Source organism: Pinus tabuliformis, chromosome X (assembly GCF_031772625.1).
Source record: "Pinus tabuliformis cultivar Carrire ecotype Pingquan chromosome X, CPIR1, whole genome shotgun sequence".
NCBI classification, from domain to species: domain Eukaryota; kingdom Viridiplantae; phylum Streptophyta; class Pinopsida; order Pinales; family Pinaceae; genus Pinus; species Pinus tabuliformis.
Window position 1 is genome coordinate 1,607,024,869 of NC_142308.1, and position 144,179 is coordinate 1,607,169,047.

Below are 144,179 nucleotides of genomic sequence, written 5' to 3' on the forward strand. Positions count from 1 at the left end.
AGAAATTCTGCATAACAAAAAACAAGAAACAATAAAAACATGCAAATATCAAATTCCGGTAAGTCTTCGAACCATGAAAATAAATTTGTTTTGGTTGTCTTGTATAACTATAAATTTTTATGCCATGCTTGGCATGCAATTTACGCATTTTCGTTCTCACTTTGTTGCATTTTGATCCATATATTGAATAACATTATTTGCTTTAGCTTGTAGTTCATATTTTGTTATTGCTTGTGCAACTACTTTTGAAAAAAAAAGTGGCCATGGTAATTATTAATAACACATTTCCAAAAATGAAGTATATGCATATTTGTCAATGAAATCTATAAAACATTTTCTTTATTGTAACTTATGCATGTTTACTACATAGCCACCAACAATGGCTAATAGTACCATAAAAACAGAATTCATGTATATATAATTTATCATTGTAGAGTATACATTGTTTTAAATGTTCTTTATACACTTGTCTCTAACTTGATGACTTGCATTTTCATTTTTTGGCAACGATTGGTCCAATCATTTGGAACAATATCATGGAAACATCTAGCTCTAGCAAACAATTATTGGAAGAACAAATGGTGGAAAATGAGAATCCAAAAAGGTTAGGTTTGTGCTGCACTGAATGTTTGTATAGTCAAATGACATGTTTGCATTAAATCAATGTCAATGTTTTTTGAAGCATATTGTTTTGACTTTGCATATAAGCAGAGAAAAACAATGGAAGCAACATCCTCGTCAATCATTGAAATATGCTCAGGAGCATATGCAATTATTTTTTGAAGGCGATATATTGGTTATTTATGGGCCAACACAAACTAAAAGTCCCAACTCTCCTGCAAAGGCGCGCTGCTCCACGTTGATTTGGTTGATAGCCACAACCAACTGACTATCACAGTGAACATGAGTAACAATGATCTGAATTGGATCCTAAAAAATCTCTAAGTTTTCATGAATGTTTCAAATTATGCTAAGAGATTCAAGTTCTAGAAAAGATCGAAGCTATTAGAAGGAATCCTCATAACAATTGTAGTTGTGGCCAGAGCGGAGCAACGAGGACCCTCGGTCGAGCACGCAGACTGTTAGCCCATGGTAAAGCGCAATGGCACAAAACTTGCAAAACTGGAGGCCAGATCAAGAAACATAGGTGGATTCTGATACGCAATTAGCGCTAATCGCATATCGCAGGGCATCCCCCTTAGTGAAGGAAAGCCCCAAAGTGCCCAAACCTGAAATTGCTATGAAAAATGGAAAAGTAACTATTTCGGTTCCGTAGCTCGGGATTCCCCAAACCGGCAGGATATCGGAAGGCTTCAAGGTGGTAAGAAGTTTTGACTGAGTCCTGCCCGATGCCACACATTGAGCAACACATGTCCGGTGGAAGAGAGAGAAAACCGCCCACATTGGACTAGTAAACGTCGTGCAACTTGTTTGCCCGATATGAAGGACGACCATAGGATCTGGGGGGTCCAAATCAATGGCGGAGATGCGTCTCGATGACTGACCGGATTTGACAGGTCAAAAAGCAAGATGATAGGGGGTTTGAAGTTTGACGTGGGTGATGAGTTGGCAAACGATTCGTGTTCATGGGTGATCTTGAAGCAAACATATTTAACGACCATTCGAATATGATTCAGGGAATTTGACACCTAGTTTGCTAGCAAACAGATGGCCAGCTCCCTGCGAGGCGTTGCCCAGTGATGATGATGCAGAGCAGAGGAATTTGAGTGGAGAGAGGAAAGGAAACCAGAAGGCCGGGAAGCGGAAACGAGCAGTCAAAGAACATACTGGCTTTAAAGCCATGAACTGATAGAAGCAGAGGACAGGCACCTACAGAGACGCAAAAAGCTAATAGTAGAGAAAAGAGAGTAGAAGGCGAGCTGACCTGAAGGCAACATCGATCCGGACATAGCCAGAGAGAGTCAGAGAGTCTGTGTACTCCATTGAAGGCTTCAGAGGTTCAAGAAAACTCCTCGATAGAGGCCTGTCATAATACTGTGACCCTTAGAGGTCGAGTTTCAGTAAGGAGAGTCTATGCACTCCATTCCTATTAACTTCATTCTGTTTAGTGAGTCTCGAATCGAGCTCACTGTTGTAAAAACTCTGCTTGAAAACATAATAGAGAGGCCACCACTGAAAGGCTGGACCAGGAGACATTGGGTGAACTCCTTATTAAACTTGTTATTTTTACATGTTTGATCATTATGTTTTCTTTGATTGCCTCAGCGTCTATGTATTCTAGCAATCTTATCAATCTGTTGCATAAGTAACATAGGCACATCCATGCACATGAGTCTGTAATACCTTTATTTCTTTGTCCTCGATAAATTCCAAATCAAGTGGTATTAGAGCTTTAGGGTTACTAAGGTTAAACAAGCTTGTGATGATTTTGTTGTTGAATGCTAACTATGTCAATGCTTAAATTAGGAGAATGAGAATTGGCTGAAACTAACCCGGAAATTGGAAGAGTCTATTCTAAGAGGAAAATGTCAGAAGAAAATCCCTTGGAATCAGACTCCCAGTTCATGGATAGTTTTATGGCCTTGAGATCCATGGTGGAGGAAATGTATAGGGACTTTAAGAAACATAGAGATGAAGATTCATCAAGCTCCAAACAAGACAAAGGAGTAGAAGAATCTCTCCTCCATGACCACTCTAAAGGCAAAGGGAAAGAAGAAAAATTTCTCATGCCTCCTAATAGCCTTGAAAATAAAAAGAAGACATCTTTGATTAAATTAGATGTTAAATTTGATTTACCAATATATGATGGAGAGTTGAATGCAGAGAAGCTGGATAATTGGATTAGATAGATTGATGTTTATTGCAGAGTGCAGAGCATCGACTCAGACAAGAGTAAGATTCAGCTGGCCAGCTTACACCTTGGAGGCACTGCCTTGGTATGGTGGGAAGGAAGGACACAAACTGACATGAATAAACATGGTAAGATTCTTTCTGTTTGGAGTGAATTTGTTTCTAAAATTAAAAAGTAATTCTATCCACTAGCCTATATGTAACAAGCCATGATGAGTTGGCAAAATCTTTGACAACTAAAAGGGAAAAGTGTATAAGGTTACACTCAAGAATTTAGGAAAAGAGCTTTAATTCAAAAATTTCTTTAGACTTACCTGAGACTATGTTGAAGTATATAGGTGGTTTACACAGCTACATGAGGGACACTATCCTCATGTTTAATCCCACTAGCATAGATGAGGTATCTGTTCAGGCTACGCATCTAGAAGCTAGAGGTAAGAATGGGAACCTAGAAGTTGGGGGATCATCCCAACCCACTGAAAGAAAAAATAAGGAGAAAAGAAAACAGAAATGGAAAGAGAGGAAGACAATCACTGTATAGAAGAGTAAGTCCTCATGCACTCACTGTAAGAAGGATGGGCATGACGATGAACACTGCTGGATTCTGCATCTGGAGTTGAAACCTAAGAGGTTTGAGGGCAAGAAGAAGAAGACTGTTGCAACCATTCAAAAGGATTTGGGGTTAGACTCAGGAGATGAAGCAAAAATCGCAGCCACAGGTATAAAAGGTAAAAATTCTGAAGCATCTACTAGTAATTTTGCACAATCTACTGATAATGAAGAAAATGAGAGGAAAAGACGTGAGATTTTTCATATTCGAGTTATTTCCAATCATCAAAAGATTGATACTTTGTTTGATAGTGACTCACAAGTAAATTTAATTTCTGAAGCAATTTTAAAGAAGTTGGGATTACTAACCACACCTCACAAGAAACCATATCCATTAGGTTGGCTATGTGATAAAGCAAAGCTACAAGTGACTAGACAATGTAAACTTAAGTTTTCTTTTGGGTCAACATTTTTAGATGAGGTTGAGTTAGATATAGTTCCTTTGGATATATGTGGAATTTTTTTAGGAAGTCCTTACTTGTATGAGAAAAGCTACTTTCTATAGAGCTGAGAAAAAGTATCTACTCGTTAAAGATGGAATTGAATATATTGTAAGAGTTCATAAGCGCAAGAATAATTATACTCTCATAAACTTAGGGCAGATGAAACGAATTGTAAATTCATGCAAACCATTTTTATTGATGGTTGTAAAGGAAAAGAAACCTGATAAAACCAATGTATTTGAGGGCTGTGATGCTAAACAATAGGTTGATTTAGAAAAGGTTGTTTCAGAATATGATGTATTGTTTCAAGAACCTAAAGGTCTGCCACCCAAAAAGGAAATAGTGCATGATATTAATTTGTAGCAAGATGCTCCATTGCATAACATCAGAATGTACAGGTTGTCTGCTTTAGAGAATGAAGAAATCAAGAAGCAGGTACATGAGTTGCTCGAGAAGGGGTTCATCAGACCTAGCACATCACCATGTGGGTCTCCAATTGTTTTGGTGAAAAAGAAAGATGGCTCGTGGAGAATGTGCATTCATTACCGAGCACTGAATAAGATAACGATAAAAAATCGTTATCCCCTTCCTCGCATAGATGATCTACTAGATCAGTTGAAAGACACTGTTTATTTTTCGAAGTTAGACTTGCATAGTGGCTATCATCAGGTCAGAGTTGCAGAGCAAGATGCATGGAAGACTGCTTTCAAAACAAAGCAGGGATTGTATGAGTGGCTGGTTATGCCTTTTGGCTTAACTAATGCTCCTGCTACTTTCATGAGAGTAATGAATGATTTACTCAGACCTTTTATTGATGATTTTGTTATTGTATATCTGGATGACATTATTATATTTAGAAAAATGTGGGAAGAACATTTAAAGCATGTTAAGAAGACACTAGATGTTTTGAAAAGAGAAAAAATTTATGTTAAACTCTCAAAATGTGAATTTGGCAAAACATCTTTGAATTATTTGGGACACATAGTATGGGGTGGTGAATTGAAGATAGATCCCTCTAAGGTTGCAATCATTGTAAACTGGCCTAAACCCAAATCTGCTACAGAAGTTAGAAGCTTCTTAGGAGCAACACAATATTGGACAAAGTTTATTTCTAACTTGTCCTTAATTGCAGCTACCTTACATGCTTTAACAGGATTGAACAAGGTGTTTCAGTGGGGAGGCAAATAGCAGAAAGCCTTTGACACCTTGAAAGAAAATATTAGTACAACACCAGTACTAGAACTGCCCGATCTTCAAAGACCATTTGAGATTGAAACAGATGCCAATGACTATGCCATGGGAGCAGTGTTGATGCAACACGATAAACCCATATGTTGTCATTCTGATACATTTAATTATGTAGTAGTTAACTATCCCACATATGATAAAGAATTGTATGCATTAGTACAGAGTGTGAAAAAGTGGAAACATTACTTAATGGTCAAAGAGACAATTATACATATTGATCATCAACCACTTCAATATCTACACTCCCAAACTAAGCTGCAGCAATCAAGACACTATAGATGGATGGGTTTTCTACAACAATTTCATTTAGTCATCAAATATAAAAAGGGCATACACAATAAAGTTTTAGATATGTTATCTAGACCAATTATAAATGCATCAACTATACTTAAGCATAATTCAGTATTGCATGAGAGCTACATTGAACAATATGCTCAAGATATAGATTTTAAGGATGTATATGCAACTTTAGTCAAGGCAAACGAGTAGAAGAATTGGATTATCATGTTAAGGACCAACTCTTGTATCATTGTGGGAAACTATGCATTCCACAAACTGAAAGAGTAAAGATAATTCGAGAAGCACACACTTCTCTAATATCAGGTCACTTTGGTGTAAGTAAAATAGTTGCACAGCTGCAAAGATTTTGTTATTGGCCAAAAATGAATGAGACAGTTTCTAGATATGTAAGAGGGTGTACCATGTGTGCTAAAAGCAAGCCCACCAATAGAAAACTAGGCTTGTACACTCAACTATCAGTTCCTTCTCATCCTTGGGAAAGTGTTTCCATGGACTTTGTTAGAGGACTGCCTAAACCTAGGAAAGGTCATGACTATTTATATGTTGTTGTGGATAGGTTCAGCAAAATGTGTATTTTAATACCTTGTAACAAACATATTACAGCTGAGAAAATAGCAAAGTTGTTCTTTCAGCATGTATGGGTTCATTTTGGATTACCCACTTCCATAATATCTGATCGAGATACCCGATTTGTTGGGAAATTTTGGTCAAGTTTGTGGAAATTGATGGACACCAGGCTAAAGAAAAGTACAACTTTTCATTCGAAAACAGATGGCAAAACAGAAGTGGTCAACAAGACAGTGATCCAGTTGCTCAGAGTCTATTGCATCAAGCATCCCAAACTTTGGGATGAACATTTATGTTATGTGCAACATGCTTACAATCGAGCTAAACATTCTTCTACACAGAGATCTCCTTTCGAGACCTGTTTTGGTTTCACACCAAGGTCTCCCTTGGATTTTGTCTTTGGTAAAGACATAGCAGTTGATGGACACATTGATGTGGACAAGGCAACTAAGTTCATTGAAAAAATCCAAGAGATTCACCAGGCAGTACATGAACAACTGGAAAAGAGCCAAGCCAAGTACAAGGCAAGGCATGACAAGCATCAGATGGAGCATAGTTTCCAAGTTGGTGACCAAGTTTGGCTGTATATCAGCAAAGATAGAATGCAAGGTGAAGGTAAGAAGCTGAAGCCAATAAGGTATGGACCTTTCAAGATACTTGAGAAAATTGGTGAGAATGCTTTTCACCTTGATCTACCAGCTTACATGCACATCTACTCAGTTGTTAATGCAGACAACTTGAGACTATTTGAAACTTCATTAATTGAAGATCCTGAAGAGTAGAGTCAATTGCCTTCTATTGATGATCTGTTACCTGAATATCTTAATGAGTTGCAGGAAGATACAGTTTTGGATAGGAAGGTAAGAACTACATGTAGAGGGATGTTGAGTACCTCAGTATCAGAATCAAAGGTTCAAAGCCAAGCAGTGTGAAATGGATAGAAATTGAGCAAGCAAGCAAGAAATACCCTCACTTGATTGGTGCTTGAAAGAAAACCAACTTTTGGTGGTCCAAAAGCGTTTTAGTGGGAAGGCTGTGATCTAAATTGGATCCTAAAAACTCTCTAAGTTTTCATGACTGTTTCAAATTATGCTAAAAGATTCAAGTCCTAGAAAAGATCAAAGCTATCAGAAGGAATCCTCATAACAATTGCAGTTGTGGCCAGAGCGGAGCAACGAGGACCCTTGGTCAAGCGTGCAGACCGTTGGCCCATGGTAAAGCGCAATGGCAAAAAATGGAAAAAACGGAGGCCAGATCAAGAAATAGAGGTGGATTCTGATACACGATCATGTATCACAGGGCGTCCCCCTTAGTGAAGGAAAGCCCCGAAGTGCTCGGACCCGAAATCACTATGAAAAATAGAAAAGTAATTGTTTCGGTTCCGTAGCACGGGATTCCCCAAACCGGTAGGATATTGGAAGGCTTGGAGGCGGTAAGTAGTTTTGACCGAGTCCTGCTCGATGCCATAAGTCGAGCGACACGCGTCCGGTGGAAGAGAGAGAAAACCGCCCGCATCGGACAGGTAAACGTCATGCAACTTGTCCACTCGATATGAAGGACGGCTGTAGGATCTGGGGGGTCCAGATCAACAATGGAGATGCGTCCCGATGACTGATGGATTTGACAGGTCAAAAAGCAAGATGACAGGGGATTTGAAGTCCGACGTGGATGATGAGTTGGCAAACGATTCGTGTTCGTAGGCGATCTTGAAGCAAACAGATTTAACGACCATTCGAATATGATTTAGGGAATCTGACACCCAGTTCGTTAGCAAATAGGTGGCCACCTCCCTGCGAGGCGTTACCCAGTGATGATGACGCAGAGCAGAGGAGTTCGAATGGACAGAGGAAAGGAAACCAGAAGGCTAGGAAGCAGAAATGAGCAGTGAAAGAACAGACTGGCTTTAAAGCCATGAACTGACAAAAGTAGAGGATAGGCACATACAGAGATGCAAAAAGCTAATAGCAGAGAACAGAGAGTAGATGTCGAGTTGACCTGAAGGCAGCATCGAGCCAGACAGAGCCAGAGAGAGATTGAGAGAGTCTGTGTACTCCATTGAAGGCTTGAGAGGTTCAAGAAAACTCCTCGATAGAGGCCTGTCATACTACTGTGACCCTTAGAGGTTGAGTTTCAGTAAGGAGAGTTTATGCATTCCATTCCTACTGACTTCATTCTGTTTAGTGAGTCTCGAATCGAGCTCACTGTTGTAAAAACTATGCTTGAAAACATGATAGAGAGGCCACCATTGAAAAGCTGGACCAGGAGACGTAGCCCAGGAGCATTGGATGAACTCCTTATTAAACTTGTTTTGTTTACATGTTTGACTGTTATGTTTTCTCTGATTGCCTCAGTGTCTATGTATTCTAGCAATCTTATCGATCCGTTGCATAAGTAACATAGGCACATCCATGCACATGAGTCTGTAATACATTTATTTCTTTGTCCTGGATAAATTCCAGATCAAACAATCTTATAGAGTATTTAGAAAATATGTTTACTATTGGAAATAATGCTCAAATTATAGTTTTTGTAATAAGAAACAAAGGTAAATGAATGGGGAGACACAAAATGTTGCATAGTTTTATAGGAAAAAACCATAGTTGAAGCAATTGCAGAAGTTTGCAAAAAACGCAGATTGGCTCTAGATACAACAATACACAATCTTGTTGTCTCAAGTGATACATATGTAGTTGATTCAATAGGAGCAATAGTAATAGGCTGCCACCAAAATATCAAGCAACTAGAACTCAATATAAAATATGGCAAAGTTGCAGAGGAAAATGCAATTGTAAGTCTGTTGCTAGAATAACTATACTTGCATTTTGAACAAAAAGCTAATAGTTTCTTTGAAACTATGTTATTGTATCTTTGTTTTGCATTATTATCAAAGGTAGTAATTATCTCATTATTTTTGGCATAACCTGCTTAACCAAAAATATGTTGCTTGATTGACTATAGCTACTATTGAACGATAGACATGAGAGCATTTTTTCAAATACAATATGAATTGACATCAAAGATGACTCTTCTCTATTTGTTCAAAAACATTGCCATAGATTATGTGAAAGGAAGTCAACAATTACGCTCTGCATCAAGAACTTTTCTTGAGTCATTCAATGATGAATTTGCAATTAGGATGATTTCTCTTAAACTTGATAACTGTGTGTGATGATTTTTTCCTTTTTTTTTTACTTATTAGCTTCTTCTCTAATTATAATGATATTCTTATCATCAAACAACTACCAAATAAATAAGATCAACAATACACAAGAACACAGGATATAGGCTGCAAGTTAGGGGAAAAACCTCTCCACTCGAGAGGAAAACCCACAAATCTCTTCTTTTCTTATAGATTCTTCAAATGATGAATTCCAAGACCTCTAGACCAAGACCAACACCCTTTCAATACCAAGCCCGACCTTCTTGATGATGTGCTTCCTTTGTCCAAGTAAAACCCAGTCAAATCTCTTCCAACTACACAATTTCGACCCCCGACTACAAAATTTCGGCCTCTACTACAGGTCTGAAATTTCCGGCCCCTCCAACAACTATTACTTCAACACATGTGAGTAAATATAGGGCTTCCAATGATCCGAATTGGATCCATAAAGAACTATCAAGGAACCATGACTGTATCAGGTCGGACAAACCATCAAAGGAATCAGAACTGCGATAAAAAATAATCCTTGAACCAGTGGCAATGGTAGCCAGCATGGAACGACGAGGACCTCGGTTAGAGTGTGCTGACCGAGTCCCATGGAGACTGCACGGGAGGCCGAATTAGCCCCCGGGAGCCCCGGATCGGGAAAAGGAGGTGAATTTTGATGCATGATTAGCGCATCATAGGCGAACAGGGCCGAAATGGGGCAGCCCCGAGCACTCGGATGCGTGGGAAGCTAGAGAACCACAGGTGAAAGGCAAAAAGTGATAAAAGGACAAAGGTGGGACCCGCGCTCTAAAACCGGTGGTATTGATCGGGGTGCCCTCAAACGGTAAGCGGTTTTGGATGGAAGTAGAGCGATCCCACTCAACGATCGACGCGTGGCAAGCGGAGGTGAGAGAAAACCACCGTTGATCGCCCGCTAACGGTCAAGCAAACAACCGCATGAAACATGCATATGGCGTCAGATCTAGAGATCCCAAATCTAATGACTGATATTGCGCCCGATGGAGAAGCGAAATCGACGAGGGAAATGAGCTGCGATTTAGAAGGATTTGAAGTCCATTTGACTGCCATGGTGGAGAAAGACTTCATCCACGACATCACTGAAGAAACGAACTGACAAAGCAGGCTGGCGCGAGTTACAGGAGGACATGTGGCCACTCCCTGAGCGCTGATGATGATGCCGAACACGGAACTCCAAGCACAGCTGCAGAAGGCAAATTGATAGAGGCAGAAGAGGAACCGAAAAAACATGGGAACGGATGGCTTCAAAGCCATGAATAGAGACAGATGCATAGGGGAAGTCAAGTCAGTCAGTCAGGGAGACGAAGAGAGGGACAGAGAACCCCGAAGACAGAGGAACCAGAATCCCTAGAGGAGGATGGAACACAGAGAATAGTGAAGCAAAAGCAGAAAGAGGACAGAGGGCCGAGCTAACCGAAGGAAGCGTCAAGCACCAGAGGCTTGAGAGATCCGAGCCATCCCAGAGAGGATCTGTCTAGGCTGAGCACCACATTGGGCTCTCCACTGTAGACCAGAAGGTCACATAGCTGGTAGGAAGAAGAAGTTTGTGTACTCAAGTGGCTTAGGGAATCCAAGAACCACCCTGCTAAGAAAATCTATTTCAGGTGACTCATATTGAGCTCCTGCATTGTAATTCTCTGCTTAAAGACACAACAAAACAAGGCCACCACTGAAGCTGGACTGGAGATGTAGCCCTGGAGAATAAGATGAACTCCTTATTAATTTCTTGTGTTCTTGTATTTGCTTACTGTATTTCTCTGTTGTCTTTCCATTTAAATGTCTGTGTATTGGCAATCTGATCGATCCGTTGCTTAAATAAATAGACACACACTAGCACATGAGTCTGTAATACATTTAAACAATAAATCTTTAACTGATCTCACTCATAGGGTGATTATCAGATCATCAAGGATTCCTTTTACCTGTGCTTTGGTTTCTCCTTCTAGGGCTTGAATATGACCCAGTAGACCTTCCTTCGACCTTCTTTATGAAATTTCTTCATGTTCAATCTTGCAACAACAAAATTTTGTCTCCTTCCTTCACTTGTGTGAAAAGAGAGAGAGAAATAAGTAATAACCTACTTTTCCTTCTTCCTTCTTTGCTAGCCTTATTCTTCTTCTCATTCACTTAGATAATGAGTAGATGAGTGAGTGTCCATAGGAGGTCGAGTTCCCTCCTATATATAGGCTTCCAAGGAGGACGACATGCCCTAATTGAGGCTGATTTCTTAACTACAAGGCTGACTTGGCCTTGGAGGGTATTTTGACACTTTTAAATACAAAAGTAATTCTTTTTACAATTTAAAATGTGCCCAATGGGGTCTTCTTCATATGAAAATGACTATATTGAATTATTGACCCTAGGAGAAACCCTAGAAGAATTCAATGGATGCTTGACCTAAATAAAATGACCTTGAGTATGAAACCCATGCTAAAAAAAATCAATAATAATTTTTCTTTAATTTTACAATATACAAGAATCAAGAGTACATTTCATATTTATGAAGACTGAACCTAGTTACACATTTCAACAAAACATGCTTGACAAATAATAATAAATCAAATATATCAATGATAAATAATTTTATTATGAAGACAGACCATAGCTACATATTTAGACATTCCCTCTTAGCTAGGGAGGTATTCACAATTACTATCAAGATGTTCTAAAGTTGACAATTCTATAAGGAAGGATCAAGATTAAGATAAGCATCATCATCAATATCATAATCACCAACATCAACATAATCATGTTTCACCATTAAACAACTATAGACATTGTCTAGGTGAAACACCAGAGGCCTCATCAATGATAAACAAGCTCAATCTAGAAAAAGATATGAGCATGATGCTGGGAGGCTACAACATCTAGGACCATTCTCCTTAATTCTGGTTAAAGTGACACAAGGACAACATCCCTAATCAGGTCACTATACAATGACACAGGGTGAAATTTTGTCTTTTGCCAGACCATTGTCCTATATAGTTCAAAATGACGCAGGGACTACAACCATAATCAAGTCACTATACAATGACACAAGAAAATGTCTGTCCATCAGACCATTCTTCCTAATCAAGCTTATGTACTTGACACAAAGATAACCTCCCTAACTGAGTCAAAGTACATGACACAGAAAGAATGTTAGTCCATGATGCTATATAATTTGTCAAACCATTATTCCTAAGTCCGGTCAAGGTACTTGACACAGGGATAAAATCTCTAATTCTGGTCAACGTACATGATTCAGGGATAACGTCCCTATTTTCGGTCAACATACATGACACAAGGAGAACTTCTCCAACCAAGGTCTTAATGACACAAGGAGAATATTAGACCATTCTCCAACCAAGGTCGTGAAGACACAAGGAGAATGTCTATTCATAATGATGTCTCATTAGCTCTCCCTCTCAATGAGAGAGGTAGTCTCCATGAGCCCAAGCTTGTCTCATAAGTACACAATATTTCCTTTAGAAAGAGGCTTTGTTAGCATATCAACTATCTACTCATTAGTGTATATATACTCGGGCTACATTGCTCCTTTCTGTACCATGTTTGTCATCATGGTCATTTTTATGAAACCAACTCACAAAAAGATAAAAAAGATAGATGAACGCCTTAGAAATAAGCCTCTTTGAGGGGGCAACCTCCTTTACATTACACAAATGAAAAATTCTTAGATGATTCAAATGACAAAACCTCCTTTCTATATATAGGAGTCTAAGGGGTCACAATATAACCAAACTTGACCTAACAATAATTATATAAAGGCACAAAAATAAAAATAGTGGGATTCTATGGGGCACAATAATAACAATATGGGGACAATAGGGGCACAACAATAACAATACGAGATACAAAGAAAATAGTAATGTGGGAATCACTAGTTTTATAGGGACCTAACATGCCCCTCTCCTTCAAAAAGGTGTTGTCCTCAATGCTTGAGTAGTTCTGGATGCTTTTGTATAAAATTCTCATCCTCCCATGTGGAATCTTCAATGGGTAAGTTCTTCCACTTGATGAGATACTCTGAAATTGATCGATTTCGTAGTTGTCAAGTTCTTGTTTCTTTGACTGCTTCAGGTTCCAATATGATTTTTCCTTCATCATCAAGTTCTGGCAATATTGTTTGAACTGGAAGCTTGCCGCCTATAACCTTCTTTAAGCATGAAACATGGAAAACTGGGTGCACTCGGGAAGTTGCAAGAAGCTCCAATTTGTATGCCATTGTACCTATCTTTTGCAACACCTTATATGGACCATAATACTTTGGTGATAATTTATTATCCTTCTTAGCTTGCTTGAGGGACATTTGTTTATATGGTTGTAGCTGTAGGAATACCCAGTCACCTACATAAAAAATTCTTTTGCTGCGATGTTGATTTGCTTGCTGTTTCATTCTATTCTGTGCCAAGGTGAGGTTATCCTTTAAGAGTTGGAGAACTTGTTGTTGATGCTTGATGTGATATTCCACTGATTGAACCTTAGAATTTTCTCTTAAATATGATGTGATGGATGGTGGATGATATCCATAAATGCCATAAATGGGGTCATTTTTGTTGCAGTATGGAAGGAAGTGTTATACCACCATTCAGCCAGAGGCAACCATTTGACCCATTGTGTCTGTTTATTAGATACAAAGAAACGAAGATATCCTTCCAAACATTTGTTTACTATCTCAGTTTTCCCATCATATTTAAGATGATAAGATGAGCTAACTGAGTACCAACACAAGAAAATAATTCTGTCCAAAAATTTCTAGTGAAAATGGGATCTCTGTTGCTTACAATAATCTTTGGGTTTCCATGTAGCTTTTGAATTGTTTCCATAAATGTAGTAGAAAATATACTCGCTTTAAATGGATGAGATAATGCACAAAAGTGCGCCTAATTGGTAAGTCTACCAACTACCACCATGATAACACTCTTTCCTTCGGACTTGGGTAAACCTGTGATAAAATCCATTGAAACCTCCTCCCAATGTTGGCTTGGAATGGATAAAGGTTGTAATAGTCCTGGGGTCTTAATTGTTTCAACTTTATTTTGTCGGCAAACCAAATAGTCCGCCACAAACTTTTGAATATCTGATTTAAGGCCATCCAAAAAAAATCCTTCTTAACCCTATGGTAGGTTTTTAGAAACCCTGAGTGCCCTCCTAAGGGAGAGGCATGCAATTCCCTAAGAATCTTTTGTTTGAGTTGGGAATTATTACATAGGTATAATTGATCCTTGTACCATAACAGATCATTTTTCCAGCTAAATGTATCAGATGTACTGGGATCTTGTTGTATCTTTTGAATGAGTGCCCACACTTCCTCATCATTCTTCCATTCATCCCTTGCTTCGTTTATCCAATCTGGTTGGATTATAGAAATGGCGCAAAGAAATGCTTCCACATCCTCATCCTTTCTTGAGAGTGCATCTACCACAACATTTTGCTTCCCTTTTTTGTAGATGATTTCAAAGTCATAACCCAACATCTTTGTGACCCATTTTTGATTCTCTTCTGAAGATAATCTTTGTTCTAAAAAGTATTTAAGACTATCATGGTCTGTTACTACCTTAAAGTGTCTTCCCATTAGGTAGGGTCGCCATTTCTTAAGTGCATGTAGTATTGCCAACATTTCCTTCTCATAAATAGCTTTGTGTAAATACTTTCCCTTGATTGGACAACTTTCGAAAGCAACGGGTCTTTCTTCTTGCATTAAAACAACACCAATTCCATTTCCTGAGGCATCACATTCCATAATAATGGTTTTTGTGAAGTCCGGTGTAGCTAGACTGGTGCTTGGCACATTGCCTCTTTAAGATGTTCAAAGGCCTTTGTTGCTTCCGGAGTCAATGAAAATGCATCTTTCTTCAATAATGTTGTTATAGGTGCTACTATTCTCCCATAATTCTTAACAAACTTGCGATAATACCCTATCAACCCGAGAAATCCTCGTAGATGCTTTATGGATGCGAGGATTTTCCATTCCTTAATGGTTTTAATTTTGCTAGGGCTTACCTTAATGCTTTCATGAGATACAATATGACCCAGATATTCCACCTCTTGTACTCCAAAGAAACATTTGGAGGTTTTTGCAGAGAATTTTTTCTCCTCCAATAGTTTGACCATGTCAACATGTTGGACATGATACTTCCAAGACTTGTTGTATATTAGTATATCATAAAAAAATACTAACACAAATTTTCTAAGGAAGGGTTTGAAAATGGAATTCATCAAACCTTGAAATGTAGAAGGTGCATGAGTAAGGCCAACAGGCATGACCAAAAATTCATAATGACCCTCATGAGTTCTAAATGCTATTTTTGGAATGTCTTCAGTCTTCATTCTGATTTGATGATATCCTGATTGAAGATCCAACTTGGTGAAGTAAATTGATCCATGCAATTAATCCAATAATTCATAAATGACAGGAATGGGAAATTTATCTTTAATAGTGAGCTTGTTGAGCTCCCTATAATCTGGACACATGCACCATGATCCATCCTTCTTGTGAACCAATACTATTGGAGCAGAGAAAGAACTTTGACTAGGTTGAATTATACCAGCCTCTAGCATTTCTGCAACCCTATGTTCAATTTCACTCTTTTGGACATAGGGATATCTGTAAGGCTTGATGTTTGGAGGAACACTTCCTGGAATCAAATTAATAGCATGATCATGATCACGAATAGGTGGGAGGCCTTTGGGAGTCTCAAATACCTTGGAATGATTGTCCAAGACTTTTTGGAGATTCTGAGAAATGGATGATTTCGATGTGGGAACCTCTAGTGAACATAATTGTGCAATTATGCCTCATTTTTCTTTCTTTAGAAGTTTTTTCATTTCGTTAGAGCTGATTTTCTTTCCTGGTTTCCCTACGATACCCATTAATTCAACTTCCTTTCCTTCTGAAGAGACTTTCATGAAAAGTTCTTAAAATTTAAAAGCTATTGTACCCAATGATTGTAGACATTGGACTCCTAGTACAACATCAGCACCACCCATTTGAATGGAAAGCATTGGGCTATTCAATACATATTCTCCCATGCATAGCTTGATATTACGACACTTTCTTGAGCAATTTATGGTTCCTCCACTTGCAACCATCACTTGACACTTTGGTGCTAGATATAGGAAGAAATTCAATTCCTTGGCTATCTTATAATGAATAAAATTATGGACACTTCCAGAATCAATCAACACTATTACCATTTTCTTCTTAATATACCCTTCTATCTTGATAGTTTGAGGAGTGGTAATTCCAGCAAATGCATTACAAGATATGGTCAGATTCATTTCTTCTTTTTCTAGGGTTTTTTCATGTTGTATATCCTCTTCTTTTGACGTTTCTTGTTCCTTTTTTTCCTCCTGTTCACAATCTATGTAAAATAATTTCTTCTCGGAACACTTATGACCTTTAGTGTATTTGTTATCACAATTGTAACAAAGCCCTTTTGCTCTTTTTTCTTCTAATTGTTGTGGTGTCAACCTTGTAGGTTGTGGATGGTTAGGAGAAGCAACACTTCCATCTTTATGATTGTGAGTGGTAGGCTTCCTTGTTGCCATAATTTTTCTTTCCATTTTTCTTGCCAACCTGTATGCCTTCTCCAATGAATTTGGTTCCCAAAGGAAAACCTCATGTTGGATGTTATCTTTTAAAGTCCCTATGAACACATCAATCCTATGCTCCTCTGGAATATCTTTTATCGTTATATTCAATTTTTGGAAGTCCTCAATGTGCTCCATCATTGAACCCTTTTGTTTCAGATTTATCAATTGGCTAAAAAAAGTGTTGCTTTTTGTATCCTCATAATGTGCTATCATTTCATCCGTAAAAATAACCCAAGTGAAAATTTGTTTACGAGATCAAAGCCATCGATACCATACAAACTGATTTGGTTCCAAATATAAAGTTGCAATGCATACCTTTTGTGTGTTTTGCACATTATGGAGATTGAAAAATTGCTCCATCTGTAGTATCCATGTTCCGGGATCCTTGCCATCAAACTTCCTCATATCGATCTTTGGAACATGGTGGTTCTTCAATCCAACGTTAGAGTCTATGAAATCATGATTAACATTTATTTTGTTCTCATCATGAGTTTCCTTTACTACCCTTTCGCCATTAGTAAGCATTTCTTATAGAAACTTTGTCAAATCTGTCTTCAAATCTTCCATGCCTTTCTTTAAATCATCCATCTTGGCTTCCACATCATCCATCTTAGCTTCCATGCCGTCCATCTTAGCTTCCACGTCATTCATCTTAGCTTCTACGCCTTTCTTTAAACCATCCATCTTATCTTCCATGCCATACATCTTAGCTTCTACATCTTTCTTTAAACCATCCATCTTAGCTTCTGTTACTTTTTGTGAAATGGAAATTTGTTGCACTTGGTCTCGTAATTTTGATATATCATGTTGCATTTCTTCCTCTTCTTCATGAGTCATGCTAGAGCTTTCAGGTTTCTTCCTAGGTTTTTCCATTTTCTTTCTTCAGGGCATCAATTACCGATAATAATGCTTCACTATGCCCTTTGAATTCCTTCAAACTAATTTTTCAAACCAATCTTATGTAAAAATTTAAAAAAAGTACACACTTTTTTTCACTTTAGGAGCTCGATATTGAATCTGATGTATCTCTGTAATTTTGGATCTCCAAGGTCTGAAATTTCTTCCTGCGGTAATCCTCTGAGTAATCTTTCTAACCTCGCAAGTCTGATCAAGATTGGATTCTCCAATGAAGATTTATGCAAAATATCCCACGATTACCTGATTATAGACTGGTTTAGTAGAGCGAACTTGTGCGACATGCCGCGGGTCACTATTTCAACCTTAGGTTCTAAAAATGATACCAAAAAAAACTATAGTTCATCCTCTTTCTGTAAATTCTTACAAAAATTCAATCTGATGCTCAGAGCGAAAGTTATGACGATTTTCCCAAGGTCACCTGTTTGGAATGTAATTCGGGGGTCTACAAAAACCCTAACTTCCTCAGATTATATCTCCGAAAATATAGCGAGACAAGATCTGATATTTGGGCCCGAGGTTTATACCGATTCTTTCTCAAATGGGTTTTTTTTAGCTTCTGAAACTTCGTAGTGAAAAATTTATAGTGAAAGTTCCATGATGACCTATTTTGAGCAGCGAAACCCTAGACTCCAAAGCTCTGATACCAAATGTTATGAAACCAAGTCAAAAGAAGATAGAAAAGTTAGATCAACGCCTTAGAAATAAGCCTCTTCGATGGGGAAACCTCCTTTACATTACAAAAATGAATAATTATTAGATTATTCAAATGACAAAACCTCCTTTCTATATATAAGAGTCTAAGGGGCCACAATATAACCAAATCCGACCTAACAATAATAATATAAAGGCACAAAAATAACAATAGTGGGATTCTATGGGGCACAATAATAACAATATGGGGACAATATGGGCACAACAATAACAATAAGGGATACAATGACAATAGTAATGGGGTAATCACTAGTATTATAGGGACCTAACAGTCTTCACCTGCACTTGATCAAAACTTGCAAGTAGCCTTTGAATCTATATTGCTTCTGAACTAGCCAATTCAACTACAATATACTTGGCCTTTGCCATAATTATTCTTACTCATCTAAGAAATTATAACAAAGCCTAAACTGAAGAAATATCTTGAATAACTCTTTGCAGCTTCACATGATCCATCATTGCAAATGCTTTTTAGGTCACCCTAACTAGGTGCTCCCTCTCACACTGACAATTCATTGTCCAAGAATTTGGCATCAAGTCTGAGGTCAACTCCTTCTAAGGTCAAAAATAGGGCTTGCTAACTACTCCCTCTGAAAGCAATACCTTATCCACAAATTCTCCCTCTAACATATCAAGCCTTCTTTCATCAGAGGCAAATCATATAGGATCATCCTTGATCCATTCAACCAAGCCCAAATTACAAAATCTTTTTCAATCTTGAGACTTCTTCCATGTTATTCAAAAACATAAGGTTGTTCTTGCAACTGAGGTAAATGTCTTGTGTCCTCTCCCTCTTTCTGGGAGATCCTTCTCAAATCTTGCTTCCATGCTGCCATCTTCTGCATGCTAGATCTTGACTTTTCTTAGGCACAATCAAGGCACACTTCAAACTGCTTGCTCCCTCTGAACTTGGGTCTCATCTAGTACAATATCCTTCAAGTAGCAATTTTGGAAAGTCCTCTTTCTTTGCTTCATTCTTCCACTTCTTCCATCTGCTGCGAAAGCCTTGGTAGCATTTACCAAGTACTTGAAATCCTCACTAGGAGGCCATGGAAGAACAATTACAACCAAGAAAAGAATTCAAAGACAAGAGACTAACTGATAGTAAAATAATAAAAATAGTAATAATCAAACAAGAGAGATATAAAATACTTATCTTTTGGGAAGAGTGTTAGCTCCCTCTTGGTCTTAGAAAATGTTAGTTTCTTCTGGCAGATAACCTCATCCACATCATCATGCATAAGCCAGGGTTAGGGTTTCTACTTTCAACAGAAAATGTTCAATCCTAGGGATTTGTCCACACGCCCTAGTGTTTTCTTATTCAAACCCTTGCTAGGGTTTACAAACCCTAGATATTCCAATATCCAAAACCCTAGAATCTAGCCAAGACTTTCAGTCTTCCAAACCCTAGATTTTCTTGCAAGTTTAATAATAAAATGCCATCAAGTCTTAATCCCTTAGCAAGATATCAGATTGTGTTGAGATAAAAATGTCTTCATCAATCATTCTGCTAGACATGATCTGATCAAGTTGTGTGATTCAATCTTCAGTCTTTTAAGAGGAGCTCGACCTCTTGACATGTCTACCTAACTCAGTACCCTGTTGTCATAGCATAATTTCTATGTCAGCAAATGGTTTTAATGCTTTGTGGCCTTTGTAACCTCAAAATCTTACCTTATGCATAATTTTCAAGGCAAATTACAGTGAGGTATGGTTTTATGGATTTTCACTTTTATCACTTTATGCATATAGGTCCTTTCAACCTATATCATGATCGAATACACCAAGATGGTTAGCATACCATTCTTTAGTAGTCGCACATCAGATTTTAGACTAGATCTCGAGCATCTAACACTGTAACGTGCTTTCATGAGAAAAATACTTCAACTTTATATTTGCCATCAGTCTTATATAGTGCCTTGTCTTAACATGTAGTGATGTTTTCAAACATTTTGGACTTCTAGTTTCAAACTAACACAAACTCGAATTCTCATAAGTTTCCTTAGGACTCTGTCATAGCTTGGTATGCAGTCTTTCTGGGATGTTTTGGATATTTTAAAGAGAAATCTTAGACTGATAACTTCAATGGCCTTGAGTAGGTCTCCGTCCCCATATCCAAACTCATTACTGTAGACTTCAGGCAAGGATTTTATTCTAGCTTCTTTTGACATCAAATAGACTTTTGGAAATGACTTTATTAGGAGAGGGACTCAACCTTTCCTTCACTATGAAATTAACATCAAAATTTACAATGTATCTTAATATTTTAAACATTCTTGCAAAGTTCAATTCCAAACTCTCTTTAAGCCTTCAAACTTGAGAAGGAACCTGACCTTATAGTCTTATATTCATGTCAACAGGTGAATAGTGGCTTCAATATTTTACCAGACTCTACTTTCTTGGATGAGTCTATTCTTACTACTTAGGTTTGATGATCAATTCATTGAATTACAATGTCAATTCTCATTGCAATAGTCTATTCTACCTCTGTGACCCTTTGACCTATTGCAACAAACCATTACAGCTAAGATATTCGATATTCTGAAACAAGAATGAAATGACTCGGGGTTTTAAAGCAATTTTCCGAAACTACAGAGTATTCTTACTAAGGCTCTTGAACCTTTGTAGATTACTGAGGTGAATTTAACCTGAGGTCTGAGCATTGGCCTAACGTAAATTCGGTCTATTAAAGGAGAAATAGTCTTCACACGAACTTCGATCTACTCCCCAACATATTTTTCACAATCAAAAATTGGCTGAGAACATTTGTCCTAAGACTTTCTTGGTCTAACAGAAATTTTTGAGGCTCAGATTGGGCTTGAACTAAAGACTTATGCTAGGGCATTGACCCTTCCTCAAAGAGATGAATTTTTGTGGCTTGGATGTAGACAAGGATTCCTTTCATTGTAAACTTTTGGTCTTCTCCAAGTATATAGGGTTAGAGATAGATCAAATATTAAAAATGACTCCCTTTTCAAAGTTGTTATTTCACCGTAGCTCTGATACCATGTTGAAAAACTAGGGCATCCTCTATACATATAATTACTTGTTATGGTATTTTTTTTTCCTCGGAAAAGTCATAATTTCATTGCTTCCAAAACAAAGTAGAAATTACATTTGTAGATATATGAATTGCATACATTTCATAAATCATATGTGTTATATATTGTCCATATATATCGAATATTACATATATATTGAAGATAAAAAAATAACAAAATTTTACCAAAATCATGTCCAAACTGCATCCCTAAATCATATCAACAGAATTATATTGAGCCCCTCTCACGAAAGGGTCGATGAAAAGAACCCCTCCGTCCATCTGGAAGGAACTCTTCAATCTGCATCATCCCCATCTGAAGCACTGAACCCTTCTTGGTAGCCTCATCAGCCAGAGAATTCCTCTCCCTGTAGACATGTGTAATAGTAAAACTATCAAACTATTGAATGAAGAGAAATATATCTTCAATGATTGGAAAATATCGAATTATATGACAATGATGAATCCTATTCACCCAGTGCACGACTATCTGAGAGTCCCCAAATACTTGAATAGCTCGACAACCTTTCAGAATTGCATGTTGAAGAAGAATGTATAGGCCCATCAATTCAGAAAAATTGTTACTCCCCTCCCCTAAACCCGTAGAAAAATAAAAGTACTGATTTGCAGAAATATATAGGATTTCCCCTCCCCCCCAACAGCACGGTTCCCCTGGATGAACCATAAAAAAAACCCCATGGGATATTATAGTCAATGAATTCTCCCTGAACATCATGGATCCGCCCCACAGAAGGAATGGATGTAAAATATGAGAATACACCAATAGCTTGAACAACCACCACCGAAGAAGTCAAGAGTTTGTCAGTGAAAATGGAAACATTCCTCGCTAGCCAAATACCCCAGGCAATAATCATAGGAAGAGCCCGAAATTGCATATAAGGACCTTCAAAATACCATGTCTGATATGCCTCATCAAAGGAGTTATCGCCCAAACAAATTGCATACCCAACAACCACGAAACCTCCAACCAAACAACACAGGAAAATGGACACTTAACAAATAAATGAGGAATATCCTCCGATGACAATTTGCACAAGTAACACTAGCCCAGACCATTAAACTATCTTTTCTGCAAAAAATCCCATGTAGGCACCCTATCCTATCAATAACCATCCAAATAACTTTGTTTTAGCAGGACATTATAATTTCCATAATCTGCACCACCACCATTTGAGATTTCGCACCAAAACATCCACACAAAGCTTAATATAACCTGCCTTCGGTGTATAGATTCCCGAAAAAACAGAGTCCCAAACCAACATATCTGCATGATCCGTGATCTGAATGTGTGCAACAGAGAGCACACTTGTAAATCTATTCCAACATGCAAGATGTACACCCAACAAATTGAGGTGCTCCCCAGAAAGCCACCCCTGTTGCCATATAGTAGTTGTTACAGGATCCCGAATTTGATGTAGAGTTCTATATCCAGCCTCTGCTAGAAGTATGCATAATTCCTCAGGAAGTTTATGATCATTTCCACTACCCGGCCATGGGTCCAAACCCACCCGAATTGACTTCCCATCTCCTACATTCCACGCCAAACCACTCCTAATAATCTCCAATGATCTCAACAATGCCTTCCACATCACAGAGGAATTCCTAGCAGTCCATGATGGCAGCCTCAACCATTTAGTCATTGAATATGGTTTAATATATTTCTCATACACCACAGAAGTCCATAGACTGTCCGTGGAGATGAGTCACCACCCAACCTTAGCTGCCAATGCCTTAGAAAAATGAAAAATGTTTTTCAGTCCCCAACCTCCCAACGCTTTTGGCATCGAGATAACGTTCCATCGAACCCAAGACAGGCCCTGCTCCTTGTGTCCCCTCCACAAATATGAAAAACATAACCGACGAATCTTCTCTAGAGTCCCCATTGGGATCCAAGCGAGAGACAACCAGTAAACCGATATAGCCTCCAAGACAGATTTGACCATCACCAACCTGCTAGCCCTCGAGAGCCACCAATGGCACCATACTTTCAAATGCTTCTCAATCTTGGCAACTAACCACTGCCAATCAACTTTCCGGTAATCATTGGGCTTCAAATATAACCCCAGATACTTGAGGCCCTCATCAATATCCAATATAGAACAATCAAACTTAGAAGACAAATATTCAATTTCCACCACCTCAAGATTGGAACAGGTAATGGAGGATTTACCCAGGTTAATAACCATACCTGTAGCTTTCATAAACAACTCTAACCCCCTACACAATTTATCTACATCTCTACATGACCCATCACAAAATATCAAAATATCATCAACAAACAAAAGATGGGAGATGTACAAAACCTGAGAAATAGGGACCCCTTTGTAGCTGCCAGAGATTTTAGCTTGCTTCATAAAATGGCTCAAAATCTCCACCACCAGCAAAAAAAATAGAGGGGACAATGGACACCCTTGATGAAGACCCCTCCCAAGAGTGAAAAAGGGAGAAGCTGCCCCATTGATTAGCACAACAAAGGATACCGAGGTCACACAACTCATTACCCAACGAATGAAGCTCATAGAAAATCAGAAATGTGTCAGGAGAAGTCCAAGATAAAGCTAATTAACCCGATCATAGGACTTCGACAAATCCAGCCTAAACACCACACCTTTTAAATGTGATGTCCCTTCCTAAATCATTTTGAAACAAGATTAATTTTTGTATTATGGGGCCAATTTTGGCGTTAGTGGACCCCATTTGATTTTATTAGGAGAGTAGACTTAGGAAAAGTTATTTGTGTTATAGTTAAGTTACGCACTCCCTAGTTTGATTTACATGGAGGTGGTTAAGTTTTGCATGATGTTGATTAAGTGAGGGCCCATGATGGAGGACAAATTGGAGGACAAAGTGCTCCATGAAATCTATATAAGGAAGGAAACTCTCCTCATCTCATTCTTATTGGAGTATATCGATTTCTCTTTGGTTGCTCGAGCTGCTTAGCTGAGTCACTAGCTGTTTAGCACGAGTTCTTTAGGCGAATAGCTCACCCTTTCTTCGGGGGACTTCGAGTACCACCTTAGGAAGGTTTTCTTCGTTTCTTCAGGAGGAGGATCACATTTTGATTCCCAACAGTAACATTCCCTTCCAGGTTGTGCGTATTATTGGGGGATGCAGTGGAGAGGAGGCCGAGTTCATTGGTGGTGCTTAGCAGTGGAGATTTAACATGAGATTTTCCGGAGAGGAGGGTAGGGAGGATTTTCAACATCTAGCAGATTTTGGGAGCTGATTGAACTTCTGGCCTGGTAGTGTGGCTTTCACACTACCTGGGCTAGCGTAAAGGCAGTGTGTGGGAGCTCATTTGGTGGGTAGAGTATCAATACTTGAGGTTGAGCTTTGCTGTGGAGGTTGGAGAAGATATTTGGAGTGGTGTTTTCTTCCATTTCAGAGCTTGGAGGAGGACTTTGTGGTCATTCCTTGCAAGTCGTATTTCTGGAGTTGTTTGGAGGGCGTGGGCCATAGAGGAGGTCGAATTTGGGAGGTCAAAATCCAACGAAACCATTTATGGGTTTTTCTGGGTTTTTGACAAGGATCCCAGATATAAAGTTTTAGAATATTCAAAGCACTAGAAGTGGGGTTTCCAGCTGTATCTTTGCAGTAGTCAGCGTAGAATTGCTGGGGATTGTACAATGCATTTGGGGGTCGATTTTGGGAGGTCAAAATCAGGCCAAACCATTTTTGGGTTTCTATGGGTTTTGGTCAGGGAGCTTAGGGCTGAATTTGTAGCATTTTCTGAGCAGTGGAAGTGGATTTTCTTCCAATTCCTTTCCAGCCAGCAGTGTAGTTTTCTAGGAAGCGTAGAGCAATAGAGAAGTAGACATTTTCCAGTACTTGATATCATTGTCTCATCACCTGGATTCTATCATTCTTGCCATTGAGGCAAGCCCAGGTGCACTCATGCATACTATTTTACTGCTCCATTGATTAATAAAATGGCTCAGCTGGTTCTACTTCTGGGGTTTTTATGAGCATGTTTTGTTTGTTAAATTTTTTGTGTTGAGAATCGTTTTTGATTTATATATCACTGTTGTGAAGTTCCTGTTCCAATTTTTTTGCATTTGGGAAATTATAGTAGTATCAGAGTCATAATCTTGGCTTAGCCTGTGGGAAATATTAAAATCAAACAACATGGCAGTCACCTTGAATGAGGTGATGAGGATACAACAAATGAAGATTGATGGGGGGGGAGAAGTTGATTCATTCCTCAGTTTGGAATTCAAACATGATTGCAACTAATGTGGATTTATTGGGAGAAAACTGGAGGGCATACCAATCATTGGGTCATGGAATTCAAGCATCCCTCTCTTTTTGGGAATTTTGTGAACTAAAGGGCATGCACAAACCAATGGAGATTCAGTGGGATTTTGTAGGGATGATGATGAGTATTAAGGAATAAGAGGAGAGAGTAGTTCAAGGAGCCATGGTTGGCAAGGAGACAGTTGAACATACACCCATTGATGAGATGACATCTGTTGTTGAGGTATCCATTGATGAGGTATCCCGGGTTGTGATTATGATCTCAGGTGATAGTAGCACACCATAGGTTGATGAGGTGTCGGGAAACATCCCACTGTTGATGAGGAGCCAATATGTACAGAGGCATCTAGATCTATGACAGAGTTGTCGGATGATAGTCACCTACATCTGACTGATGATGATGTCTTGCATGATGGGTTTTCTAGGAAAGAGCAGTTGGAGGCTCATGTCAAGCCCATGATGGAGGAGGATGTGCAACTATCCTTTGGGCTAGCCAGTGATGAGGGGCAACATAGAGACCACATGTTGGGATTTCAACACAGTTCGCTTCAGAGGCACACTGACAGGATCTACAACATTATCATCTCATCCTTATGCATTGGATTGAGAGAGGCAAAGTTGCCTACACATACCAGAGGGGATGACCAGGTTAGCAGCAATGTTGGGTCACCTTTTCCCATTAGAGAGAGAGAGACAAAGCTACCTAGTCAAATCTCATGTGTTGACCTGGGTAGTGGGATGAGACGATCATAGTTTCACAAGATGCAACATCAGCATGTCGGGCTTGTTCTATGTGATAGATTTTGTGCATTTGATCCCTCTCTTGGGTTTGGATGGCGAACGATTTTGAGTTGGTACCCTATGGAGTGGGTAATGGAGATGGTGGTAGACCTGAGTGTAGCTCAGTAGGAGCTTCCAGGTATTGGGGATACCGGAAGCCCATACTGGCATTGGGATCTAGGTGGGACTACCTATCATTTCCAAGGTATGTTGGTTGACATCGACCTGGTACAATTGACCTAGAAATTGAGTGTGCAAATTCACTAAGGGAGTCTCGGTCAACAATAGTGGCCAACTAGTTTATGGACATACTCCTTTGGTTGTCTTGGTAAGATGATTGTGCATAGGATCACGGGGCGATCAACATACTCTAGTAGGATTTTGTCAGAGGAGGTGGCATTGGCTGGCCACCAGATAATTTCTTGTATGGAGTTGGGGACTCTTCACTTTTGTGCAGGGCATAGAGGACACAGAGGAGCAAAGCAGTGATGGCATCACTATTGACACATAGGGAGATTCGCTCCTCGGATCCCTCAGGGAGGATTTGGAGGGGAGATCCCCTCATCAGAGAGCATGGTGATGCGAGGGTGGAGGTGATGATACAGGTCGAGTGTGGGCCGACGCATATGGACACAACTTTAGGTCATCACATCCAAGGATGGGTAGGAGCATCTAGCATGGAGTAGTGGTTTGCAGATGGACATGGAGACACATGGGGGTGTGTCATAGTATGTTGGACTGCATTGTGGAGTGGGAGTTCTTCACATCACATTGAGTACACGCGGGGAGTGACAGGTGCAGTGACACAGGTGGGAAATAAGACGCTACAAGACGGTATAACCTTATCCAGGATTGTTTAGTGGTGTATCAGGACAGGTTGCGACATACAGTGGCATGTCGTGGAGTGCGGCGATATTGGGTGGTATGCAGTGGCAGATGATGCGATGCAGCGGGCACTTGAAGCGTTGCCTCCCCAGAGACTTTTGGACAGAGGCATTACATGTGCCAATGGATGCATACCACCTAAGATCGATGAGGACACTATTGAGCATTTGGGGACACCATGATTAGTGGAGATAAGGCTTAGAGGGGGTTATCAACAGATCCGAGACAGAGAGGGGTTCATCCACATGATTATTCTTGAGAATTCCAGCATACTCTTGATCATACTCTTTTGGACATACCCATCCATTGTCCTCCAGTGTTTCTTATAGTCGTAGAGGGTTTCGCTCTTGCCCTTTGACACTTTCCATTTAGTTAGTAGGGCATGGGAGGCTCACAATAGGTAGTTGGATGAGACACCGTGTGTCATGGGCTGAAAGGTGACTCTCTAGTTGAGACACTCGGTAGGTGCATGGGTTGACGGTTACAGGCTTAGGGATGGCATGGTTGATTGTTGAGGTAGCATATGTTACACCCCTAGGCTCATACTTGGGGAGGTGATTGATAGGGAGTTACATGGTGCTTTTTCAGTTGGACAACTCGAGGCATTATGTGAGCCTAAGGTGCAGAGGACAGTAGTCCTTGTTGGCAGGATGATGCCTAGGATTTTGGTAGCACCCGAGCACATCATCAGGAGCTGCGATAACAAATCTCATTGTGTGATTTGGCAGGCACAAAATAGCTAGATATTCGCAACATAGGTTCTTGAAGCTTGGTGCCTACCTATTAGATACCTATATGAGGTAGAGAAGGGGCATAGAAGGGTCCCAACAACTAGCAACATATCACAATGGCATGCATAGAGGATTGGGGGTTTTGGACCTCCAGTATGGTTATGGGATCCAAGGATCTAGTGGATTGGTGGGATACTCCACTCCTTAATGAGCATGGTGGGGATGATAGGCAGACTGATTCATTCACAGACGAACACATGGGGGGTCACTGAAACCCTCACCATAGGATGAGGCAGATTGTTTCTCGGGATTGGGGCTAGCCATGGAGTGATAGATGCCGACAGTGTTGAGTCGTTTTAGCAAGATTGGCCTAGCCTCCATCATCGCATCGATTATGACTGAGAGTGTTGAAATATGGCAACAAGAATATTCCAATTTAATTTGTCCTTGAATTAACTTGTGAATTAAAATTGAATTTAGTCTTAACAACTACTTGGAAATAATTGATTAATTTATTTTAAATTAATTAGTTGGAGAAATTCAAGTTAGAAGTCTTTATGAAGTCATGCAATAGTTATACCTTAAATTAAGGAAAAAAGATTGAGTTACATTTGAGTTGTAATTAGTTAACTCAATTTACTGAGTTAAGTCCAGTTAAATTAGTTCCAAACTATTTGAGGAACTAATAGTGAGTTAACAGTCAGTTGATGCATTAATGCACTCAAATAGTGCTACTCCAGTTAACTAAAGATTCCCTCATCGGAAACTCATGAGATTAATGTTCAAGGACAGTGTACTATCAGTTACATGTGTTTTCTCATGGAGAAAACGAATGCATGCAGTCAAGGATTCATCCTTGAGGATTGCGCAGTTTTGAAGGCTTGGTTTTCCACTTGGTAATAGGCTAATCATCCACAAGGAACAATGCAAGGAAATAGGAGCTTGGAGGGTAGAGAGGAAGGCTGGAGAGAAGCCAAGATTTCCTATGAGCATCTGTGAGGATTCTATTGAGAACTGGCTAGTTGTGAGAGCTAAGGCATTGTATAATTCCTATGTATTTCCACCATGTATGATAATAGTGGGGTTTTTATCTAAGACTTTCCCCAAATTAATTTCATGTGTATTATGCCATTGATTCTTTTTCTTCTGGTTATATTGTTTAGCTTGATCTTTAAGCTTTTGCAAATTGATAGTAGAAGTAGGTTATAATATTCTACTTTGATTTGTATTGCATTATCGAGTTAACCTATCACAAATTTTCTACATGGTATCAGAGCAGTGAACAATATACTAAGAAGAGAATTCGAAGTTTGAATTTCGGGGTTGCATGATCTAGGTGGATATTTGTGGCCACCTACCAAGTCCACCTAGACCCCCACCACTGTTTCTCTTAGCATTTTCAGTTTCCTTAATTGTAGCAAAAATTACTAGTTTTAGTAGTTTTTCGGGTCCTGAACTTCCAAAGCCGTTTTGAGGCCCTTCCCAAAGTGGTAGTGCTCGGATAGATCTTTCTAAAGAGCTATTGTACGCGTCAAATGAAGATCGTATGCCAAAGTTACGACCCCGGGAAGTTGATGTACCAATTTACCCAAACGGGGCCCACAGTTTGGTGTTTCATCTTCTAGGGTTAGGTTTTGGAATGTTAAGGGTTTTCCAACAATAAATGGGCCTTCGACCCTCATTGTAACACAGTTTAGAGGCATGTAGCCACCACATCTCTTCTTAGAGATAAGCTACCATCGCCCTAGCTGGTTTATTTCCATTACTGTTTGTAAGCATATTTCAGTATTTTACATTAATGAAATGAAGTATTATTTCCGTTGCATATCTGTGTTTATGGTTATCTCTATAATTTGTTGCGTTCTTGTTTAAGTCCGGATTAGTGGTATCAGAGCAGTCTGCTTTTTCTCTGTTTTTCTTTGCATGTCCCCAACGAGGTTGAGATATAAGGAGTTAGGGCTTGAACTGGTCGAACCTTTGCAAGACCAGCCTTGCAAATCCCAACGGCCTCCCATGGCGGATGAGAAGAAAGACGAGGGGGCAGGAGTATCAAAATCTTGCTCAAAGAAGCCCTCAGGCGACAACGGAACGCGATGATGGACAACTTTGCCCAGATCCTTTAGCGGCTACCCAGAAGCGATGCATCGGCTTCCAGCAACTACTCTGGAAACTCCACGCCCTTTAAGGTACAAGTTAATTTTGAAATCCCCATATTCGAGGGTCAGATAGACACATATGTCGTAGATAAATGGTTAAATATGCTAGAGGGTTATTTTTCTGTTCATGAATTTTCGAGTCGGGAAAAGATTGTTTTCGCTCTTCTCAAAGTAGCCCCCCACGTCAAGGATTGGTGGGAAACCTACTGCAAGCAGAAGGATGAAAATACCAACTCACTATTTTCAGCCGCATCCACCTGGAATTCATTCTGGGATGCCATCAAGGAGTAGTACTACCCTGTCAGAAGCTATGAGGATGAATAAATAAAGTGGACCATGTTGCGGTAGGGAAGGGACCAAGACGTGCCAGAGTTCACCAATATTTTCCATACCCTTCGCACAAAGTTGGGTATCAAGGATTCAGAGTAGCATTTGATACTCAAATACCGTGGCTGCCTGCACAAGTACATCCAGGAAGAAATAGAATTCCTGAACATCTCCTCGCTCGGCACAACATACCGATATGCCGTCAAGGTCGAGCAGAAGTTTAAACAAAAGAAGCGAGACTTTGGATCTGCGAATCCGAAGCAAGGGAAAGGTGCCCCTAAACCACAAAACAAAGGACAAAGCCAAGGCGGGGCAACCCAAGACAACCTACCAAAGCTGCAAGCAAAGAACAACACCGCGAAGCTAAAAAAGGACATGGGAAAGAACACGAGATGGTTCTTCCTCCAAGAATGATGATGAAGAAAATCTAGACTTAGCAAGTAAGGCAAGGAAAGGGAAGGGGAAGGCTTCCCATTTCAAATCAAATTCTTCTCATGGAGGGAAGAAGGGTGACATGTCTAAATTAAGATGCTTTAATTGTCACAAGATGGGACATTATGCGACTAATTTCCCATCGAAGAAGTCTAAGAAGGGATCCTCGGAAGGATCGGAAGGTGAGGCATTAGCCTCTCAGTTCGAAATGGAATTTACCATCATCGCATGCATGGTTTCATCGATGATGGGTTGTGTCCGGTATCTTGACAGTGGAGCCTCATTCCACATGACAGGTAATAAAAATTTATTCAATTCCTTGGAGGAGAAAGACCTCAAGATGCAGATAGAGATGGGTGACAACGGAAAGTATAGTGTTTCAAGAGAAGGCACGGTTGCTTTTCAGAGGGAGCATGGAGCTCTTATCACCTTGACAGATGTGATGTATGTGCTTGGACAGAAGAAGAACTTGGTATCAGTTGTGATGTTGGAGGACAAAGGCTATGATGTTGTCTTCAATAAAAGAAAGGCGTTCCTAATACATATAGCCACGAGTCAGACCAAGAGGATAGGGATTCAGGTGAAGAATCTCTATAAACTAGAGGTAGATGATTGTGCAACATTGAGTACGAAAGCAGAATTGGTGCAAAGCCAAGACATTGGCGAGTTGTGGCACACGCGGTTGGGCCATTTGCATCATGGGGCTTTGAAGATAATGTAGCAGATATCTACAGGACTTCCCAAAGGTAAACTTGATCAAGTTGACACATGCAAAGGTTGTACCTTGGGAAAGTACAGCAAGTCTTCCTTTCATGATCGAGACAGTCGAGCAGAGGCTATCTTAGAGAGAGTTCATACTGATTTGTGTGGACCATTCTCGATGGCTCCATAGTGAAGCAAAGGTACTATGTGATTTTCATTGCTAACTATTCTTGTAAATGCTGGATTTATTTCATGTAGAAGAAGGACCAAACTTTCACAAAGTTTTGTGAGTTCAAAGCTTTGGTCAAGAAAGAGTAAGGGAAGAAGATCAAGGCCTTGAGAAGCAACAACAGTGGAGAATATGTCTCTCAAGAGTTTAAGGACTTCTATGTAGCAGAAGGAATTAAACGAGAGTTGATGACACCTCATAACCCACAACAGAATGGGGTGGCCGAGAGGAAGAACAGAACTATTGTAGGGGCATCACAGGCAATGTTGCACGAACAAGGCCTACCACTTCACTTGTGGGTTGAGGCATGCAATACAAGTCTATTTGCAGAATAGAAGCCCGCATCACATACTTGGGATGAAGACACTAGAGGAATATTTCTTCCGTAAGAGACCAGATGTGGTTCACTTCAAGAACTTTGGCTCATCGGTATATTTCCATGTGACAAAGGATGCACAGAAGAAGCTTGAGCTGACAACGAAGTTGGGGATACTTGTAGGGTACACTGATACACCTCACAATTATTGGGTGTACTTACCTACCAGTTATAGGACAATGGTTCGCAGAGTTCTCAAGTTTGATGAGTAGAAGGCCATGTGAGTTTCCATTGAGAGGGAGCTCCAACTACAGGTTATGGAGGAACTATTGGTTCCTAAGGAGGAGGAGCCCCAGATTGATGCAGAGTAACCGCATGCATAGGTTCTAGGAGTGGAGACATCCACTCAAGAAGAGTCTTTCAGAGATGGACGAAAGGGCACAAGAGAAGCTGGCAGATTGTTGGAGGATGCGAGAGAGAATGTGGGAGCACCATCTTCTCAACACAGATAGAGGAGGTCACCTAAGAGGTACACTAGATACATGGCCCTTGCTGGGGAATGTGTTGAGATCGAGCCATCTTCCTTTGAGGAAGCAGTGCAACAACTGATTTGGGTTGATGCTATGGTGGAGGAGTATGACTCCATAGTTCGTAACAGTGTTTGGGATGTGGTTCCGAGACTGGAGAACAAGACAATTTTGAGTTTCCGTTGGCTTCACAAGGTAAAGCAAGCTGTTGATGGTAGTGTGGAGAAGCATAAGGCAAGATTTGTTGCCTGTGGCTTTTCACAGGTTGAGGAGGATCATGTTTTTGCAGTATTTTTCAACAAAGGAGCAAGATGTTGACATTTTGATGAAGGTATTGTCAAAGTGTAAATTTGAGTTCCATAGAGAAAGGATTGGGGTGGCAGATAATCCCTTTCTAGTTGAGAGGGAGTGATGAAATATGGCAACAAGAATATTCCAATTTAATTTGTCCTTGAATTAAATTGTGAATTAAAATCAAATTTAGTCTTAAAAACTACTTGGAAATAATTAATTAATTTATTTTAAATTAATTAGTTGGAGAAATTCAAGTTAGAAGTCTTTCTGAAGTCATGCAAGAGTTATCTCTTAAATTAAGGAGATAAGATTGAGTTATATTTGAGTTGTAATTAGTTAACTCAGTTTACTGAGTTAAGTCCAGTTAAATTAGTTCCAAACTGTTTGAGGAAATAATAGTGAGTTAACAGTCAGTTGATGCATTAACGCACTCAACTAGTGTTACTCCAATTAATTGAAGATTCCCTCATCAGAAACTCATGCATGTCTATTATGAGAAAGACCCAGTTGAGATTAATGTTCAAGGACAATGTACTATTAGTTTCATGTGTTTTCTCATGGATAAAACTCATGCATGTAGTCAAGGATTCATCCTTGAGGATTACGCAGTTTTGAAGGCTTGGTTTTCCACTTGGTAATAGGCTAATCATCCACAAGGAACAATGCAAGGAAATAGGAGCTTGGAGGGTAGAGAGGAAGGCTGGAGAGAAGCCAAGATTGCTTGTGAGCATCTGTGACGATTGTAATGAGAGCTGGCTAGCTGTGAGAGCTAAGGCTTTGTATAATTCATATGTATTTCCACCATGTATGATAATACAATAGTGTGGGGCTTTTATCTGAGACTTTCCCTAAAGTATTTTCATGTGTATTGTGCCATTGATTCTTCTTCTTCTTGTTATATTGTTCAGCTTGATCTTTAAGCTTCCGAAAATTGATAATAGAAGTAGGTTATAATATTCTTCTTTGATTTATATTGCATTATCGGGTTAGCCTATCACAGATTTTCTACAAAGAGTTATGGGAGAGGAGGCTCTGGTATAAGCATGCTAGGAAGTCAGTCATTACCAGGGTGTCACGATGTCAGCAGGATAGGTTCCTTCTACGACAGGCAGGGGATTCTAGCATAACAAGGCTGAGCAGTTTAGCTACCCGTGGAGGTGAGCGAGTTTCTACAGGGGAGGATAGTCCAGATCTTCCATTTGGTTTCCATGATGCACTGATGGCGTGGGAGACTTCATCAACATGGCAAGATTGCTAGCAAGAGGATTGCAGGAGGAGCTCAAGCATGAGAGGCTTCATTCACATGGGGATTGAGTTATATCTTCAGGGGCCCACAATCATAGTGCATGGGGTGGCCTATTTGATAGGGAAGCTTCATGAGGATTTGGATGGAGTTTCACATCATTAGGATGCTCTACATTTTGGCAGTAGACAGAGGGTTTCTAACGCCCCTATCTGGTAGGATAGTGAGTGGAGCAAGGGGTTCTTCATGTTGATCAGGTTGGCTTGGGATCTTGGTATCGAGTGAATTCTTTGCTATAGGATAGTACAACAATCAGGGATGATCCAATGGCATATTTGAAACCTTAGTGAATTTTGCAGTGACAGTGGGGATCCATAGTCAGAGAGGACACTTGTTCAGGCACTGCTTGAGGACAAGTAATTTTTGGTGTATTGGAGGAGCTTTCCGGATGAGAATGCTACTTGGGAGGGCAAGCACATACTTGAACATCTAACACCGAAGTTTCTTGGGGACAAGCAACATTTGGGAGGGGAGGATTGTCATGTCCCCTCCTAAATCATTTTGGAACATGATTAATTTTTGTATTATGGGGCCAATTTTGGAGCTAGTGGACCCCATTTGATTATATTAGGAGATCAGAGTTAGGAAAAGTTATTTGTGTTATAGTTAAGTTACACACTCCCTAGTTTGATTTACATGGAGGTGGTTAAGTTTTACATGATAGTGATTAAGTGAGGGTCCACGATGGAGGACAAATTGGAGGGAAAAGTGCTCCACGAAATCTATGTAAGGAAGGCAACTCTCCTCATCTCATTCTTATTGGAGTATATCGATTTCTCTTTGCTTGCTCGAGCTGCTTACCGAGCAACTAGTTGTTTAGCACGAGTTATTCAAGCGAAGAGCTCACCATTTCTTTAGGGGACTTCTAGTGCCACCCTAGGAAGGTTTTCTCCATTTCTTTAGGAGGAGGATCATATTGTGATTCCCAACAGTAGCATTCCCTTCCAGGTTGTGCATATTACTGGGGGACGCTGTGGAGAGGAGGTTGAGTTCATTGGTGGTGCTTAGAAATGGAGATTTGAAGTGAGATTTTATGGAGAGGAGGGTAGGGAGGATTGTCAACATCTAGGAGAGTTTGGGATCTGATTGAACTTCTGGCCTGGTAGTGTGACTTTCGCACTACTTGGGTAGCGTAGAGGCAGTGTGTGGGAACTCATTTGGTGGGTAGAGTATCAGTCCTTGAGGCTGAGCTTTGCCATGGAGGTTAGAGGAGATATTTCGAGTGGTGTTTGCTTCCATTTTAGAGCTTGGAAGAGGAATTTGTGGTCATTCCTTGCAGGTCGTATTTCTGGAGTTGTTTGGAGGGCATGGGCCATAAAAGAGGTGAAATTTGGGAGGTCAAAATTCAGCCAAACCATTTTTGGGTTTTTTTGAGATTTTGACAAGGATCCAAGATATAAAGTTTCATGATTTTTTGAGCATCAGAAGTGGGGCTTCCAACCGTATGTTTGTAGCAGACATTGCAAAGTTACTGAGGATTGCACTGTGCCTTTGGGGGTCGCTTTTGGGAGGCCAAAATCGAGCCAAACCATTTCTGGGTTTTTATGGGTTTTGGTCAAGGAGCTTAGGGCTGAATTTGTAGCATTTTATGATTAGTGGAAGTGGAGTTTCTTGCACTTCCTTCCCAGCTAATAGTGTAGTTTTCTAGGTAGTGCAGAGCAGTAGAGGAGCAGACATTTTCCAGTACTTGATATCATTGTCTCATCACCTGGATTTGTCATGCTTGTCATTGAGGCAAGCCCAGGTGAATTCATCCATACTATTCTACTACTCCATATTAATAAAATGGCTCAACTGGTTCTACTTCTGGGGTTTTTATGAGCATGTGTTGTTTGTTAAAATTTTATGTGTTGAGAATCGTTTTTGCTTTATATATCATTGTTGTGAAGTGTCTGCTCCAAATTTTCTGTATTTGGGACATTACATTAAACCTATAGTCTTTAAACTATGTAAACCCTCCTGTGCCACCCAACAGCCTCATGAATCTTGTTAGAAAATGATATATTACAGAGCAATGGAACACATAAAATATTGGAGAAATATAGACACAAAAAACACATAAAACAAGAGAGACACATATACATGGTTCACCCAGTTTGGGCTACATCCATGGAGAAACAACTAGTCCTTCCTTTTATATTATCTAGCAAACTAAAGAGATACAACCTACAGCAGATCCATTGTAACTCCCTCTTCGCTGTCAATCTCCTCTCTCTTCCTCACTCAGAATACATATATTTAGATATACATAGACGCAATACAATTCCATCATATATAGCAAGGGGTTTCCTTCTAGGGCAAAAAACCATAAATTAAACATAACTTCTACCGTCAGATCATTTGCCTAATGAACGGCCCAGATTGACTAGAAATTACTATACTTGTACAAGGCAATTTTATGTCTATTCTAAGCTTCGGGGCGCTGCCCCCGATCCCCCCACTAGGGTGGGGGCTCCCAAAAAGTCGCAACTGCCCCCCCTGGACCCTCCCTGCAACGAATAGTTTACGAGCGGCATTGCCACCCCATTTCGAACTGGGGTCCAATGCAGCGATACCTTTGAATACAGAAGATAATCAGGCTCCACACCCAACAATCTCCCACTTGGAGACTGATTATAACAACTCCACCGCTGCTTCATTTGCTGGACAATGACTCCACTTTGGATCTGGATGTTTCTCATATTCTTCATCATACTTGAAGACCAATTGAAACTGAGTAGATTCTCATTTTCTCCCTGGTTACAACTTTTGTTAACGTATCTGCAGGATTTTGGCTAGTGTGTATCTTTTCCAGATTCAACTGTCCATCTTCCAACATTGACGTATGAAATGGTACTTGAGCTGTATATACTTAGTCTTGGAATGAATTGTAGAGTTCTTTGCAAGATGTATGGCACTCTCGCTGCCCAACTCCTCCTTCTTACCCAATTCACCTAGAAACCTTTGTAACCAAATCATTTCTTTACTAACCTCTGTAGCAACAACATACTTTGCTTCTGTTGTTGAGAGTGAAACAACACTTTGCAGTTTTGAGACCCAACTGACAGTTGTTCCACCTACAGTAAACACATACCCTGTTGTGCTCCTCCTGTTATCTCTATCACCCGCCATATCTGCATCAACATATCCCTATAGAGCAATGTTTGAACCACCAAAGCGTAATGCTTGATTTGTGGTACCTCTCAAATACTTGGGAATCCACTTCACCGCCATCCAGTGTTCTTTTCCTGGATTGTTCATGTACCTGCTTACAACTCCCACTGCATGTGCAATATCGGACCTTGTGCATACCATTGCATACATTAAGCTTCCAACTGTTGAAGCATATGGAACTTTAGACATATGAGCCATTTCTTCCTGAGTCTTGGGACACTCCTTTCTTAATTTGAAATGGCTAGCCAAAGGTATACTAACTGGTTTCTATTCTACATATTAAACCTTTTCAACACCTTTTCTATGTACTAACTTTGAGACAATATTAATTTGTGATTCTTCTTGTCTCTAGTTATTTTCATACCAAGGATTTGCTTTGCAACACCCAAATCCTTCATTGCAAATGAGTTTTCCAATTTTCTTTTGAGCACATTTATCTCCTGCATGTTAGAACCTGCAACAAGCATGTCATCTACATACAATAACAATATAATATAGCTGCCATCATTTTGCCTTTTGAAATAAACATAATGATCAGAATGACATCTAGTATAACCTTGTTCAGACACAAGCCTATTAAATTTTAGATACCACTGCCTTAGAGCCTGTTTTAAGCCATACAAGCTCTTCTTCAACCTGCACACTAGTTTCTCCTTCCCTTTTACCTCATATCCTTGTGGGTGTTGCATATATATCTCTTCCTCCAAATCCCCATGGAGAAAGACTATCTTTACATCTAACTGCTCAAGATGCAAATCTTCAGCTGCTACGAGACTTAGAATAGTTCTGATTGAAGTAATTTTCACAATAGGAGAAAATATCTCATCAAAGTCTATACCCTTTTTCTGTGCAAACCCTTTCACCACAAGTCTAGCTTTATACCTTTTTCTACCTCCATCTTCTTCCTTCAACTTGTAAACCCATTTATTCTGCAATGCTACTTTACCTGCAGGCAACCTGACTAAGTCCCAAGTCTGATTATGTGCTAAGGAGTCTAGCTCTTATTTCATGGCTTTCTCCCACTTCTTCCTAGTTTCTACCTACACTGCTTCTTCATAACATTCTAGTTCACCAGAATCAGTCAACAATACATAATATAATGAAGGAGAGTATCGTTCAGGGGGTCTACTTATCCTGGTAGATCTTCTAACACCACTTTTAGGTGTTTGAAGTGCCTGTTGCTATTGTGGTTGTTGTTCTGGCTGTTGATCATTATGATTTTCAGGCACCATCACTTTTCCTGTGATATCATCAAGTATTGTGTATTCTCTGTTTTCTTTTTCCTGTTTCTTTTCCTGCATCTGATCCTTATACAAAACCTTTTCATTGAATATGACATCTCTGCTCCTAATGATTTTGTGATTTTCATAATCATAAAAGCGATAACCAAATCATTAACACCATATCCCATAAAGGTACATTTCTGTGATTTTGCCTCAAGCTTTGTTCTATTTTCTTTATTAATATGGACAAAGGCTTCACAACCAAAAGTATTTAAAAAAGAGTAGTTTACCTTTTTACCTATCCATGCCTCCTTTGAAATACCACCATCCAAGGAACTTGAAGGCCCTATGTTTATTAGATAAACAACAGTATCTACAACATCTACCCAAAATTGTAAAGGCAATCCTACATGCAATCTCATGCACCTTGCACGCTCCATGATTGTCCTGTTCATCCTTTCTGACACACAATTTTCTTGTGGTGTTCCTGGAACTATTTTCTCTCTACGAATTCCATTCTCTGGACAATACCTATCAAAATCTTAACTACAATTTTCACCTCCATTGTCTGATTTGAGACACTTCAACCTTTTTCCTGTCTCATTTTCAACCAAAGCTTTCCATTTCTTGAAAGTATCAAATACATCAAATTTGTTTCAAATACAATAAATCCAGGTTTTTCTGGTTGCATCATCAATAAAAGTAACATAATAACGAGAGCCACCAAGAGATGATACCCGAGCAGGTCCCCATACATCTATATCACAAGCTCTAATTTTTCGCTCTTCTTTTCTTTCCCAACTCTAAGGAATCTGACTCTCTTTTGTTTTCCATAAACACAATTCTCACAGAATTTTAAATCAACATGCTTCAAACCTGGAAACAAATTTCTTGAGTGAAGAATATGCATCCTCTTCTCACTCATGTGCCCGAGCCTATGATGCCACAATGTTGTATCTTCTCTTGTAGAGGTTAAATAATTAACAAAATTAGAAATACCATTGCATAAATACAATGTACCAACCTTTCCTCCTTTCACTATTACCAGGGATCCTTTAGTGACCTTCCAGGTTTTATCTATGAAATTAGTTACACAACCTTCACCTCCCAACTACCCTGTTGAAATCAGATTTTTCTTCAGATCTGGAACATGCCTTATCTCCTTCAATAGGCATTGATTTCCATTTTGCTGTTTTATGAAAACTGTATCCATTCCAATGATTTACAGGGTTTATCATCACCCAACTGAACCTATCCAAAATCTCCTTGAACATAATCATGAAAATGTTTCCTATCAGGTGTGGCTTGGAATGACGCCCTTGAATCTATCACCCACACATCAATAATATTTTCTAAAGAAAGAACCAAAGCATCTTGCAACACATCACCTGTCACATTCACTTCATGATTGTTTTCTTGTTGCGCGTCTGCTTCTTTTCCCTTCCAAGACTTGCAGTATTTCTTCAGGTGTCCTTTATTCCCGCATTTCTAGCACACTATGGCCGATCTGGACTTGGATATACCTTTTCTTGGTTTACTGCGATACCCTGAGCTCTTTCCTCTTTCCATTTTTCTTCCCATAGTCTTTGCAGTCAAAGCATTACCTGATGTCTCACCGGAGCTTTTCCGTCGCATTTCCTCGCTAAGGATTGCACCGACAACATCATCAAACTTTAAAGTACTAGATCCAGAGACAGAGTTACTGATGGCCATAACTAAACCGTTCCAACTTTCTGGCAATGAGCACAGAAATAACAAAGCCCTAACTTCATCATCAAAAGTTACCCCTACAGAACTGAACTAACTTGTAACTGTATTAAAATCATTTAAATGGTTTGCAACAGATCCACCTTCTGAAATTTCATATTAAATAAACGCTTCATAAGAAATACCTTATTTGAGGCCGAGGGTTTTTCATATAGTTTGGCCAATGTCGACATGAAACCCTCTTTTGTCATTTCCTTTGAAATATTAAATGGTACCGACGCCTCTAGGCACAACCATATTGTTCTAAGTTCCTTTCTGTCAAGAATATTCCATTTTGTGTCTGTCATACTTGTCGGCTTCTTTGTCTTTCTGCTCAATGGTAGGTATAGATCTCTCTGATACAGATAATCTTCCATTTGCATCTTCCACAGCTAGTAGTTTTGGCCATTCAATTTTTCGACCCTAAACCTATCATCTTCCGCCATTTCTCCCACTCGAACCAGGAACCCTTCTCTCCTCCGAGTTTATCAGCCAAATAGACCTTTAGATCTGATACCAGTTGTTAGAAAATTATATATTACAGAGAAATGGAACACATAAAATATTGCAGAAATATAAGCACAAAAAACACATAAAACAAGAGAGACATAGATATATGTGGTTCACCCAGTTTGGGCTACATCCATGGAGAAACAACCAGTCCTTCCTTTTATATTATTTAGAAAACTAAAGAGATACAACCTACTGTAGATCCGCTGTAACTCCCTCTTCGCTCTCAATCTCCTCTCTCTTCCTCACTCAGAATACAAATATTCAGATATACATAGATGCAATACAATTCCCTCATATATAGCGAGGGGTTGCCTTCTAGGGCAAAAAACCATAAATTAAACATAACTTCTACTGTCAAATCATCTGCCTAATGAACGGCCTAGATTGACTAGAAATTACTATACTTTTACAAGGCAATTTTATGTTTATTTTAAGCTTTGGGGGCGTTGCCGCCAATCCCCCCGCTGGGGGGGGCTTCCAAAAAGTCACAACCACCCCCCCTGCAGCGAATATTTTACGGGCGGCATTGCCGCCCCATTTCAAACTGGCGTCCAATGTGGCGATACCTTTGAATACAGAAGATAATCAGGCTCCACACCCAACAAATCTGTCTTCTAGCCAAAAAACCAAACTGTTCCCCTGATATCCTCTCAAAAAGAACCACCTTTAGCTATCGTGCAATAACCTTGGATATAATATTGTATAAATAATTACACAGTGAGATAGGTTGATACTCATCAAGTGTGCTCGAATTATCAACGTTTGGTATCAATGCAATAAATGTAGCATTCATAGGAGGGTGAATAAATCCTTTCGAACGAGATTCCTCAATCACCCGAAGGAGATCCACTCCAATCAACTCTATAAAGCTGATCCAAGTGTTGAGATTGCAACAAGATGATGGAGCTTAGTGAAAAGAGTTGCCTTCACTAAGTGAGCCCGCAGGCTATTTTTGGCGCAAGTCTATTTTTAGACACATGGATCATGTCTATGGATTGTAGGTTGCTGTTTATGGATGATTGATCAAGTTGGGAAAAAATAGATGGACTTCTATTTTTGATGAAAGTGTGAGTGATCACAGTGTGAGTGATCAAAGTCTATTTTTAGACTGGCTGTCAAAAATAGAAAAGTCAAATATTATTATCTCACAATAATATTTGGACTATAAACTTAATCTTATTCTCTTGGAGCACTTCAGTTTAAGCTACAGAGGTGGCACATGCAGCTGTCAGAAGGAAATACGCTTTTCTTATGAGTCAGTTGAGTTGTTGCATGCATGACTTCAGTTAGAACTCAATCAGTTGAGTTTGGTGGAGTTGATGGAGTTGTGTTCAGTTTAGCTTTGTTAAACTGATTGTATTTAGTCTAACTGGCAAATAGACTAGAGATGAGTTGGGTGAATTAGTTATTAATTAATTCACAAGTTATTAACTCATAATACAACTAATGAATACATCAGTTAACTCAGTTGCATGTCAGTGCATGTTCAGTTCAACAGGGACAGGTGGTAGAGAATCAGATTGCTATCAGTTGTGACTATAGTTGTGCACCAGATCTTGCACAATCAAGGGATTGAGTATGCCAATGAGTTTTCTCATGTATTTTCCCACATTATAGCTTGTGCTCACGTCCAACAAAGAGTGAGTGACTATTTTGCAGGTGAAAAACGAGTTTGGTGAGCCATTCTCATCAGTTCTTGAGCAGGTATTGAGTAGTGGAGGCAGGCAAGCAGTGGAAGAAATTTGGAGATCAGATCTGAGATGTATTGTGTGTAACAGAGGTGGAGATACTTGTGAGAAGTATTATGCTGTGTAATGTTACATGATTCAATCATTAATATACAGATAGTTGGGGTTTTTAGCAAGATGCTTTCCCTGGGATACATACTGTGTTAATGTGTGAATGCTCTTGATGTTTTATTGTTATTGATGCTGCTATATTGATGATCAACGTAGAGGAGCTTATGTATTGTGTATGTTTTTCGCAATAGTACATGATCAGGATAATCTCCATTGAATATGTGTTAAATTATTCAAAATTTCTACATGGTATCAGAGCTAGATGAATTGTAGAAAAATTTCTACATGGTATTGGAGCTGCTTGATTTGTAGAAAAGATTTTTACAGGATATCAAGTGAGGATTGATCATCAGATCTACTATTCAGGAAGTGTTTACATTCTATTTCTTCAGGCAGAGTCTGTAATCAGGCCAGGTAGCATCTGGATTCATCCTTCCTTTGGAAGGTGAGATATCCGGTGAATGCCCATACAGTCAACCTCTGTACGAGAAATATTGTGCTCTCACGAATTTTAGATCGGAAGCAGTTGAGTTTGGGAGCTGGTGGAAATCGAATTTGCAGCAGTGTTGTTGAAATGTCTTTCAATGGATTGCAAATGTTATTCCAAAGCAAGAGCGACCTGGCGCTCAAGGATAAACTCAGAAACAATAAAGGTGAGAATGGATCTTCATCAAAGGTATCTGATGAAGAGAATTGTGCTTTGGCTGCCAAAGCAAAGAAAGGGAAGAGAAAGAAAGCTTCTCAGTCTGGTGCGAAAGGCAAGAAGCAGGATATGTCCAAGGTGAAGTGTTTTCACTGTCACCAGCACGGACACTATGCCACAAATTGTCCGCAGAAGAAGAAGAACAAGCAAGCTGTTGGATCTGCAGGGGGAGAGGCCTTAGCTTCTCAGGTTGAGCTTGATTTTTCATTGATCGCATGCTTGGTTTCAAGTGTGATGGGATCAGTGTGGTTCTTGGACAGTGGTGCGTCTTTTCACATGATGGGAGATAGAGATTTGTTCTCTGATCTGGAGGACAAAGATCTTGGAGTGCACATCGAGATGGGCGATGATGGTAGATACAGTGCGACCGGTATCGGTACCATTTCCTTTGAGAGGGAGTCTGGTAAACCCTTTGTATTGAAGGAAGTCATGCATGTTTTAGGATTGAAGAAGAATCTCATCTCAGTGGTGATGTTAGAAGACAAGGGGTATGATGTTGTTTTCAGCGAGGGAAAGGCCTTCCTGCGTAGCAAGACAACTGGTGAGACCCAGAAGATAGGGGTTCGAGTGAGGAACCTTTATCAGTTGCATGTAGATGGATGCGCAACAATGGCAGGCAAGGTAGAAGGATTGGTGAGCCGGGATGATGGTGAGTTATGGCATAGGAGATTGGGTCACCTTCGCCATGGAGCCTTGAAGATACTGCAGCAGATCACTACAGGGCTTCCTAAAGGCACACTTGCGCAGTTAGATCAGTGCAAGGGGTGTACTTTGGGGAAGTTTTTGAAAGCCACCTTTCACGAGAAGGATAGTCGCGCCACGACGATCCTTGAGAGAATTCACACAGACGTGTGTGGACCTTTCTCAGTTGCTTCGACAACAAAACACAAGTATTATGTGATTTTTGTTGATGATTTCTCTCGTAAGTGCTAGATCTTCTTCATGCAGAAGAAGAGCGAGACATATTCAAAGTTCTGTGAATTCAAAGCACTGGTTGAAAAGGAGTCGGGGAAGAAGGTGAAGGCTCTTAGGAGCGATAATGGTGGTGAATACATCTCAGACGAGTTCAAGGATTTCTGCAAGGCATAAGGGATTTGTAGAGAGCTCATAGCTCCCCATAACCCATAGCAGAACGAGGTAGCTGACCGAAAGAACAGAACGATTGTGGTTGCTGCACGGGCAATGTTGCATGATCAGGGCCTACCCCTTCACTTTTGGGTGGAAGCATGCAATACAACAGTTTATGTGCAGAACCGTTGTCCTCATAGGATACTTGGCATGAGTACACCCGAGGAGACTTATTTTGGTAAGAAGCCTGATCTTTCTCATTTGAGGATTTTTGGTGCTAACGTTTACATGCATGTGACGAAGGATGCCAGGAAGAAGTTGGAGCCGACCGCAGAGGTTGGGATATTTGTGGGGTACACTGATACGCCCCACGACTATCATGTGTATTTTCCAGACAGTGGTAAAACTGTTGTGTGACGAGATATAAAATTTCAGGAGGAGAAAGCCATGAAGTGTTCGCTTGAGAGGGAGCTACACTTGCATGTAGATGAGGAGCTATTAGTTCCTAAGGATGAGCTTCAGGACGTGGATCAGCCACAGGATGAGGTTCATGGAGTGGAAGAGACCACTCATGCAGCACCAACCATCAGAGGGCGAAAGCGCTTGATAGAAGCTGAGCGACTGGCTCAAGATGCAGAGAAAGTTGTAGGACCACCTACAGCCCAACGCAGGCAGAGAGAGTCACCTGATCGGTACACTGAATACATGGCTCTTATGAGCAAGTGTGTTGTGACTGAGCCATCCTCTTTCGAGGAAGCTGTGGAGGATCCCGCATGGGTAGACGCCATGGTGGAAGAGTATGATTCTATTGTCAGAAACAGTGCATGGGAGATTGTTCCTAGACCGGAAGGGAAATCAGTGGTGGGTTCGAGATGGATCTACAAAGTTAAGCAGGCGGCTGACGGGAGTGTGGAGAAGTACAAGGCAAGATTTGTTGCCCGAGGCTTTTCACAGATTCAGGGGATCGATTATGAGGAGACCTTTGCACCTGTTGCAAGGTATTCTTCCATACGGACGATTCTTGCTCTCTCAGCGCAGATGGGATGGCACATTCATCAGATGGATGTGAAGACTGCGTTCCTCAACGGAGTCATTGAGGAGGAGGTGTACATTGAGCAACCCGAAGGCTTTGAAGTCTTCAACAGCGAGTCGCATGTGTGCAGGCTCAAGAGAGCGCTGTATGGGTTGAAGCAAGCACCACGTGCTTGGTACACACGGATAGACAGCTATTTCACAGGACTTGGATTCTCCAAGAGCGAGGCGGATCCGAACCTATACCAGATTGTGGTGGAGGGTAAGTTGCTTATCATTGTACTGTATGTTGATGATTTGATTCTAACGGGTGATGAGCTGTTGATACTGTCATGCAAGAAGAATCTTGCTACAAAGTTTGAGATGAAGGATTTGGGCCCCCTTCACTATTTCCTGGGATTGGAAATATGGCAGCGCAGTGGTGGACTGTTTGTTTCTCAGGGCAAGTATGCTCGGGAGATACTGGAGAAGTTCAACATGCATGGTTGCAAGCCTCTTGATACTCCTCTTCCTAGAGGTTGGAGGAAGGAGGATGCCACTTCGGGAGAAGAAGTGGATGCCACTATTTATCGACAGTTGGTGGGGTCACTGATGTATTTGGTCAATACACGACCTGATATATGCTATGCAGTTAACCAGCTTTCACAAGCTATGGTTAAGCCTACCAAGCTCTTCTGGAAGGCGGGCAAGCATGTATTGCGCTACTTGAGAGGCACATCAGGATATGGTTTGTGGTACAGACAGGAGGATGAGGTGAAGCTGTGTGGCTTCACGGATGCAGATTGGGCAGGGAGCCCAACAGACAGAAATAGCACATCAGGAGGGGTCTTCAGTATTGGATCGACAGAAGTTTCTTGGTACAGCAGGAAACAGAGATCCGTGGCACTCAGTTCAGCGGAGGCCGAGTATATGGCAGCAAGTTTGGCTGCATGCGAGGCTATATGGATGAGGAAGATCCTAGTTGGTTTGTTCGGTTCTCATTTGGATCCTACTGTGATTTACTGTGATAACTAGAGTTGCATTAAACTCTCGGCTAATCCTGTATTTCATGATAGATCTAAACATATTAACATCAGGTACCATCATATCAGAGATTGTGTGCAGCGGAGGATCATGTTACTTTCGTACATTCCAACGGAGGATCAGGATGCTGATATTCTGACGAAGGCTCTCACCAGGAGCAAATTTGAGTACCACCGAGGCAGGATAGGGGTTGCTGATAATCCATATCTTGTCGAGAGGGAGTGTTGAGATTGCAACAGCATGATGGAGCTTAGTGAAAAGAGTCGCCTTCACTAAGTGGGCCCGCAGGTTATTTTTGGCGCAAGTCTATTGTTAGACATATGGATCATGTCTATGGATTGTAGGTTGCTGTTTATGGATGATTGATCAAGTTGGGAAAAAATAGATGGACTTCTATTTTTGATGAAAGTGTGAGTGATCAAAGTCTATTTTTAGACTGGCTGTCAAAAATAGAAAAGTCAAATATTATTATCTCACAATAATATTTGGACTATAAACTTAATCTTATTCTCTTGGAGCACTTCAGTTTGAGCTACAGAGGTGGCACATGCAGCTGCCAAAAGGAAATACACTTTTCTTATGAGTTAATTGAGTTGTTGCATGCATGACTTCAGTTAGAACTCAATCAGTTGAGTTTGGTGGAGTTGATTGTGGAGTTGATGGAGTTGTGTTCAGTTTAGCTTTGTTAAACTGGTTGTATTTAGTCTAACTGGAAAATAGACTAGAGATGAGTTGGGTGAATTAGTTATTAATTAATTCACAAGTTATTAACTCATAATACAACTAATGAATACATCAGTTAACTCAGTTGCATGTCAGTGCATGTTCAGTTCAACAGGGACAGGTGGTAGAGAATCAGATTGCTATCAGTTGTGACTATAGTTGTGCACCAGATCTTGCACAATCAAGGGATTGAGTATGCCAATGAGTTTGCTCACGTATTTGCCCACATTATAGCTTGTGCTCACGTCCAACAAAGAGTGAGTGACTATTTTGCAGGTGAAAAACGAGTTTGGTGAGCCATTCTCATCAGTTCTTGAGCAGGTATTGAGTAGTGGAGGCAGGCAAGCAGTGGAAGAGATTTGGAGATCAGATCTGAGCTGTATTGTGTGTAACAGAGGTGGAGATACTTGTGAGAAGTATTATGCTGTGTAATGTTACATGACTCAATCATTAATATACAGATAATTGGGGTTTTTAGCGAGATGCTTTCCCCGTGATACATACTGTGTTAATGTGTGAATGCTCTTGATGTTTTATTGTTATTGATGCTACTATATTGATGATCAACGTAGAGGAGCTTATGTATTGTGTATGTTTTCCGCAATAGTACATGATCAGGATAATCTCCATTGAATATGTGTTAAATTATTCAAAATTTCTACATGGTATCAGAGCTAGATGATTTGTAGAAAAATTTCTACACCAAGTGGATATTGGTAGCCACCCACCTATTCCACATGGACCCCCAACGTTGTCTCTTTCATTTTTTCGGTTTCCTTAATTGTAGCACAGTTTACTATTTTTGGCAGTTTTTCAGGTCTCGAACTTCTTGATTCGTTTACAGGCCCTAAACGATGTTTTTAGTGAAAACGAAGAAATAGAAAGCGTCCAAAGTGGCTTGCTAGTTTGTTTTTGGCCTTCTCTTTGAGATATTTGGAATGAGGTATTATGATAGCCAAACGAAGATCGTATGCCAAAGTTACGACCCCAGGAAGTTGATGTACCAATTTACCCAAACAGGGCCTACAATTTTGGTGCTTCATCTCCTAGGGTTAGGTTTTTGGATGTTTATGGTTTTCCATTGTTTCTCAATAATAAATAGGCCTTTGAGCCTCATTGTAACACAATTCAGAGACATGTAGCCGCCACATCTCTTCTTAGAGATAAGCTACCATCGCCCGAGCTATCTTATTTCCATTCTATTTGTAAGCATAGTTCAATACTTTTCTGTTAATGAAATGAAGTGTTTTTCTATCGCATCTCTGTATTTTTTATTATATCTATAAGTTGTTGCATTCCTATTTAAGTTCGGATCAATGGTATCAAAGCAGTCTGCTCTTTCTCTGTTTTTCTTTGCATGTCCCCAACGAGGTAAGGGTGTAAGGAGTTAAGGCTCGATCTGGTTGAACCGTTGCAAGATCAGCCTTGCAAAACTCGACGACCTCCCATGGATGGAGAAAAGAAAGACAATGGAGCAGGAGATCCTTTCAAAATGTTGGTCGAGGAAGCCCTCGAGTGACAGAGGGACACGATGATGGATAACCGTGCCCAAAACCTTCGACGACTACCCACAGGCAATGCATATTCTTCTAGCAGCCACTCTGGAGGCACCACTCCTTTTAAGGTACATGTTAACTTTGATATTCCCATATTTGAAGGCTTGATAGATGCAGACGCCATAGATAAATGGTTAAATTTGTTGGAAGGATATTTTTTAGTTCATGATTTTTTCAATCGTGATAACATTACTTTTGCACTTCTTAAAGCCACCCCACACATCAAGGACTCGTGCAAAACCTACTTTGAATAAAAGGACGAGAGTGAACCCTCATTGTTTTTAGCCGCACCCACTAGGGATTCTTTCCGAGTTCCATCAAGGAACAATATTACCCTGTTGAAAGCTATGAAGATAAATACATAAAGTGGACCATGCTATGGCGGTGAAGTGACCAAGATGTGTCAGAGTTCACAAATATGTTCCATACCCTTTGCACGAAGCTGGGTATCAAGGATACTAAGTTGCATTTGGTGCTCAAGTACCACAACTTTCTACACAAGTACATCCAGGACAAGATGGAGTTCCTGGACATTTCCTCGCTCGGCATGGCATGCCAGTACGTTGCCAATATCGAGCAGAAGTTTAAATAGAAGAAGCAAGAATTTGGATATGTGAATCCAAAGCAAGGTAAAGGGGCCCCCAAACCATAGAATAAAGGACTAAGCCAAGGCAGGGCTAACCAGGACAGCCTGCAGAAGCCGCAAGAAAAGAACAACACCACGGAGACAAAGAAGGACACAGGAAAATTGTGTGAGTTCCATAAGAGATCCACTCACAATACAAGTGAGAGTCGGGGCAAGCAGTCACTGGTGGCTGACTTGAAGGCTTCTGAATCAGAGGCATGTTTTGACTCTGAATTAGAACCTGATAAGGGAACTGACAAAGGGAAGCAAATCATTGATGCAGAGCCCAGTGTCACTGTGGCCACCACCAGGATTTAGAAGATTGAGCTTGAAGATCCAGAGGAGGGGAAATGCCTCTTGTACTCACAAAAGTGGGTGAAGGGTTCTCCACTACAGTTCATTGTTGACAGCAGGAGCCAAAAGAAACTCATTTCAGTAGAGGTCATGAAGCAGCTAGGCTTAAGACTACAACACATCCACAACTGTACACCATTGGGTGGATTCACCAAGGATGATATATTCGCATCAACCAGCAATGCCGCCTTCCCTACAACATCAAGCCCTTCACAGATGAGGTACTATGTGATGTTTCTTGTTATGAAACTAGCACACAAAAAGATAGAAAAGATAGATCAATACCTTAGAATTCAGCCTCTTTGAGGGGGAAGCCTCTTTGAGGGGGAAACCTCCTTTACATTACACATATGAATGATTCTTTGATGACAAAACCTCATTTCTATATATAGGAGTCTAAGGAGTCACAATATAACCCAACCGACCTAACAATAATAATATAAAGCCACAAAAATAAAAATAGAGGGATTCTATGGGGCACAGTAATAACAATATGGGGACAATAGGGGCACAACAATATTAATAAGGGATACAACTTCAATAGTAATGGGGTAATCACTAGTATTATAGGGACCTAACATGCCCCTCTCTAAAAAAGTGTTGTCATCAATGCTTGAGTAGTTCTGGATGCTTCTGTATAAAATTCTCATCCTCCCATATGGAATCTTCAGCGGATAAGTCCTTCCACTTGATGAGATACTCCGAAATTGATCGATTTCGTAGTTGTCGAGTTCTTGTTTCTGTGACTGCTTCTGGTTCCAATATAATTTTTCCTTGTCAAGTTCTGGAAATATTGTTTGAACTGGGAGCTTTTCACCTATAACCTTCTTTAAACATGAAACATGGAAAATTGTGTGCACTCGATAAGCTGCAAGAAGCTCCAATTTGTATGCCATAGCACCAATCTTTTGCAACACCTTGTACAGACCATAATACTTTGGTGATAATTTATTATCCTTCTTAGCTTTCTTGAGGGACATTTGTTTATATGGTTATAGCCGTAGGAATACCCAATCACCTACATCAAAACTTACTTCGCTACGATGTTGATCTGCCTGTTGTTTCATTCTATTTTGTGCCAACACGAGGTTATTCTTTAAGAGTTGGAGGACTTGTTGTTGATGTTCAATGTGATGTTCCATTACTTGAACCTTAGAATTTTCTCTTAAATATGATGTGATGGATGGTGGCTGATATCCATAAAGTGCCATAAATGGGGTCATTTTTGTTGATGTATGGAAGGAAGTGTTATACCACCATTCAACCAGAGGCAACCATTTGACCCATTGTGTCTATTTATCAGATACAAAGCAACGAAGATATCCTTCCAAACATTTGTTTACTATCTCAGTTTGCCCATCAGATTAAGGATGATAAGATGAGCTATGAGCTAACTGAGTACCAAGACAAGAAAATCATTTTGTCCAAAAATTTTCAGTGAAAATGGGATCTCTGTCACTTACAATAATCTTTGGGTTTCCATGTAGCTTTTGAATTGTTTCCATAAATGCAATAGAAACTGTACTAGTTCTAAATGGATGTGATTATGCACAAAAGTGTGCATACTTGGTAAGTCTGTCAACTACCACCATGATGACACTCTTTCCCTCAGACTTGGGTAAACCTGTGATAAAATCCATTGAAACCTCCTCCCAACGCTGGCTTGGAATGGATAAAGGTTGTAATAGACCCGGGGTCTTAATTGTTTCAAATTTATTTTGTTGGCAAACCAAACATTTTGCCACAAACTTTTGAATATTCGATTTAAGGCCATCCCAAAAAAATTCCTTCTTAACCCTGTGGTAAGTTTTTAAAAATCTTGAGTGCCCTCCTAAGGGAGAAGTGTGCAATTCTATAAGAATCTTTTGTTTGAGTTGGGAATTCTTATAGAGGTATAAGCAATCTTTGTACCATAACGAATCATTTTTCCAGCTAAATGTATCAGATGTACTGGAATCTTGTTGTAACTTTCGAATAAGTGCCCACACTTCTTCATCATTCTTCCATTCCTCCCTTGCTTTGTTTATCTAATCTGGTTGGATAATAGAAATGGCACACAACAATGCTTCCACATCCTCATCCTTTCTTAAGAGTGCATTTGCCACCACATTTTGCTTCCCTTTTTTGTAGGTGATTTCAGAGTCATAACCCAACATCTTTGTGACCCACTTTTGTTGCTCTTCAGAGGATAATCTTTGTTCTAAAAAGTATTTAAGGCTATCATGATCTGTTTTTACCTTGAAGTGTCTTCCCATTAGGTAGGGTCACCATTTCTTAAGTGCATGTAGTATTGCCAACATTTCCTTCTCATAAATAGCTTTGTGTAAAAACTTTCCCTTGATTGGACGACTTTCAAAAGCAATGGGTCTTTCATCTTGCATTAAAACAACATCAATTCCATTTCCTGAAGCATCACATTCCACAATAAAGGTTTTTATGAAGTCCAGTGTAGCTAAGACCAGTGCTTGGCACATTGCCTCTTTAAGATGTTCAAAGGCCTTTGTTGTTTCTGGAGTCCATGAAAATGCATCTTTCTTCAATAATGTTGTTAGAGGTGTTGCTATTCTCCCATAATTCTTAACAAATTTGCCATAATACCTTGTCAACCCGAGAAATCCTTGCATATGCTTTATGGATGTGGGGATTTTCCATTCCTTAATGGCTTTAATTTTGCTAGGGTTTACCTTAACTCCTTCATGAGATACAATATGACCCAGATATTCAACCTCTTGTACTCCAAAGAAACATTTGGATCTTTTTGAATATAATTGTTTCTCCTCCAATAGTTGTAGCACCCTGTCAACATGTTCAACATGATCCTTCCAAGACTTGTTGTAGATTAGTATATCATCAAAAAATACTAACACAAATTTTCTAAAGAAGGTTTGAAATGGAATTCATCAAACCTTGAAATGTAGAAGGTGCATTGGTAAGGCCAAAAGGCATGACAAAATTTCATAATGACCCTCATGAGTTCTAAATGTTGTTTTCAGAATGTCTTCAGTCTTCATTCTGATTTGATGATATCCTGAATGAAGATCCAACTTAGTGAAGTAAATTGATCCATGCAATTCATCCAGTAATGCATCAATGACCGGAATGGGAAACTTATCTTTAATAGTGAGCTTGTTGAGCTCCCTATAATTCGGACACATGTGCCATGATCCATCCTTCTTGTGCACCAATACTATTGGAGTAGAGAAAGAACTTTGACAAGGTTGAATTATACCAGCCTTTAGGATTTCTGCAACCATACGTTCAATTTCACTCTTTTGGGCATAGGGATATCTGTACGACCTGATGTTTGGAGGAACACTTCCTGGAATAAAATGAATAGCATGATCATGATCACGAATAGGTGGGAGACCTTTGAAAGTATCAATTACCTTGGAATGATTGTACAAGACTTTTTGGAGATCTGGAGAAATAGATGATTCTGATGTGGAAACATCTAGCGAACATAATTGTGCAATTACACCTCTTTGTTCCTTTTTTAGAAGCTTTGTCATACCGTTAGAGCTAATTATCTTTCCCGGTTTCCCTACAATACCCCTTAATTCAACTTCCTTTCCTTCCGCAGAAAATTTCATGAAAAGTTCTTGAAAACTAAAAGCTATTGTACCCAAGGATTGTAGCCATTGGACTCCTAGTATAACATCAACACCTCCCATTGGAATGGAAAGCATTAGGCTAGTCAATACATATTCACCCATGGATAGCTTGATATCATGGCACTTTCCAGAGCAACTTATGGTTCCTACATTTGCAACCATCACTTGACACTCTGGTGCTGGATATAGGAAGCAATTCAATTCTTTTGCTATCTTACAATGAATAAAATTGTGGGTACTTCCTGAATCAATCAACACTATTACCTTTTTCTTCTTGATTTGTCCTTCTATCTTGATGGTTTGAGGAGTGGTAATTATAGCCAATTCATTACAAGATATGGTTGTATTCATTTCTTCTTTATCTATGTTATATACCTAGGGGGGATAATATCAGAGCACTTTCTTGGGCAAAAGTGGAGAATTTTTGTCTGTTTGCAGGATTTCGGGGGCGGCGAGTTTGCAGATCAGATCTGTACATTTTGGTGCAAGATCTACAAAATATAATTGCATATCTTTATTCTTTGTGAAAAAATAACCGATTTCAAAAAAAAATTGGTTGAATCGGAGTCCAGATGGAGATATCGCTGATCTAAAAATCAGTGGGGTTACAGATAATTTTTCAGGGCAGTGATTTTGCGGCGCAGATCTGGATTTCCTGGTGCAAGATCTGAAAAATCTAATTGTAGATCTGGATTCTTTGTGAAAAAATAGCTTATTTAAAAAAAAATTGGTTGAATCGAAGTCCGGATGAAGGAGATATCGCTGATCTAAAAATCAGTGGGGTTGCAGATAATTTCTCAAGGCAGCAAGTTTTCGGCGTAGATCTGAACGTCCTAGTGCAATATCTACAAAATCTAATTGTATATCTGGAATCTTTGTGAAAAAATACCTAATTAAAAAAAAAATCAGTCAAATCGGAGTCTGGATGAGGAAGATATCGCTGATTTAAAATCACCTCTTTTTTCAAAATTTTTGAGTGACGTCAGGAGAGTTGCAGCGCAGATTTGAAATTCTAGTGCATGTATCAGGATTTCTATTACATGGGTAGATGCAGAATGATTGTTCCATTCCAAAAACAGGTCATAATAGAGATTCTGAGAAATATTGACTAAACTGTGACAATTTCAAATTTTCTCCAAGTAAGTGAATTTTTTTAGAACCCTCTTCATAGTGGTATGTTTTACAGGAAAAGATAATGGTCCTAAGAATACATAAAAAAACACAAGTCATTATGGGCACATAATTGGAAAACTTTTGTAGTGTTTAATTTTGAAGATGAGGCAGCCACATGGTGGGGATTACTTAACCAAAAGAAGTGTTCCAACCTACCCGATGAAGAATTTGAAAAATTACTTTTAGACAGATGGTCTCATGCCAGAAAACAAGATAAGGAGAAACATGTGGGGCTATTTCCTATTGGTATATCCTTATTGCAGGTTCATGGATTGATTCAAAATGAGAAAATCATTGTGTCTATAAATCCGAGTTGCAAGCGAAATCTCATAAATGTCAACTTGGCAAAAAAATTGCAAATTCCAGCAAAACACATTGAAAACACACAAGTGGATGATGAGAATGTTCAAGTGTACAAGGATTTGAAGATTTCTATGGATAAGTATGTGTTACATAGTGATTTTTATGCTTCAGATATGGATAACATGGATGTTGTTTTGGGAAACCCTTGGATGGAATCAGTGGGTACTATCACTATTAATGTACAGAAGAAATTCCTGAAGCTCTGGTATAAAAAGAAGAAAATTACATTACAAGATATTTCCATTAATAAACAGGTAGAGTCTAAGGAGGCTGAAGCAGAAGATGTTCCAGGGTCTGACATATTAGATGATAAGCCAGTGATGATAGACAATCAAACACAAACAGAGGCTGAAACAAAAAAGGTTACAGGTGCTGATACATTAGAGGAGGGCTCAATGGTTGTAGTAATATTGAAAGATAAGACATCACAACAGGCACCACAACATGCACCAGATAATAGTCAGGATCCCGTAAGGGGTGAATTAAAGAAAAAGCCATCGTGGGTTAAAACTTCAACATATCATCACCCACATCACCCCGCAAGACAACCATCAAGATGGCAACCAATTAGCCACACGGATAACAACCCCCGCAGGACAAATAGAGAGGAGCGAAGATCCACCTACTACACATCAACAAAGAAGAGCTACCACAGTCAACTTCCATCTCAAGCGAGCGAGGCACTAGCTAGACCGAGGATTCACCTTTCTCTTGTATGGATAGATGCACATGCATGGTACCAGTGGACTACTCTTTTGAGTAGATCTTATTATTTGTGTTATTCCCATGTTTTGGGGACGAAACATGCTAAGGGGGGTGGAATGTTATATACCTAGGGGGGATAATATGGGGTACCAAGGGAGGTACCCAAGGTAATAATGTAATAATGGGATGGGCCATAGTAATAAATAAGGTGGTTAACCCATATCATGTAAGGGACCACAAGTAGTTAGTAATAATGTAATGGGCCCATGGTTTTAGTTTGATGGTATGAGGGAACCATGGTAATGACCCATGGTATTGTATGTATGAGGCCTATATAGAGGCTAGAGACTCCTCGTCAAGGAATATTGTCAAGGATTATTGTATGTATAGGCATATGGCTTGTGGAGTGTTCTCCTTCCTTAAGGAGTGAATGTATGGTGTTGCCCTACCTTAAGGGTTTGATCAATAAAGAATCATTTCATATTATTTCTGGGTTTAATTGCATTATCTTATATTTTCATATCAGATCTATAATATTTTTGGGTTAGATATATAACAATCTAGGCTTTGTTCCTGGAGTATATCCTCTTCTTTTGACCTTTCTTGCTCATTTTCTTCTTCCTCTTCACAATCTATGTAGAATAATTTCTTCTCAGCACACTTATGACCTTTAGTGAATTTGCTATCACAACTGTAACAAAGCCCTTTTTCTCTTTTTTCTTCCAATTGTTTTGGTGTCAACCTTATAGGTTGTGGAAGACTAGGGGCAACAACACTTCCATCTTTATAGTTGTGACTGGTATGCTTCCTAGTTGCCATAATTTTTCTTTCCATTTTTCTTGCTAACCTAAATGCCTTCTCTAATGAATCAGGTTCCCAAAGGCGAACATCATGTTTGAGACTTATCAATTGGCTAAAAAAAGTGTTGCTTTTTGTATCCTCATAATGTGTTGTCAATTCTTCCGTAAAAATTGCCCAAGTGATAATTTGTTTACGAGAGAAAATCCATTGATACCATACAAACTGATTTGGTTCCAAATATAAAGTTGCAATATGTACCTTTTGTGTGTTTTTCACATTATTGAGATCGAAAAATTGCTCCATCTGTAATATCCATGTTGTGGGATCCTTGCCATCAAACTTCCTCATATCGATTTTTGGAAGATGGTGGGTCTTCAGTCCAACATTAGAGTCTATGAAATCATGATTAAAATTTCATTTGTTCTCATCATGAGTTTCCTTTACTACCCTTTCACTATTAGTAAGCATTTCTTGTAGAAACTTTGTCAAATCTGTCTTCAAATCTTCCATGCTTGTCTTCAAATCTATCTTCAAATCGTCCATCTTAGCTTCCACGTTATTCATCTTAGCTTCTACACCTTTCTTTAAACAATCGATCTTAGCTTCTACGCCTTTCTTTAAACCATCCATCTTAGCTTCAACATCTTTCTTTAAACCATCCATCTTAGATTCTGTTACTTTTTGTGCAATTGACACTTGTTGCACTTGGTCTCCTAATTTTGATATATCATGTTGCATTTCTTCCTCTTCTTCATGAGTCATGCTAGAGATTTCAGGTTGCTTACTAGGTGTTTTCATTTTATTTCCTTGGGGCATCAATTACCAATAATAATGCTTTACTATGCCCTTTGAATTCATTCAAACTAATTTTTCAAACCAAGCTTATGAAAAAATTTAAAAAAACTACACACTTTTTTTCACATTGTAGGAGCTTGACATTGAATCTGATGTATCTCTATAATTTCGGATCATCCAGTTCTAAAATTGTGAGCTACAGTAGCCCTCTGCGTCCTCTTTCCAATGCCACCAGTCTGATTCAAATTGGATTCTCCAAGGAAGAGTTATGCCAAATCTCCCACAGTGACCTGATTATAGACTAGTTCAGTAGAGCGAACTTGTACGATGTGCCACGTGTCCCTGTTTCGACCTTTGGCTCTGAAAAAAATATATACAAGAAACTACAGCCTGTCCTCTTTCTGTACCTTCTTACGAAATTTCAATCTGATCCTCAAAGAGAAAGTTATGATGATTTTCACTAGGTCACCTGTTTGGAATGTAATTTAGGAGTCTGCAAAAAGACCAACTTCCTCAGATCATATCTCCGCAATATAGCGCGAAAAGCTCTGAAATTTGGAGAGAGGTTTAGTGCGATTTCATCTCAAATGGTTTTTTTTATCTTCTGAAATGTCGCAAGAAAAAATTTGTAGTGGAAATGCCACGATGACCTATTTGGAGCAGCGAAACCCTAGAATCCAAAGCTCTGATACCAAATGTTATGAAACCAGCTCACAAAAAGATAGAAAAGATAGATCAACACCTTAGAATTTAGCCTTTTCAAGGGGGCAACCTCCTTTACATTACACAAATGAATGATTATTTGATGACAAAACCTCCTTTCTATATATAGGAGTCTAAGGAGTCACAATATAACCCAGCCGACCTAACAATAATAACATAAAGCCACAAAAATAACAATAGAGGGATTCTATGGGGCACCGTAATAACAATATGGGGATAATAGGGGCACAACAATATTAATAAGGGATACAACTACAATAATAATGGGGTAGTCACTAGTATTATAGGGACCTAACATTTCTCCTCTTGAAATTTGTGATGTATTGTTAGGACAACCATACTTGTGGAAGAAACATGCTGTATATGAGTCTAAACCTCGCTCTGTGATTATTACCTTGGCCAACAAGTTGTACAAGATACTAGAGGTAGCCCCGCCTACCACCATCTCTTTGATCACTACACAACAATGCAGTAAGATTATTTCCCAAACCAGGATTTTTTTCCCTTATGATTCATCCTCAAGGCAAGAAGAAGGTTGTGGCCACAGATTCTAGGTAGGGCTCCTCTAAATCGCAGGAACATATGGACAAGATTGTGGAGGATTACAGGGATATTTTTGCCTCAGATACAGGGGTGCCTCTGCACTGTGAGGTCAAGCACTCCATCGATCTGACCCTGGGCGTGCCACTGCCCAATGGGCTGATCTATCGGGGTTTTGTGCTAGAGAACGATGAGATCAGGAGGCAAGTTCAGGAACTGTTGCAGAAAGGGCACATCAGGCCAATCTCATCGCCCTGTGGGAGCCTGATTGTATTGGTACAAAAGAAGGAGGGGACTAGAGGCTCTGTATTGACTACCAGGCATTGAACAAGATCAATGTTTGGAATAGGTACCCAATCTCGTGGATTGATGACCTTCTTGACCAACTCAAGGGGGGCAAATATTTTAGCAATATTGACTTGAAGTCAGGTTATCACCAGGTGCCTATCTAACCCTTTGATGTGTGGAAGACTGCCTTCAAATCCAAGGAGGGCCTTTTCGAATGGTTGGTCATGCCATTCGGATTGACGAATGCCCCTGCAACCTTCATGAGATTGATGGACGACATCTTGCGACCGTTCACCAATCCATTCATGGTGGTGTATTTAGATGACATCTTGATCTTCAACTAGAGTTGGGACGAGCACCTCCACCATATTCAATAGGTCCTTCAAACCCTGTGACAACATAAGCTATGTGTGAACTTAGAGAAATGCACCTTTGGCCTGACCCAGGTTCAATATCTAGGGTACATAATTGATGAGCAGGGTGTACATGTGGACCCATCCAAGATACAAGTCATTTGGGATTCGCTAGCCCCAACCACTCTAACGGAGCTTCGCAACTTTTTGGGTCTTTCCAACTTCTACAGTAGGTTCGTGTTGGGGTTCTCTCATATCACTTGGCATTTAAGTCAAGTCACCAAGGGCGGAGCAAAAGAAAAGTGTTTTTGGTCTGAAACCCAACAACGAGCGTTCTCTATGTTGAATAATCGCCTATGTTCTGCACTAGTGCTCACATTACCATACCTGCAACAACCATTTGAGATTGAGATAGATGCCTCCAACTATGCTATTGGTGCGGTTCTTACTTAGCATGGGCATCTAGTGGCTTACCACAGTGAGACACTTTCAGACACAATATGAAAGTACCCCACTTACGACAAAGAAATGTATTCCATTGTGCAAGCATACCGTCAATGGACGCATTACATTTTGGGGAAGGAAACGATCATCCACACAAACCCCCGACCTCTATAGTTCATACAGACACAAGGGAAGTTGCAGAACGATTGCCATCAGAACTAGTCCACCTACCTGCAAAATTTCCATTTGAACATTAAGTATAAGAATGGAAACACAAATAATGTCATTGATTGCCTTAGTTGACCACTGGTCATGGCGCTTGTCACTGTGCTTGACTCCCGTGGGCACGAGACATCGGAGTGACCGCATATTTACAAGAGTGATCCAGAATTCGGTAGCACATACCATACACTCCTCGAAGGGAAGCAAGTTCCAAATTTTCACCTTCAGGATGCACTGTTATGCCACTTGGGACACATATGTGTTCCTTCAAGCGAGTGTGCCAAGATGATCTGGGAGGCGCACTATAGTTGGGTCGCCTGACATTTCAGAGTAGAGAAAATAGTGGTGGTATTGCATAAGTATTTTTATTGGTCGAAACTTTGTCAGGATGTTGGGAAGTACATTAGATCCTGCACCGCTTGCGCTATTTCCAAACCAACCATCAAGAAGCAAGGCCTGTATACTCCTCTACCTACTCCTAGTTGGCCTTGGGAATTTGTCTCCATGGATTACATGTCGGGCCTTCCTTCTACTAAGCATGAAAACAATTGCGTTTTCGTGGTCATCGATAGATTCTCCAAGATGGCCATCATGGTAGCCTACAAGAAGAGTATCACATCAGAGGCCACTGCTAAGCTCTTCTTTGAGCAAGTGTAGATACACTTTGGGATCTCGTTGTCCATTGTCTCAGATTGGGATAGCAGATTCCTGAGTGCATTTTTCTCAAGTCTCTGGTCGATGTTGGATACAAAACTTACTAAGTCCATGGCTTTCCATCCCCAAACTGATGGCTAAATAGAGGTTGTCAACGGGATGATCGTACAAATTCTACGCATGTACAACTCGAAGCATCCACACACATGGGATGAAAGCCTCCATTATGTCCAACACAACTACAATAAAGCTCTCCACAACTCAATGGGCTACAACCCCTTTCAGGTAGGGTTGGGATTTCATCCATTATGTCCCATTGATGTGGCCATAACATTTGCAGCTACTCAGGTAGATTCGGCTCATGTCTAGTCTGAAGCCGACAGGGCTAACAACTTCATTGAGCTTCTTCAATACATCTACCAGTAGGTCCACGATATACTGGGCAGATCCAATTCTAAGTACAAGTAGCGCCATGATCAAAATCGGGTGCCACACAAGTTCTAGGTGGGTGACAAAGTTTGGTTACATTTGCAGAAGGAGCACCTTGCTGGACCCCACCGCAAGCTTTGCCTACTCCGATATGGGCCATACACCATCACCGAGGATGTAGGGGACAATGAATTCGAGCTTAGAATTCCACCGTTCCTTGGTATGCACCGAGTGTTCAATGTAGATTGCCTTCGGCCATACTTTCCACCATTGTTGGACACATTCGACGTTGCAGAACAACTCACACCAACAGAGCTAAACCCAGACTGCATGGAATAGGCCACCACTGATCAGATAATGGACACACATAACAAGAGAACCCGCTAATAGAAGATATAACTCTATCGGGTTGTCAAAGCTGGCCAACTCCTTCACCAAGGCAAGTGACTCACAAGGGACCAAGTTCAGTAGAAGTTTCCCCATCTCATGGAGGCACTCAACGTAATGGGGGAGGAATGATCCAGGTGGATATTGGTGGCCACCCTCCTATTCTATTTGTACCCCCAACACTGTCTCTTTCATTTTTTCGGTTTCCTTAACTGTAGCACAATTTACTATTTTTGGCAGTTTTTCAGGTCCCGAAATTTGGGAGCCATTTTGAGGAAAATGACGTTTTTAGGGAAAATGGAGAGACCGAAAATGTTCCAAACTAATTCCCTAGTCTGTTTTTGGCCTTCTCTTTGAGATATTCGAAACAAGGTATTATGATAGCCAAACAGAGACCGTATGCCAAAGTTAAAACCCTGGGAAGTTGATGTACCAATTTACTGAAACAGGGCCCACAGTTTTCGCGCTTCATCTCCTAGGGTTAGGTTTTTGAATGTTTAGTGTTTTCCATTGTTTCTCAATAATAAATAGGCCTTTGAGCCTCATTGTAACACAGTTCATAGGCATGTAGTTGCCACATCTCTTCTCAGAGATAAGTTACCATCACCTGAGCTATCTTATTTCCATTCTGTTTGTAAGCATAGTTCAATATTTTTCTATTAATGAAATGAAGTGTTTTTCTACTGCATCTCTATATTTATGATTATATCTATAAGTTGTTGTGTTCCTATTTAAGTTCAGATCAAAAGCCCAAATTTTTTTCGATTGGCAACCCATCCATACCAGAGCTCTTATCCTTCTGGAAGGATGCAAGAACAGTCTTCAACTCCTCCATAGTTACCTCAGCCATCAACTTCACATTATCATTATCCTCCACAAAACTAGGGAACAATTGTGATACCTGATAATTTCCCCAATGGATGTCCCCCCCTGCTCTTTGAAAAGATCACTGAAATGTTTCACTCCCAAACGAGCAAGATCTTCAAAAGATGAATGCCTAGTCCCAACCTCATCAACCAACTCCCATATTGTATTATTTCTTTTCCTGCCCCAAGAAACTGCCTAGAAGAATTTTGTATTCTCATCACCATTCTGCATCCAAATGGCCTGAATTTTTAAACACCATACCGCCTCTTGCTCAGCCAGTAGGACCCTCCTTTTGTGCTCAAGCCCTGTTACCTCCAACTTATCCACTTCCAAATGAAAACCCCTACCATTCCCCTCCATTAAAATAAAGAGCCTATCCTCTATTTATTTTAATACCTGATCATCCTTACATCTCTTATCATGAGCCCAAGCCATATATAGTTGCTTGATCTTCCTCAGATTATTCACAAATTGTACCTCCGCATGACCACCATGGTGACAATAAGGAACCCAATTTTTGTAACTAGATCAACAAAGTGCACATCCTTCAACCATTCAACGTTGAATTTGAATGGGCTCAGAGGTTTCCTCCCCCACCCTTTGCATTCCAACAAAATTGGGTTATGATCCGATTCCCCACCAAAAACCACCCATTGCCTCAAACAAAATAAAGATGATGCAACATCCTTAACCACCAAAAAGCAATCCAATCGCTTAGCAATAACATTCTCACCCAAGCGACGATTCCTCCAAGTAGGATTCAATTTTATAGGTTCAATATCCACCAGCCCATGAGAGTCCATCAGATTGATGAAGAAAGGAGCAAGTGCATTAGGATTAGCATTTGCACCCCACACCTCAGAAGCCCCTAGAGTAAAATTCAAATCCCCACCCAGGATCACCTTCCTATTTTCTAAAAATGATTTACGAAATAGGTTCTCCCATAATGGGATCCGATAAATATAAGGACCATATACATTAATAACTAATAGAGAAGTAGCCAATTTCGTTGAGAAAAATTCCAGTCCCATAACCGATTCAAAAGCCCATATGGTCTCACAATGATAGGTGTTATAGTCATATTTGGGAACTTCAACCCCAATCTTATATGTCGATAAACCAAGGGCTCTTTAACCCATAAAAGTATTATTTCATACCCTAAAGGATCATGGTCAACTGATTACATCATTCCCCAGAAGTTCCACCTGAAAAACCACTCAGAACTGGCCAAAACTGGACAATATTGACTGCTCCATTGTCAAGGTGTGATGCATACTGACTCGTACACTAGCCAGGTGCGATGCATACTAAAGAGGCCTTCTGTGAGGTGCGATGAGCGAGAATGGACAAATGTCAGAGACAATTTTCTAAGTGGATGCTCATGGAATATTCTAGAAACTTCTCCTATGGCACTTTCCTCTCTGAATTCGCCCAGGGATGAGGAAAATATCCAAGAAATCTCCAAGTGGAACCAAGAACAACAAGTGGAATGACACTAATCAAAAAGCTAGAGATGACTCACACCCTTGCAGACATCTATAAATGGATCCCTCATCTAAGAGATCTAAAGGCTGGAATTGGGTAATTTGTAAGGAAGTGCTGATAGTTTGTATCTGAGAAAGAGCATTGTATTGTTGGGTGATCTTGCTTTTCATGAGGTGAAGAGGGATTTGATGCTAGGAGGATGATGCTAGATCAAACAACTGGGTTGTAATTCTCCCTTCTATTACTAATAAAGTTATTTGAGTTTTCCTCCATACAATTGTGTATTTGTGAATGTGGTTATTTGTGAATGTTATTGTATGTTCATTGTATTTCTGATTCTGCAATGCTTATGATATAATAGATCAAGATGCTTTGAAGGTGTTTTGTTACTTTGTCTCTACAGGTATTCACTGAGTGGGATAAGTAGGAGAAGAGGTGCAATCTCTATCAAAGGGGAGAGAAATCAAGCAAGGAGTCAAGTGAAAGATCCAAGTTGTTCCCTTTGCTTCTCTCTTATCTGTCATACATAGAGGAAATCACAAATTGCTTTGATTGTTTGTTTCTAGGATAGTTGCCAATCCTAGTGGGCTAGCAGATCGAAAAGACACTAGTTTTCTCGGAAAAAAAAATGTCAAATCTGCTGGGGAACAAATAGATGTCTGTTGGTTATTGTTGTTTGTTTTATAAACTATAGACGGAGCCTGAAGTTAGCCAGATAACCTTTGAATTGCTCTTGCTCTGCAATTTCAAAGTAGATGAATGCTGCTTCAGTCAATCTCCAGCTTAGTTTATGATTTGAAAATCTGACTTACAAGCATTCTAGATGCCCTGTTGGTAGCTCAATAACCTCCCAAGATCATACCTCTGTACTTTTCTCTTTACTATTCATAAAAGCTCAGCTTAACTCACTGAATTCGGTTGCAAATTTGAGCCAAAACCCACCTCAATTGCGCTCCCTGGCCCATCGCACTGTCTGTCACTGGAAGCCAGTATGCATCACACTTCTTGAGTGTAGTAGGTGAGATACATCCCTGTTTCTGTGGAGCATAGGTGCGATGATTGAGTAATCCTATTTCTCTCCTTGAAATTTGGGTTTTTTTATCCTTGTTTTCAGCTCTGTTCAATTGTTTTGCTACTTATGAACAATATCTCATTGCTAAAGCCTCCTTGCTTTACATAGTTCAGCCTCCATTGATTAGGATTAGCAAATGTTTTTATGTATTTGTCCATCATTTGCAATCCTTTGTCGAAAAGTTTCTTAAATCGAACTGTCGTTTTGGTGCAAAAAAGTGTCGTAACTGTCGTTTTGTATCAAAAAGAGAAGTGTCGTTGAGTCTTCCTTCCTTGGATAGTCGATTGAACTTTTTGTCATGTATTTGATTTGATTTTTTGATATTTTGAAGTGTCGAAAGCATTTTCTATTCGAAATTGAAAAGTGTCATTTAAGTCTTCCTTTCTATTTTGAAAAGAAATTGTCGAAATGTCGCTTTGAAGAAAATATTTCAGATCTATACTTAGTTTTCCTTTTTGGAATTTTTCACATTAAAGGGAACGAAAAACAAATACATGCATTTGCATTTGCATTTAGACTATGTGCGAAAAATGATTTAGGAAAAGTGCATTTAGTGTGTGCTCTTTGCTCTTTGTTTGAAAGAATCGTAATCTTCTTTCCTTAGTAGCTAGGATTTTCATTGCTAAAAATAAACAACAATTGTTTATCATTTTAGATTGCATATTTATGAATTTTACATCTACATCACGCGGTGAACCATTGAAAGGCAAACTTCTAAACAATATTAACTCTAAAATAAATTTCAATGAACTTAACAACGCTTTGGAACCAAAAGCAACACATCTAGAGGTCTAGGCTAGAGACGTGCTCCGGCGTCGTAAAATCTAGTAACTATCGTTTTCATCGAAGGTTGGGTGATTCCTCCTCTTTGAGAGACCACAATAGGCTTACATCCTTTATCCATAGGAAGTCGTGTCTGCCGCCCTATCAATCGAAATGCATTGAACACAGCATTCGAGAAGATTGACTGCCATACATAAGTCCTTGGTAATTTCTCTTTAATTTACCACCAAGGTGTATTTTGCAGTTTTGCGATTGGTTTGGTAATCCCTCTGTCTAGATTTTCAGAGTAGTCATTTTCGTTCCTTTTCGACTCTTTAAAAGAAAAGGTCCATCTGAGCACTTGTCACTTCAGGCTCATTAAAAATCGAAGGGGACTAGAGTCATCTTTAGCTTTTTCTTGACTCTTAAAAATTGAAAAAGCAAAGTTGTGTCAAAGCATCATTAAAATTTATTAATTTCGGAATCCCTTTGGGGGGGATTCCTAGTCCTTTTACATCTTGGGGAAATATCGGTGCTCCTCATATGGCCACTTTGTCCCTTCTGGGACTTACTATTGGCCTGCCAGTATGGCTATTCTCAACCTCTGTATTTCAAAATAACGTGATTCCTTAGCAATTGAATCAACATCCAGTTAATACTGAAGTTGACCCTTCACCTTCCTCTTCGCTTGTTTCTCCCTCCTCTTCTTCATCTTCGCTTGGTGAAAATAGTGATGCTAGTAACCAAGTGCCTGAGAAGAAGAAGAAAGGGAAGGGGAAGAAGAAGAAGTCGGTTAAGCAAGGGGGCAACCATGCAGCATTTGGTGAAAATCCGCACGCAAAAATTTTCAAACCTAAAGATCCATGCATAATTTGTAGAGGAGAACATTTACATCGAGAATGTCCGTGCATTCTTCGGATCTTGAGAGAATGGTCACCCCGTTCGCACCAAGTGGTGTCGTCAACCTCTGGTGATAAAATTGACAGCACACCATCAACTAGTAAAAATGGGTAGAGAAGAAAGGTCCAAATTCCATGTAAGTTATGTGAAGGGAACCATACTCTTCCCCGTTGCCCTTTTTTTGGATGAAGCCAAAGGAGTCTTGCATAATCATCCTGCTTCACCGCAGAGACTTCCACTTGGATATAGGAAACTCTCCCCTAATCCTTTACTAGTTGAAAATTCAATTGACATATCTCAACCGTCGGTCAAAACACCTATCGCTGAAAGTGAATCTTCTGAGTCCATACCGGACCAAAGTCAACAGGTCGAGATGGCAGTGGACCTAGTTTTACCTTCAGAAGATCATATCCTTCCCAAAGAGAGTGAGAATGATATTGTTCAAATTCTTTTTGTTACTTCTGAGTCCAAGGAAATTGGGGGAAATCTGCCTGTTATTGCACAATAGGAAGAGAATCCCCTAGTTCCCGCTACTCAAGGGGTTATTTCATTCGTTTATTTGGTACCCCCTCCAAGTAGTCTAATAGCTTCCATTGATTGGAATCAACTAGTGAAATCCCGCGTTCCTTCTAATGTACCATTCCGGATCATAGTACAAGTTTACAAAATGATCGTGTCTGGCACTATCATAGATGAAGGGGCTTCAGTGAGTATCCTTTCCTCAACTGCTTGGAGAGCGCTTGGTTCACCATCGCTCATGCCTGTTACACAGAATTTGTCAAGCTTTAACAAAGGAACCAACAGACTGTTAGGGATCCTTCCTAAGTTACCAATTACTTTGAGAAGGAAAACCGTTCACTTGAATGTGATGGTAGTCCAAGGGCCATTAGATTACAATCTACTCCTTGGGCATGACTATGTTTACAACATGGAGGCTATTGTTTCAACACTCTTTCAAGTGATGTGTTTCCCACATGAAGGCAAAATTTTCCAACTTAACTTTCATTTCCCGGTTCAAACACAGCTCCAAGTCAAACATCACCCCTAAGTGGTCCTTTTGCATCAAGAGTGTCTCTTCAACCTTCATTCCATCCACCTAATTACTGTGAGTAGTCTGGTGAATGTGACAAAGCTTAGGGAGCATGCACCATGGTCTTCTTAGGCGGACGAACCCAGCTGAAAAGATAGGTTTCCTTGTAGGTTATGTGTTTGGAAGTGTTATCTCACACCATTCACCTTTGTCTATTTGATGGACAAAGCCAAGGAAGTGTTTCGTCGGCTCCACTGACAAAAACAATCATGCTTAACCGCAGTGATTTCTATATGGTTACCTGGAGACTCTCCTTTTCTTGATGCCTGGGGGCATGCAAATTTTTTTATGAAAGCTAAAAACGACCAATTTCATTTTTTAGATTTTTAGATTTTTTAGCTTTTTAGTTTTTTCAACTTCTTAGGTTAGGTGATTGGTCTGATCCACCTGTTAGTGCCGGTATCTTCATCCCTCCATCAGTGATCAAAATTCTCTTGTTGTATTGCATTTTAGGTGTCTCATCCGATCAGCTGCATTCCATTAGGATCATGGATCATCTGATGGTAGTGGCATATTATCAATTTTCCCTCATGGTTTTTACTTGCTGGCCCATCTTCATACATTTAGGTCATTTACAGTCATTTTTTGTCTTTACATCTGCAAAAGTCATTTTTAGGGTTTTAGGTCTCATTAGGTCTATGGTTTTGTCATTAAAGTCTTGCAAAAGCTCAATAATGGTTAGCAGGCACATGAGGAGGTCAAATAAATTCTTAGCAACAAAAATTTCAATAATCACATTCTCAGTGATTGATTTTTCCTCAAAACCCTGTTTTGAGGAAAAACAGAGTTTTTATGTTTTATGTACAAAATTTCATATAATTTCATTTTTCCTATATGTAATAATTCCAAGATGCAGCCCTGGTCACCTTGCCAAGCTCCTGCACTCCAGATCCTGCAAAAGAGTCAAAATTTCAAAGCATTTAGTCCAGCAAAGGCAAAAATCAAGTCAAACTGCCAAAACAGAGTTTTAAAAAGCAAGTGAAAAGCAAACTTTAGAAAAGTGGGTTTTGTAAATAAAAATTAAAGTCCAAGGATATATAAAGTGTTTCTTATGTTCAAAGAGCTCATTTTTGTGCCAAAGAAGAAAAAACAAGAGCTAAATCGTGTTTAAGGCTGGAGGACTGAATTTGCAGCAAACTGCGAAAATTCTTGAGGCGCGGTGCACTTGGGTTGAGGCATGGCGCACCTGTCTCTGGGTGCGGCGTACCGGTCCTCCTAGTTTGAAATTCACTCAAATCACCTCCTCGAAGCTACAAATTTAGCTTTTTAGATTTATGCTACCAATTTCATTTTTTAGTTTTTTAGATTTTTTAGCTTTTTAGTTTTTTCAACTTCCTAGGTTAGGTGATTGGTCTGATCCACCATTCACCTTTGTCTGTGCCGCAGACGAAGCAAAGGAAGTGTTTGAACCGTTCCATGGATGAAACCATCCTACCTAACCTCAGTAGTTCCTTAGCTTTATAGTTTTTCTAGCTTTTTAGTTTGGTCGTTCCTAGCTTACATAAAAAGGAAATCGAGCATAGTTTCCGCAAGGTTCAAGCTCGCTAGAAAATGAGCCCGCCTTCTCTGAGCATAGTTTCTGCAAGGTTCAAGCTCATTGAAAAATGAACTGGCACCACACTGAGCATATGTTATTGCATGGTTCAGGCTCGTTAAAAAATAAACCTACCCCTGAGCATAGTTCTCGCAAGGTTCAAGCTCATTAAAAAATGAACCCGAACCCAAACTGAGCATGTTGTCGCATGGTTTAAGCTCATTAAAAAATAAACCTACCACCCTGAGCATAGTTTCCACAAGGTTCAAGCTCGTTAAAAAATGAACCTGCCAACTAAGCATATGTTCCCCCAGAGTTCAAGCTCATTCAAAAATGAACCCACCTTTTGTAAATAACCTTTGTGATTGCCCTGCTATCAGCGTTTTGAGCCTTGGTTGTGTTCCTTCAATCACCTCCATTCTTTTGGCCGATCATATGCTTCCACTTGATTGTTTACCTTTTTGAGGAACAAATGCAATGAGTGGTCCTGTTAGCCACCCTCTTCACATCACCATGTTTTGAGAAGTTCCAAGATTACCTGGAACCAGTCGCTACCCTAGACGCCACTTGTTCCTCAAAAAATGAGTCTCCTTTAAACTCTTTTCAAACTCATTAAATATGAAAATATTGTCGAGCTATTAGCCTTTCCAGCTCGCTAAAGTGATTGGAAGTTCCATCCCTCCTGTATATTTTAAACTTTTCAGACTTGAGGGATTATCTCATGAAAAAGTTCGAGCGCTTGTATTTTTCGGCTCGCTAAAGTGATCAGAAAAGTCATCCCTTTTGTATTATTTTAATCTTATTCGGACTTAAGGGATTATGCTACAAAAAAGAACTACTGGAGTTTCCTTTCGTCCCCTTTTAAACTCTCTAAACATGAAAAGGACCGAGTTATCTTTGTCGTTAAACTCGTTAAAACAATAGCGACAAACCTGTCCACCCAGACAAGAACGAATTTCACTATCGTTAGACTCTCTAAAACATAGCGACAGGTTTGCCCGAAGGGAAAATTATAGAAAAAACATATGTTATCCTCCTCAAGCTTGACAAAAATAAAGAGGTACTGGTCAACAATGACTAGGGAAAAAGGGAAGAAAAATTGAAGAATTTTATTAGTAGCAGGTCGCTCTTGAACATGACACTTTCACTCCATCACCATGATTGAGCCGGGTTGGGTTATTCCGTTCACCGGTCATATCACCATTGGTCCTCCATATCATCCATATTTTGGGGTTAACGCTACCAATCCATCTCAGTGTCACCGATATGTTCAAGAGAAGTCATTCAAAGAATTCACCATCCAGTTAATGCCTCATCCACTGCAATACCTTCATCCTCCATTTTTCATGACTGCCATTCCTGAACCTTGTGTCGTCGATCGTTTTCACCTCCAGAAAATCATTTGCTTCATTTCGCATCACAGATGTGGGATACATTAATGCCTTCCTACGACAGGTCACTTCCTGTCGACATCAGCTCATTATCCAAGAAGTTGACTTGGAAACAACCCTTTCAGTGCTTTGAAGCTTGCATGCCTTAATGGCAAGTTTGTCACTTCTGGCGACAGGTTGACATCAATGGCCTTTGACCGAAAGATTTTGCGTGGTGTTTGACATCAGATCATATATTCACACCACGTGAATTGTACTATAGTACCTTGAGGGTCATTATCATTATCGTGATTCCTCTCGCGCCTGTTAACAACTTACATTATTGGCTGGTAATCAGGCGATGTCTTTCCATGTTCGACTTCAGGACATCTTTTCACATGGATCGACTTGTACATCGGGCGAATATTGAACGAGTTTGAAGACCCTGGATCTAGTTTCATCCATCTGGGCTATGATATATTCAAGGATATAAAGACATCAAATGTACACAGAAGCTGCACAGATAGTCATCTAAGCCATGGAAGATGACTCTTCATATGAAGAATCACTAATCTACAACTGCAGACGATTATCTATCCTATGTACATGAAAATGAATTTATAAAGCTGAGAATGGGAATGCCCGCCTCAGCTAGATCATGAAAATAACATGATGATGATGTATTGTATTTTATCTTATATAGGTCACCTTCCAGTTCAAATACCTCGGATCCTCATGATAAAGCATTTCACCTGACATCAAAAGATTTACGACTTCATGCTTTAGGGGGCAACTGTTATAGACATATTTTGGCACTGCAACCCCAATCTTATATGTCAATAAACCAAGGGCTCTTTAACCCCTAAAAGTGTTGTTTCATACCCTGAAGGATCATGGTCAACTGATTACATCATTCCCCAAAAAGTTCCACCTGGAAAACCACTCAGAATTGGCCAAAACTGGACCATACTGACTGCTCCACTATTAAGGTACGATGCATACTGACTCCTACACTAGCTAGGTGTGATGGATACTGAAGAGGCCTTCTGTGGGGTGCGATGAGCGAGAATGGACAAATGTCAGAGATGGTTTGCTAAGTGGATACTCATAGAATCTTCTAGAAACTTCTCCTATGACACTTGCCTCTCTGAATTCACCCAGGGATGAGTAAGAGATCCAAAAAATCTCCAAGTGGAACCAAAAACAACAAGTGGAATGACACTAATAAAAAACCCAAAGATGACTCACACCCTTGCAAACATCTATAAATGGATCCCTCAGCTGAGAGATCTGAAGGCTAGAATTGGATAATTTGTAAGGAAGTGTTGATGGTTTGTATTTGAGAAAGAACATTGTATTGTTGGGTGATCTTTCTTTTCATGAGGTGAAGAGGGCTTTGATGTTGGGAGGATGAGGTGAATGCTATTGTATGTTCATTGTATTTCTGATTCTGCAATGCTTATGATATAATAGATCAAGATGCTTTGATGGTGTTTTGTTACTCTGTCTCTACAGGTATTCACTGAGTGGGATAAGTAGGAGAAGAGGTGCAAGCTCTATCAAGGGGGAGAGAAATCAAGCAAGGAGTCAAGTGAAAGATCCAGGTTGGTCCCTTTGCTTCTCTCTTATCTATCACACATAGAGGAAATCACAAATTGCTTCGATTGTTTGTTTCTAGGATAACTGCCAATCCTAGTGGGGCTAGCAGATAAAAAAGACACTAGTTTTCCTAGAAACAAAATGAACCTGCACCCGAACTGAGCATGTTGTTTACCCTTTGGAGGAACAACTGTGACAAGTGGTCCTATTAGCCACCCTCTTCACATCACCATGTTTTGAGAAGTTCCAAGATTACCCGGAACCAGTTGCTACCCCGGACACCACTCATTCCTCAAAATGAGTCTCCTTTACACTCTTTTCAGACTCGCTAAATATGAAAATATTTTCAAGCTATTGGCCTCTCCAGCTCGCTAAAGTGATTGGAAGTGCCATCCCTCCTGTAAATTTTAAATATTTTTTGAACCTGAGGGATTATCCCACAAAAAAGATCAAGCACTTGTCTTTTTCGGCTCGCTAAAGTGATCGAAAAAGTCATCCCTTTTGTATTATTTTAATCTTTTTCGGACTTAAGGGATTATGCTACGAAAAAGAACTACTGGAGTTTCCTTTTCATCCCTTTTCAAACTCTCTAAACATGAAAAGGACCGAGTTATCTTTGTCTTTAAACTTGTTAAAACAACAGCGATGAACTTGTCCACCCAGGCAAGAACGAGTTTCACTGTCACTAGACTCGCTAAAACATAGCGACAGGTTTTCCCGAAGGGAAAATTATAGAACAAGCACATGTTATCCTCCTCAAGCTTGACATAAATAAAGAGGTACTAGTCAGCAATGACTGGGGAAAAAGGGAAGAAAAATTGAAGAATTTTATGGTAGTAGGTCGCTCTTGAACATGACACTTTCACTCCGACACCATGATTGAGTCGGGTTGGGTTATTCTGTTCACCGGTCATATCACCATTGGTACTCCATGCCATCCATTTTTAGGGTTAACGCTACCAATCCATTTCAGTGTCGCCGATATGTTCAAGAGAAGTCATTCAGAGAATTCACCATCCAGTAAATGCCTCATCCATTGCAATACCTTCACCCTCCATTTTTCATGACCGCCATTCCTGAACCTTATATCATCAGATCATTTTCACCTCCAGAAAATCATTTGCTTTGTTTCGTGTCGTAGATGTGGGATACATTAAGGCCCTCCTATGATGGTTCACTTCTTGTCGACATCAGCTCATTATCCAAGAAGTTGACTTAGAAACAACCCTTTCAGTACTTTGAAGCTTGCATGCCTCAATGGCAAGTTTCTCACTTTCGGCGACAGGTTTACATCAATGGCCTTCGACCAAAAGATTTTGCGTGGTGTTCGAAATTGGATCATATATTGACACCATGTGAATTGTACTGTAGTACCTTGAGGGTCATTATCATTATCGGTGATTCCTCTCGTGCCTGTTAACAGCTTACATTATTGGTTGGTAATCAGATGATGTCTTTCCATGTTCAACTTCAGAACATCTTTTCACATGGATCGACTTGTACATCAGCTGAAGATTGAACGAGTTTGAAGATCTCGGATCTAGTTTCATCCATCCGAGCTGTGATATATTCAGGAATATAAAGACATCAAATGTACCCAAAAGCTACACAGATGATCATCCAAGCTAGGGATGATGACTCTGCATATAAAGAATCACCAGCTTGCAACCGCAGGCGGTTATCTGTTCTATGTACATGAAAATGAATTTATAAAGCTGAGCATGGGAATGCCCGCCTCAGCTAGATCATGAAAATAATATGATGATGATGTATTGTATTGTATCTTAAATAGGTCACCTTCCAGTTCGAATACCTTGGATCCTCATGATAAAGCATTTCACCCGACATCAAAATATTTACGAACTCATGCTTTAGGGGGCAACTATTATAGATATATTTGGGCACTTCAACCCAAATATTATATGTCGATAAACCAAGGGCTCTTTAACCCCTAAAAGTAATGTTTCATACCCTAAAGGATCATGGTCAATTGATTACATCATTCCCCCAGAAGTTCCACCTGAAAAACCACTCAGAATTGCCCAAAACTAGACCATACTGCTCCATTGTCAGGGTGCGATGCATACTGACTCCTACACTAGCTAGGTGTGATGCATACTGAAGAGGCCTTCTGTGAGGTGTGATGAGAGAGAATGGACAAATATTAGAGACATTTTTCTAAGTGGATACTCATAGAATCTTCTAGAAACTTCTCCTATGACACTTGCCTCTCTAAATTCGCCCAGGGATGAGTAAGAGGTCCAAAAAATCTCCAAGTGGAACCAAGAACAACAAGTGGAATGACACTAATCAAAAACTCAGAGATGACTCACACCCTTGCAAACATCTATAAATGGATCCCTCATTTGAGTGATCTGAAGGCTAGAATTGGGTAATTTGTAAGGAAGTACTGATAGTTTGTATCTGAGAAGGAGCATTGTATTGTTGGGTGATCTTGCTTTTCATGAGGTGAAGAGGGCTCTGATGCTGGGAGGATGATGCTGGATCAGACAACTGGGTTGTAATTATCCCTTCTATTATTAATAAATTTCTTTGAGTTTTCCTCCATACAGTTGTGTATTTGTGAATGTGGTTATCTGTGAATGCTATTGTATGTGCATTGTATTTCTGATTCTGCAATGCTTATGATATAATAGATCAAGGTGCTTTGATGGTGTTTTGTTACTCTGTCTCTACAAGTATTCACTGAGTGGGATAAGTAGGAGAAGAGGCGCAAGCTCTATCAAGGGGGAGAGAAATCAAGCAAGGAGTTAAGAGAAAGGTCCAGGTTGGTCCCTTTGCTTATCTCTTATCTATCATACATAGAGGAAATCACAAATTGCTTTGATTGTTTGTTTCTAGGATAGCTGCCAATCCTAGTGGGGCTAGCAAATCAAAGAGACACTAGTTTTCCCGGAAAAAAATAGGTCCTATTAAGCCAACCCACTGCCAATCCACTAGATCAGCCACACACATCATTATACTCAAATGTCCAACCCTAGAGTAATGACTCCAATGTCACCTTCACCCACAAACGTGTTATCACTCAGGTTGTCCCTTTTGACTCCTAAAGGGATACGGCCGAGGTAACCACAAACCAACTTTGGACTGCAGGCCCTAGCCTACCTGCAGTCAGAGAGGGCTCTCTCTTTATGATTTAGCTTTTTTGAAAGGGATGATTTTAGGCTAGATATGATGCACAGGGGTTTTGATTGAGTTTTAGTGGGAAAACTGACACTTTCAGGTAGAGAGGCAGAGTATAGTCTGAATCTTTCAAGCCATTGGGCGTGGAGTCGAGGAGGGGAACTGCCGGTGCGTTTTCTTAATAACAGTGAGGGAAAATGGAGCAAGATAGCTGAGGTTTGAAACAATCTTCAGGTTCAAAGGGTGGAGTGAATGCTAAAGAAAGAGAGGCAGTTAAGAATCTCTCCAACAGATTAGCAGAGAAAATAACAGGGCGCTACCTAGGGGCAGTTAAGAATCCCTAGATAATTGGCCAACACAGGTGAATTGGGGTAAACATGAGCTGGGAGGAATTCAATGTTCATAACCAATTCTTTTAGAGGAAAACATCAAGAAACAGCAGAAATTGAGCATAGAGAGTATTTAAACTAATTCTAGGCTATTCCTTTTTTCTGCTATTTAGATAATGGCAAACACATAAACATAGATAAGAGGCACTTATTGCTTCAGGCCGCAGCGTAGGAATTCCATCTTCAACTCTTCAAAACATTCATCAACAACAGACAGTTCGCTCTCCAAGCTTTAAGCAATCTTTGATTACAGAAAAATTCAGGTATACACAGCGAGTCTCTAGTGAAAATTCTCAATTAACCAACCCTTAAAACTATACAGAGGGTGGTATATATAGGTCAAAACTTTCTATCTACTGCTTTTATTACATCTTAACCTAATCAGGTCATAAAACATAATTTATTGACCTAACTCTATCTGGAATTAAATGAAAAAAATCTCTTGAGCGGCGCTGAGGGTCACCGTATCAGAAATAAGTGAATGATGCGGTCCTTGGTGGCTTGCTGTAGTGTCTTATGAAATAAATATGCATGGGTTCCTGCTCCTCAATGTCTGCCTGCATTTAAAGTTTAAGCTGTGATTTGAGTGCAGGAATGGGCTTTAGCTGCTTGATTTGACTTTCTGGGGGGCTCATTAATTCTTAGCTGCTTCGAGCCACTAAAATACCTTCGGCTGATACTCTTTGGCATTTTTTCCTTTTCTGATACTCTTTGACAAAATCTGGACTACTGATCCGATGTGCTGCGGGTCTAATCACTGATAAATGGCCACTGTTCGGCCTCTGTATCTTCTGAAATGGTCTTCTGCTCCTTTTGGTATGCTTTGCGAAGAAAACAGATCATTTTTGCGCCTTTTCGGGCTTCCTGGGGCCGCATGGTGGGAAGATTCCTTAAATATTCCCTGAAGATTCTCCATTTCAGCCTAAAAAATCCTGCGATGAGCGATTTGCAACTGCCGCAAATCGCTCATAAAAAACTGCCTCAGAATTGGATTCCGGGGCTCCGAAGTGCGACTTTTGGGCCTCTGCGTCCAGAAAAGTGTTGATGACGTCAGCAGGGCGACGTGGCAGGATGATGTCAGCATAACATCATCACGTACGGATGATGACGTGGCAGGTATGGTGGTGGGGACACGTGGCAGTGACGTGGCAGGAGGCCACGCAGGCAGGTGACGCGACATGTGACTGGGCAGGGGGTGACGTAGGCGGTGACGTCACCAGCCAGGAGGCGGTAAGCGGTATGTGGCGCACCGCTTTTTTGGGATGGCGGTTTTGGAGGGAGGGGCTCCACCACAGCCCAGCGCCTGATGCGTGGCGGGAGTACGGCGGTAATACCGCCCATCTCCCGGATGCTAAAGTTCGGGCGGTTCGGGGATGGGGCAGCCCGCCCACCGTCGATCTGCGGGGCTGTGGATCGGACGGCTGGCGGTTAATGCGATATGACGGAGGGATAAGGGGCTGGTATATTCGCGGTATATGCCTTTTTTAATAATGCGCGCGGGGTTTAAACTTCGGGAAAGTGGGTTATGGGGTTTCAAGAATGCGCGGGTTAATATTTATGCACAAAACTTTGGTTTAGGGGCGGAATATGGGGTTTTTTGGGCTAAGGAAGAGGTTACTACCTGACCAGATGTCAAACTAGCTCCTTAATGACTCGGATGGGCTAAAAACAGTCCCAGTTAGACTGAGATTTCCCGGACTTATAGAGATTATGGCTATATTGCCAGGGAGGGGTATTTACATAGGGGAGTTTATATACATGATATTAATAGGGGAAGGGAAAAACTGATAGGGAGTTATATAATAAAGTTAAACGTTAATATGGATATGAAAAAGGGGGCGCTAAGGTGTGAGACCTTATGCCATTTTGGGGAAAAGAAGGCTCACAGATGATGAGTGAGCAATCCTTGAGTGAAGGAGATCCTCACCAAGGCAAATGTCATGGAGATGATGAAACTAAGAGGCTCAAGCAGATCTTGACCTCTTGGGGGATGTTAGTAAGTGACTTGGGGGAAATGAGAAGAAGGGGATGTTAGTGAATCTCCAGCTTGAGTACCTTCATGAAACTGCAAAACTGCCTGATAACTGTGATCCGAAAAGATAAGACATCGTGAGGTACAAAAATGATCACTAGTCATCACTCTGCCACTGAACAGCTACCTACTCAACCTACTATCCTAACATTTTTTCTTCTTTTTGTTTTGGGTGCACTTAGACTTGCAGACCCAGATTCACAATTTTTCTTTTGAATTTTCCTATCTAGATCTGCACTTATTTCTGCCAGGGCCCAGATTAAACAGTTGGGTCCCTTTGATTCTCTACCTATCTACAAATCTGCCAAGATTAAACTGTTTGGACATATGTCATTCTCTATATTCTAAAACAAGAAATTGAAACCTAGGGATGCCAGGATTAGACTGTCTGGACCTCCCTTTAAGAAATTCTTCAAAACTGGAACAACTCATCAAAATTGGAAACAACAGTGGCATTTGAATTGGCACACTTTATTACTTCTTCTCTGGTTTTCTTCTCTGGAAATATGGAACCTTGCTGCAAGAGAGATGACATATTTGGCATGTAAAAATGTCAATCATGAAAAATGAAACCTGTTGCAACAGGAGGCTAACAGTGGCTCCACTTGGGGATGGCTTTTCCTTGTGAAAAGTCAAGAACAACAGGTCAGACTTCCTTGATCTCTGTTGTCATCGTAAACTGAAAAAACTTCTTTGCTCTGGCTGTTAGAAATATGAAACTCTGTGACAAAACAACCTTCTCCTCAAGTGAATCTTTGTGAACTGCTCAGCAATGCCTGCTTTCTTCTGCGTGCTGGATTATTATGTACAATGCTACCTGAGAATATATCTTTGAAAACATGGATTGCAAATTGATGTACTTCCTTCAGCTTTGGTCTGAAACAATTTGCTGAAATTTTTCCTCTTCTGTTAACCTTTTCTTGCCTGAAAATTGTAAGTGCAAAACAGCTTCTCTTTGACCCGAATTGCTGTTATGACATTGTTACTCTTGCTGCTTTGCTGAGATTGATACAGAGATAGGTCTTTAAAAACTGGACAATCAGCACCGGCTGTGCCTCCATGAATTTACTGCTGTTCCTTCAATAATCGGCCTGCTTATCAAAAGGAATTAAAAACAGTGCTCATATATACACAACATAACTGTACAAAGATATTTACAGAACTTGCATTGTTTCAACAACAAGGATCGTGATAATGTTTCAACATCCTGCCATTCACAGGACCTTCTTCAACAGTGCTGTCTTCCATAGATCTGAGAAAATAGGTGTTGTTTCCTTGAACAACAGAAATAATAAATGGGCCTTTCCATAGGAAATCAAACTTTGCATGCTTGCCCTTGTCTTCTCTTCTTGAGTCCCACTTCAAAACTTTGTCACCAATACTGAAATTTTCAGCTTTAGCCCTCTTATCAAACATCTTTTTGAGCTTTTCTTGTAAGATTTGTGCTCTGTCATAGACTTGTTCTCTGGTTTGCTGAAGATGAATTGTCTGATTAATTCTTCTTTGAATGTCATTTGGTTCAGCCTGAATCTCTTGTAATAGCTTGATGGTGGGAATGCCCAGGGATGAAGGAAATCTAGCCTCCATGCCATATACCAGCTCATAAGGGCTCATTCCAATTGATCTTTTGCTTGAAAGTCTGTCTGCCCATAGGGCATTCACCAGCTTTTTGTGCCAGTTTTTCTTGTTTTCTTCTAGCATTTTCTTTATGATGTTGATGAGGCTCTTGTTAGATGATTCGACCAATCCATTGCCTTGAGGGTAATATGCTGTAGAGTGGCCCAGGGTGATATGAAACTTATGGCAGAAATTAATCATCTTTTTGGACTTAAAGGCAGCGGCATTGTCAGTGATGATTTTCTCAGGGCAGCCAAATCTGGAAAGGATGTTGCATTCAAGGAATTGGATAATGATGGTATCATTGGCTTGTCTACAGGGAATGGCTTCAACCCACTTGGTGAAATAATCGGTGGCTGTTAGGATCCATTTGTGCTGGCCTGAGGAAGAGGGATGGATTTCTCCAATGAAGTCAAGACCCCATTGTTGGAAAGGTTTTTCGGTGGAGATGGGTTTAAGGGGCATGGGCAACAATTTTCTCTTGCCTTCAAAAATTTGGCATTTGTGGCACGACATGGAAAACTTTTTAACATCTGCAAAAAGAGTGGGCCAGTAGAAACCAGCCCTCAAGATTTTGTCTGCTGTGGACTTCTAGTAGAGATATCCTCCACAATCACCTTCATGGAATTCTTTCATGACATTGTTAGTTTCATGCATGGTTAAACAATTTAGCAATATACCTTCATGATTTCTCCAAAATAATGCACCATCAATCACACAAAATCTCAAAGCCTTCATTTTCAAAAATCTTTTCTTTGTCCTGGACAATCCTGGGGGAGCACACAGGTTTAACAATACATAGAAAATATCAGTGTACCAGGGGCATTGCAGAAATATTTCACTGATCTGTGGAGTCGCCAGCTCCGGTTCATTGTCCAGCTGGTTAATATCTAAGGCATGAAAATTTGTTTCGGACATCAGTTTAGCTAAACCTTGTCCCTTTATCAGCTTAGTTGGTTTTATTTCAATGTCGTATTCGAGGATACTTGCGATCCACTTCCCTCTTTTGCCTTCTAATCCGTCTTGAGTCAGTATGTCTTTTACAACGGCATGTGGGACATAGGCAATCACGTGTGAATACAATATGTACACTCTAAAATCCTTGATGGCCTTGATAAGTGCATAGGCCTGTTTTTCCATTATCGGGTACTTTGGGGCGTCTCTTAAGGCTCGACTGAAAAAAACAATTGGATTTTCAGCTCCTTGCTCGTCTTTCTGCAGCAGGACAGCCGCTATTGTATGCTCGGATGCAAACGAAAATATGATAAAATCTTTATCGAACTGTGGACTAGTTAGGACAGGGGTTTGAGTTAAGGCAGATTTGATACTCTCAAATGCTTTCTTAGCTTCCAGGGACCATCTTACCTTGGCATATTTCTTTAACATGTTGCTTAACAGTCTTATTAATTCAGCCAGATTTGGGATGAATCTCCTCAAGAAGTTGATTTTCCCAAGGAATGCTTGTAGCTCTTTTATGTTTCTGGGGTATGGAATTTGGAGGATGGCCTGTATTCTCTCAGGGTCAATTCTGATCCCATCTTTTGATATGATGTGGCCAAGTAATTTTCCTTCTTCAAGGCCAAATAGGGACTTCTTAGGATTCAAGGAAATACCATATTTTCTGCATGTCATGAAAATTTGCCTGAGGTGCTTGAGATGTTCTTCATCAGATTTGGAAAATGGGGTTAAATCATCAAGGTACACAACCAGGAAGTCATGTATTTCTTTGGCGAAAGCAATATCCATTGCTCGTTGAAAAGTAGCACCAGCGTTTTTAAGTCCAAATGGCATCTTTACATACTTAAATGTTCCCCAGGGTGTGGTAAAAGCTGTTTTGTCTTGGTCATCTGGGTGAACAAGTGTCTGGTTAAAACCTGAAAATCCATCTAGTAAAGAGATTATAGATGATCCCACTACTCTCTGCAATATGTGGTCCATTTTGGGCAAAGGATAGTGGTCTTTTAAGGAGACTTGGTTTAAGTTTATGAGGTCTACACAAAGTCTGATTTCACCTGTCTTTTTTCTTGTGGGAACAAGATTGGACACCCACTCAGAGAATCTGATAGGGGCTATTATGCCTGCTTCCCACATCCTTTTTACTTATTTTTCAATCGGGGGAAGCAGCACAGGGTTGATTCTTCTCAATTTCTATTTGAAGGGCTTCTGATTGGGCTTCAATGGGATTGTGTGCTGAATCACTGAAGTATCATAGGACTTCAAATCCTCATAGCTCCAAGCAAATACATCTTGAAATTCTTTGAATAAGTCAATGTACTTGGGCTTTTGATCGGGTGGCAAATTTTTGGACAGTTTGATCATTTTTGGATTCTCTGGTGTCCCAATGTTGTGTTCTTCAATTTCCGTGTTTATTGGTTGCAGTTTTGGTTTTCTGGGAACGTCATTAGAATCAAACATGTCTTCTAGCGGAGTTAGTCCAGCAGGAAAAAAATTATCCTTTAGGTCAATGATTTATACCTCCGTTCTGTCTGCTTCTTCTGCCTGTGTTTGTTTCAGCTGTTCAATGTTTTCATTGTAAAAAACGGTTGGCTTCAGAATCAGTTTGGCTGTTGCAGTATCTAGAGCTTGCTGACTTTCATTTCTCTGCTGTTCAGAATCTGTCATGGCATCCGTGTCAATGTGAATATTTGAAAATTCGTGCGCAAGGGTAAGGAAATTATTGATCTGGGCATCATTCTCGAATACTTGCCAATCTCTGACATTATTTGGGATGGTGGGCCTATGTTTTATTTCGGCTGTGAAATGATGATGTGGGTCAAAAGGGAGTTTACATGTACTTGCAAATGTGGCCAGGCTGTGAGCGTGAATGTTGTGATTTCTGGAAATCTTGTCAAGCTTGAATTCAGTGAATGACTGGAGTATGTCAGTAGCATCTGTTCAGTAGGCTCTCATTCTATTGTCATTGGTAACAAAATTATCTTTCATCTGTTGTATAACTAGATCAGAGTCCCCTAAGATAGACACTTTTACAACACCTAGAGTTTTCAGCAGTTTAAGGCCTAACAGCAGAGCCTCATACTCTGCCATGTTATTTGTGCATTTAAAGTTCAGTCTGTAAGCATGTCCCTCTGCATGGTTATTGTGTGTGTTATGAATCCAGACACCCGCCCCTTCTCCTAACTTGTTAACTGAGACATCAAACTCTAAGAACCATGTGATTTCTTGCTTGTTGACAATGCTAGGAGTGTTATCCGAATCAGGGTTGGGCAGATTTAAAATTTCTGTTTGGGCAGGTTCTTGTAACATGCTGGTTGCATTTACTGTTTTGACAATCTCTTTATCATGGGTAACCGTTTCTTCACTGATGTGCACTTGTTGTTCTAGAGCTAGCAGTTTACCCTCAGTGGGTAAATTTATTTCATCATTGAATAAAATGAAAGAATCCATATCGGAGTGAATTGAATAAATGGGAAAATTTTCAGGCTTGCTTTCACTACTTACTACGTATTTCATCAGCGTTTCTCTGTACAGTCTCTTTGGTTGCCCAAAGACTGAAATAGTAGCGTAGGAGAGGTCTAATTGAAGGGATCCTTGGAGCTTTGCTCCCCATGATCTCGACAGGAGCATACCGTACTTGGGAGGAATGTCAGCCACCACTACATCCATGAGGATGGTCTTGTTAGGATATTGGACTAAGGAGACACAGAGGTCTTTGATGAGGCCTAAACATTTCACTTGACTTGAGTCAAATGAGTACATATCTTTGTATGGTCTTGTAACATCAAGGTTTAGTTTTTCCATCACTGCTTTGGGCATAAGATTGTGTGATGCCCCTGAGTCAAACATGGCGTTGTGTAAAACTTTGTCATGTATATGCAGACTGATATAAAAGGGTGGGACAGGTCCATAGGTGGATTTTCCATTAACTTCTAGTCCAAACAACAGCTCAGGGGAATCATCCAAAACGTTTACATCATCTTTGTTTTCTATTATTTGAAGTGACCTTTGAATTTGTTGCCTATACACATCGTGTTTAGCGAGTTCTGAGAGAGGAATAGCTATCTTGAGTTTTCCTATTTCTATCCCCAAATTAAATGGCTTTTCAGGTGGAGTCTTGGTGTTGATAACAACAGTTTTTTCCCTTTCACCTGAAATGTCAGTGGCTTTTTCTTGTTTATAAATGCTATGGGAAGTATTCGCTTGTGGTTTTGCAACTTCAGGAGTATTTTTTGGGACGCTGTTTGAGTTTTGTTTTGAGAAAGGAGGTGGCAAAGGCTGATCCTTGGAAGGCTGCCTATCTGTTATGTCTTCTATAGTCACTTGACTTGAGTTTGAGGCAGTTATATCAGCCGGTTCTGTTATGACAGCTTTGTTTTTAATCTTGTTGGGCTGTTTACTTTCCTTTGTCTTGCTGGGCTCAGAGATGTCAATGGTCCTAGTTCTGAGCTTATACTGTTTGTGTACTTCATATACAACAGTATCATAACCCTACTTGAAATCAAAAGATTCACCAGTTTTAGTCTGAAATTGACTGCAATCATGTTCGTTTTGGTCTTCTTGTGTCAGGAAAGTTTGATGCTCACCCTTTAGGTCCATTAAATTCATGTGATCGTCTTCTATGGGTTGACTAGAAGTAGATCCTTCTACATAGTTGTCTTGAAAAGGGGGTCTGATGTCTTGGTCTTGGTTAGACCTACCAGCATTTATGTTCTATGTTTTCCTGAAATTTGGATTTCTTATGGTGTTGGACTGCTGTCCTTCCCATGATTCCTTTCTCTCAACATGTTCTACTCTTTCTCCTAGTCTTTGCAGGCCATTAATGATAGCGTCAAGCTTCTGGTCAAAGGCTGAGGGTTCTTCCTTAAAGGTGGTTCTCTTTTCGATTCTCGTTGTGTTTCTTTTGGCAATTAAGTTAGCTTCTACGGTAACAGCAACCTTTTGCACGTCTTCAAGGGTTGCAGGAGATCTTTCTTTTAACTGATATGCCATATCCGGGTCAAAACCGTCAGGAAATTTGTACAAGGCCAGATCGGGTGGAGGCCTTAAATTCTGTGGTATCGCGTTATATACATTATTGAATCTTGCACAGTATTCTAAAAAGGTCTCTTGAGGACCTCGTTTGATTGTATCATATTAAGCTAATATGTGTAAGGGATCTTTCTTTTTCTCCCATCTGTTTGTAAAGGATAGGTAAAGCTCATCAGGAGTGGTTATGGAATTTGCAGCAAGTGATCTGAACCAAGTTCTTACATCACCTGTCAGGCTCTGGACAAAAATTCTCATTCTCACGCTGTCATCATCTATTTCATAGTTTTCAAAATAGTCTTGCATCTTTTTGGCATGCTGAATAGCTGTGAAAGGGCCAGTGGAATCAAAATATGTGATTTTGGATTGGTAATCTTGAGGTAAGGCTGCAGCATTAGCAGGTAATTGCAGGGGTGCATATCTATTAGCCATATTGGTGGGGATAACAGGAACAACAGGGATTACAGGGACAACAGGGGTGATTGGAACAACAGAACCAACAGTAGTAGTAATGGGAATATGTGCAGTGAATGAAGGTGTGAAGGGAGGGCTTTGAGATGTAGATGATGAACTAGGGGAAGCAGGGGTAGACCAGAATAAAACCTTGACAGGAGTTGGAACAGAGCTAGGGTAAGCTGTTTCAGGACTCAAATCAACAAAATTTTCATGTCTTTGTTGCTTCCTAAGGATTTTAGGGATTATGTTAGGGTTTTCAAAAACGGCTTGAGGATCTGGGTCTGGGTTTGACCTTGTATATCACGGATTTTTCTTGGGAGCTAGCTTCTGAACTTGTTTTTTGGGTATATTTTTTGGAATATTTTTGTATTCACAAGGGCCAGATAAGATTTTGGAATGGTTGTGTATATCTTAAAACTAGCATGAAGATTGACTGAAGCAGCTTTTATCTAAACCTGTTAATGCAAGACAAAAACAGTTTCAAAGGCTTCCTGGCTGACATTCAGGCTTCATCTGTAGTTTTAGGAAATATACAGCAATTAGAAAATCAATTTCTACAAGGGATTTTTAACCTTCTTCGTGAAAATTTGAAAAATTAACTGAGGATGCTCCCCAGTGGAGTCGCCATTATGTTATCACTCAGGTTGTCCTTGAAGGTTAAGAAAGGGATACGGCCGAGGTAACCACAAACCAACTTTGGACTGCAGGTTCTAGCCAACCTGCAGTCAGAGAGGGCTCTCTCTTTATGATTTAGCTTTGTTGAAAGGGATGATTTTAGGCTAGATATGATGCACAGGGGTTTTGATTGAGTTTTGGTGGGAAAACTGACACTTTCAGGTAGAGAGGTAGAGTATAGTCTGAATCTTTCAAGCCATTGGGCGTGGAGTCGAGGAGGGGAACTGCCGGTGCGTTTTCTTAATAACAGTGAGGGAAAATGGAGCAAGATAGCTGAGGTTTGAAACAATCTTCAGGTTCAAAGGGTGGAGTGAATGCTAAAGAAAGAGAGGCAGTTAAGAATCTCTCCAACAGATTAGCAGAGAAAATAACAGGGCGCTACCTAGGGGCAGTTAAGAATCCCTAGATAATTGGCCAACACAGGTGAATTGGGGTAAACATGAGCCGGGAGGAATTCAATGTTCATAACCAATTCTTTTAGAGGAAAACATCAATAAACAGCAGAAATTGAGCATAGAGAGTATTTAAACTAATTCTAGGCTATTCCTTTTTTCTGCTATTTAGATAATGGCAAACACATAAACAGAGATAAGAGGCACTTATTGCTTCAGGCCGCAGCACAGGAATTCCATCTTCAACTCTTCAAAACATTCATCAACAACAGACAATTCGCTCTCCAAGCTTTAAGCAATCTTTGATTACAGAAAAATTCAGGTATACACAGCGAGTCTCTAGTGAAAATTCTCAATTAACCAACCCTTAAAACTATACAGAGGGTGGTATATATAGGGCAAAACTTTCTATCTACTGCTTTTATTACATCTTGACCTAATCAGGTCATAAAACATAATTTATTGACCTAACTCTATCTGGAATTAAATGCAAAAAATCTCTTGAGCGGCGCTGAGGGTCGCCGTATCAGAAATAAGTGAATGATGTGGTCCTTGGTGGCTTGCTGTAGTGTCTTCTGAAATAAATATGCATGGGTTCCTGCTCCTCGATGTCTGCCTGCATTTAAAGTTTAAGCTGTGATTTGAGTGCAGGAATGGGCTTTAGCTGCTTGATTTGACTTTCTGGGGGGCTCATTAATTCTTAGCTGCTTCGAGCCACTAAAATATCTTCGGCTGATACTCTTTGGCGTTTTTTCCTTTTCTGATACTCTTTGACAAAATCTGGACTGCTGATCCGATGTGCTGCGGGTCTAATCACTAATAAATGGCCGCTGTTCGGCCTCTGTATCTTCTGAAATGGTCTTCTGCTCCTTTTGGTATGCTCTGTGAAGAAAACAGATCATTTTTGCGCCTTTTCGGGCTTACTGGGGCCGCATGGTGGGAAGATTCCTTAAAGATTCCCTGAAGATTCTCCATTTCGGCTCAAAAACTGCCTCAGAATTGGATTCCGGGGCTCCGAAGTGCGACTTTTGTGCCTCTGCGTCTAGAAAAGTGCTGATGACGTCAGCATTGTACGGTGGGTGACGTCAGCATGACGTCAACAGGGCGACGTGGCGGGATGACGTCAGCATGACGTCATCACGTACGGATGATGACGTGGCAGGTACGGTGGCGGGGACACATGGCAGGAGGCCACGCAGGCCGGTGACGCGACATGTGACTAGGCAGGGGGTGACGTAGGCGGTGACGTCACCAGCCAGGAGGTGGTAAGCGGTATGTGGCGCACCGCTTTTCTGGGATGGCGGTTTTCTGAGGGAGGGGCTCTGCCACAGCCCAGTGCCTGACGCGTGGCGGGAGTACGGCGGTAATACCGCCCATCTCCGGGACGCTAAAGTTCGGGCGGTTCGGGGATGGGGCGGCCCGCCCACCGTCGATCTGCGGGGCTGTGGATCGGACGGCTGGCGGTTAATGCGATATGACGGAGGGATAAGGGGCTGGTATATTCGCGGTATATGCCTTTTTTAATAATGCGCGCGGGGTTTAAACTTCGGGAAAGTGGGTTATGGGGTTTCAAGAATGCGCGGGTTAATATTTATGCACAAAACTTTGGTTTAGGGGCAGAATATGGGTTTTTTTGGGGTTTTTTGGGCTAAGGAAGAGGTTACTAGCTGACTAGATGTCAAACTAGCTCCTTAATGACTCGGATGGGCTAAAAACAGTCCCAGATAGACTGAGATTTCCTGGACTTATAGAGAATATGGCTATATTGCCAGGGAGGGGTTTTACATAGGGGAGTTTATATACATGATTTTAATAGGGGAAGGGAAAAACTGATAGGGAGTTATATAATAAAGTTAAACGTTAATATGGATATGAAAAAGGGGGCGCTAAGGTGTGAGACCTTATGCCATTTTGGGGAAAAGAAGGCTTACAGATGATGAGTGAGCAATCCTTGAGTGAAGGAGATCCTCACCAAGGAAAATGTCATGGAGATGATGAAACTGAGAGGCTCAAGAAGATCTTGACCTCTTGGGGGATGTTAGTAAGTGACTTGGGGGAAATGAGAAGAAGGGGATGTTAGTGAATCTCCAGCTTGAGTACCTTCATGAAATTGCAAAACTACCTGATAACTGTGATCCGAAAAGATAAGACATCGTGAGGTACAAAAATGATCACTAGTCATCACTCTGCCACTGAACAGCTACCTACCCAGCATACTATCCTAACATTTTTTCTTCTTTTTGTTTTGGGTGCACTTAGACTTGCAGACCCAGATTCACAATTTTTCTTTTGAATTTTCCTATCTAGATCTGTACTTATTTCTGCCAGGGCCCAGATTAAACAGTTGGGTCCCTTTGATTCTCTACCTATCTACAAATCTGCCAAGATTAAACTGTTTGGACAGATGTCATTCTCTATATTCTAAAACAGGAAATTGAAACCTAGGGATGCTAGGATTAGACTGTCTGGACCTCCCTTTAAGAAATTCTTCAAAATTGGAAACAACAGTGGCATTTGAATTGGCACACTTTATTACTTCTTCTCTGGTTTTCTTCTCTGGAAATATGGAACCTTGCTGCAAGAAAGATGACATATTTGGCATGTAAAAATGTCAATCATGAAAAATGAAACCTATTGTAACGGGAGGCTAACAAAACGAATACCCAAAGTCTTTTGAAGGAAAATAAAATCCGGCTTACTATCCATTACTAGTCTTCAAAGTGATGATTTTTTTTACGGGCTCACCAACCCATGATAATTGAAAGACAAAAGCTTCATCAAGAAACCCAAATCTTTGGTTTCACTGCTCTAAGCACCCATTCAATAGAATACTCTCTCCCAGAAGCTAAATCCAATTTCACCCGAACTTGTGCATGCGAAAGTAGAGATTTCCTACCCCTACACCTGGAGAAAAAAGGTATGGAGGAGGTCAATCCCAGGCCAGAAAAAGAACATATACCATCACTATCCATTATCACCTGATTACACAGTGAGTATCTAATACATTGTTCTTCAGAATTGCTCGAGAGCGAAGACATAGATGTAACTCTTGGAGTCAGGATACATTTCTCAATACACAGAATGATACAATTCACCATTACCGGAGAGGGAGAAAACGAATTTGATGTAGAATATGGAGAAATATTAATAGATTTATCACGCGAAAATGAGCTATGAACTATAGAAATAGATGGAGACATACCATGAGAACCGTTCACAATAGCAGAAGTGACCAACTCCTCTAGAATATGCATACCTTCCTCCCTCCAAGAAGTCTCATTCTCCTTCAGAACCTCCTCCCTATCAATAATAGGAGTATTCTTCTCCGATGAAATCCCCAAATGTTCCATATCCCGACTAACACCACCACCCGTCTCAACCGGAGCAGCCCCTGACACACCCGCTTTGCATCCCCCAGGATCCGCCCCCACAAACCTAGGATGAAACTGTAGCATACATTGATCAACTGAATGACCATAGGTATGACATCTGAAACATCAAAATGGTATACCTTCATAATCTAACTTTTGATTGAAGGATCTTGAAGGAATGTGAATAGGAATTTCAGCCATCAGACCTTCATGAATTTTCAACCTTACCAATATCCAAGCCACTGTCACTACCCCAGTCTCCACAAATGACATATCTGCTTCAACAAATTTCCCAATATAATTTCCAATAGCTTTCAGTCAGTCCAGCTCCCAGAATCCACTAGGAAGACACGGTAGGCGTACCCAGACCAATTCTTCAAAAACCTTAGCCCTCTTGGCATCAAATAGTGCAGACCACCTTGAGAAACAGACAAGCACCCCCGCCATCTGCCAGTTTGTATCAATCACCCATTTTGCATCATCTTTGGTTTGCATGAAGAAAGAAAACCAACCTTTTTCTAGCCTTTGAACCCTAGGGGCATATGAAACCTTAGAACCCCAGTTCTCCTTAATCCAATCCCTGAGAAAAGGGACCCCCAAATGTCTACCATGAGCCCGACATATAACGCCAATTCTAAATATTCCACCAACTTGGACATAGGCACATCATCCCAAAAAATTAACCATTCACCATAGTCCTTAATCCACATTGCGATGAATTTATGCTTCTTATGTCCCTTTAGTTTGGAAGCCTCGACCCTATCTTTCAAAATTTATTGTAAACCCCCTGAGCTAGGGAGAGCGAATGCAACATGACCACCCTCCACACTCTTACGAATCATACCATTTCTTGATGCCTCACAAACAGAAGGACAAGTAGCATTCACCTCCACCACCCATGTATGCCCAGCTAATGAAGACTCCCCAGAACGCTTCCCTCCATAGATATCATGTGAGACAGTAGCCCCAACCGGAAAATGCTCCAGCTCCTTAGATACACTGACTGATTTAGAGGGTTGTTCCACCACCAACCCTACAAATGATTTTGCTCCAGAAGCCCTCGCCCTTAAATCATCAGAAAGACCCTGTAACAACACATAACCCTGATTGTCCTTACAAGGATCACAAAAGTCCAAGGGAGGTCCTAAATGTGAGGAATAACAAATACTAACAACAAAAGTCCTAGAAGCCTCTGAGACCCCCAGTTATGCCCCAAATGACCATCAAAGAGTACCACATCAACCTGTGAAAACCCGTCCCTCCAACAGTCCTTCGACATCACTGGCAGCCCAACCCCATGGAAGCCACATTTAGTTTCCCCTGTAAAAGATAGTCTCAGGACCGTATCACCACCCACCATTAATGATTGAACCCCAAACCCATCAAAAAATATGTCAGTTGACTCATATGGATCTGATAAGTAATCTGGTTTTGGCTCCTCCTCCATCGCAAAACGGATTCCGTTAATGACTTAACCTAAAGACTGCTCCCCACAGAAACCCTAAACCAGACCCATCAGCTCTTCAGCTCCTTTCTCAAAGTTATGGTATTTATTAATTTAACCTTCTTCGTATTATCCTTTCCATCATAAAGAAATTACACGGAGGATCTCAATAGTAAAAACAAAATTCCATAAGGATCATAACGAGACAACTGCACAATAACACAAGTGTTTACCCTGGGAAAACCCACATGCGGAAAAACCTAACAATCCTTCCTTATAGAATCAATTCAACAAGAAACATCAAAGTCATATACAAAATGACCAGCATAGAAGCAAGATGACCATCCACCAAGTGCCAAGCAAACCCTCCACAAAAGTGACCTCAAAGTTATTTACAACAAGGTCTGGAATAAGGTCTGCTACAGATCTCCAAGAGGGCCGAAATTTGGACGACAACTAGGCCACAAATCTCAGACTGCACCACAGAAAATTAGCCTCAGAACTTTGCACTGAACTTGGCCTTGTTTATCTTCAAGAGCGATGGCAGATCAAGTATCTTTCTTCCTTCTGTTTTTGGCCTTTTTCCTTCTTTTTTTCTTCGCATATAGAGATATGATGGATGATTCAAAGTGTTCCTTGAAGGGATATGAATAGGCTACTTATAGCCTTCTAATCATGCGAATAGGCGTCTCTCATGGTCAGGCCGACATGTCTCTAGGAGGGCCGACTTGGTCACTTGTGGAGGAAAAAATAAAAAATAAAAATGGAAAATTGAAAATTTTCTTTTGCAAAGGTCATGAAGAACATGCCTTTTATAATTTTTCTTTTGACATAACGAGAATGAAGAACATGCTTGACAAATAATAATAAATCAAATAAATCAATGATAAATAATATTATTATAAAGACTGACCATAGCTATATATTTCAACACGTACAACCCAGCTACTTCCATAAATATGAAATTTTTTACAACATTCCTCATGGATATTTCCTTGGGAAAGTTGACAATCTACACTTTATGAATATTTGGTTTAGCCAAATAATTTATTGGAAATGATTAATTCCATAAATCTCTTTTTTCTAGCTTCCCTCCCCTCTCTTGGCTTCCTTTCACTACTAGTTAAGCCATGTACGTCTCGAATTGACTTGTTGCATTCAACTTCTTCTTGAACACCCACTTGCAACCGATGGGTTTTCTTCCATTAGGAAACTTGATTAGATCTAGTGTCTCTGTATTATGATGCAAAGATTCCATTTCTTCTACCATGGCCTTTTTCTAAAATCTACCCTCTGTTGAGTTGACAGCCTCCTTGACCGATCTGGAATCATCATCAGTGGAAGTTGATACAACGCAGAACAAAAATTAGGTGGACTATACATTTTAGCTTTCCAATATAAATTGTTTTCCTTGTCACCGTATCCCACATCTTATATCACTTCATTAAATCCTTAGAACCAATGAAAATACATTTGATTGGATTGTTGTCCAGTTTATTCCACTTTCCTTGGGAACATGGACAAAGCATACTAGTGAGAAAATTTGAAGCATGGACAACTGCGAAGGACAAGATTTCTCAAGGACAACCGGTATCTGATTATCATGAAGAGGCACTTCTGAGACGCATGGAAACAAGTGTAGGTATCTTGAAAGAAATAGTCCGAGAATGTTTTTTGGACATGGCAATATTTTCAGAGGCTAGAAAAGTCTCCACTTATCCATTGTTAGACTTGCGGGTTTATGTTCATGGTTTGAAATGGGATGAGGCTTTCACAATCTTAATAGAACTTGAGCATCGAAATCTTGTAAAATTATTTAAAAATCCAAAGTAGGTCATGCATTTGTTGTGTCATTGCTTATCTTTAATTGGGAATTTTCACTGGTTTGTGACAGATGAGACTTATTCAAATATTTCTATTCCAAATGTTAAAGTTCTACACAAAGTTCTACACTTGGAATAGGATAAATTGATTTCAAGCAGAACTGCGAAATAGATATATCAACAAAGCTAGTCACTAAATGCCTTTTACACAATTAAATATGAGGGAATACTAGATCTTTTGTTGAGCATTGAATAGATCATTGCTTTATCTAACAATGAGACTTTGGTACAAAGGTACCTGTGGAACTCTTATGGCAGAAGTTACGAACTTTCCTTTATTCAACATGATGTACTACAAGAATTGGCTTTCTACTTTACTGAGAATGAGCATATAAAAAATAGATGCAAAAGGTTTCTCATGCCTCAGGAAGCTGATTCTAGTTGCAAAAATTCAGTGTGTCCATTTGATGCTCATATTGTTTCCTTCAACACAAGTTGGGTGCATAATTTTTTTTCTACTTTCTTAGCTCATTGTCTTTTAGTTTTTAAACCTGGAATTGTCTTCCCTGATAAAAAGCATACTAACTTTTACCTTCTACTTGCATATAATTTGCTTGACACGTATTGATTGGTACAATTTTCTAGGTCAAGGTTCGATGGAGAAGGACTGGTGTAAGATGGAATTTCCTAATGCCAAGGCTCTCATCTTAAAATTTTCTGCAATTGAATACTTTCTGCCACCATTCATGTAGTCAATGCATAAACTAGAGGTTCTAATGGTTTTCAATCACAATGCTAAGCATGCTACACTGAGAGGTATATCAGTGTTCTATTCAACAATTGGAGAAATCCATGATTTTGTGTGAGGGTTTCGAGGATGAGTTGTCTTTAGTGCGATTTTTTGGACTTTCTGGTTCCAAAATCTGGTGGAAAAATTTGAGGTGAAATCTTGATTTGTGTTATTTAAACTGATTTTTTACTATATATATGGATTCAACACCTTGAAAAACCGTTATGACACTTCGATTGTGCAGGGGTTAACCATCAATCTTGTGATTTCAATAAATTCCCACCAAATTTTAGAGAAATTAGACTGGAAAAACCCACTGGAAAAGCTTCCAAAACAAGGATAATTTTAGGGGCGAATGTTCGCCCTTTGGCGAAATTAAGGGGTTTTAAATTTTTAGTGGGCGAATATTTTGTATCATAGTACATTTTTACAAATCACCTCAAATAGCCCACCTTATTTTAAGGGAGAGGGTAAAAAAGGTAAATTTAGCCCTTGAAATTAGGAGTTACAACCTTCCATTCACCTATTTTCAAGAATAGGTTTTATTTAAGTGAATCCATTCGCCCATTTTCAAGAATAGGTTTTATTTAAGTGAATCCTATGGGCCAAATACCATATTTATAAAAGAGGTATGGTAAATTAATAAAAATATAAATAAATGAGAGGTATGGTAAATAAATAAAACATTTTTTATATTTACTCCATAATTCACTTGGTGTAAACAAATAAAAATATAAGTAAAGTGGAGGTATGGTAAATAAATAAAACGTCTTTTTATACTTACTCAAAAGGTATGGTAAATAAATAAAAATATAAATAAACTAGACGTATGGTAAATAAATAAAACCTCTTTTTATATTTAGTCCATAATCCTCGTTCTATTTATGAAGGCTCAAGAAAGAGGGGCCAAATACCATATTTGTAACAGAGGTATGGTAAATTAATAAAAATATAAATAAACAAGAGGTATGGTAAACAAATAAAACATTTTTTTATATTTACTCCATAAGTCACCTTATATTTACGAACACTCAAAAATGGGTTATATTTAGGTGAAACCTATGGGAAAAATACTATGGGACAAATACCATGGACTAGATTGTTTTTAATACCATGCAAAAAACCATTATTAACCCTAATATTAGAATTAATAAAAATAAAAATGGCACATGGTATTGACCCATGGTATTCACCAAAATGGCACATGGTATTGACCCATGGTATTCACCTGGAATGTAGCCTATTTAAATGGGGGAATTAATTAAACCAGCATAGATCCATCTCTGGATCTACTAACCCCATCCTCGTTCTATTTATGAAGGCTCAAGAAAGAGGGGCCAAATACCATATTTGTAACAGAGGTATGGTAAATTAATAAAAATATAAATAAACAAGAGGTATGGTAAACAAATAAAACATTTTTTTATATTTACTCCATAAGTCACCTTATATTTACGAACACTCAAAAATGGGTTATATTTAGGTGAAACCTATGGGAAAAATACTATGGGACAAATACCATGGACTAGATTGTTTTTAATACCATGCAAAAAACCATTATTAACCCTAATATTAGAATTAATAAAAATAAAAATGGCACATGGTATTGACCCATGGTATTCACCAAAATGGCACATGGTATTGACCCATGGTATTCACCTGGAATGTAGCCTATTTAAATGGGGGAATTAATTAAACCAGCATAGATCCATCTCTGGATCTACTAACCCCATCCTCGTTCTATTTATGAAGGCTCAAGAAAGAGGGGCCAAATACCATATTTGTAACAGAGGTATGGTAAATTAATAAAAATATAAATAAACAAGAGGTATGGTAAACAAATAAAACATTTTTTTATATTTACTCCATAAGTCACCTTATATTTACGAACACTCAAAAATGGGTTATATTTAGGTGAAACCTATGGGAAAAATACTATGGGACAAATACCATGGACTAGATTGTTTTTAATACCATGCAAAAAACCATTATTAACCCTAATATTAGAATTAATAAAAATAAAAATGGCACATGGTATTGACCCATGGTATTCACCAAAATGGCACATGGTATTGACCCATGGTATTCACCTGGAATGTAGCCTATTTAAATGGGGGAATTAATTAAACCAGCATAGATCCATCTCTGGATCTACTAACCCCCGAGAGGTATCAAATATTGTGATATGCAAACTAGCATAGAGTGAAAAAATATTTGATCCTCTTGGGGCTTGGTCAAGAGTAAAAATAGATGTTGTAATTTAATGTAGGTTAAACATTTTAGCTTGGTTAAAATAAAAAATAAAATAAAAATCAACTATTAATTTTATTAATTTTTATAAATTACTAATAGTAATTTTTAAGCTCCAGGTTTATGATAACCCATGGTATTGACCCCCATGGTATTCATGTGAGCATAGACTATTTAAAGGGGAAATTCTATCGTCTTAGATCCATACAAAGTTTTACAAGATTTTATAATTGAGTAAAATATTCGCCATGCCTGGTGAGAGATTCGCCAAAAAATTATATATACATATTATATTATTGATAAAATCGCCTTCCATTTTTCCTATATACCATGGAGATTCGCCCATTTATTATATTTATAAATTTAGGGGGGGTTCTTAAAATTTTCCCTGTTCCAAAAAGTCTCACTAAAGACAATTCCTTTCGAGGACATGGCTCCATTACATATTAATTTCTTGTGTCTTCTTGAGCTCACTATTGATCACTGTAGCAATTTGAAGGAATTGTCTGCTGGTATTTGTCAGACGACTTCCCTTAAATGGTTGCTTGTCACAAATTGCAATGAACTTCATAAGTTATCAGATGATGTAGAAAAGCTCAGCTCACTGAAAAGGCTCAGATTGCACGCATGTCCAAGTTTAAAAGAATTACCAAATTTAATTTGTAAACTTAAGAAACTATAATTCCTCGAATGAATGAATGAAATTTTAATTTCCATGAGACTAGATAGAGTCTATGGGACCACTAGCTTCCCTACTTTTTGCCTTTTGCAATTCAATCATATTATTATTCAAATTAATGATGAGCTGACCCAACCTTCTAACAATCTCCTCACTAAAAAGATACTGCCAAGGAACCGATGTTAACGTACTGCTGTAACTGTCCCTGATGTCTCCAAAAGCATCACATTCCAAAATGAAATGTTTTTCTGATTCCACTGCCCTAGAAGTGTAAAAAGTACACACTCGTTCTTCCCAAGCTTCTTTAGGTCTTTTCCATCGACCTGTTTTTCATCGTAGTTTATGCGAGTTAGTTCTTAATTAAGCAATAAGAATCTTTTCTCTCCATGAAATGCTAGCTCCAATGTACTCTTTTTGTTGGATATCACACATGGGGTTGAATTCTTGAACATAATGCTTCTTATTTCTACCCAAGTCTTTTCCCCATATATGCTTACGAATTTTTCCATAAAATAACTCTTTAAATCCTTGTTATTTGTGGGACATGCATTGAGGTAACTATTCCATTTTTGCATCCATTTGTTGTTTTGTCTCATCCATGATTTATTTCTTTCACTTATTCCTTCATTGAAGATAACTTTAGGCTATCTACCTTCTCCCATTCACTCAATTCTCTAAAGATACCTTATGAGACGCACCATAACAATTTCTTCAATGGAAGTTGCTCCTGTTTCACTCAACATTATCTCATAAGAAACTAAACTTTTTATTTTAAACTTGTTCATGATCAAGCGTTTTTGTATTTTCTCAATTTGCTTCCATTTTGAGACAGAGAGCTGCTAGCCTACAATTCACACCCATATAATGTTACCAGACAAACTAGGAGCCCAAAAAGCACTTTAATTGTTTTCCAATCCCATAACTCTGTCTCTCTACATCTGTTTTGAAGAGCATATAATGCTTTCCACCCTCCTAAAATTCTCTTCTTTTTGCAGTGCTCCCAATTAAGCTTGTTGTTGAAATTGATATTTCTCTCTACAAGTGCATTAAACAACTCCCATATGAATTGGGTAAGCTATCTAGTTTGAATACACCTGATATGCGGGAGTGTTCTCATGTAAAGAAAATTCCTACGTTGACTCCTAACTTAACGTCTTTGGTGCATGTCATATGTGATTAAAGGATTCAACATCAGTGGTCACGGATCATCGGTAGCAACAACATGGAAGTCATAGAAGGATACTTTAATTTGGATTGGCTTTAGGATTATTCGTTAATTCTAATGGGAGGTACATGCATAAATTCTTTTGGCCTATGGGTGAATGTATTTAAACTCTATTTTATTTTAATTTTTGGATTTGGTTGCTCCCTTTTCACCATTTTAAACTGGTTGTATATTTGCAGTGTTGACCACTCCATGTCAATGACCCCATAGCAGTACACCCTTTTTTTTCCGCAAAAGGGATCCATAATGTTCGAGTGTCTGTGCCATTCAGACTTCATCATCAACCGATAATTTTACGAATATGTCAGTCCATTCTGTAAAATGTAAATAATCTCAGTATGACCACGTTTGTATATAACAACCTAGGTAAACCTATCGTTTTGGTGATGATCTCCATTCTAGGAGGTTTTTTGTTTCACTGATTCATCTATATCTTTAGACACAAATGGTCGGCAAAGTTTTTTCCTCCACTCTTACCCCAAATTTAGAGTGGATTTTATCGCTAAGATCTTAGGCGAGTCCTAGTGTTTTAGATCAGGTCTATGTAAAAGTGATTTGGGAATAATCCTAGCTCATTGGCTATATTATTTTATTACAAATTACTTGGTCTTCTAGATCATATTTTGAGTCGTAAAAGTGGGTAGATATTTGAGGGTTTATGACAAATGTGTGTTCTCTCTTCATGTATTAAATTGTAAAATTTTCGTGTAAAAAACATTTAGCGCATGGTCCCTCATAATTAGACATCACGACTAAATATTAGATGGTTGGAAAAATTATTAATCCCCTCACAAGTCAATTAATTAAATTTTCTGGCAAAATTAAATTAAAATCCCAAGCTAGAAATTTAATTAATTTTGTGTCCTAGATAAAATTAAATTTTCCAATGGTGAAATTCGTGGGTTTTAAAGAAGTTAATTTTTGGAGGTCCCCGACCAAGGGAATATTGAAGAAATCAAGAAATTTTGGACCCTTATGCCTTGTTGGTTAAGTCAAAGTCAAAATTTTGAGGGAATTAACTCAAAATAATTAATTTTGAGTTAATTAAAAATCAATTAAATGAAAAAATCGATTTTTTTCTCAAAAAATAAATAATTTCGACAATGATGATTAAAGATTTATTAAATATTTATGAACGATCAAGATTAATTTTCCAGGGATCAAGCCAACTAGCCGTTAAAAAATTTATCTCTAAATTAGAGGTTGGTGTCAGTCTATTTTCCATTCGATCTTTGAATCGTGTACTAAGCTCTCATATATATTTTCTGGAATAAATGCAAAAGTATTTGGGGTTTCAATTGCAGTGGTGTTCCTCTTCATGCATCTTTTTTTTTCTCCAAAGAAAAAAGCGAACTTTTTATTAAAAAAATAAAAAGTTACAAGCATATGCATTAAGCATTCAGTTTAGCTGTGTGAGAGGAGATCACTCAGCCTGCAATATACATCACTGCCTAATGGCAGAAAGAGAAAGAGCTGCTCCAATTTCCGGGATTACAGCCCAAAAAATAAACCGAGTTGGCCTAAGTCTTCCTGCCCTTCTTCTTCTCCACTTTTCGCCAACCATCCATGTTGGGAGGGGAGTCAAGAACAGCTAGCTGGTTTTCCATCGTACTCATTGGTTGCTCCTTATCTGAATCCAATCCTTCAGGGCTATGACTTCGTTTATTACCACCTGTTTCCAACTGTATCTCTTATTCCTTTTCCTCATTACTCTCCTTGTCCTTATTGTCCTGATTTTTATCCTTTGCTATATTTTTCTCTTCTTTCTTTGCTGTAGTTGCCTTCTTATATGCAGCATCTATGTTCTGCCATCCTTTCGGCTTCCTTTGTTGTTGCTTGCTCTTATTGAGGCTTGGACATGCATTGTACAGATGACCTGTTTGTTGACATCCCCAACATCTGAAGGTTGTATTCTCATAGTCCAAAGGTTGTTTCCACTGTGTATTATTGAAATTCAGGATGACGCTCTCAGGTAGTCCTCGACTGAGATCTACCTCGACGCATATTCTGGCAAAGGTAAATATTCCTTTTAAGTATCGTTCTCCGTCTATCTTTAACATTCTCCCCAAGGTATTCCCAATTGCTATTAGAACCTTTGAATGCCAAAAGTGTAAAGGAAGATTATGCAGCCTAACCCATACTGGCATCCTTGATACCACCATGGTGTTGGCATCAAATTCAACAAACCAAGGGGTAATAAAAAGTCTAGCACTGCCCCAGAACCATGGCCCTTGGTTGAGGACTGTTTCCTTTTCTTCTTCTGTCTCAAAACATACTATAAAAAACCCTTTTGGGTATAGGTAGGTTTGGCAATTTTTTGTCCAAACCGAGTGGATCCATTGATACAGTGCATCAATTCTAGGCCAAAAGCCATTAAATCTACAAATAACTGCATTTTTCTATAAATCTGAATATATATTTTTTACCTCTGGTATTTCGATGGAGATAGATGGGCTCTCCGGTGTTTGATCTACAATGTACTACCCTGGAGGTTCAGTGGCAGCTGTGGGATCTTTTCCTTTGCCCTTCACTGCTTCCTTAAAAGACCCTTTGTTTTGTGAGCTGGTTCCAGCGTTTTCAGCTCCTCCTCATAATCTCATATTGAGAATGATTGTGGAGCCTGACTTGATGTTGTATTCTTGCATGGTTCTGCATTCCTGCAGTGATCTGCCCTCATTTAACAGGTGTTGTTCCTCTTCCAGGTAGCCAGTCTGATTGGCGATATTGTTCTTCAGATCTGAAACCCTGTCACTGTCATAAGTCCAGATCACGATTGTGGTTCCTTTTGGCGTCTTTACAAAAATTTGGAAACCTGACCTGGCAATCTGGGGTGGCTCGATTCTTGTCAGATCTGAATCATCCAGCTCCGTATCCGAGAGAGGTTCCAGATCTCTTGGATTTTGGCGTTTCCTTCGATTTTTGTCCGGATCGGGTAGATCCAGGCCAGATCTGGGGTGTTTGAATCTATTTACAGTGGGAGGGATCAGATCCGCTTCATGCGGCCCTCCTCCGTTGATTTCAACATTGGATCCGATGGGAAATGCTGCAGATCCGATACCCACAGTGCCCAGAAGCCCTTTCCTTTTTCCTCTCGTGGCATTATTCTGAGCATTCGGCTTTCCTCAGAGAATAAATCTGTTTTTGCATCCTTCCGTTCGTTGATCTTCGTTTGAATTACTAAAATCACTTTTGAATTCCGGAAATTGTAGTAAACCCAAACCCGCACTGAGGACGAGCGCCGAAGCCCACCTCATATAAGTCCCTGAATTCGAACCCCATTGAGATTTCGAAGATCCTGATTTGTGAAGGCAATCTCTCTGCAAACCCTGATCCACTGAACTCGCCAACGACCGAAAGAATGTCTGCCAAGCATTGCATTCCACTGAGAAGAGTCGGAGAACCGACTTCGATGCCTTCTTCAGTGCCATATCCTAGTCATCCTCCATCGTTGAATTTGGGCAAGATCTGCGAGTTTCCTGTGCCTAAAATGCAACCTATAAGTATCCTCTTCATGCATCTATGGTAACTTTGTTTTAATTTCTGCTTAATATTATGTGAAAACTATCAATCAATAACTCTCTTAGAATAATCTGAATACAAATATCTTATTCAATTTTTTGGATCTAGGGTAACTTTTTTAATTTTGATTGAATTAACAAGTACCTATATTTCTTCAAAATTTTATTGCTATTCTATTTCTCTATTTGGTTTGATGGTTGATCTAGCATTTGTAGAAGATCTCTTAGGTTTTCATTAAGTGTTTGTGGATAGTCCTCTGTTGGACTAGCTAACCCTCAACACATATTTTTTGAAGAGCATACCTCATATAAACTTCATGATTTATCTAATGATTAATTTCTTCTGCAAGGTGTTTTTAGGAAGGTACCGATCTAGAAAACCCAAAATTTATGTTTTAAATATTTTGTGGAAAAGTTGATAGACCTGGCTAGTAAGAGCCTTAGATGTTAAGATCTGGGAGCAGAGTTGGACTCATACTCCTCAGATCTTACAGATTTGCAACTCTTGTGCATAGATATGTAAATATTTTGTATAGATCTAAAAATTTTATAACTTGGGTTTCTAGGGTTTTGTTTAGTTTTTTTTTTTTTTTTATATATCAAGATCTGGGTATTATTTTTGTTTTCCATTTTGCAGGTGTTGATATGAAGGTTTTTCAAAGATATTTTTTCAAGATTTGAGATAGATCTAGGCCCTGGAGGGCAAGATCTTATATCATAAAATATTTTGTGTTCATGAAAGATATTTTAAATCTGGGTTTGTTCCCTCAAATTTCTCTGAGATCATTAAAATAAAGTTATGGGCAATTTTTTTGAAGTTTTGGGCCTCAGCCTCTGCATTTTTCCCTCAACCGGCCACCTTCTCCTCTTCCTCTTCAAATCCGTTGTTCCTTCTCTACGTCTTTGCTACCAAATTGTAGCCCTCTCTGCCTACTACATTTTTCCCTATCTTCCATCTCCCTTCACCCTCTCACACAGTCTTCTTCCTTGACCTTTTCTCCATCTTTCTTCATTGTTCTTCCTCATCATCTCAGCGTCTTCCCTATGTCCTCATTTCCGAGCCCTCCTTCTTCACTCCTCCTCCTCTGCATTTCTCATCCCTTTGAAACCCTCTCCTCTCTCCACCCTCAATTCCCTTCTCCTACTGCGCTGCCTTTTTTATTTGTCTGCACATCCCTATGTCCTGATCCTTCCTTCATCTCGTTCTCCTACATAACCACCTGCTATCCCTTATCCCTATTGCCTTGCATCCCTCCACTTCCCACAACTCCATTTCCTTCCACCTACATCAAGACTTTCCTTTGTCGTCTCTTTTTTTACGTCCTTGCAAAACTCCTCCTCGTCTCCATCTTTTTTATTTCCCTTCATTTTACTTCTTCATTAGGGTTAAGTTAAAAAAAAAATTCACAAAAAAGAAATCAACATTTTTTATTCGCTCGTTTTTTTTTTTTTGGAAAAGATTTAAAATTCTGATTTTCAGTGTGGCTTTTGACGTTTAAATTAAAATCTAAAAATAAAATTTTAAGGTTTTAACAGTTCAATTTTTTTATTTATTTATTATTATTATTATTATTATTATTTTAATGTGGTCTTTGGCCCATTAAAAATTTAGTTAAGCCTTTTGATTTTTACAGTCGCCACATTAAAATTTTTCTTCATTCATGAATTTTATCACATCAAATTTACCAAAGAATAATATAATTTTTTTTTCTTAAAATCTAAGGTTTCTTTTTGGTTTTTTTTTTTTTGTTGAGAGTTTGAGACTTTAAATTTTTTAAAGGGAAATTTTGTGATGTTAAATTTTTTAAAATTTCTCTAAAGTCAAGACATATTTAAATATTTTTTAAATTATCTCTAGATTTTGACTATAGGAAAATAAGTTTTTTTTTTGGATTGAAACACTTAAGAAAATTATTTTAAATCCAGAATTTTTTGAAGGGTTTAGCATTTGAATTTCATGGTTATACATGGTAATTAATTTCCAAAATTTAATTTCTTGAGTCTTTTGCATGTTAAGGGTTTTTGAACATTTTTATGCTTGACATCTATTGGGATTGCTCGTCGTTTAATTAACTCTAAGCATGGCTTGAATTGCTTGAATTATTATATATTTATTACATATTAAAATTTTGAGAATTTTTCAAGTAATTGTTAAGTACTCTTTCATGTAATTGTGGTAAATTGCATATATTCCGTTTCCTAAATTGGGTATTTTTGAGAATCTATATAATTCGCATTGATATTAAAGAATTGTCAAGGGGTTTTTGTTCTCTTAGAGCTATAATTGCATTGAAAATAATCTAGATAAATTGAAGTGATAAGCGTGTGGTTTAATTGGGCATTATATTGTGATATTTTAAGCATATTGCTGAGAAGTTTATCTTTTAGTCTTTGTCTAGTGAAGTGAATATTTTTCTTGGGCAATTAAGGGTTTTGATATATAACTCAGAAATAAATCGTGACATAAGTGCTTTCAATCCTTGAATCTAACTTCATTTTTCTCCATCTTCTAATCATCTTGTGCATTTTCATATTAAGTTAGTCCCACATGATTAAAATTTACTTCCAAGCATAAGCTTGGTCAATAGAAAGATAGGTACCCATCCATCTTTGCTTGAGAAGCCTAGTTTTAATAGTACTTAAAATAATGACCTTGCAGTCGTCAGAGCCACAACTCTCTTCAGTGCCGGAGGTACCGGGTATGTTAGATTTTCAGGAGAGGTATCTTTAATCATGCCTTAGTGTGCTTCACCTTATCTTCTCTCTGCCATTTACTACGGAATCGGACTCAATATAGAAATGATTGAAGGGTTAAAACTTAGATATCCATTTAACTAAAATTAACCAAGATTCCTGCATCTCACATTAGTTTTAGGGTCTGCACTACATATAAGATAGTTATTCATCCAAGCAACAATTGCTAACCAATTACTTGGTCCTAAACTTCCTAACAAGATAGTTGACTCCATAAGGCACTGGTATCAATCGTCTAAATCTAATCGAATCCTATAGGTCTTGCTAAATCTAAATCAAGTACTTGGTTGCTTAACTGTGTCTCTTGAACTGGATGGTTCCCAACTAGTTCTCCTTCATTCCATTTCTGTAGGGTCTGCCTCCCTTAGCCTGTTGTTGGGAGACAACTTAAATGGAGAGATTGGGGATCAAGGTGACAACCCCCGATTTGAATCATTGTCGCAGTGCCTAAACATTCTGTGTGACAACATGCAATATTATTTATCTTATATTTTAGTGTGTATTGAATTTTTGAATATATTTATGAAAATTAATAAAATTTCTTAAAATATTTTTTCTCTTAGTTTTTTTATATTTAGGTTTTAAGTAGCATTAGTGTTATGTTTCAATTAAGTTTTTAATGGTTAAGGACATGTTTTTCTTCTTAAGAGATCATATGTTCAAATATAGAGAGATAGAGTACATACAACTCTTGAACTTTAGTAGTCAAATACGTTCACCTAATGGGCCACTTGTCTGTTAATGGTTACTTATGGCACTTATAAGCTTCCTTATGTTATGATATCATGGACATGCTTGGTGACATAACAATTATGTGCTTGTGTTAAATGGTAGTCTCTAATCTCACGTATGATCAAGTTTGGATGATTAGTTTGTTAGATTCTCTGTTGCTATTAATGGTTGGATAGAAAGATGTTAGAAATTAGTTAGATTGCTCACAATTATAGGTATATGTTATATGGTAGAGTATCTAATCTCACCCGTGTGACCAAGTTTGGGTGATTAGTTTGATAGGTTTTCTATGGCTATAAATGGTTAAATAGAAAGATGTTCAAAATTTGTTAGATTGTTGCTAGAGTTTGATAGTGTCAAACCTTTGTTCTTATTATCTATTTAAGAATAAGAAGGGCAACCTAGCCCAATAGTTTTCCAATTCTATGCATACTTCTCTCTGCTTATAAAATTAACATGTTATCAGAGCAACTCTGAAAGACTCTTCACGGAGTGGAGAGTAGATAGATCATAGTAGATAGATTGGTGATCTATTCCTTTTGTGGAACATGGGTGGAAAATGCCCGCAATGATGTGAAACTAGTCAACGTTAGAATTAGATATAGTTCAAAATCTGAAATATAGTTTTCTTCCGTGTCAAAGATCAATTAATTGGGGTTGAATTTGTTGAACAAGCTTCCAATTTCTCCAAAATTCAAGTGGGTGTCTTTGAAGTGAGCCTTCAGAGTTTAGAGGCTTTGGTGGAGAATTCATGACTCAAATCCCATATAGCAATCCAACATCCAATTTGAAATTTAGCGGTGAAATTCCCAACCTAGAGAACTTCAAATATTGATAACATTGATGTTTGGATTTAACACACACTTAACACTTGATTACCATTAATCGCTCTTTCTAATAGTGTCAGATTGTTCTTGAGAGAAAAATATGAGGAGAAAGTTGTCATGTACCCACACTGATCGATATAAAAATTGGGGGGAGAAGATATTTTTTTGTTGTTCATGTGCGTAATATGTTTTCCTTTGCATGTCATTTGTCTTACAGTTAGTTCTTCCCATAAATATTTTCTGCCTTTAATAAATTGCATGTGCGTTGAGGTGAGGAAAAAGAGAAATCACTATTACTAACTTGTCCTTGAGCATTTTTAAAAAAAAATTAAAATGACTTCTACAAGCAATCTAGGATAAACATAAGGACCAATTCTTGTTTGCAAGAACTATGAGATATGGTTTCTGAGGATGAAAACCTTCCTACAATTCTAGGATTGTGGGAACTGATGGAGAGTGGTTTCTCAAAGCCTTATCAAACAACTTTGTAGGCATGACTAATGTCCAGAGAAATCAACTTGCAGAGCTAAGGAAAAATGAGAACAAAGCCAAGCATTTGATCCCAAGTTCAGTGGATGACTCAAATTTTCCCAAGATAATAAGAGTATCTAGTGCCAAGCAAGCCTGGAATAAACTGGAGTTAGCATATCAAGGTAGGCAGTGAAGCTTCAAACCCTAGGAAGAGATTTTGAAACCTTGAAGATGAAGGGTACAAATAACATGGACCATTTTATGACTAGAGTGATGAAAATTTTGAATCAACTTAGGATTCATGAAGAAAAGATGAAGATCAACAAATTGTTGAGAAAGTTCTTAGAAGCTTGCCTAAGAATTTTGAAATTGTTGTCCTTGCCATGGAAGAGTCTAAACACTTGTCAAAACTCATAGTACAAGAATTTATGGGTTGTCTTTTTTCCCATGAATCAAGCATCAACTTGGAAGAGGAATCCCTAGAACATGCGTTCAAGACTTAGGCACTCATTGGAAGAGGTAGAGGTAGAGGAAACAATGGCAAAGGTCAAAGAGGATGAGGTAATAACTAAGCAAAAGAAATAACAGTACTGGAATAATCAAGACAATCAAATCAACCTAAACATTCTTAAAATCAGAGTGGGCGAGGCAAAAAATGGACATACAAATACAAAGTCCAATGTTACTATATTGCAAAAAGTATGGTCACTATGAAAGTGAATGTAGAGAGATATAGTTAGATTTGTACAAGAGTAGAGCTAATATCTCTACCATTGAAGAAGGAAAATATGAGACACTATTCATTTCATGTCAAATCATTGAAGAAGATCACAAGAAGGATCTTTGGTTGTTGTACAATGGCTGCAACAAAGAATTATTTTCTAGTATTGATAACTATATTAAATCTGAAATTAGTTTCAGAGATGATTATCAAGTCAAAGCCTCACGTAAAGGTGTTGTTTTTATCTTAACCTAGCAAGATGGGAATACATACATAATTGATGTCTTTTATGTGCTGAATCTTAGACATAGCCTAATAAGTATAAGACAACTGAGTCAAAACGGTTATGATAGATTGAAGGACTTGACATGCATGATCTTAGATAAATTGCATAGTGGAAAGATTATTATAAATATTCAAATGATCAAGAACAAAATGTTTCCATTGAATCTAAGAAGTGTAAACCTATTACATTCATATACACAAAATGTCTCAAGCACAAATGAGACTTGGATATGGTCACTTACCTTTCTAGAGTATTAATTTTTTTTTAAGAATAGTCAATGGATAAGGGACTTCATATAGAATGAACAAACCAACCTTTGTGAAAGTTGCATCCTTGGAAAACATCAAAGTGACAACTTTCTAGCGGCTTCCTACAGAGTCAAAGAGCATCTAGAACTAGATCACGTAGATCTACGCGGACCCATGCAAATTCATCCATTGGTGGAAGGTTCTATGTTCTAACATTTATTTATGATTATAGAAAGATAGTTTGGGTATATTTACCAAAAAATAAATATGAAACACTCACAAATTTCAAATAATTTAAGGTTGTAGTAGAAAAACAAAGTGGCAGATATGTCAAAGTTCTCAAATGAGATAAAGGATGAAAGTATGACTCAAAGGAATTTGCAAATTTTTGTAGAAAATAGGGAAATTAAAGGCAATTCATTAATATATATACTCCATATTAGAATGGCATGGCTGAAAGGAAGAATTAGATCATCGTGAACATGACAAGAAGCATGATCAAAGCTAAAAACCTGTCTAGTGATTTTTGGGTTGAAGTTGTTGCTTGTTTAATTTGCATATTGAATATATCACTAATGAAAAGTATGAAAGGTAAAATTTCCCAAGAAACATAGAGTGAACCAAAGTCAAGTGTCTCTCATTTTAGAATTTTTAATTGTATTTCCTATGTACATGTCCTACAAGAACTAAGAAGAAAGTTTGATTGCAAGAGTGAAAAATGCATTTTCATTGGGTATAGTGAAAAATCCAAAGCCTTTAGATTGTACAACCCAGTGACCAAGAAGTTTATGTGGAGTAGAGATGTAAAATTGTTGGAGGAAAAATCTTGGAGTGACCAAAAAAATGAAGCAATGGATAACCAAAACCCATTTCTCCAAATAGATGAACAAGTGGAAAGTTTAGCATAGAAAGTACCTCCACCAAGACTATGAAGGTTACAGGTGACAAGGAAGACATATGAATATCTTTATTCTTCCAACAATGAGTCAATAGCTTCAATGAGAAATTAGAGAAATAATTCTTCTTCCAATAGTGAGTCAATTCCTATCAATTAGGGGAATGTTGAGGTCTAAATTGGGCCTCCTAAAAAAATTATAAAATAATATTAGATTACATCATCAAATTTTAGAGGGAAAAAAGAAAAAAACTATTTTTTCAACTTATCTCGTTATGGATTTACTCAAATTTTGAACAACAATACTCTTTGGATGTAGAATTTGATTCCTCATCCAAGGAGTACCAATGTTCCATACTTTCTATGGATCATTCTACATGAAAAATGAGAAATACATGAAAAACGTGATTGCAGTCACAATTTTTCATGTATTTCTCATTTTTTTGTGTAGCAAAGTCTATCGAAAGTATGCAACATGGGTACTCCTTGGATGAAGAATTAGATTTTGCATCCAACGAGTACTACCGCTCGAAATTTGAGTAAAACCTTAGGGAGATAAGTTGAAAATACCAGTTGAAAAAGTAGTTTCATTAATTTTTAATATTTTTACTTTTTTACTCCAGAAATGGTGAATCATCCCCCATGGTTGACATAATCATCTTGAATACTATTGTTTCTTATAAAGTTTATTTTTTGTTGTAAATTTTTATTAGGAGGCCCATTTTAGACCTCAAAATTCCCCTAATAGTGGGAAATCAAAAAACGAGGAGCTTGAGGGAAATCTATTAGTAATGTGATGAGATGGATAAAAAAACTCACTTTGCCTTATTATTCTACCAACCTACTTATTTTGAAGAACTAGTTAAAGAAGAGCATTGGGTATAGTCCATGAATGAAGAGATTGAAACCATTGAAAGGAATGAGACCTGGAATCTTGTCGATCTTCCAACAATATAAACCAATATTAGTTTTAAGTGGATGTAGAAAACAAAATTGATGAGAAATGCAAGATAGAGAAATATAAGGCAAGGCTAGTTACCAAAGGGCTTGCTCAACAAACCGGTATTGACTATGTGAATCCTTTGCTCTAGTAGCAAGGTTAGATACTAATAGAGTTGTGTTAGCCGTAACAACCCATAACAAATTCTCAATTTTCCATATGTATGCGTAGTTAGTGTTTTTGAATGGAATTTTTAGAAGAAGAGGTGTATGAAATCAACCATGAGGATTTGAAGTAAAATGGCAAGGGTACAAAATGTACAAGTTGAGGAAAGCATTCCATGGCTTGAAGCAAGCTCCAAGAGCTTGGTACAATTGAATTGATTCTTATTTTCTAAAAAATGGGTTCAATGGGAGCCATAATGAGCCCACTCTTTAGAACAAATCATATTAGCAAGGTAAAATTCTTACAATTTGTCCTCATGTTAATGATATGATATATATTGAAAATATGATGTTAGATGATTTCAAAGTTTCCATGAAAAGAGAGTTTTAGATGATAGATCTTGGTTTCATGAAGTACTTTTTGGGAATTAAAGTTAAGCAATCTTCTCAAGGCGTTTTCATATGTCAACAAAAGTATGCTGCAGGTATCTTAGAAAGTTTTAGGATGGACAAATGAAAACCAACCGAACACCTATTGTGAAAAAACAAAGTTGATCAAGTACGATGAAGGACAAATAATTGATTCAACATTGTATAAGAGGCTTGTATGTAACCTCAAGTACCTTACTACAACTAGACCTAATGTAATGTATGCAATGAGTTCGATTGTCAGATTTATGGAGTCTCCCAAGGATTCTCACTAGAAAGTTAGAAAAATAATTTTAAGATATATTGTAGGTACCACTGATTATGGATTGTGGTAAACAACTTTTGTAGACAACACGTTTACAAGATACATACATAGTGACTTTTCTGGTAGCATTAATAAAAAGACCTTAGGATATTATTTTCATTTAGGGAGAAGTTTGATTTCAAGGGCTTCTAAGAAACAACTGTTGGAAATAATATTGAGAGGGGGGGTGAATCAATATTTACAAATCAATAACTTTTTCATTTCCATAATCAGATTTATATACGCTACTTTAGTGAAGGGAACTCGCGTGTGCATGCAACTGTTCTTAAGGAAACCAACATATATCCAGTGAACTTATGATTCAGTTAATGTATCATATGTTGATATTTAATCAGTGCATTAGTAATTTATTAAACATTAAACAATAACTATGTGCAGTAATAACAGTATAAACCATCACACATAAGCAACACACATGAACACCAAGATTTAAGGTGGAAACCCAATGTGGGTGAAAACCACTTGCTGCTGTCGTCTCTGTCTTCTTTCAATAATAAGAAAATATGTTTACAATCTTGTACTGGTGTAGACTCATACCAGTACACAGGAACCCACCTGCAGAAGGCTACAACCTTCTCTCATTCTCCAGCTTCTACTGGAAGGGAGCTACAACCCCTCTAGTTCTTGTACTAGCTGATATGTTTACTAGTACGTAGGCTTCAATCTACAGAAGGCTACAACCTTCACTCATTCTCCAGCTGCTACTGGAAGGGAGCTCCAACTTCTTGATCAAATCACCAGTCACTACTGGCATGAAGCTTTGACTTCCTCACTGAAGGCTCCAACCCTCAGTATCCTCCAGGGACCAAGTTTGATAAATTTTCACGCTGGATACTCTTGGTACACAACATTACAATATGAAGGCCACATTTCATCAAATTTTCACACTGGAACCACTAGTAACATTGAAGCTCAAAATAAATCACCACTGTAATACAACCATAAAATACATCTGCATCAACCAATCACTGAAACTCAATCATCAATCACTGAAACCTCTAAACCTCTGTCACAACTGAATCAAACAATTACTAAACCTTTGACACAACTGAATTAGCCACTCATTCAAACTTAATCGAATTCAACTAATCAACTCGAATAGACAGATCACTATAACTAGTGCACAGATTTGAACCCAGATCAATGCATAAAAAACCAGAACTAACTGTAACCTCAAAAAGGCATGTGTCAGAATGTATACGCCCCTTCAATGAAGCCAAATTGCATGTATATGCTATTTCCTTTAGCCCAAATTGCGTATACCTCTAAAGATACTGAATCATAAAACCTTTGAACCACAAACTGTACCAATCAGTGACATTCTAAAGATCTACTGTCATATTACAAAGTTCTAAACAAATAGAAACAAGGATCAACCTTCTTTTTTAGTCAATCAATCTATCAGATTCAATTTCTTTATACATTCAGTTCTACTTTCAGATCTAAGAAGACATCATTGACAAACAGAAGTAAAATTGCAACAAAACAACAATACTTATCTAATAGATTAGTCATCCTTGAACATCAAAATTTTATTTTGCATATGCTACTTGGAAGAGTCGAACCAGCGTGTATACGCACCTTCACCAAAGAGAACCAGCGTATATATCTACAAATACTTACTTATAACTTCGTTGTAATTCCAGACTTCAGACATACCCATATCATCACATATAAAGGATAAAAACATGTGTTAGCCATCAGATCTAGACTATCCATTATCAGATCACATAATGATAAGTCATTATGATCCTGATCCATCATTAGATCTCATCCATCATCAAACACTCAGGTGCATACTTAGTCTAGATCAAGCAAAGCATAAAAAACCCATAACATGCATATTTTCTCTTGATCTAACACTTCATAAGATATTCATTACTTGTGCACTTAGCCCTTTAATCTTCTCCTCCTTATATACTTAGATCCTTTGTCAATACCTTGGACCAAAACGTTGGACCGATATCTCGGACTAAAAACCTCAGACCAATACCCGAGACCAAAAACCTCGGACTAATACCTTGGACCAAAAAACTTGGACCAATACCTCGGACCAAAACCACACTTAGGATTTGTGGTATTCTTGGATGGGATCAAATAGTCCTTACACCGCTCAATATTGTGGGCTAATACCATGGTATTGACTCCTGGTATTTTCTCCTCTTGAATTTACTTGAAAGTGCGTGCATACGTATATGCCCTTTTTGTTATGTGAACCCGCATTTATACACTACTTGTACAAAGTGACCTAGCATATACTTCTTAAACCATTCTCTTTCTTCAATTTCTTGATTATGATTTGTAGTCCTTTGTTCCTTCATCCTATTCTTTTGTACCATTACTTTGTTCCCTTTGAATAGACCTGTTATAATGCGATTTTCCATATTACTTCGGAATGATTCCTTTGAACTGCCCTGCATTTTGTTACATCCGTAAACACAACTGCCATGCATTCTATCAAATCTAATATCTCTCCTGTAGATTCATCTAGTTATGTAGATTCATCTAGTTACCATATACAAGTGAGTTGTTCTGCTACAAGTGGGTTGTCATCAAGTATAACACATGCATCATAATGCCAACAATCTCCCCCTTTGGACTTGATGGAAACCATGTTGGTGTTGATTACTGTAAGCTGTAGAAACTATTAGAGATAATAAGCAACACTAAAATACTCCCCCCCTTTGACATCAAGGGCAAAGGGTGGACCAAGATATTATCCCCCTTTGATATCAAGGGAAAAGGGTTGACAAAAATGAAGACTTTCATATCTGAACAATTGAATATAAACATTGATCATGCTCACCCTAGGCACATGCTGAATTCTTTGATTACACTCCCCCTTTGTGCATCTTGTGATGCACTAAACCGTCCATGCTCCCCTTGAGCACATGCAGAGTCTGGAAAAAATATTTTCCAAAAGAATAACATGACTCTATAACTCAACTATGTGAGTTTGAACTTCCTATCACCAATGGCTCATACATACATCAATCTCCCAACCAAGTTGGGATATACCAAATTTGACTCATCCACCCAACCAAGTGAGGATATACCAATTGTTTATACATGACTGACATATAGCAATTATTACATCATCCTTCCCATGCATAGTGGGGGTACAAATTACATCATATGACCAAAAAGTACTCATTAAAAGACTATGACAGATAGAGAGATATTATTACATCATGGGCCTTTACATGACCTTTACATCAAATCATATACATGACATTTTTAACAAAGAACAAAGATCTAAAAAAGACCATGATAGTCATCAACAACTATCATACACCATATATGATCTTCACCATAAGCATCTGTCAGCAACATCTAGACCTGCAGCAACCTATATATGTCCATCATCAGTTCTCAAGATATAACAATGTAAATATCATCAACCTGTGACAATGTATTCCGTATATAGATATCAACTCATCCTCTTTGCTAGGGCCTAAATCTATCTCAGGCTGAGAAAGGCAAGATCTAGGGTAACATCAAACCACGCTTAACCCGGTAGCTAGCCCTACTAGGTCGAGAGAGGGCTCTCTCCTTGTCACTCTCAGCAAAATATGATCAACGAGGGCTTGAGATGACTGATATGAATACTGATCTTAGGCTAGGTATGTGTGCAAAGAGTTTGATTGAATTTGATGATGTTTTGTTGGCTCAAATGTGAAAGGTAGATTTGGGTTCGAGGAATGAGGCTCAGTTTTGCAGAGATCTCTATGGGGCAAGGTAGGCAAGTGATTTGGTATTTCAAATTGAGTGAGATGGAGAGCTTTTAGACAGGTGAGGAGTTGGAGAGGGAAATAAAACCTCAGGGATCCTCTTCAAACAGTTGAAAACATAAATAACTAATCAAACCCTAGGTAGAGCACTGCAATTTCAATGGATTCTACCTATATCCTTGTTTGATTTAGTTAAGATGAAACAAGAGAGATAATGGCATACATAAATCATAAGTAAACTCACAATTATAGAAGGAAACACAATACCAAAGCAATATGCCACATGAATCCCATAAAGTGTTGCAAACCTTGGTCTATTCCTTAGCCAAAACTGTTGTGATGAGTATACAATGAAGCTCCAAGCTTTCTCAAAAGTCCAACCATGATAATGACTAAAAAAACATAAGATATAGGCAAAAAACAACTCATCCTAGCCTTTAGGGGTCGAGCTCATGAGTTTAGGAGTTTTTCCAACTAATTCTAAACTGAGAACTACAAAGTAGGCAGTGGAACAACTTGCCTCTAGAAACTAGGGAACTGATTCATTCAGTTGCAAACTAATTTTTGATAGATGAATCTACCTCCATGGGTGAAAATTTGACATAATTACATCAAGATCCATCAATTTACATTAAATTACATCATAAGTTTGGCATTAAGAAAGAGAAAATTCACACTGTCAAGGAACTAGGCGAAAAACAGAGTATACTTGGTCAAACTGAGCAAAATTTCCCTATGCGCCGCGCTGATTTCTCTATGGGTAGCGCCTGTTTTCAGCCACTTTTGGAGAACTTCCTAGTGTCAAAATTTGCTCCAAGTGTGCTTGTTAGAAAGTTCTGCCTGTATACTTTCCAAAACAAGTGGAATTTTTGAATTTTGCCTCCATTTTCCCCTCCAAAACTGATTTCTCCCAACACTTCTTCCTGTGTGTCAAAATAGGGGCAGTAAGGTCATTTTTTGGGTGTTTTTGACCTTTTTGGGGGCTCAAAACCTGTCAAAAGTTCTTTTCCATTGGTAGGCATGCATATTTTTCCAAGATAAATTCAAAGATGCCGAGTTTTTGTCATTTGGAGGCCTCCATCAAAAGCGAGCGCCAGGTGGCGTGGCGCATTGGGCAGAAAATTCTGTGTTTTAGCCCAAAAATTTCAAAAATGCAAAAAGTGTCCCAAATTTTTTGAAATTTGGGCTGAGTGTTCTCCATCAAGTGTTGTGTTGGGCTAAGGAAGCCTCAGCCAAGATCTGAATTTTATCTTGCGCTTTTTGCCTCCTTGATCTCTTCTTCAACTTGGCCTTCAAGCTCCTGATTCTAGCTTGGCACACCATATTCCTTGACAAATAATGATATGCCATGTTTCTCAACATATTTTTCTCATTGATGGATTTCTCCAGAATCCTCTCCAAGTGGATATTAGTCCTCTCCAACCAAGACTCATGATTAGCATTGATTTCTTACTCAAGTGTTGTGAACTCGACTTTCCTCCTTTTGGCAGCTTGCCGGGTTTCTCGTATGTTTCTTAGCTCCATTATGGTTTGCTGATCCTCTAGTTGCTTGTTTCTTTGCTCCAGGTACTTATTATCCACTCAGCTCTTTCCAAGTTGAGGGACAAAGCATTGATGTTCACATGTTGCTCTTAGATGACCTCCTTGAGCTTTGAGCTTTGTGGGCCCAAATCCGTGTCCTCATCTTGAATGAGAATGAAATCGGTTTCCTGCTCACTTGAAGGCCCCTTATCATGTAATGGCCTCTTACCCTTGTCCTAAACTTGTTGTTCTGATGAAGGAAGAGAGATCCCTTCCACCCTGGGTGGAGATAATACTCACTTTGCTGCTGCAAACAACCGTCTAGTGCCCTTTTGATAGGTGACAAACACCGGCACAATAGCGGTCTGTGTCTCATGACCCTCCTGCTGATGAGAAGGTCCACCTGTCTCACGAAAAGTCTCTGGAGGTACCTGAGGAGCTGTGAAGAACTCATGAGAATTGAAATCTTCCCATGAGATGCCCTGCAAACCAAGCTTATGCATGACCACAATTTTCATGAGTGAAAAATGGTATATACCGTTAAACTGTCGCTGAGGAGTCTTCTGTTGTACTAGGGTGGTCATCTTCTCAATATTTCGGCACATGAAGTAGGGGAGATTCATCATTCTCACCCTGGTAAAGTGCATCAACAATCTGATATGATAAGCATATAGGCGAGAAAACCAACCCTCACAGCTGAAATACTTCATTATGAGTTTCATCAAGGGAGCATATGAGTCTTTCAAGTACAGAAAGGGAAAAAATTTGCTAAGTTTTCTTAAATAACCGGGCTTGATATATGGTTCATAGTATTCTCTGTCAATCTGTAGCCTTTTATTCCACTGCTCTCCGCCATTAGGAATGCCGGTTGCTAGAGAAATAGATTCCGGTGTCAAGGTGAATGTCACACTAGCTAGAGTGGTTTGGCCATTATGTAGATGAAGCACAAACAACCGGGCTAACTGATGATGATACTGGACTCTAGCAACCATCTCACAGAACTAATAACAGGATTGGTGTTAGAAGCATGTGATAGCAAGAGGGCAGCCCTGCAACTCAGCAAGTGAAGTAGGCTCCTCTCGTATATGTTTGCCACCCTTGTGAGGTCTCCTTGGTGCATGCATTTCTGTAGGAGAGTCACTGTGTGTCTCTTCATCTCGGTCATATGAAGGATCAGATTCCATGCTTGCTAATGTGTGAGTTTTCTTGATGAGTATGAAGAGATTTATGGTGATTTTGATGTTTTGCTGCCAAATGTTTGAAGATGTATTAGGGACTGTGAAGGGAGAGGGTAAGAGGGGTTTTAGAAATGTTGCTGACTGGAATTTGGGGAATAGAAGGGTTTTAGGGACAGTTTTTAGATTTTGGGATAACAATTAGGGTTTAGGAATGTGTAGCTAGGGTTTGGGATAGTGGGAGTTAGGAATATGGGGTTAGTGAATTTAGGGATATGGGAATTAGGGATATGGGGATGAAACTAGAAAATGAATGTGGGAAACAAAGAGTGTGGGAGTGAGGGAATGGAATTTGGCAGCAAAAACACAAACTACAAACCCTAAGCACTTGTTTTTGAGCAAAATTGCAAGGAGGTAGGGTTTCAAGCTTATCTCTTTAAATCACCATAAAATCTTTAAGAAAAACTCATTCACTGGCAGTGGAAGAATGATGACTTACTTGAGCAGGTGGCAATTTAGCAAATTTGGCAGTTTGAATGAATTTGTGGGTGAAATCAGGCTTGAAGCCCTGTGCACTGTGCCACAAACCCAATGCACCACGCCTCCTGTATGCGTCGCGCCAGTGTAAATTTAACACTGTGGAGGGCAACCCAATGCACCATGCCACTTGTATGCGCTGCGCCTCTCACCCAATGCGCCGCGCCCATGAATTTGCACAGTTTTTCTCCAAGCTTGCTTCCTTTGCTCAACATGGCCTTCACTTTGCTCAATCTTTCTTTTTTAAGTGCCAATGAGCTTTTTGAATTGTAAAAATGATTTATATACAAGAGATTTAAATTTTTTCATTCATAAAACCCACTTTTATAATGTTTGCAATGTGACTTACTTTTTCAACTCTGTTTTTGGGCAGTTTATTTTATTTGTGCCTTTGATGAACTGAATGACTTGATTTTTTTGTTTACCTTGCAGGGGATGGAGCTACTGAAGGTTGGTAAGGTGACCAGGGTTGCCACTGAAGTGATTTACATATAAGAGAACTGAAATTACATGAATTTATACAACAAAAACCTAAAATACTATGTTTTTCCCCAAAACAGGGTTTTTAGGAAAAATACATTTCTGAGCATGAGATTATGAATTTTATTGGTACTGGAACTTTATTCAACCTCCTCATGCGCATGCTGGCTGCTATTGGACATTTTGAAGACATTTTTTATGAAACCCTAGACATAATGAAACTAAAACCCTAGAAATGACTCTTGCAAATTTAAAGACAAAAAGTGACTGCAGATAATCTTGATAAATGGAAATGGGCCAGCAGGTAAAGGACATGAGGGAAAATGTACAATAAGCCACTACCGTCAGATGATCCATGCTCCTAATGGAATGCAGCTGACTGAGCGAGACACCTAATATGCAATGCAACAAGAGAATTTGATCTCTGATAGAGGGATGAAGATACCGACACTAACACTCTTGATCTCATCAAGATCAACTTGCTTCGTTTCATTAGAAGAAAGAGCCTTATAATAACCTTCCATGGCCAAACAGTAACACAAAATAATTCACATCATATGTATGTGAACACACCATAGTCATTGTTGACACCTAATCATCAGGATTGGGTGAATAAATACAATTGATGTAAATAAATAATAAGAAATATGAACAGTCATCGGGAGATGAAGTGAACAACCTCCCTCGTGTATATAATAAAGACCTACCTGAAGGACTAACATGAATTAATTTGTGGAGTTACTACCTGGCCTGACACGGTATCGGAGTAGGTTCTATTTTTAGTATTCCTGAATTTTTAACTCCATTTTTCTACCTATTTTCTTGTTCTGCCCATATTTCAAAACTGACACCCCTGACCTTGTATTCTCTCTAGGCTCTCTGCCATAATAATTTTCTGCACTTGAGTGCTGGGTGAGGGAGTGCTGAGGCTGTGTTTGGTAGGTTGAGGTTCTAATCCTGCTGCTGTGGATGGTAAGGCACAATGGCTTTGGACTGGTGCACATTGAGGCACGCTGGAAATAGGAACGAGGAACGAGGAACACTGCCATCTATTAGTATACACCTGCATTGCTCCATACATAAATTTACACTTGAGCTCTTGCCATCAAAGTCTGTTGAAACGGGGAACGAGGAATGATGAAACCGATGCTATCCATTGATGTTTGTTACAATATGCATTATTTTTGTGCTGTCCATTGAATGTTTATTACAGTATGCATTATTTTTGCGCTATCCATATGTGTTGTTTAACACTGTGGTGAATGTTTGCGCTATATTACATTGCAGTCTTACACTCAGAGCGCTGTCCATATGTGTTGTTTAACATTTCCCATACATTTATATGTGTTCTTTAATGTTGATCAGTTTTGAGTATTACGTTGAATGAAACGTTGAATGTCTTTGCATTGGGATCAGAGCGAATGGTGTTGGTGAGGGACCACCATACCTACGTGAAGGACCACCATATGCTTGGTATTGCATAGAATTGGCGTTGAAAATGTTGAATAAAGTCAAAAGGAGTTGCTAGATAACATTTTATGTTTGGATGAAAACATAAGCATGTTAATTCTTGTATAGTTTTGTAGTCTTGGGTATTGACATTTGCTGTCTAGTTGAATTTGCTATCCAGTCATATCAGAATTATATTTTTTCCCATTAAGAGTAAAATTTTGCAACAAATTTTTTTGTTACGGTATGAATTCAATCATATCCATGGTGGGAATAGTTCTCACTGGCAAGGAGAACTATCCTGAGTGGTCTCGCATGATAAAGCACACCCTTATTTTCAATGAGTTGTGGAAAGGAGTGTGCATTGGAGATGGATACAAAGAACCAGAACAACCTAACTCAGACAAAGAGCTCACCATTTGGGAAAATAAGAACAGAAAAGCCTATGCATTAATCGCAACATCTGTAAATGAAGAGGTGAGTAGCCATATTTCGCCATTTTCAACTACTTTCAAAGCCTTTCAAAAGCTGAAAGAACTCTATGACTCACATTCTACACTTGAAGTTTTTCAACTCATAATTAAACTCTTCACTCTTGAATTACAAAATAATGACCCTCTTGCTCTTGCATCCGAAGTAAAATGTATAATGCATGATATCAGTCCACTAAGGTTGAATTGGATATCCCTCTTATCGCTTTTCTCAAGGCACTTTATCCTACTTATTCCAATTATCTTGACTCATTGCAAGCAAATGAAAATCTCAAAGATATTATCTTTGACTCTCTTGTGAAAAAATTTGCTGAAAGAGAGAAAGATTTTGGAAAGAAGACAACCCCTGAATCTTCTGAAGAGGATGTGTGCCTTGCTCATAAGGAAAATAATCTTACTCAAGATTCTTCCAGAGGAAGACGTGGTCGAAGAGGAAGAGGAAGATATTTCAGAGGCAGAGGGGGCAGACACTCTCAAGGAGAAAAGGCAGATTTTCACTACATACGCTGCAAAAGAAATGGATCACATGATGCCTCTACATGCAAGTTACCTTGGGACAAAATTGAGCAGTAAAGAAATCAACCCAAAGGTAAAACTGATGATACAGACAAAGGTAAAGCACCTGAATCTGCTCACTATGTTGTGGCACAACGTAATATCAGAGTAAATGAAGATTTATTTAATGCTTCACTTGCTTCTTGGAAAAATGATTGGTTGCTTGATTCAGGAGCAACTTGCCACATGACTTATAGAAAAGATTTTTTTAAAGAATTTACTAACAATGTTGATGGAGTAGTATACTTTGCAGACCAATAAAAAATCAAGCCATCAGGGCTTGGCACGATCAGGCTTAAATTGCCTGGTCTTCCAGACTTTCTTCTGCATCATGTTCTATATTTCCCACAGCTCAAGAGAAACTTGTTGTCCTTGGTCCACATCCGCCAACAAGGTCACTCCATTCATATGTTTGATGGCAAGCTTGAGGTGAGAAACCCATCTGACCACTCACTTGTCATGAGGGGAATAGAAGAAGAAAGGTTTCTCAAGCTGCAAGGTACCTCCGCTCGTGCACAACATTTCTCATACAATTCTCATTATGAAGAAGGTACACTTCCATAAAGTTTATTATGGCATGCTAGATTTGGACATTTGAACTATGACAACCTCTACTTGTTGAAGAAAAATGGTGTTGCTGGTTTGCCTACAATTCATAGGAAAGTTAAGCAATGTGATGCTTGCATTCTAGGAAAGCATAGCAAACAATGTTTTCATGATTCACATTCAAGGGCACATAGAAAACTTGAACTCATTCATTCATATTTATGCGGTCCAATGCCTATTCCTTCTGCAAATGGAAATAAATATATGATGACATTTATTGATGACTACACTAGAATGTGTTGGGTTTATTTATTGAAGAACAAATATGATGCTTTTCAAACATTCAAGAAATTTCATAAATGGGTTGAAAATGCTACACAATGTCATATTGGGTCTACTCGCACTGATAATGGAAAAGAATACACATCAAATGAATTTGAAAACTATCTTTGCCAACATGGGATCAAACATTAAGCAACTGTACCTTATAATCCCCAACAGAATGGTGTAGATGAAAGAATGAATAGGAAAATCTTAAATATGGTATGATCCATGCTATTCTTCAAAAATGTAAAGATAATGTTTTGGGCTGATGCTGTTCTATGTGCTACATATATAAAGAATAGATGTCCATCTAATGCTATTAGAAACAAGACTCCATATGAAATGTGGTATGGGCATGTTCCTTCTTTAAAGCATCTCAGGGCCTTGGTTCCACTTGTTATGCCTTGATACCAAAAGTACATAGAAACAAACTTGGTGCAAGAAGTCATAAGTGTATCTTCCTAGGGTATTCAAACACCTCCAAAGAATACCGTGTCTATGAAGTCAATAAAAAGTTTGTTGTATCTATAGATGTAATTTTTCTGGAATCATCCAAAACTGACAATGTTGTTGAGTGACAACTTGATAAATTGGATAGATTCGCAAATGAAAAATCATTTCAAGAGTTTGATAATTATATTCCACATCTTGAAGGGGGGATTTCTATACTAGATCAACATGTGGAATATTCTTATGAAGAACACTCTTCGCCGCTTGAAACTCCAACAATGGATGATGCTTTAAGTGATGTGATTGATAGAATTGGGAGACTCAATCTTGATTCAGTCCCAACTCAATCAATAGAGCAGCCTAGACCATCTGAGAAAGGTCCTCCAAAGTGGCTGACAAAGACACTTGAAAATGTTCATCCTGATGAGGTTGGAAAGACAGCAACTATAAATTCAAACCGACAAAATGGAGGTGATGTAGATGACTCTAATTCACCTGTTGATATGGATGTTTCTTATGATTGTGAATTGAACTTGTCTACAGATTTTGAACCAACTTCCTTCAAAGAAGCTGCTTCTAATGATGAATGGAAAGAAGCGATGCAAAAGGAGTATGATGCCCTCATAAAGAATGACACTTGGAAGCTAGTTGATCCTCCATTAGGAACCAAACTAATTGGCTGCAAGTGGGTCTATAAGAATAAGTATAAAGCTTATGGCTTACTTGAAAAGCACAAAGATAGGCTTGTGGCAAAAGGTTTTGCACAGAAGGAAGGGGTCGATTATGAGGAGAATTTTTCCCCCACAATAAAATGGGCTACCATCTGGACACTCTTTGCCCTAGCAGCTCAGAACGGTTGGAAAGTCCATCAAATGGTTGTAAAAATTTCTTTATTGAATGGAGATCTAAAAGAGAATGTTTTTATGTCCTAGCCTGAAGGATTTGTTTTGAAATGACATGAACATAAAGTATGCAAACTCGTGAAGTCCTTGTATGGCCTCAAACAAGCACCGCGAGCATAGTATGAAAAACTAACTGAGCATCTTCTGAAACTCAATTTCAAACATTATGATCTTGATGATGCAACTCTATTTGTCAAGAAAGTTGGAAAAACAGTTGTATATCTTGTGGTATATGTAGATGATATTTTGATGACAGGGAACAATGAAAGCTATATTGCATCCATAAAGAAGGAATTGGGGAAAAGTTTTGAAATGACTGATTTGGGCTATGTTCATTACTATCTTGGTATTGAAGTAACCCAACATCCGAAGTCCATATTTCTTTCTCAAAAGAAATACATTGGAGATCTGTTGAACATGTTTGGCATGAACGAATGCAATCCTCTTACTACTCCAATGGAACAAAACTTAAAGCTCATATCTACTGAAGGAAAAGAATTTGAGGATGCAACAAAGTATAGACAACTTGTAGGAAGTATCAACTACCTAACTACTACCAGACCAGACATCTCATTTGCTGTTGGAATTCTCTCTAGTTTTATGCAAAAGCCTTGTGAAGGACATTGGTCTGCTGCAAAAAGAGTTCTAAGGTACTTGAAGGGAACTCAAGACTTTGGAATCAAGTATACATAGGTGGACGACTTTAGTTTGATTGGATACTCTGATTCAGACTTCGATGGAGATAAATAAATTGGGGTATCTACGTTAGGATATGCTATGAGTCTTGGATCAGGAGCTGTCTCATGGATATCACACAAACAATTAGTTTCAACAGATTCCACAACAAAAATAGAATACGTGGCAGCAGCTGAGGCAACAAAAGAAATTGTGTGGCTCAGGAAAATTCTTGAAGATTTTTAGGTAAAACAAGTACAATCAACTCCACTCATGTTTGACAATACCTCTGCAATAAATTTGGCCAAGAACCCAAAGTTCCATGATCGAATGAAGCACATCAATACTAAATATCATCTAATTCAACATCATGTTGAGGCCAAGACAATCCATCTCTGTCATTGTTCCACTAATGAGCAAATTGCAGACATCTTCACCAAAGTGCTTGGAAGATAAAAGCTTGAACGATTCAGAATGATGCTTGGACTCACCAACATCCCTTCAGATTAAGGGGGGGAATGTTGACACCTAATCATCAGGATTGGGTGAATAAATACAATTGATGTAAATAAATAATAAGAAATATGAACAATCATCGGGAGATGAAGTGAACAACCTCCCTCATGTATATATTAAAGACCTGCCTGAAGAAATAACATGAATTAATTTGTGGAGTTACTACCTGGCCTGACAGTCATCATCTATGATCATAACATCATCATCAAGAACTACATGATCTTTCCACAAGAACCCTTAATATATCAGCCATGTATCATCACAAGGGAACATCCCACATATTATAAGCATAAACCATGATAATCAACATATGTGAGTATCAAACCTATCATCATAAAGTAAGATGTCATCATCATTATGTGACTAAGTAATCCATGTCTTTGAATATCCATGTCTTCAAATAAATATGCCTACAATAACACAGCCAACCAGCAATATTTATCAATATGCAACTTAAGTAATCATCCATGTATCCAACATATTATATATTCATCAAAGCGATAGCAATATGTATTTAGAAAACCATGAGTTCATAGTCATTTGTCAATATTTCTTGATACCATCAATAACAACAATCATCAACCATGTGAGAGCCAAGAACTATAGGAATCCTACATCATAACTGCACCATATGAACTTTATGCATCTTTGAAGACGTGATGGTAGCAACATAAAAGAAATGAGTGGCTCATCATCAAATAATGAAGTTGTTTACTCAAGCTTTGTACTTTTCCTTGTCCTTATGAAGATCACCATGTAAGAAACATATATGTACTGTATGCATCATCAAAAATTCATCCAAAATCATCCATAAATATCATCTGAATAACAACTATGTAATCCCAAGAAATACAAGTATCATCTGAGACTTCATCATAGGAAACTCATAACCGCAACGTAGCATGATGTATCATTTAAATACTTATAAACATAATGCAAACAATGCATTATTAGAAGTATAACATATTCTCCCCCTGAACCTGTGCCACCTATTCACTGTCAGATTTGATCATTGCATATATCAACAAGAAATATCAAGGCATCATCATCAATCAGATATACATCAAGTCATCAACAACTTATGAGGATCAAAATCACTTCTAAATAACATCCATAGACTATAGTCATCAATCATCAAGATAAAAAAGATAATTGATAATTGTTTGAACCATATCAGATCATTTTCTAAGTCTGTCCCACTGCTTCTTCATCAAAGCAACATATACACGACTATGCAGTTTCTAACTCGTGTATATACGCGACTTGTCTTCATGATAATTGCATATGAGAATTAGAACACCGAGGTTTCATACTTTCAATTCCTCCTAAGCCTATTCTATCTGCATACTGAGCTATGCCACATATTTCTGGTTGTACTTCCTTCTTCTTCCATACCTTGGAGTGTGATGATGTTAGCTCCTTTTGGTATGTTGGCCGAAATTTTCTCCTACATTCCTTTTCTATATGCCCAAACTCATTACAAGCATAACATCTTATATGTTTCATATTCCATCTATAGCAGTTAATGGATTTTGTGACCAAACATATTGCAAGAAAAACAATATCCCTTAAAGTACCTGGAAGCTAATGATATTTTTGTGTGACGATTATTAGCTTGAACCATTCTACTTCCTCATCTAGCTGCAACAAGTCCAAAATTATGACATATAAAACATTCAACATTATTGTTGGAGAAGTAAATCCCCTCTGCGGACAGAGGCGATCCCACTAACCCAAAATGGGTCTAGCAACAATCAATTCACGCTACCATGCAAGTTCCTAGTTGTAAACTGAAAGTGGATTATGAGAACCAACCTGGAGTCCAGCGCTAATGTCGAAGAAGAGTTGATGCTCCCGTTCCCTTGCTTCGGCAGGTCACAATCCTCACGATCCCCGCGAACGGATACCTGCACATGCAAAGAACGAAGCGAATACAAGCATAAAATCCACTAAAATACAACTATATTTCAGTCAGAAAGGAAATAGATCAAACATTATCATCATAAACAGTAAGATCGGAACCATAATAGTAGTCGTTTATTAATGAATAATCAACAGAGAAAGATACAACCAAAGTTCTGACGTTGAACCTCTCCTCTGGCTGGGCGAGCAGCTATACATGTCTTGCAATAGACCTTCTCTCTCTCAGACTTCCGGCAACATAACCTCCCTATGCTTCAAGACTCTTACTATCACTCAAGACAAGCGTTATCATAACTAGCATTACTCAAAAACTAGCTTGTCAAATGCATGAGGACAGACTTTTATAGATGGAGAAGGGAGGAAGATACAATGCATCAGGACACCCAATGTGGATTGGCATTATCTCCAAAAGCCATTGTAGATAGATGTCAAGGATAGATGATGACTTGTCGACATCTAGAAGATGAGCATTATCCTCAAAAGACTTCGTGACTTGAAGGGAAAAAACATCTGGGCGCGCGTTTGTCAAAAATCATTACCAAACTTGGTTGGCGCAGGTGTTGTTCCAAGACAGAGCGCCAATGGTCGCACCCTCTTTTGAGGATCTCATTGATTGGCGTGGGTAGGACATTGTGGACCCGTGCTAATGGAAAAAGGGCAGTTTTCAGGGATATTTTGCAGGAGGTGTCTTCAGGGAACATGAAGTACATACTTAGGGGAACATAATGCAACTGTTTTCAGGTTATGTCACTGCTCACAGGTCCCGGAATGAGTCCTCCAAAGTACGGAAATAGGGGTAATAGGGACGGTGACCAATGGTGACAATTTACTGTGTAACAGATGCCCCCTAAAGCATGAGGCCCGAAAGAGAGAGAGGGGTGAAATGCTTTACAAGAACACATGTAGCTGCCGCCGAGAATCTGCATTGAGAGATACAACTGATAGTTCAAGTACATGATGTATGTGGCATGGTCGCAGCCATCCATAAGAGAGTACATAATAATCTAGATCCATAGTATGGACACAGCCATTTGGTTAGGATCAATGAATTGACTCAGGTATGGTCGCAGCCATCCAGTGAATGAGTCATGTATCAAGAATCACGCCTGGATTACAACAGACACAATCCAGGGTCTTGCGCTCCATCTCGACCTGAACAAAAGTACAAGTTCAAGCATGCACATATATGAGCTGAAGTCGAACATGCATGAACATCGTCTAATTACCAGTCAATATTGAAAATTGTTAACAGACGCGAGAGGTACCACCAATAATGACAATGGCCCTCAAGGTACTATAGGTACAATCTACGGCGTGCGAATTAGTGATCTGGCGTCGAACACCCGTAGAATCATTCGATCGGAGGCCAATGATGAAAACCTCACGTTGAACACGAAGAACCTGCCATTGAGGCATGCAGGCTCCAAGGCACCGGAAGGGAGTCTCTAGATCAGCTTCCTGGATAATGTGCTGAAGTTGACAGGAAGTGACCTTGATCAAAGGTGGGCCATAATGTTTCCCACATCATCAACACGAGACAGAGAGATAATGTTGTGAATCAAGATTATGTGAACTATCAGATGGAGGTTGTTTCTTTGCAGAGGTCAACTTCTCTTGAACATATTGGCAGCACTATAGTGGAATTGGCAGTATTTGACATCAATGGATCAGAGGTCATGGTGACAAGGCAATGAACAGATGAGAGGTCAAACAGGATTACCGAAGTCCACGGAGGCAAGTGAAAAATGAGATGAGATATCCCCACCCAGACACGAAAGCAGACAAGTGCCATGTTCAAGAGCGACATACTGCCAACACGACAATAATTATGGTTCCTTTTCCCCCCCGCCATTTCTGGCGAGTCAATTATTTTAACAAGCTTGATGGGGATAACATATGCTTATGGTGCGTCATTTCAACAAAATCCGATGTCATCAGGTTTTAACGAGTCTGACAAAGGAAGAACTCGACGTCTTTTCATGTTTAGAGAGTTTGAAAAGACAGCAGAAAAGGAAACTCCAGGGGTGTCCTTTTTCGTAAAGTTGTGTCTCGCGAGCCCGAAAAAGTATAAAACAATGCCCTAAAGAACCGCCCGACCATTAAGATCGAGGAGTACTTTTCATAAATAGTGATTTCGACCTGAAAAAGTAAAAAAGCGATCAAAACCACGTCGTTTCGTAACCATTAACGAGTTTGAAACGACAAAAACTCGGTAATCTTTTTATGTTTTAACGGTCGATAAAAAGAACTTAAAACAACCGCCCCTTATTAACGTTTAACGAGTCAAGAGGAGTAACTCGGCAATCTTTTCCTCTTTAAACGGTCAGAAAAGAGCTAAAAGCGGACCTTAAAATAACCTTTTCACATGTTTTACTGAACCTGAAAAAGTAGAAAAAGGAGCTCATTTCGTTGCTTGAGTTGCACCAACCCCTGTCATCATACAAAACAGTGTAAAACCCACTTCGACATAAATATATTCCAAAAATACCCAAAAAAATATTATTTTTAATGTATTTTTAGGTCAAAAAATGCTATAAATAGTGAAGTGGTAAAAAAACAAATTTACTTTTTTACTTTTCACCTTGTGAGTTTACCATTGGAGGGTTTTGGGTGCAAACTTCAACTGCTGATCGTGATCAATCCAGGAAAGCAATCGAGCCGCCGTCTGAAGCAGGTAAGAGGTCTCATCCTTAGCTTCATTTTCATTCCATTTTTTCAGTTTTTCATCCATAGATGGGTCCCCTGCAAGAGGAATTGCAAAATTTTAGGGCTGCGCCATTGGTGCGAGTTTCCCGCGCGGGATCGCGCCAATGGGATTTTTTCCCCAAAGGGGGCGCGACATCGGCGCGACTGTTTTGAAAACAGTCGCGCCAACCGCGCGACCTAATTTCCCCATAGATTTGACCGTTTCTTTTGCAATTTTCTTTGAATTTTGGTTTCATCAGTGATCTAATGATGATATTTTCGACTTTGTGGTTGCAGGGATTTGTCAGAATGGCTGTAGAATGGAGAGAAAGAGAGCATGATGCCATAGATGCCATGGCATTGGAGGATGAAGCCTGCATGGATGCTTTGAGGGACTTCAGCTTGAATAAATTCTTCCTTACCTCCTATTTGCGTGCACAACCTGAGTTACTACGATTTATCGTGGATGCTTGGGACACGGAGGATCAAGTATTCCGCTTGAAAGATCAGACATTGGAGTTGGATGTTTCCGATGTCTACTTTATCACTGGATTATCATGGAGAGGTGCACGACCCATCTTGACTGGTAGTAGGCCTTCCGGGGAAAAGATGGGGGAGGTGATGGAACGAGTTTGTCCTGGGGCACAGTTTGGATCAAACAGTGCCAAGGTAGATATTATCACAGTCCTAGAACAGGTATTACGGGTGATATTATTCACTATCACACGGACGGCTGGGGTACAGGCGCCCCACGAGGCCAGCAAGAATCACTTACTGCTGGCAACCGAGTGTCTCCAACCTACACTGTTTGATTGGGCCACGGCAGTGACTACAAACATTAAGAGACAGCTTACGAAGTGTAAGCGTGGCAACAAACAGTTCGGGTATGGGTCCATCGTGGTATCTTTCTTCCTGGAGCGACTGCCGATATTCCAGATTCAGGGAGGTATAGTGGCAGATCCAGTGCCACGGGAGCCGAGGTTGGCTCGATGGGCAGCACTCATGCCCAGAGGAGGAGGGGGCCAGCAGATGGCCTGGAGGCCCGAGTTCTTCATATGGCTCCGTCACCAGATGATCGTTATAGAGGACTGGCCCTATGCGGGCACTGATTTTACTGGAGACCCAGATCTCCCATTGCCTGCGGGAGAAGACTGGGATGAGGAGCTTGGTAGGAACTCTTTGTGTTTTTGATGTTTTTTATTTATTTCATTTTTTTTGTGTAATACATGCATGTCTCTGACAACAGCTATATATATGTATGCAGATGTTGGTGCAGAGCGACCAACTGGTCTGTCTCATATAGCACGGAGAGTACAACCCGCAGCCGATCCTCAATAGGCAAGGGGTGCCAGAGGAGAGGAGCTGCTGGTGCAGAATCTCGAGGGTCTTACCCAAGGGATTCCGGACTATGCTAGGCTAGCGGACGTGCCTTTCGAGTACCAGAGGCACACAGTGGGAGTACCGACTCGCGTCCACCGTCTGCTGAGACGTTTGGTGCGAGCGGTGACATGCTATCACGAGCATCACCATGATTAGACGCCTAGGTTTCATTTTTGCATATTTTGAGAGACATGTTGTCTGCGGCCATATGAGATTCGGACATGTATTATTTTTTGGATTATGTAATGCGCGTGGCGCAAACATTATGACACACACGTATATATATACATATGCCTATGGTTTATTATTGTGTTTTCATGTGCTTGCTTGTATAATGTTTTGATTACAAATTACGCAAATGTCTATCTAATACATGATTAGCCAATGCATCAGATAATGTGTTTAATTATCGTGGAATATGCTGATATGTGATAAAATCAAAGTTCCTTTCCAACAATCTCACACATAAATACAACCTTAGAATGTGATGGTCTCTGACGGAATATTGCCCGTTGAGCTGGTGGACGACAAGTTGAGAGTCCAGGTTTACTACCAATGTACGAATGCCGAGATTAATTGCTTCAACAAGTAGCTCGATTACAGCACAATATTCGGCGACATTGTTAGTGGTACGACCCAAACACACACCTTGAAGATCTATCAACTCGCCATGAGGATCATAGATCACCCACGCCGCAGAGGACAAGTTGCGAGTACTGCGGCAGGCACCATCAGCGAAACCAACATAAGGTGCATCAGACATCTGCACAAGAAGCGAAAGACACAATAAGTGGCAGCTACGCCTTTAAAAATAACACACACACACACAACACACTTGCTAGAGTACATGTATGTACAAAATAAAATGTACCAGCATCATGCATAGTACTTTTTTAAATACAGCCCGTTTCGGGGCTTCCCAAGAGAGTTCCCTTCATAATCAATTAGCTCATAGGCCCCTTTTTGCAAAACTTTCTTGACAATGTAAGGGCCTAGCCACATAGACTCGAGCTTTCCTGCTCCTAGCTTATCTTTTGCCTGATCGTAGAGCAGGACTAAATCTCCCTCAACAAAAGAACGTGGACGTACGGTCTGATCGAAGTGAGCCTTGACTCGCTTCTTTTGCGTTTCGATGGCCAAAGAGGCCAGGCGACGGGTCTCATCTAGCCATTCTAGGTAAAGAAGGTGTTTTTCTAACGGAGTAGTGTTGGGAAGTAGCTCGACAGCCAATTTTAATGAAGGGATTTCACATTCAATTGGAAGGGTAGCCTCTAGTCCATAAACAAGTTGAAATGGAGTAAAACCAGTGGCATCCTTCACGGAGGTTCGGTAGGCCCACAAGGCAGGGAACAACATCAAATGCCAGTTAGACTTATGCATGCCAACGGTACGTTGAAGCATTGTAACCAAAATCTTATTGATAGCTTCAACTTGGCCATTGGACTGAGGGTAGTATGGAGTTGAACTATCGTGCTGCAAGCCTAGCTGGGTTGTTAATTCCGACATCATATGATTACGGAAATGCTTCCCGTGATCAGTGACGATGGCTTGAGGGACGCCGAATCGCGAAATAACATGATTAAACAAAAATTGCGCCGCTGTGTGACCGTCTTCAGTTAATTTAGGCATCGCCTCGGCCCATTTAGTAAAGTAATCAACGGCAACGATAATAAACCCATGCCCCCCGACCGAGCGAGGGTTACAGGTCATATAATCAATGCCCCATTTTGCAAAAGGGCCGATGGTGACAACAGGGTGCAATGGAGCAGGAGGCGCCCGCATCTTCCGCTGGTATATCTGGCACTCATGACAAGAGCGGACGACAAGAATGCAATCCTTAAAGATAGAGGGCCAAAATTAGCCAACACGGAGGATTTTTTGGGCAGTGGCATATCCGGACATGTGACCACCACAAGCACCTGAGTGACAGTCATTCAAGACACGCTCAGCTTCCTCGAGAGTTAAGCATCGGCAGAGAACAGAGTCGGCGCCGAGGCGATAGAGTGTGTCCCCAATGATACGGTATGGTTGTGATTGATAACGAATCCTTCGCCTAGCGTCTTTGGACATGCCAGGGTGAAAGGAGGACGTTTGCAGATAGATAATGATATCACCATACCAGGGATCGAGGGTGCTAATGAGAAATAAAGTCTCATCTGGAATTTGATCCTCTACGTTAGAGGGTGTGGAAGAAGATGGCAAAGAGCACAGTAACTCAGCAAAGACAAGTGATTTCTTGGACTTGGCAGTGGTGAATTCCAAGTCGAACTCTTGGAGGATAACAATCCACTTTGAGTACTTGCCCCCCAGCAACTGGCGTGACAAAATATACGTCATGGGGTTGCAATTAGAAATCACAGTAGTGGTACGCAGTAGAATATAATGACGGAAACGTTGGACGGCACAGACGACGGCCAAAGCCAACTTTTCGACATAAGCATATTGAGTTTCCGTATCTAAAAGATTGCGGCTGAGATAATATATAGCATGTTCAGTGCCATCATCGTCAGCTTGAATAAGAACCATGCCGATAGTGGTGTCGGCGGCGGCCAAATATAGAGTGTAGTCACGATGATAGTTCGGAGGATGAAGCAATGGAGCAGAAACAAGGAGACCCTTGAGACGCTCAAAAGCTTCCTGAGCCATGGTATCCCAATGAAAAGGGACATCTCGCTTTAGTAATCGTGTGAAGCCTTTGGCCACCTCGGCATAGTTTGGAACGAAACGACGTAAAAAATTTGCTTTACCCTGCAAGCTCTGCAATTGCTGTAAAGAAGCAGGGGGAGGAAGATTCACTATAGCCTCGACTTTAAGGGGATCCAAACGGATGCCCTCTCAGGAGACGACAAACCCGAGAAGTCGACCGGATTCAACGCAAAAGACACATTTGTGAGGATTAAGCCTGATTCGATAGTATCGACAGCGAAGAAAGATCTCGCGAAGGTGAGTAGGGTGGTCCTGACGTTTGGCTGAATGAGCTGGAAGATCATCTAGGTATGGCTGTACAATGTGTCAAATGTCATGAAAAGAATAGGACATTGCACGTTGGAAGGTAGCACCAGCATTTTTGAGACCGAAAGGGAGCTTCTTATAGGCAAAAGTTCCCCATGGACAGATAAAGGCGGTCTTGTGTTGATCAGCGGGAGCAATATTGATCTGGTTGTATCCAAAAAAACCGTCCATAAAAGAGTACATTTCACTTCCGGCACACTTGTCAATAATTTGATCAATGAATGGTGTGGGAAAATTGTCTTTAGGACAGGCTCGATTTATATCACGATAATCAACACACACACGGATTGTACCTTGTTTTTTAGTCACAGGTACGATATTGGAAACCCAATCTGTGAGCGGTATAGGATAAATAAAACCAGCTTTAAGAAGCTTCTCGACTTCGGCCTTGATAGCTGCAGCCTTTCGAGGGTGTACGGGGCGTAGACGTTGACGAACAAGCTTAGCACCTGGGTACGTGATTATCTCATGCACCACTATGCTGGGATCAATGCCAGGCATTTCCTCATAGGACCATGCAAAGACGTCACGAAATTCGCGAAAAAGGTTGGAATAGAGTTGAATCTCCTCCGGAGTACAAGTGACTCCTATGTGAAGATGCTCGACAATCCCTGGCTTGACAGAGATGTAGATGGGTTGGGTTTGCGTAATGTTCGCCAGATTTCCTTCAGAAGACACTTGATAAACTTGGATAGGTGTTTGAAGGATTTGAGATGGGAGACAAGGAGCAAACCGCTTGAAACACGTAAACATATCCTGCGGGGCAGGTAGAAACGAGGAACGATGGTGAAAATCATGCCAAGGAGGTTCCTCTAGAGACAGTCTCAATAATGGCTTCGTTGGAAGGGAAGGTTTCTTTTAAAGGGTCTGAATAAGTCTCTTCTAGAAGCCCTGAGGATGGAGCAAGTTCAGAAGAGGGAGCCGATGCAGCAATGATTTCGACATAGTTGAGCTCGGCAGGACTCAACGGCATCTGGTCGCCCCACGAATCTACTTGGTCTGTGGGAGGGATGATCCATGGATCAGAACAAGTAGTAATCATATTGACAGAAGCGACGTTAGGAGGGGGGAGCGGAAAAACACCCATAAGGGCGGGATCTTTGAAAAGTCCGGCTCCCAGACTCTCAGATAAATTTGAGGTATGCTCCACAAAAGGAATGTTGCCTTCTGAAGAGGAAGCGAAGAATGATAGCTGGTCTACAGTAATAATCTTCCCTTGATGAGGGAAATGAATGATACGAAACAAAGATGAAGCAACAGCTTTCATCGCGTATATCCAGCTACGTCCGAGAAGGAGGTTGTAGGTGAGGGTAGCATCAACAACTTCAACTTCCATTTCGACCGTCTTCCCTTCCAAAGAGATGGGCAAACGTTGGAGTATACCATAAGGACGTGATGCTATTCCATCAAAGGCTTCCAAGGTCGTGGGAGACTGGCTCAGCGTCGGGGATCCGATGGCTTTCCAACAGGCAACAGACATGATGCAAGTAGAAGCACCTTCATCAATGACTGTTCGATGAATTGTTTTGGAATCAATGATAACCTGTATAAGGAATGCAATTTGGGGAGGCAGTCTCTGCGTATGGACTTCCTCTGAGAAGGGTAGCTCTGGAGAACTTCTAAAGCGGACATAGCCGACAGAGTCTGCGCTAAGTCCTCAACGATGTTGTAGCGCTGTGCAGCACGAGCATTTGGGTGTAAGAAGATTTCCGGAGTACTCCTTTTGGAGGGGGTCGAAGAGGCATCTCAGTGGTAGGTCTCTCAATGTGGAGCGGACCTGAACCGAACGGTGGAGCACTAGAGGGGATCTCAGGCTCTTTCCCGGCAGATGGTGGATAAACTTTTGTTCGAGTACTGATATTGACAGGTATCGTTCCAGCCATAAACACTTGAGAACCGAAGGAAGAGGGAGGCTGAGAAGGGTCAGCCACCATTTGAGTTTTTTTAGTTTTTTGTGGGGGAAAGGGTTCTTTGAGCACCGCAGGAGTCCCGGGAGCGCCTTTCAACAAACGACTAACTTCGGACCGCCTAGGGCAGTCTTTGGTATAGTGATCTTCATCACAGATAAGACAAGGATACTTAGGTTTGCGTTTGGCACCGTCCTCGGGCGGAGGTTTAGGGGCGTCCTGCTTAGGTTGATCTGGTTTATTCTTCGCTTTCCCTTTCTTCTTTGCTTTCGAGGCTTTGTCTGCCGTGGTGGATTGGACGGCATTGACCTCGGAAGTAACATTCGAAATGGGTGCTACCTGGGAAGGTTGTTCACTCGAAGCAGTTGGTTTTTGCTTCCCAGGGTTCGCGGAATTTTTCTTCGAGGATGAACTAACAGAACCAATAATACCGTCAACAGTTGGTGTTGGCGGGGCTTTGGATGTTCCTGGTCTCGGGGCATCAGGCAGATAGTCATACAATGTACCTGACTGAGAGTAAACCAAGTCAAGGTACTGAGCGCGCGCAATAGCTTGCTCTTCAGTGACACACGCCCCCATGGCAATGTCCCGAGCTATTGGAGGAACGAACGAAGTCGTAAACCAATCGATAAGAAGCTGGTCGGGAATCCAAAATTTAATCATACGTCTACGTCGTCTCCATTCATGGATATGATCAGAGATATGTGTAGTCGTTGTTTTCCTTAAGGATGTGAGGAGGTGTGTACCCGTTTCATATCGAATGGGTAACTGAAAATGCGTGAGGAATGCCATAGCCAACGAGTTGAAATCCTGAAAGGATCCGTGATTGAGCTCAATATACCACTTAGCTGCAGAGCCAGTGAGAGTCCTTTGGAAAAGGCGAAGCCGAATTGAATCATCAAGCCATGAATTGGATGAGCACCAAAGGTGATAAGTCATGACATGGGCTTGTGGATCTTCATTAGCTTTACCATCAAACTTTGGACAGTCACCGGGAATTTTCGTTGGAACCGGAGGCCAATATGGATTATGGAGAATCGGATCATTGGTCAATTTGGACACATCCGGTAATTCTAGAGTTGCTAAGAAAGGTAATTGAGGATTAAAGGACATCTGGGGCTGCTGGTGGGATGGAGCACCAGGGTTCCAACCAACTGGCGGTTGCCCCCAAGGGCTTGGTCCAGACGGATTTGGCCCCATAGGGTTTTGTCCGTAGGGATTTGGGTTCTGCCCCCCAGCGTTCCATGGATTACCAAACGGTCCTGCAGGAGCACCATATGGTTGCGGATAATTCTGATAAGGATTCGTCTGCAGTTGTTGGTAATTTTGATACGGGGCAAACAAAGGTTGCCCTTGAGGTTGCTGGTGACCATACGGTGGCTGGACTCCAAACTGAGTTTGAGAAACAGGCTGAGTTTGATAGGTTTGTTGAGATTGAACTCCAGCTTGTATTTGAAAGCCAGATGGGGTCTGGGGTCCAGCCTGGGGCAAAAAACCAGGTTGAGCAGTGCCAGAAGGATGTCCTGTAGGTTGGGCTATCTGGCCGGAAGGATAACCTTGTTGATATTGAGGTTGGCCTCCCTGCCCAGAAGGTTGTACCTGCTGGGAAAGGAGTTGTTGTTGCACAACTGAAGGTTGTCCTAACGGACCAGATGGCTGCGTGGGCTGGGTAGTTGGTTGGCCTGATTGGATTTGAGGCTGACCGACTTGCCCAGAAGGTTGACTATACTGGACGGTGGGCTGACCATGTGGTTGAGCAGCTTGTCCAGATATTGGACCATACTGGACATTGGGTTGGTTTGGGTTAACATATGATTGACCAATTTTTCCAGTAGGATAACCTTGCTGGATACCAGGTTGGGCTTGTTGAACAGAAGATTGACCTGAGTTACCAGAAGGTTGAACATAAGAGGAGAAAAACGGACCACCAGAGGCAAAAGGGTTTCCATGGAAGGATTGCCCTTGTTGGTCTTGAGGAGGTTGTCTTGGAGATTGCGCAGATGGTACTTGGCCACCATGAAAAGAGGTGGAACCCCAATCAATTGACAACGGAACGAAAACCTCAACAATCGGTTGAGACGGCAAATATCGATCGTATGGCCCCTCTGTTGGGACATTTGACGTAGGATCAAAGACTCCGAATAAAGAAGCCGAAGGATGACTAAAAATAGGAGTCGAAGAGGCTGCACATACCGTTGGAACGGTTGTGATTGAGGTGACAGTCGTACTGCGACTTTGTGGAGTAAAAGGCTCCGTGGTAGGAAAAGCGAGTGGTGACCAAATAGAACCCGTGAAAGGAGTTCCAGAGGGCATAGTATCCCTTAATGCTTTATAGCCTGGTGGTAGGTTCCCAGTAGTAGGAGTACTACTGATAGGTGTGGGTTCCGTTGCGGTGGGAATTTCACCGCTCGTCGCAACGGACTCGTCAGTCGTAGTAGGGGACACGTCCTCCATGTTGGAGGAGAAAGGTGGGACTGAAACACGAGGAGAAGTGTAGTCCCAAAAAGGGACACTATCCTCAGAAGGTTCCCAAATAGGGTTCCAATGAAACTCGTAAGTCTCGTCGCCTGGAGCATGAGAACTAATCGGTTGTATACTCGGAACAACAGAAAGAGTTGCACTCACAACCGGTATCTCGGAAGACGAAATTCGTAATTCCGCCAGGATGAAACTTCACACAATCCTAGGGAATCTAACGAGACAAAAACCCTACTCAAACTAACGCAAACAAAGTCTATCTGGGTAAATGTTATCGTGGCCGAATAAATTTTAAGACGCAAAGACACAACTTGACCTTTTCATGTTTTAAGAGTCGAGAAAAGGACAAAAAGATGACTCTAGTCTCCTTCGAATATTTAATGAGCACGAAGTGACAAGACGCTCACTAGCACCTTTTCTTTTAAGGAGTCCGAAAAGGATCAAAAGTGACTACTCTGGAGACTCTAAGCAAAGGGTTTACCAAACAATCCATAAAACTGCTTATACACCTTGGCAATCAGATGAAAACCAAGGACTTCCCTTACGGCAGTCAATCTTCCCGAATGTTGTGTTCAGTGCATTACGGCTTGTAAGGCGGCAGACACGGCTTCCTGTGGATAAAGGATGATAACCTAGTGGGGTCTCCCTTATATACGCGACGGTACGTGGGAGCTCAGTCCGTGCTAGACCACTATCGAGTCACAAGAGGAGGAATCACCCAACTGTAATGTGAAACAACAGTGACTAGGTTTAACGACGCCGGAACACGTCTCTAGCCTAGACCTCTAGAATATATGCGTTAGGTTCCAATGCGTTGTTAGATTCATTCGGTTTATTTTACAGTTGATCTTCAATTAAGTTTCAGTTTTTAGGTCCTACCATATGTGATCTCTCAAAACTTCCTAAATGCAAACTATATGCCAAAATTATATCATTTCGTTCAATGAATGCTAACTACAGGAGAGTTGAGATTTTCAAACAAACAAAATGAACAATAAACAATCAACAAAGATCCTAATGCAGCTAATAACAAGAAATGAAACTTTTTCTTTTTCTTTTTAAAAGCGACTAATTGCCAATAACAATAAATGCTAACTAATATAATGCAAAAAGATCATTTGTTTTTTCTTTTAAAATGGCATAATGCATTTAAACAAATCTCTAGAGATATTAACAAGCATAAACAGACAAAATTCACTCAATGCAAATAGAACCAAGTCTGAAACAGCAAGATGAATTGTCAAAACAAGCAAAATCGCAAAGAGCTTCAATGAACCATGTGATCTAAGTTCAAATGAAGTCAAGCAAAATCCAAACGAGCTAGAGGTGAATTGCCCGAAGCACAGAATAATAAGCTTTAACAACCACTAGACAGGTGCGGAAAACAACCAGAAAGTTGACTGGACAATCACAGTACCAAAACTCCCATAGAAGGCTCAATATATAAAATCGATAGAAATAGGCAAAAAACCGAAGGATAAAGGTAAAAAACCAGTCAAACAGAGTTCCAACACACTTCCAGAAGCTGCAGAGGATGTAAAAAGACAAAAATCTGAGTTTAAAGAGCTTTCAACACACACACTGGCAAAGTTCACAGGACTGGCGCGACTGTCAGCCTGTAACTTGCGCTATTAAGGAATTGGCGCGAGTTGCTGTTGTGCAACATGCGCCAACTGGCGCGACTGTCAGGTAAAAAAACGCGCCAACACAGTTTGCTGGCCCAAAAAATAAATCAAGCAATCCAGGGTCTGGCCGACAGTACTCAGACAGATCAAACAGCAAATAACAACTTTAAAACTGACCCAGAAAGCTCATTTACGCAAGCAAGCAAGAGAAAACTAACATGCAAGACAAACTCCAAGCTGTTCGGTTCATAAACCAAACCGGAGATTGACTGAAGTGGCGTTGATCTACTCCGCTAATGCAAAGAAATAGCGTTTCAAAGGCTGCATGGCTGTGCTTCAGACTCCGTCCAAGGTTTATAAATCAAACAACAAATAGCTCCTCCCCAGTGGAGTCGCCAAATTGTTGGAGAGGTAAATCCCCTCTACAGACAGAGGCGATCCCACAAGCCCAAAATGGGTCTAGCAACAATCAATTCACGCTACCATGCAAGTTCCTAGTTGTAAACTGAAAGTGGATTATGAGAACCAACCTGGAGTCCAATGCTAATGTCGAAGAAGAGTTGATGCTCCCGTTCCCTTGCTTCGGCAGGTCACAATCCTCACGATCCCCGCGAACGGATACCTACACATGCAAAGAACAAAGCGAATACAAGCATAAAATCCACTAAAATACAACTATATTTCAGTCAGAAAGGAAATAGATCAAACATTATCATCATAAACAGTAAGATCAGAATCATAATAGTAGTCGTTTATTAATGAATAATCAACAGAGAAAGATACAACCAAATTTCTAACATTGAACCTCTCCTCTGGCTGGGCGAGCAGCTATACATGTCTTGCAATAGACCTTCTCTCTCTTAGACTTCTGGCAACATAACCTCCCTATGCTTCAAGACTCTTACTATCACTCAAGACAAGCGTTATCATAACCAGCATTACTCCAAAAACTAGCTTGTCAAATGCATGAGGACAAACTTTTATAGATGGAGAAGGGAGGAAGATACAATGCATTAGGACACCCAATGTGGATTGGCATTATCTCCAAAAGCCGTTGTAGATAGATGTCAAGGATAGATGATGACTTGTCGACATCTAGAAGATGAGCATTATCCTCAAAAGACTTCGTGACTTGAAGGGAAAAAACATCTGGGCGCGCATTTGTCAAAAATCATTACCAAACTTGGTTGGCGCGGGTGTTGTTCCAAGACAGAGCGCTAATGGTCACACCCTCTTTTGAGGATCTCATTGATTGGCGCGGGTAGGACATTGTGGACCCGCGCTAATGGAAAAAGGGCAGTTTTCAGGGATATTTTGCAGGAGGTGTCTTCAGGGAACATGAAGTACATACTTAGGGGAACATAATGCAATTGTTTTCAGGTTATGTCACTGCTCACAGGTCCCGGAATGAGTCCTCCAAAGTACGGAAACAGGGGTAATAGGGACGGTGACCAATGGTGACAAATTACTGTGTAACAATTATTCATCAAAGGAAAGAACCGATTATCACTTCCATAGTTAGGAGTAAATGATTTTCTTTGAAGACTTTCTTTCCTTGGTTGTTGATGGGGTTGACCTCTTAGCTCCTTGTTGAGAATTTTAAATTTTTCATTAGAGTTCCTTGCTTTAGTTTGTGAGCTAGATTCACCTTTAACAGTTTCATGAAAACCAAGACTAGATTTGATTGTAGGATACCTTTAAATACTAAGAATATCATCCAAAATCTTAATATTATCTTGAAATCGTAAAAGTTTATCATTTTATTCTAATTTACCTTTTAGGATATTTACCTCAACTTGATATTGCTCTTCCTTTTCAAGATATTGCTTCTTCATGATTTCTTCATCTTTTCTTCCTTCTTCCACTTGTTGCCTTAATTCGAGAACTTCATTTTCTTGTTCTTCAAATGTTTGGAGTAGTTCTTCATTCTGCTTATTTGAATTTTTGAGATCTTCTTTTAGAGAAATGACCACAACTTCAAGACCTTCACAATAGTTGGTTCTTTGTACAATTTCCTTGGTTGTTGTGTCCTTTCCATTCACTTAATTTCTCAATGATGTCACTTCATCCTGCAACCTTTGAATTTGATCTTCCTTTTCCTCGTATTGTTTCCTTACTTTGTTTCCTTCCTCTAACTGAGCCTTTAAGCTTGTAATCTCTTCTTTGTAGGTACACTCCCTTTTGACCAATAGATCTTGTTGATCTCTAATTATTTCTGTGAGCTTTTTAAAACATGCCTCTATTTGATTTCTTTCTCTTTCACCCATACAATAAAATTTAGTTATTTAGCTGTCACATTCATTATCTTCAAATGAACAAAGAAATGTATCACTAGAGGACACCAAATTCATACCTGATAATTATTTTTCTTGTTCATATTCATTCTGAGGTGATTCTGAATATGAGGAGTTGCTTCCACATAATGGCCAATTGTCTCTCCCACTGTCTCTGTTCCTTTGATATGTCTTCTTATTTTGAGGTGCTTTCTTATTTTTCTTCTTTCCCATTATTACTACGGATCTCCTTCAAGCGATCAAGCTTCTGCCAAAGGACCTGCTCTGATACCAATTGTTGAAAATAATATTGAGAGGGGGGGGGGGTGAATCAGTATTTACAAATCAATAACTTTTTCATTTCCATAATCATATTTATATACGCTACTTCAGTGAAGGGAATTCGCATGTGCACACAACTGTTTTTAAGGCAACTAGCGTATATCTAGTGAACTTATGATTCAGTTAATTCATCATATGTTGATATTTAATCAGTGCATTAGTACTTTATTAAACATTAAACAGTAACCATGTGCAGTAATAACAGAATAAACCATCACACATAAGCAACACACATGAACACCAAGATTTAAGGTGGAAACCCAATGTAGGTGAAAACCACTTGCTGCTGTCATCTCTATCTTCTTTGAATAATAATAAAATCTGTTTACAAGCTTATACTGGTGCAGACTCATACTAGTATGCAAGCACCCACCTGCAGAAGGCTACAACCTTCTCTCGTTCTCCAGCTTCTACTGGAAGGGAGCTACAACCCCTCTAGTTCTTGTACTAGCTGATATGTTTACTAGTACGTAGGCTCCGGCCTATAAAAGGCTACATTCTTCGCTCGTTCTCCAACTGCTACTGGAATGGAGCTCCAACCCCTTGATCAAATCACAAGTCACTACTGGCAAGAAACTTCGACTTCCTCACTAAAGGCTCTAACCCTCAATATCCTCCAGGGACCACGTTTCATAAATTTTCACACTTGATACTCCTAGTACACAACACTACGATATGAAGGCCACATTTCATCAAATTTTCACACTAGACCCATTAGTAACATTGAAGCTCAAAATAAATCACCACTACAATGCAACCATCAAATACATCTGCTTCAACCAATCACTGAAACCTCCGAACCTCTGTCACAACTGAATCAAACAATACTGAACCTCTGACACAACTAAATCAACCATTCATTAAAAATTAATCAAATTCAACTAATCAACTTGAAGAGACAGATCACTGTAACTAGTACACAGATCTAAACCCAGATCACTGCATCAACAACCAGAACTAACTGTAACCTCAAAAAGGCAAGTGTCAGAATGTATACGCTCCTTCAATGAAGCCAACCTACGTGTATACGCTACTTCCTTTAGCCCAACCTGCATATACCTCTAAATATACTGAATCATAAAACCTCTGAACCACAAACTGTACCAATTAGTGACATTATGAAGATCTACTGTCATATTAAAGAGTTTTAAACATATAGCAACAAGGATCACCCTTATTTCTTAGTCAATCATTCAATCAGACTCAATTTATTCATACATTCAGTTCTACTTTCAGATCTAAGAAGACATCATTGACAAACAACAGTAAAACTACAGTACTAATCTCATAGGTCAGTCATCCCTGAACATCAAGTTTTTATTTTGCATACACTACTTGGAAGAGTCGAACCAGCGTGTATACGCACCTTCACCAAAGATAACCAGCGTATAGATATGAAAATACTTACTTATAACTTCGCTGCAATTCCAGACTTTAGACATACCTAGATCATCACATATAAAGGATAAAAACGTGTGCTAGCCATTAGATCTAGACTATACATTATCAGATCACATAATGATAAGTCATTGTGATCCTGATCCATCATTAGATCTCATCCATCATCAAACACTCAGGTGCATACTTAGTCTAGATCAAGAAAAGCATCAAAAACCCATAACATGCATATTTTCTCTTGATCTAACACTTCATAAGATATTCATTACTTGTGCACTTAGCCCTTTTATCTTCTCCTCCTTATATACCTAGATCCTTTGTCAATACCTCAGACCAAAACCTCAGACCAATACCTCAGACTAAAAACCTCAAACCAAAACCTCGGACCAATACCTCAGTCAAAAAACCTCGGACCAATACCTTGGACCAAAAACCTCGGACCAAAACCTCGAACTAATACCTTGGACCAATACCTCGGACCAAAACCACACTTAGGATCTATGGTATTCTTGGACGAGATCAAATAGTCGTTACTCCACTCAATATTGTGGGTAATACCATGGTATTGACTCCTGGTATTGTCTCCTCTTGAATTTCCTTGATTTTCCAACATATACGCACTTTTCTTCTTGTGAAAGTGTGTGTATACATATACGCCCTTTTTGTTCTATGAATCTGCGTTTATATCCTACTTGGACAAAGTGAACCAACGTATACTTCTTAAACCATTATCTTTCTTCAATTTCTTGATTCTGATTTGTAGTCCTTTGTTCCTTCATCCCATTCTTTTGTACCATTACTTTGTTCCCTCTGAATAGACCTGTTATAATGTGATTTGCCATATTACTTCTGAAATGATTCCTTTGAATTGCCCTGCATTTTGTCACATCTGTAAACACAACTTCCATGCATTCTATCACATCTGATATCTCTCCTGTAGATTCATCTAGTTACGTAGATTCATCTAGTTACCATATACAAGTAAGTTGTCCTGCTACAAGTGGGTTGCCATCAAGTACAACACATGCATCATAATGCCAACAACAACCCCTTGTCTCAATATCTTTCGAAAAAGTAGAATATGTAGTATCTACTACATGATAATGCCATGTTGTATGACTATGAAGAATAATGAAAGATCTTGCACATGTGGAGGGGTCAAATTCTATTTTTTTGTGACAATAGTTCAACAATTTCATTGTCCAATAACCATGTACTTCATTAGAAAAGCAAACACATTGACACTCACTAGTACTTCACTTGTGAGCTTGTCAACAATGATGAAATTTCCCTTCAATTTTGTGGATCTAGAGATCAAGTAGTAGAAATTTTGACCAAACTATTGGGAATAATTGTTTTTGAGTTTTAGAGACAACACTTAGGAATTTTCCATGTTGAAGAATGTAACGTTTGATATTAAAGAGGAGTGTTTGAGTATATAATCTCCCTTATTTGACCAAGCCTGTGTGATTAGTTAGTTATGTTGTCTGTTGTTATTATGGTTAAATAGAAAGCTATTAGAAATTAATCCTATTGTTGTTAGAGGTGGATAACATCAAATATTTATTCTTGTTATTTATCTAATGATGAGAAGGGCAACCTAGCCCCAACTATTTTCTAGTTCTTTGCATACCTAACCATTGAGGGGATTTTGAAAAAAAAATGGGTCTCAAAATGAAAAATATACTAACAAAATCAACTTTAAAAGAACGAATACGATTCTAGATGATGATGTCATCCCAAGGGGTAACAGTTTTTGGAGGGAAAAGAAGAAAACTACATTTTTAATTGCATTTTCAACTTACCTCCTTATAGGTTTACACAAATTTAAACTATGGGAACTTGATAGATGCATAATTATATTGCACATCCAATGAGTTCCACTCTCCATAATTTGAGTAGACCCCTATTGTCAAATATTGAAAATACATGAAAATATGTGATTGTTCAAGAAACACATCTTTGTCATGTATTTTCAATTTCTCTTGATGTGGGTCGATTGATAATTATGAAAAGTGGGTACTAGTTGGATGTGAAATCTAATTCTATATCCAATGAATGTGTATACTTGAAATTTAAGTAAACCTATAAGGAGATAAGTCAAAAGTAAAATAAAAGAGTAGTTTTCTTTCTTTTCTTTTAAAAATTCACG